At 41.5% G+C, this 144,179-nt stretch overlaps 4 protein-coding genes across 10 annotated transcripts; all 4 read right to left on the bottom strand.

Moving 5' to 3' along the window:
* Positions 1–36,900: 36,900 nt before the first annotated feature.
* On the bottom strand, positions 36,901–39,538 carry TTC32 (tetratricopeptide repeat domain 32). Its single transcript, XM_037392053.1, has 3 exons — positions 39,387–39,538; positions 39,150–39,310; positions 36,901–38,067 (listed from the first exon to the last, which is right to left on the bottom strand). The coding sequence occupies exons 1-3, from the start codon at positions 39,506–39,508 to the stop codon at positions 37,940–37,942; spliced, it is 411 nt and encodes a 136-aa protein (XP_037247950.1). The 5' UTR covers positions 39,509–39,538; the 3' UTR covers positions 36,901–37,939.
* A 548-nt stretch (positions 39,539–40,086) lies between these two features.
* On the bottom strand, positions 40,087–90,021 carry WDR35 (WD repeat domain 35). 4 transcript variants are annotated; one of them, XM_037392049.1, is made up of 28 exons: positions 88,576–88,782; positions 87,819–87,936; positions 86,999–87,070; positions 84,812–84,904; positions 83,253–83,381; positions 82,903–83,036; positions 81,302–81,467; positions 81,061–81,206; positions 78,993–79,118; positions 75,639–75,824; positions 75,029–75,061; positions 73,231–73,291; positions 63,987–64,131; positions 59,542–59,611; positions 58,763–58,816; positions 56,876–56,985; positions 55,091–55,301; positions 54,434–54,514; positions 54,164–54,300; positions 51,255–51,458; positions 49,205–49,351; positions 47,955–48,087; positions 46,871–46,981; positions 45,648–45,812; positions 44,517–44,657; positions 43,583–43,739; positions 41,928–42,168; positions 40,087–40,802 (listed from the first exon to the last, which is right to left on the bottom strand). In XM_037392049.1, exons 1-28 carry the CDS (start codon positions 88,597–88,599, stop codon positions 40,652–40,654), a joined length of 3,546 nt encoding a protein of 1,181 aa, XP_037247946.1. In that variant the 5' UTR covers positions 88,600–88,782; the 3' UTR covers positions 40,087–40,651. The 4 variants fall into 4 exon arrangements, with proteins under 4 accessions (XP_037247946.1, XP_037247948.1, XP_037247947.1 ...); XM_037392050.1 differs by having other exon boundaries at positions 40,652–40,799; positions 88,576–88,783; XM_037392051.1 differs by lacking the exons at positions 75,029–75,061; positions 88,576–88,782 and adding an exon at positions 89,172–90,021.
* Positions 90,022–91,725: 1,704 nt separating this feature from the next.
* On the bottom strand, positions 91,726–110,584 carry MATN3 (matrilin 3). Of its 4 annotated transcripts, none has more exons than XM_037391292.1 (8): positions 109,895–110,584; positions 106,963–107,532; positions 103,198–103,320; positions 102,677–102,799; positions 101,340–101,462; positions 98,482–98,604; positions 94,115–94,222; positions 91,726–92,247 (listed from the first exon to the last, which is right to left on the bottom strand). In XM_037391292.1, the coding sequence occupies exons 2-8, from the start codon at positions 107,426–107,428 to the stop codon at positions 92,192–92,194; spliced, it is 1,122 nt and encodes a 373-aa protein (XP_037247189.1). In that variant the 5' UTR covers positions 107,429–107,532; positions 109,895–110,584; the 3' UTR covers positions 91,726–92,191. The 4 variants fall into 4 exon arrangements, with proteins under 4 accessions (XP_037247189.1, XP_037247186.1, XP_037247187.1 ...); XM_037391289.1 differs by lacking the exon at positions 109,895–110,584 and adding an exon at positions 109,497–109,651; XM_037391290.1 differs by lacking the exons at positions 101,340–101,462; positions 109,895–110,584 and adding an exon at positions 109,497–109,651.
* Positions 110,585–111,167: 583 nt separating this feature from the next.
* On the bottom strand, positions 111,168–125,008 carry LAPTM4A (lysosomal protein transmembrane 4 alpha). Its single transcript, XM_037391293.1, has 7 exons — positions 124,816–125,008; positions 117,730–117,850; positions 115,448–115,524; positions 115,234–115,356; positions 113,900–113,995; positions 112,442–112,540; positions 111,168–111,949 (listed from the first exon to the last, which is right to left on the bottom strand). The coding sequence occupies exons 1-7, from the start codon at positions 124,912–124,914 to the stop codon at positions 111,875–111,877; spliced, it is 690 nt and encodes a 229-aa protein (XP_037247190.1). The 5' UTR covers positions 124,915–125,008; the 3' UTR covers positions 111,168–111,874.
* Between the last annotated feature and the right edge of the window lie 19,171 nt (positions 125,009–144,179).

Here is a 144,179-nt window from a genome sequence, read left to right as displayed (position 1 = left end):
GGTCCAGTTTCATGAAGTTCAGGGACACTGCCATGCCATCAGAGGTTGCAAGCCTGCTAGCCTTCCTTGATTTTACAAGGTGATATGAAGATCCACCTGACTGAGAATTGCAAATAAGGCCTCCTGAGCAGTAAAGCATCAGGTAAAATCTATCCCTCAAGTTAATAGGTAAGAGCCAGCTGAGATAACCTGCACTCCTATCCAGGACCTAAATTGGAAGCATGTGGGAAAGCAGGTCTCTGAAAGTGAGTGCCTTACTTATTAATCGCTGGAAAGATTCCTGTTTTAGATGTCTGAACTTCATGGCAGCGATGGAGTTCGTTATACATTTAATTTAAGGGAATTGTTCATCTACTAACTACATGTTAAATTGATTTGCTGAACTGGGACCTGTGTTTTAAAGTCATAATAGATCTCTGTTATCCCGGACACTGTTTCTTTTACTGTAACTTGGTAAACATTTATTTATTAAAAATTTGAACTTTACAATTTGCAAGTAATCTTAAAAGGTTCCTTCATGACTTGGAAAGCATCATGCATTATCCCATCAGTGCAATGAAAGTATAGACTAGTACATCTGTTTTTTAGAAAATAAAATTTAAAAAAAGAAAAACTGTTTCAATTTCCCATTTCCTTAGTAAATCATCCTTACTTATTTGAAAAAGGAAAGCATTAAATTTTCTGCCTCTATGATGAGTTTTAAATAGATATTTTCAATGAATTATCCTAATTGAGCTGCCTGTCAAGATAATGGAATAAATTGCTCCTTCAATCTACATTTACAAACTGATTTGAACAGCTTCAGTAAAGACCCAGAAAAAAGTTAAAGGAAACTGATGTAAATCAACAATGAGATTAGTGTTCAGATTGCCCTTAACAGGACAGGCTGTGCTGCAGCTGAACAGACTCATGTTTCAGTTTCTTTTCTGTTTTGCTATGATTTCCCTATTTCAACTCTGTTTAAATTTTAAAAGTATGAATGACAGTCTAGAAAGAGTGCTCTGAAACAGATAATGAAACGTTTCCAGAACCTCAGGTACTGTGTCTTAAAAACTTGCATTCACTGAATGAAGGACTGAACCGTACATGCAGAAATATGTTCAAATGTTGAAAAGCCCGAAAAATCAGGATTTTAAAGAATGGGGATTTTTGAATACTTTACAAGTGATACAGACTTAAAAAGCAAAAGTATTATTGATCTTATTAACAAACCTCAATCTCATATAGAAAATGTTATTTTTAGCTTTTCACCTCCCTGCTATAAAAAAATATTTTTCTTGCTGTGTTTAGTTTACTTTTTAAATCACTTGGTCATTATAGTACTCACCTTTTTACTTTGTAGTTAAGAGGATTTAGGTGTTCTAGTACCTTTTAACAGCATGTTTCAATACTGGTTTACCTTTCAATTACTTTACAGTCATTTTTAGAAGAAAAAGGAACAATGATAATTGGATATAAATTTGCAGTATTCATGTTCTGAAAAATTATTAGAAGCTTTGAAAAATGTTGACATACCTCACTATTCTGTTTTGCTCTGGTTTAAATATAGTGTATTTATTAAAGCTGGTTGGAAAATTTAATCATATATAATATTTTTGGTTTTCATCAGATTTGAATTCTTTCCAGGTTTTTCAGGACTCTCATTTTTCTACACGTCTCAGAAAATCTGTATTAAATGAGGTAGGATTTATTCCAAGTTATCCAGTGCATATCTTCAAAGAAATATGTTATGTATATATCTTTTACAATAACTTATTATGTAAATAGTTATTAATACAGAATAGTTGGGAAAAGATTACTTTAAAAAATGTTAGTGTCTCAAAATGCTGCGTGAGAAAGACTCCAATGAATGTAGTTAATATCTTGAGTTACAGTTCATGCAGTATTTTGTATTCATCAAATTTAACTCTTGGGGTTATTTTCTACTGTTTTGTTGTGGATACATATTATCTGTTATTTTCCAGAGCTAGAAATTATTTCCTGAAGGGCAAGATTTTTGCCTTTTTAACTTGCTGCGTGATACATGATTCTTCACTGAAAATAATCTGGTTCGTACGTGTAGTGCAAAACCATCCGCGTGGAGAATGTGGATGCTCAGACTCTGATCTCACAGCTCTGGGCACAGAGGACAGACGGCTGCAGTCACCCGGCTGCAGTCACCCACAGCCCTGCTTGAGCCCGTGGCTCTGGTTCAGGATCCATGCAAGGAGCTGCAGCAGGAGCAAGACCAGTTCGGTAACCTTGAACAACCAGCTGAAAGGCAGGGGGAGTGTTGGGTACAGGTGCTTTAGTGATAACTTTATAGGTGGTTCTTAGACATTAAGACCTGAAGGCATCTCCTTCTGCTCCCAGCTTTAGGGACTTAAACAAGGCTAGTTTTGGAGCCCAGTCACTGTAAATTCCCAGTATGGTCCCGGAAGAAAGGCAAGCTTCATCTCCACTTCCAGAGCAAAACTGAGCTGAGATGGGACACGATGTCTGGAGGAGCTGATCGCTCTCTGCTGACTGCTGTGGGTGTGTGACCTGAGGAGGTGCTTACTTAGGCACTTCAAGAAATTTCCTACAGCTCGGCAGAACTGATGCAGGAATAGAAGCACTGCAAGAAAAGTGGCACAGCTGGTCATGGGTTTTGCCAAAGATGCTTATTATAAGAGTGTTTATATAATTTAAGCCTGGAATGAAACCCTGCTAGACATATGCTTCATGCTTATTTTTTACCCTCTGAACAGATTTCCCATTAATCTCCGCAGTGGTAACCCACAGTATAGCGTGGTTAAGCACTGCATGTAAACACACATAAGCTGAGGCACACAAGCAGCCCTTCTGGAGTCAGTGGGCTTGGCTTGTTCAAGTGGGAAGATCTGGCAGGTGCTTAATGAGCAGAACTTCAAAATGGTGATGCACAAAGGCCAAAGGCTTTGAAAGGTACAAGGCAGGAGACAGTAGCAGTTTGGATCCTCTAGGTGAGAGTGAGTAACAGTTGTAATTACTGCTTGAAACTGTTCTTTCTAACCATGGAGCTGCTAACTACCTGTCACTGCCCAAAACTGCCCAAATCCCAGAGATAAGGGAGACCATGGCCAGTAATTACAGTGATTTCTCACTTGCCAAGGGAACTCAGCTGCTGCAGCTTCACATGGGCTCACTCCAGCAGAGAGAATATTCTCAAACTTGTCAAAAAATTGCTTTGAAATTTTGGTTTATCCTGGTTTGGGGGGGGATTAGTGGGGGATAGGGCAAATTGTGCAAGAGCAAAGAAAAACAACCTCAAACAACAAGCCAGTTCCAGAGGTGCAAAGAAGGAAGCAATGATTATCAAGGTCTCAAAGTCTGGCCAGCACAGATGAAACAGTTTTGATGCAGATCTTGGATTCAACGTGATATTAAGTGCAAGTAAGGGCAGCCTTGACCGAGCTAGTGTTAATTCCAGCTTTAGGCACTGCTGCTTCCAAATCCATTTTCCCCAGGTTGTGCCACATCACCAGTTCCTAGGGTGGTTTATCCCTGAGCGTAGACTAGGCTCATCCTAGTAAAGCCTGCCTCCTTTTTTTTCCTATGTTTTAGTATTTAGATTACAGTATACTGAATATTCCACTTCACATCTATTTATTGGTCTCTTTTCTTCATGTATGTCACCTTTGTCCTTTCAGCAGCACAACTGTCTGGGACACAACAACAACAGGAAAAACACTGCTGACAGATTGCTGTTTTCATCTGTGATTTAACATCAGTCCTGACTAGGCTCTGAACTATTTCACATTGCTCAGGAGCCTAAATCAACTCACTAGGCGATCCCGCCTCGCCCAGCAGCAGGCAGCCTCCTTGCTCGGGGCAACAGGAGAACGTGCTTAAGCACACCAAGGGGGACATACTGAAGTGTTTCTCTGATTTGCAGCCTGAGGAAAATAACTTTACTGTAGCAACACTGTTCTGCCTACTACTTTGGTCAGTCCAGAATCAGTGGTGAAAATGAGGTCAGACACGGCAGGAGTAATGAGTGTGTTAAGAGGTGAAGCAAGGTGATGACTGAAGAATACAGGGAAAGCCTGTAAGTTGAGGACATGATCTAAACCCCATCCAAGGGACAGGTTGGGGCAAAGCCAAGTACCAGAGAGAAAGTGGGATCAATGCGGAATGCATTGGGCAGGGACCCACTGCGGGATGGGAGCAGGCAGGGCTGAAACCAGCTGGTGAGAAAGCAGAGGTCGAGGAAGACATGATCAAAGCTGAGGATGAGATCTAAGGCACAGGGACAAGTAGGGCTAGAAGCCAAGCGCAGAAATGTATTTACACTAGTAAACTTAAGCTTTCTCTGGTTGTATCCATACTATTAAACACTCTTAGCTCTCACTGCAGATCTCCTACCTGCCTTTACTAACTCTCAGGCTGTACCTGGGAAATGTGAAGCGCACAAATTTGCCTGTGCTAGAAGTGTGCAAGTGACCTCCCTGTGCTCTAGCACAGTTCAAAACACCAATATAGATGTACTCAGAGACCCCTTACCCAAGCACCTGTTCACTAACCATTTGCTGTGGTACCAGATTTATCCAGACCAGGCTCCATTTCCCATGTACACAGGAGTCAATGACAGTTAGGCATGTCCTTGTTCATACTAATGAGAGAACATAGTTAATATTCCATCACTGTCAGAGTTTTACTTTGCAGCCTATGCCTTTATTCTGCATTTGCAGAATATTATTCTTCTAATACAAAATTCTTCAGGCCATATAGAAATCACCTCATCAATGCACTTTTCTGGCAGCAGCACTTGACAAGCTGCACTTGTTTGCAGCACCTCGGTACTGAAACGTGAGTTGGGGTCACGGGGGCGGAAGCCCATCAGGGACAGATCCCATCTCAAGGCTACCATCACCTTTTAGCAGTAATTACAGTTTCCTAACTCCACCTTTCTCAAGCCTGACAAGTATGTTTCTCATCAAGCCATTGGGGTGTTTGCGAAGTAACAAAACCAAACAATCCTTTTTCATGGAGGGCTGTGTTGAAAAGGGACTTTCCTTTTATAAACTGGTCCGAGTCTCTCTCAGTCATGTCTGTTTTCTATGTGTGATCATTGTAGGGGAGGGAGGGGAGTCAAAGTGATTCAGCGCTTGGAGCTTCATCCAGGACTCTGCACAGCTTGGATCACCATCATGTTGGGAAGCAGGAGGATGACAGGAGACTCTGCTAGCAGAATGCCTCAGATTGTTTGTCCTTGCACTTAATCCACTTTATGCTTCCTTTCATGCCAACACTAGCAGCAACCAGCCACTTTGAGACACTGGAGGTTTTGTGTAGCTCTTGCACATTATTGTGCTTCAATTTTTCCTCTCAGAGTTGGACTTTTTTTTTCTCTTTTGTGATATATGTGGTGGTTATAAAAGGTGTGCCTGTGAAAACAATACTGACAAAGGATTCAGTTCAGTTCGCTGGGGAACACATTATATCGAAGGTATCCAGCTATTGTAGGGTTATGGAATAAATTAGGTTGGAAGAGACCTCTGGAAGTCATCTGGTCAAAACTTGTGCTCAGAGCTTCAAAGTTAGATCAGGTTGCTCAGGGCTATGTTCAGTCATGTTTTGAAAACCTTCAGGGATGGAGATTGCACAGCCTCTCTGGGCAATTATGTCAGTGGTTAACCACTGATTGTGAAATTTTTTTGCCTTATATTCAGTCAGGATTCCCCTTGCTGCAGATTGTGACTATTGCCTCCTGTCCTTTTGCTACAAACATCTGAGAAGAGTCCAGTTCTACCTGCTCTGCAACCCTCCTTTAGGCAGCTGGACAAAACAGTGAGATATCCCTTCTGCCCGTTCCTCGGGCTGGGCAAACCCAGGTCTCTCAGCCTCTCCCTCTACCTCATCATGTGCTCCACCCCCAGCCAGCTTGGTGCCCTTGGTTGAACTCATTTGAGTTTGTCCATGTCTTTCATGTACCAAGGGGCCAAAACAGGACACTGTACTACAGCCAGCAACAACCAGAAAGGAATAATCATTTCCCTCAACTATGCTTTGGCTGATGCAGCCTAGTGCACAGCAGCCTCATTTCCACAGGGGCACACTGTGGACTTCTGTACCATTCAATGTCCACCAGGACCCCTAGGTCCTTTTCTGCAAAGCTTCTTCCTAGCAGTCAGTCCCCAGCCGGGACCAGTGCATGGACTACTCCATCCCAGATGCAGGATTTTGCATTCTTTTTTGTTAAACCTCTGGAGGTTCCCATAGGCCAACTTCTTCAGCTTGCTGCTTCTCTCTGGACAGCAGTCAAATCTCCAGTGCACTCAGTGCTCCCCTCAGCTTGGTATCATCCACAGAGGTGCCTGCCATGCCATCACCCGGGGCACTGGTGGAGATGTTGAACACTACCCATCACAGCACCAGCAGCTGAGGGATGCCACTCACCACGGACCACCAGCCAGACATCAGCTCATTAACCACTCGCCTGCAAGCCCAGCAGTCCAGCCAGCTTTTCAGCCACCTTGTATTTCACATCTCCTGGGCTTGGCTATGGCTATGTTACCTCTCTTGTCTGTGGACTTTAATGTTACTCTGTGGTGGAGGAAGCAATTGCAAAAATTTGAGCACAGAGATCAGAGGCAGGAGAGCTGGGCTGTTTCCCAGTCTCTGCTGTGTGACCTCCGGTAAGTCACCCAAGCCACTGAGACCAGATGCTACATGTTGTTTAAATAAGTCAACCTATCCCAAAGTTTATAGATGCAGCTGCATCTGGGGCAGAACTCCGCTTGTGTGACAGCTGAACTAACAGCACAGCCAACAGCAGGAGCCCGTGCCCAGAATTAGTATATAAAAATAAATGAAAATAAAGGTTTTTAAAAGACTTCTGTAAAGATTTTCCACTCCAGCACCTAAATCTTAGCACAGTGACTCGGTTTCAAGCCTAAGTCCTCCTCTCTACAACATGGTGACAAGGTGACCTGAATTTGTATGCTGCAGGAGTGCCAGTGGTGCCACTTCAGCACTGCATGTGACTTAAGAATAAAATAATGTAATCAGCTAGAAAAATTCTAGTGCCATAAAAATTCCATGCAAGGTGATGTGCAGCTGAGGAGCAAGCCACCGCAGTGACTGGGTGAGCTCTCTGAATGATGCAGCATGCAGGGTGCTGCATTGCCACTGCCTTCATGACCTGCTGTATTTTGAGCACCAAAGGATATTGGGTCAGCAGAAACTTGTGTCCAGTGTCAAGACGTGCAAAACTTGAATAGTTTTAAATAGCTGCATGGAATGTCACAGAGGCTGCACATGGGCCAAACCGATTAGAGCAGAAGCAGGATCAGAAATCAGCTGAAGAAAGAGAAGCAAAAGCCTCGCAGCCATGCCATTCGTGGAAGAGCCTTTTTCTCTCCACATAAAGGTTCAGGAATACCACTCCCAGAGGTTCACATTAGGATTCGGGGAGGTGGGCAGCCACCTTTGTGCATAGCTTTCTGCCAGGTGCCCCTCTTAACATGTGTTTTCTTCAGGTATTTGTAACATAGGGGGAAATCCTAGGTCCAAACAGGGATCGCGTATGGTACCTGCGGCAAGGCAGCAGCCCTTTTCCCACGGTACCGGCCCCCTTTCCCACCACCAGGAAAGCTGGGCTCAGCCTGAAACTGCACGGGGGTGGGTTTGATGGAGCTGCGGAGCAAGTTATATGACTTCTCAGCAGTCTGCCACTGGCTGCACCCAGATGTGCCTCCCCCTGGGCAGGGATGCTGCGTGCCCGACGGGCGGCGAGCCCCGCGGGGCGCGCTGCGGCGGCCGGGGGCGGGGACGGCGGGACGGGGGCACACAGCCCTGCACGGAGCCGCCGCCGGCGGGGTCCCGCTCCCTCGCCCCGCCAAGGAAATTTCCTGCGCAGAGATTTCGAAGCAAAATCCGGGAAGGTGGCCCGAGCCAGGCGTTCCGTCCCAAAGGCGAAGGAGGGACGCGGCTGCGCGCCCCGGCTCAGGGCAGCGCGGGAGCGAGCAGCGCGGGGGCGCGCCCGGCGCCGGGCGCTCCGTGCGGAGGCCAAGGGGGACACCTAATGGGAACGGGCGGGAAAAGCACCCACGGCACAAGGGCGGCAGGGCCGGGAAGGCGCGGGTGGGGGCGAAGGAGCTGCTGCGTGGCCTGCGGTGGCGCGGGGAGGTGCGATGGCACCGGGGCCGGAGCGCAGCGCCGCGCAGGCTGTGTGCCGGCAGCCGGCGCCCGCCCTGCCGCTGCAGCCGCGCTCCGCCGGCAGCCCAGCTGCTGTTTCCAGGGCAGAGGCGCCCCTCGCCCGCTGCAGACGTGGAGCCCAGCCCTGCGTGCCGCCCTCCCCACACCCAGCTCCTTGGCACGGCTCCGGGGAGCAGCCCAGGGCCCGCGGGCAGGGGGCTTGTCGGCAGCCGGAGCCCACGCCGTGGATGGCCGCCCCGGCCGGCTGGGGGGCAGCACTGCTGCTGGGGCACTGCCGCCCCGCTCGGGGGTCCCAGCCATGCCGTGGCTGCGCTGCCAGGACAGCAAAGAGCGGGTAAAGGACTCTCAAAGTCGTGGGGAGCTATTGCTCGTAATCTACTCCCTGAAATACGGCCAGCCGAGGCAGCTGTTGTCCTACCACTACACCAAAAAGGTCACAGCTGCCGGTGACAGCAGCACTATGCTTCAGGTCAGCCTGGAAGGCTGGGGACAGTTGGAATCAAAATTGTTTCCGACAGCAACCAGACTCTCAAGGGAACAAAAGAGGACACTGCGCCTTGCTCTCCCCCTCGCTAGGCCCTACTGAGAGGAAGGCAAGCCTGACAAGTCCCATGAAACACAGGCAAAGACACAATTTCTCTAGTGCAGCACCAATTCAATTCACCAGTTTCTGCCTGTAGAAAGGGCACATAAGCTGCTGGTAATAGGAGGCAGTGACTCCACAGATCATCTCCCCAAACAGAGCTCTACTCACAGGGAGACTGAGTTACAGCTCCTCTCAAGTCACCCTGCAGATATTCACTGCTAATCCTTCATAGCCATCCCGGGAATCAAGCACTGTTCCCATTTTACAGATTTTACATCCCCCGAGGGGGTATGTGGGGGGCTACAGCTCATCACACTGATGGAAACAACACATTCGCCCCCCAAGAGCGAAATGCCGACAACAATTAACCAGTGAAGCCGAGTAGTAGATCACCTCCACAGCCAAACAGGCAAGTGTGGAGATCTCACCAAAGAGAGCAGCCGTGCAAACCACCAAGTGAAACTGGGAAGAAACCTCACAGATCACTGTTAATGACAGCTGCTCAGCAAGGAACAAAGTGCTTCATACTGGTCATGGGTCGAAGCCCACGGTTGTCCACGCTGGCCGTCATCTGTACAGACAGATGTACAGTATTAGCTTGCCAGGGATTTCAAGCTTTTGTAGTCCTAACCCGTGTTGCGGTAACCCGAGATAGGAAATAAAAAGCAACTTCTTGCCAGCATTCCTGGATGCGCTTCAGGGTGAAAGCTGTCTGCTCCTCTCCGGCCAAGCAGTGCCTATAACTGCGCAACTCTCAGGAAGCACATGAGCGTTTTTGTGGTGAAAATGTGACTCAGCAAGTTCTGCACTCAGCTGGATCTTGGAGGCAGCCGTTGGTGTCTGAGACGGAGGTGAAATACCACCAACCGGCTGATGATAGCTGGGCTCCGTGGGAGGCAGCCGCCCGGGGTTGCAGCCAGCGCCAGTGTGGGTACCTGTCAGGAGCAGGATGGGGGATGCTGCTGTGCAAAGCAGTGACAGAGCAGAGATGCTGTGGAAAGAAGTGGAGATGAATAATATGAGTATTACAGGCTAGTCAGGGAAAAGGGTACAAGAAAGGAAAGAGCACAGGGTTCCTCTGCAGGAGAAAAGGAGAGGGAAAGGACACATTACGATGGGGCACCTTAAGAGGGAGCAGGAAAGTTACACTGATAATAGGTCAATATCTGTTGTGGCACAGACCGCAATAAGCGTATCAACAAAATATCTATTTTTTTAACAGCCAAGCTTTTTATCTTGGTTCTTGCCAGTGAAACACCTGGCATCCTTGGCACAGGGCACCAGAGGTAGGAGGAAAGGGAGAAGCAGGTCTGCGCTCTGCATGCCCAGGGTCTGGAAAGGGTTTACTTGTGTTTAAATCTTACTGAAATAAATAAGATTTAAGCAAAGACTTAACTGCTGCGCTCAATAGAGGTGCTTCCTTGAATCAGGTCCTTCATCAAGAAATGTTAGTTAGATGTATTTCCTCCCTAAGACATCTGCCTGTGAGGACAATTTCATCATCTCTGAAGTGCTCAAGTATGTTAGTGACAAGGCTACGTAACCATCTGGGCAGGGGGAGCACTGAACCTCTCAGACCCCCTTTCTGCCACTGGTGCTCATGACAAATAGTATATTTTTTTTTCTCTGAAATAACCTCCAGCTACTTCAGCAAAACTGCTGCCGGATGCAGGACTGCTCATCACAAGAAAGACAGTCGACTCCCATCTACTGCCAAATCCCTCATAGAAGGACTTTACAGATAACTCTGAAGACCACCATCGTGCGAGCATCAAGGGCACTACAGAAACATGCAGTGGGTGCTCCACCTCTTCCACCTGCCCAAAAAGAAAGTCATGTGCCTTTGGCAGAAAATAAACCCATGCAGTCAAATACCAGAGCGAGGTGGGGGAAGAGTCAGGCAAATTAAATAGATGGATCAGATTCCAGCATGCCCCAAAGGTCACTCCATGCAGGGTCTGCTGGGGGAAGGTGAGAGCAGTGTCACTCCTCCAGGGAGGGTGCTAAGCTACCAGCCTCTTGTCAATTAATCCTAGGGAGCAGGAGGCAGTGGAGAACACCCTGCCAATTGTAAATGTGGTGATGGGGCATTGGGGGCATATATATGCATCATTAGTCATCCACAAGAATTTTGTTTTTGTAACCTCTGCATTTTTATCTGTCACTTCGAGCAATAAATATGCACTCCTGCCAGTGATTTGACATTACACTTGCTTTGGATGGTTGCCTTTCCCAAATATTAATAGTAACTCATTGTGGACACAGCATTGGTATTTAGTTAGATCAGACCAGCTTCTTTTAAAAAACAACTTCTCGTATAAAGAGAACAGATGTTTTTAATTTACACAAAGAACAAAAACAAAGTTCTATTGTTCGGTTACAGTGAACACAAACATTACATACACACAGAAATTAACACCAATAGCACGTTAAAAAAAATTAAAAGCCCATCATTATACAGGTCTGCTTATTTGCACCTTTTCCACCACTTTAACGATTTAGTGGCATGCAATGATAGCAAGTGTCGCTTTTGGGGATCCATATGTATTTAATTGTGGCACATTTTAAAGAAAAAAGTGGCATAAACACGAGGACACTTTCTAAACACATATTATACAGACAATAATAATAACAATAATAATAATAGATTTATAATAACAAACAAGGAATGTAAACTCACAGTCCAGGGCATAAGCCAACTACTAGCTCAGGGGATAGGAAGAAATTGCCTCTTTGAGCGATTATTCTATAGTTGTTCCTTACAGAGTATATTTTCCCCTGCACCCTCTGCACACAACCGTAAGGCCTCAGCCCTCTGAAACACAATGCGTAAACGGGCAGAGCATTTTAGTTGCATCAGTGAGGTTATCTTCTGGTATAGTACGAAGTTAAACCAGAACTATCGCTATATGCTATTTGTCCCTGAGTATTTAAAACCCCTTTGAATGCACTTACAAGCTCCGGGTGCATGCAGGTGGGAGGAGAGCTCAGGCACGCATCCATGCCAGGGTGATCAAGCCCTCTCCAGAACTGGAGTGCTGCCCTGCAGGTGGAGGTCACTTGCACCTCTCTGCATCTCACAGACACACAGTCTGAGAAAACATTTCTCAGAGATAAAGCTTGACTTCATTCCCACATCTCACCCACTGGACCCACAACTTGGATATCTAATTCCCATCTTACTCCAAGGCATAGCTCTTCCCATGGAGAAGCATCTCCTCTAGCATATCCTTCCTGAAGATTTCCTAGTAGCTCTCTCTAGTTGGTTGTCACGTCTTCAGCCACCTCCTTGAGCAGCTATTTCTAGGTTTAGAAATACTGACATACCAATATTTCTATCACCTCTATTTCAGATTTGCTAGTCCTGCAGCTGCAAAAGGTCAAGGAGGGCAGGGATCCCTTATCTTGGCTTATCCCAAATGTATATAAGCAAAGAGTCTGCTTTTGGTACATTTAACCCAGACTTCACCCCATTTCCTTTCCCACTGTTCATTAGTAGGGGGGGAGCTGTCCAAGAATGGGTGCCATTTTACTCTATCCCACACTTGGACTAAGCATCAAACTATGAGGCTTACTTAAGATCATCACGTGGGACCTAGTGGAAAAAAACCCCACCAAACAAAACGTTCCTTGCATTTTAACCAGTTAGATAAATGAAATTATAAGTAAAAGACTCGGGACAGAAAAACGGGAAAATCTTTTGCTGTAGCATTCAGGTAACCTGGGGATTTCAGTGCCACAGAACAACAGAAAGGCAAACACCATGACTCAAAGGGCTGGAGCCTTTTTCCACCACTAAAAGCAAGCCTCGCTGGAAGAGGTGCTGTATGCATGCTGCTCCAAGTGGCCGGTTTTAAACTTTCAATCACATTATGTAACACAAACCCCAGTTCCAGACCCATTTAGGAAAAAAAGAGAAACCAAAACATTACATTCATACGGTACCTTTCAGCTTGGAAGAACCCAAGCCATGAATCATCTTATCCACCACAGAATGCCATCACCTCAACGTCGAAACACGGCAGCTGTTTATCACCCTACAAGAACATTAAGATGGGTGCTCTTACGCAGCCAAAACAGCAAGGAAAACCGAGCAGACAAATATAATAATCTGGAATGTACAAGCTTATCCTCCCTACCTTTATAATGAGTACCAGAGGGACTTTAGGGACCACAAACAGCCAATGCTTCCAGCCGCTCAATGCTAACAGTGCTTTCTATAGCACTTAAGCGATCCTTGGAAGCCAAAGGCATTTGACCTGGACTTGCTTTGCTTTGCTTGGTTGACTGCGAGGCCAAGAGCTGGCTATTGCACACTGACCACAATTGCTATGTCACATCCAAAGTCGTTTCTGCCACATTTAGAACCACAATTGATGCCAGAAACAGTAATCGCGATGCTCTGAGTTGTCCAAAGATTGGAAATACATCTCCTCGCTGCTTGTGCAAAGAAAGCAGCTAACTGCAGTCATGTACCTGTCGGGATGGTTGGCTGTTCATTAATAAATTGCAATCACGCTCTCTCAAACATGGCTCCCTTGGACCTTGACTCTCAGTATCTCGGAGAGATGCTGCATGGCTCTTGGAAGTGGCTTATCAAAATTGGAACCGTTTGCTATCCAAATATACTGAAGTTTTCACTCAAAATTCAAAATCTCGTTACACCACACTCATCACTGTGGTATCTGAGTACCGCCATTTCCAGCCGAATTCCAGCCCCAGCTGGATTCAATGAAGAGTCACTCTGAGTCCGGGGACGCAGAGTTAACACAGGCCAGGATCATGCAATGAGTCCTGCGTGGGCTCATGAGAGGTTTGTTGCAGAATTTGGACTTCGGCTCCGCTGAATGAGAAAGGGTCTTGTGGCCAAACAACGTTAATTAGGAGATTGCTCAAGCCCCAGGGCTCCACTCCAGAGTGCTCCCACAAGCGTGCCACCAGCTCCCTGCTGCATAAAGGGAGCATGTCAGGCAGGGCAGTGGTGTGGGTTCTTCTGCTGTTACTGCAGAGGTCCTCTGGGAGAGGAGGACAGAGGAGGAGATGACACTGATTGCACTGTGTCCTGTGAGTGGACGTGCCCACTAGCTTTTGTTTACCCCAAAGCAGTGTGAAGCATACTGTAAAAACCATCTAATTTCTATAGCAGAGCTCTGCTCATGCACGTGAACCAAAGTAAGGTTAAGAATGGCTGAGTAACGCCCCAAAACGGGGACTAAAAGGAGATTGAGACCTGGGCTTCAATGGCTAAAATGTCAACCTAAATGTCCTGTACTTCTCACCCCACCATAGCTCATCCATGCCACACCAGCTGTGTTTTTAGCTCACCAAAACTCTCAGCCTTTCTGCTTCCCCAGGCACTTGCAGTCCCAGAGCCACAGCTCCCACCCACCAGGCGCAATGACTTTCTTTTCCCAGGCAGTATGTTTGGCCATTTTCAGACCTGCACATGGTCTGACTGATCCAGAGATATCAGAGCACTTCTAAATACAAGATGTTTTCACCAAAACACTCTCCGATAATCAAACAAATCAAAGGGCAACCTAACTGGATCCACACAAGCAAAACGTGTAGCTGCCAAAGAACTGCTGTTATCTCTGGCATGGCTGGGTCACTGGGACATTTCACAGAAACAAAAATTTATTTCCTGTAGACCCAATTAAAATACCTCCGGGGAAATGTTTCATGTGCTTGTAAGACCTGCAGCCAAAGCTACCCAACTGGCTTGTAAGGAATAAGACTACTTCCCAGGGGCTGATGGAAAGCACCGAGCACCCTCTGCTGCACTCATTAAAATCAGGCTCAGCAGCAGCATTTGACCTTGTAAACACCTGGCAGAAGGGTGCTCTGCCCTCCCAGCGAGAGGGAGGCTGCCTCCCACTGCCAGCAGCTCCGATAACGTCAGAGGGCACTGCAGAATTTAGCCCAGGTGTCTCCCCATGACAGAAGCCACCAGCCTCTCTTGATTCACACGCACAGTTTGGAGAAGACAGCACGATCTCTGTTGTAAAAGGTCAGCTGTGCTTTTCCTCCTGGGTCTGACCAAGTTCCCTCTCTGCAGCTGGGTCAGCTTTCTTCAAAGGGAGGAGGACTTTGCTGCCCATGCACAGGTCTCTGGGGGCAGATGGAGGCTGTGGGTTACTCGCTGTGCAGGTAATGAGACTTTGGTTGCTGCCTCATTCATCTTCCATCTTGATCTTTGTTCTCTGTTCACCCCATCATTTGTTCATGTACTTGTACTGCAGGATTTGGCTGCTTTTCTCACTGTTCTGGCTGGGACAAGGGAGGCAGATGGCTCCCCCAGGTCGGTGAAACATCATAGAAGGATAGTGGGGAGAGGCAAGGATGAGAACTTGACTATTTTGCTTTTAACAAGATGTGCCTTTTCTCTACCCTCCAGTCCCACTGGCTCATCTGCTCTGTATATGTTCCCACCAGATTTTGTAGAGAGCAGTTGCCGCTCCAGGATTTTTTGGATGAAACTGAATAAACTCTTACTCCAGGGAAAGTTCTTTCAGCTGGAAATCAATGGTGAGTCACAAGTGGCTGCCCTGAGTACCATGAGGCTGGGGAATCACCTAAGCAATCAGGATGCTGCTGCCATCTACGTGAAAATTGGTAACTGACCCCAAAGAACTTGCAGAACATCCTTACCGCCTAGACCTGGCCTCTTGCATCTTAATTTGGCCAACATCCCTACAGATGAGCAAAGCTTGTGTCTACAGCCACAGTCCCCCTTGCCCCTTACAACTAACATGCTGGGGAAAGGAGAAAGGATGGTCTGAGGAGGAAAGACTGACATTTGGCTTTCATTCTTTCCTCTGCTAAGCCATTACACACATCTAGCAAGGAAAACAAAGGCGGTATTGCAGCCTGGATACGTCCTGGGCAGCACAAGTGACAACAGCAGTGTAGGCTGGTAATACCCAGAAATTACACTCACGAGTGCTGAGTGAGTTCTGCAGCAAATAAAGGCTTTTCTTTCAAATTTCCTTTTTATTCAACATGACAATGGCAGTTAAGTGCCCTATTTCAGATTGAACAAAGGGTTTCCATTTTGCTGAGAAAAACAAAAATCTACTTAACCAAAATGAAAACCAGAAAATGTTCACATCAGATTGAAAAGAGTATGTGATTTCACCCCAAACCAGATTTCTTTCAGTTGAGATCAGTCCCCTTTTTTCTGGGTTTTGGGTTTTTTCAATTGATTTGGAGGCAGAACTGAAAAAGCCAAGTACAGCAAGGGTGTGGGGAGAAGTGATAGCATTTATGAGAGCAACTGATATCACTGGAAAAAACAGACCAACCTTCAGGCACAAAAAGGTTGTTTGTTTCTTCCAGCTCTATCAGTTGGTCTCATAAAAGCTATTCCCACTTCTTCCAAAATTCTTCTCACTTATCTCCTTAGTCTATCCTGGCTGCAAGAACACATCTACTGAAACAGCAGTTATTAGTACCGTTCGACATATAAAGATGACAGACAAATCTAGAAATTACAATGACTGCTAGTTAAACCCTATCTATTTGTACAAATTCTTGTGTCTAACCCAAGACTAAAATAGTTCCATAATCAGAGGGCAGATAATTAACAAAATATGGCTTTATTAACTCTACCAGCATCAAAAGCTGAGCGCAGCCAGCTCCCATTGTGCCTGTTACTTGGCTCCCCTGCAGGTTTCACGGCACGCAGTGCCTTGCCGAGCAGAGATGAGCAGCAAGCTTGACCAATCTGTAGAAGTGCCCATCCAAAATAGGTCTGTGATAGCATCCTTTTACCAGAATGAGCAGCAGATTGTCACAGCTTCAGGACTTTTAGAAATGGATGAGCTTTGTAGCCCATAACTCTTTTCCAGAGAGTAAAATCAGGGAGAGAGAAATGTCTGTGATATGCCTCAGAGAAACTCTCCATAATAATACTTCAAGGTGGCTGTGGCACCAGCTTTTGGACACAAAGAAACAGGCATTAAAGTGAACATAATGTGTGTGAGCTTGAGACATGCCAGACTCTCATGCACTCTAACATGTATCTGCACAGCTTCACCAACTCCTTAACAGCACAAATCCCTGGAAAGCTCCCAGCCCAGCTGGACCTCTTTTCAGAGGAGAGCTGCGGGAGGAGGCTTCAGCACCACTCTGCCCCGTGACTTGCCCTGAGCTTTCCATCCCACATGTTGTTCCCTTTTTCTGCAGATCCTTATGCTGGCCCTGTTCTGCTGGATGAGAAACTAGCCTCTCGCTGTGGCTATGTCCTTTCAGAAGATGTGTGGGGCAACCCCGTGTTCCGCGCGTCAGTGCTTGGTTGTCATGTGGTCAACAAGGTAAGACCCAGAGACAGGCTTGAAAACAACTCGGACAGTATATCCTCTCCAAAAAGACAAGACTGAGATATTATATGGCATTCTAATGGCACGTTTTGCAAACTCAAGAAATAGTGAACTCAAGGAGTTAGTGCTGGTGGTGCATAGCAATGAATAGGCAATGGCTCTCCAGTATGAGGTTTGCTCAGTGTGACTGACATGGGATTTCCTCTCTTCACAAAATGACACTTAGCCTAATGCTGCTGACTAGCTGCCAGTTCTCAAGCATATCTTTGTAGCTGCTGATTTGCCAGAGAGTTTCTTGAAAGCCTCTCTGGAAAGAAGTAGGCATCTGCTTGAAAAAGCAACATTTGCAGTGTGATTCTGGCAGACCATTTCCTGGCTTAATTTGTGTGGTAATGTGCCTGTTAGCACATGCCTAGGAACGTAGATCACACACATCTATTAGACCCAGATTCATCTCACGTAACTTTAGCCATCTAAAAGATAATGTCTAGTCTAAACTAGTTGTTTACGCTTCCACAATAGTCAATGGAGAGAAACGGGCATCTCGGGAAGGTTATTCACCCCTTCCTAAAATATGTGTGAAAGTCTAGCCTGGGTTTCTAATTTCTAAACCTTAGTTGAGATGAAATGTACCTAGAAACAGAACATATCAGAGTGGAAACTTCATTGCTTGTCCGTGTTTAGTCTGGTTGGTCCTGGAAGCCCCACAGAAAAAATAAGGTAAAACTTTATGGGCAGAGGTTATGCTAACAGGAACCGGGGGTGTACAGTGTGCTGTGCAATGACCAGGATTTCCAGAATGGAAATTTCTCTGGAAAGGTTCTGCCTTTTTCTGCAAAAAAATACACATCCATGTCAGATACAAGCACAGTCCATGGCTTCATGCGTGGCTCCTGCAGAGCAGAAGGACCAAAAGGAGCTCTTATTGAAGCTAGTTAGGATAGACACTAAACAGCATTTGTAAGATAGACCTGAACTACCTAACCAAACGGAAAGCTCCAGTACTTTCCCTCCATGAGGAAGCACATAGCAGTCATGAATGGGGGGAATGTGAACCCACGGCGAGGTAGGTCAGGTTTTCCTCTGACTGGCTGCTCTGTAATACTGTGGCAAGAATAGTGCTGAGATGTGATCTGAGGCAAAGGCTGTAAGTACTGAAGTGATGTCTCTGGCTCAGAAAGCCCCTGCACACAAAGCACTGAAGGCAGAGTGGCATGTTGGAGGAACTGTATCTACAGCTCTGAGCCTGTTCTTATCTTTACCAAACACTCAGAAACAGGACACTGGGCTGGATGGTCCCATGCTCCTGGGACCTTCCACATTATCCGCTGAATTGCCTGTTTTTCTTCCCAGGCAGATGAGCTGTTTTCACTGACTGTGAACATCAAGGTCTCCTCCTTTTCAAGCATGAGGGCAGCTGTGACCTACACGTACCCTATGTACTGCTCATACTCTTCCTGGGCATCAAGAGAAATTGTGTGTGAAGAAAACTACATGGAGGTAAAAGCTTTCCCACAGAAGGCGAAGCTACATCCAAGCTCCCTGCCAGGCACAACAGCCTCCACAAATTCCAGTCAGAAGTCAATTTTACACTGTGCACCAGAAGTAATAGCAACCTGCTGATACTCAGCAGAGGATGTAACTATAGATGCTTATTAGTAACACATTTACATGTCATAGGTATTTTGAATGCGGCAAAAATTCAGTTAACTGTACAGATAATGTAAGTCAAGCCGCTGGAAGTGAATCAGCAGCCAGGCAGGCCACCCGGTTTAGCTCAGGATAGTAACACCTTTGTGTTACAAAGTGCTGCAGCATCTGTGAGAATGTCATCCCCACATGTGAAATAGTAGAACCCAGAGTTTGCAGAGCAGCACCCCTGCTGCATCACACAGTCCTCGGGACATTATTGTGAGGCAGAACCTGTCTCCTGCTGGGTGATAAAGATTTGGTTGTCCAGCCTGCTACCAGCATCTGCACACCAAGGTAGAAATAAGGCACTGAACAAAAACTTCACTGCCTTTTGTACGCACCTATTGTAGGCAGGACAAAGCATATTTCTCCTGTTAGGACATGAATCTGTGCAGTGATGTCTGGGTGCTGCAACACACTTAAATCATGGTACAGATGTCTGAGGCAAACACCGACTCCTAACTCAGTGTCCAGAAGTTGCTTCCCTCTGCAGCACATGCTGGCAAGATTCACACCCTAGCATTTAGTTACGTATTAGGGATCCTGCATTTTCAGGTGTTCAGCCTGCATGGGAAGAGGGAACAAGTCCTGCTAAAGCAAATAGCCTGCTTCCCTACATCACAAGTGCCCCTGAAAGTCTCCAGAGCGGGATCTGGTTTACAGTTTACCAGATATTAAACAGGACTTTTGCTTTACCTGGTTATACACAAAGTATTCCCTCTGCTGGACATGCACCACCATAAATAACTTTAACTTTCATTTTAAGGCCACAGAAATTACTGCCATCAAGAACCTCTTTGGAAACACTTTAATTACTTCCAGTGAATGTAAATTGCTAAATACCAACAGACACTGGAGAAGAAATCTGAAAGCCTTCCCTCTGCTCCCCATGCCTGTAATAATGCTGAAGATTTGTTTGTTCCCAAAGAATCTCCTCTCTGTCCTCAGGTATCAGTGAAGACTGATGTCCCTGCAGTTTCAAATGACTACACCGTAGCATGGATGTCGGCACTGCCAGAGGTAGGAAGGGGAGACTTTCCTAACCGTTCCTAGCCTGTCTCGTCTCACTAGTCTCATGAGTCATTCTTGGGACATAGCTCCATCTCTGTCAAAAAAAAAAAAGGAGATGGCAAAGATGCCATGAAGTACTGAAAAATCTCTCAAGTTTTCTTAGCGCTCTAGACTGCAAAAAGACATTTAGGTGGGAGAGAGAGCCATATGCTTGTTACGTTAGTGGAAACTGAGTTCAAGACAAACAAAGGTAGGTGATTCTTCACACAATGGGTAGTGAATCTGTCAAACTCCTTGCCAAAAGATGTTGTGGCTGCTAAAAGCTTGCTTGATCTCAAGGAGAGTCTGGAAAAGCTGACTGAAGAGAAATGCAATAAGACACACAAAATACAAAAAAGCTACAGATAGCTCAGGAGTCCCGGAGCTGAAAATTATTTGAGGCTGTAAAGTGTTAAGGGGAAATGTATACATTTATCTGATTTTTCTCTTGTCTTACTGGCTCCTTCTGCCCATTTTTCCTTTTGACTATCCTCTCATATGCTTACCATTTCAGGATACTCTGTTCTAGACCAGTACACACATTCCTCTCTTCTTATGTTTGGCACAGCATGGCTACACACTATAAAAGGTAGTCTGTCATTTGGCCTCTGCACTGCTCCAGCAATCTACAGAGATGAAGGCAATCAGTTTTTAACAGCACAGGCATTTTGTCCAAGGGGATTTGTTCTAGGCCACCAGCCTATGCTTCTTCCAGGGCTGCCATAAGGCTATCTCTAAAGATGGCTTAAAGAGCTATAGAATGCCTTATCTTTATATATATCGAGGGTATTTCTTGGGGTGAACTAGTAGTGTCCAGTGTCATTCCTGTTTCTTCAGCTTCTAACAGGAAAATAGGTGCCACAATATCGCAGGTTTTTAAGAGATTTTGGTAGACTTAGATCTGATGCAGCTCATCTCTCTCTTGCAGACTCAGAATGTTGCATACCAGCTATGGCAACTGATGTTTGTTTCTCCATCAGGGAGAAAGAGAATAACAGTAAGCGATGCAACAAAACTGGGCTACAGCTTCAATAATACGCTGTCCCGAGTGTACCTCCGTGCTCCCTATCACAGCAACGAGTCTGACACCAGCATGGTGAGTGGTTGCCCTCCATCAGACACAAAACTGTGCTGTTCCCACTGCCTCTCTAGAACACCAGTTCGCTTTTTCTGCCTGCATCCCAACAGGTCAGTGGTGTAAATATGAATATGGTCACTTCCACTTCCATGTACAGGCAGCGGTGGCTGCTTTTGCTGATTGACACGACTGTCTCCTGTCCTGTTGGTAAGGATTTCTTCCTTCTTCACCAAAAATAACCACCTAAGCAGCTAGTAGAAAACATGGTCTCCCCATTTCCCCGTGGCCTACTCTGTAAGAGAAGTTTACAAGCTGCCCTCGGAGCAACATGAGCTAAGAGTCCATGGCTTTAGTCCCAGACAAACACGTTCCCTGCTGTGACGCTACATTACTTGTGTTTCCAGTGCACTGTTGTGCTTTGCCTGTCATTTCTCCAACCCCCATGTTAGATGCAGGGAACTGGAGACAAGTAAAACTGCTGCAGAAGGGCCAGGGAGCATCCCCTGGACTAATCCCACAGCCTTGACTCTCCCCTGTCATATAACTCCACACAGGGGATGCTCTTCTGCATCCTTGGGACTCACCTAGTCCTTTTCTCTGGAAAGGCAGAACTAGCCCAGCTTTTTGCAAAACAGTTGTGGCTGCACCTTCTGTCCCTCACAGAATGGTATTAACATGAACAATTGATGGGGAAGCAGGAGGTTTTGAGTTGTCATGATCTCAAAGCAAATACTTCAAGGAGAAGGTCCAAACAGGAGCCTCTTTGCCCCATTCCTTTTGCCAGTAAGGCAAAACTCCTGGGACCAGAAGGACAACAGAGTGGGTAGGATAACTGTCATTTCTTCTGAATAAATTAATTAGTCACCTGAAACCAGTGGTTCAAGTCTACTTGGAGCACCAGGGTTTCTGTGACAAAATAGCCATCTGTTGCCAAATATCCTACAAGGTGTTTTATCAGTGGAAGTTGTAAAGGTACCCTGGTGAAAAGGAAAAGACAGCTGTTGCAGAGTGAAGACTGACTGGTAACTCCGAACCACCCAGTCTTCTGAGACCTTCTATCTAACTCAACAGATGGCATCAGTTTCACTGATACTGCGCTAACATGGACTGTGCCGAGGGTTATCCCCACATTAGTGGCTCAAGAATCCACCTTTCTGTCTAAAACCATTTTAATGGGAGTTGATGATCAAGTCATAGTAAACCTCAAGGAGAAGAACTACTTATTGGAGTACAACGAGACACACATCAGAGTAACTGTCCCTATTGGAGCAGAAGGAGGCAGGCTAAAGGTTAGTACAAACCTGTCACACACTAACACATTTGAGGGCCTGCACCATGGAAGATGTTTCTAAATCATGATAATACCAAATCATTCCAGACAGTGATTGATTGATGCTTAAAATCCTTAGATACAAGAAATATCTGAAGACCTAGATTCTCCTTCTCTGTGTTCTGAAAGCACTTACTCAGAAACTAAGTATCCATGATTACAAAACATGATTGAAGCATAATAATCTGTAAGGCATACTGTTCAATTAAGAGTGAAAGGATTCCTGGGCACTGGAGTTCAATCGTCTATGTTATTACATTATGAAACTGGTCCTGGTAAACTTTTGGCCTGGATCAAGGAGTAATTTCTCAGACATTTTCCATTCAGACAGCTTGAGTTAGCATGGAACGAGTTCCCAGCACGTAGTGTGAGTGCAGCCACCTGCTTTGGATATACTATATTCCTTATTGTCCTGGTTTCAGCTGGGATAGAGTTAATTTTCTTCCTAGCAGCTGGTACAGTGCCATGTTTTGGACTGAATATGAGAACCATGTTGATAGTACACTGATGTTTTAGTTGTTGCTAAGTAGTCCTTACCCTAAATCAAGGACTTCTTAGTTCTCCATGCTCTGCCAGTGAGGAGGTGCACAAGAAGCCAGGAGGGAGCAGAGCCTGAACAGCTGACTCAGACTAGCCAAAGGGGTATTCCATACCATAGACCAGGGGTCCTCAAACTATGGCCCACAGACCAGATACGCCCCCCCGGGGTCCTCAATCCGGCCCCCGGTATTTACAGACCCCCCTGCTCCCCCCCCCGGGGTCCTCAATCCAGCCCCCGGTATTTACAGACCCCCCTGCTCCCCCCCCGCCGGGGGTTGGGGGGGGAAACCAAGCAGCCACAGATGGCCTCTGCCACTTCATCCGCGCGCCGGCCCCCTGGTTAAACAGTTTGAGGACCCCTGCCATAGAACAACATTCTCAGCGTATAAACCCGGGGCGGGGGGTGGGGCTGGCCAGGAGGGGCCGGTCGCTGCTTGGGGACTGGCTGAGCACGGGTCAGCAGGTGGTGAGCAATTGTATTGTGCATCACTTGCCTGTCTCGGGTTTTATTCCTCTCTCTTTTTTTTATCTCCCTTTTCATCATCATCGTCATAATCATTATTATTGTTATTATTATTATTATTTACTTTATGTTAATTATTAAACTGTTCTTATCTCAGCCCATGGGTTCTACCTTTTTCCAATTCTCCCCATCCCACCGCGAGGGTGGGGGAGGGGGGGACAGTGAGCAAGTGGCTGTGTGGTACTTAGTTGCCAGCTGAGGTTAAACTATGACACTTGTCAATCTATAGTTTACAGGTACAGAGGCGAGGTCGAAAGAAATGTTCAGTAGAACAGAATAGAATGGTTTGGGTGGGACGGCATCTTTAAAGATTACCTAGTCCACCCCCCCTGCATGGGCAGGAACATCTTTCACTAGATCAGATTGCTCAAAACTCCATCCAACCTGACCTTGAAGACTTAGAAAGGAGCTGGTCTTTACCAGTACTATTTGTGAAGATGACAGCGGTGTGATTTTGACCTGTCCCCTTCAGAAATTCACTTTTTCTGTGTATCAGTGGACACTTAGATCAGTATATGTATTGTAACACCAGACAGGCTTGGTCTGAAGAACTGTGGGAACCACTGACAAACTTTCAGAATGAACTGGGAAGAAAGAGAGACATGACTGGTAATCCAGAGATTGTAAAAAAATAAATGCAAATATGTTTACTTACTAAACTTAATGAGGACACACACACCCCCTCAAAACCTGATACTTCCTTATTGAGAATCCTGGCAGTATCTGAGCCAAACAGGGACCAGACAAATGGGCCAAGCAAACAAAGAAACAAACTCCCTACAAAATCCATCCCAAACTGTACTAGAATACCATTTGCTCTTCCTAGTGTAAGAATTTTAACTATATTCAGTTGTTCCTCTATTAAACTGTTGAGAATTGAAACTTAATCACAAATTTTACCTCCTAGAGCTCCATATCTGGTGGTGTATATGGAGTCATTTACAGTATTGACTTGTTTTTGGAGCACACGTGGACAGATGCAGATTGGCAAACCACGAAGTACACTGTCATCAAATCCATCACCACACCTTTCATGCCACAGATACCAACTGTTATCAACAGTAAGTCATTTCTCTCATTGACTTTTACCAATCTCTTGCTTTTGTTGTGTTATACATTGCTCATTTGACCTCTGCCACACACCTACACTCACCAGAATGTTCTCCGCTCCCACTTCCAATTTGCTAGCTAAAGTCAAGATTCAGAGCATTACAAAAAAACCCAAAACTTTAGCCTTAATGGATGTACCATTTATGCCCATCACTAAGGGATGAGAAATGAAAATTATACGCTGCTGTAAGAAGGTAAACATTTCTTTCACACTAACATCCAGATTTTTCCAGTGAGCACTGGGACCCTAGAATAAAGATGTTGTGTTGCACAATTATCACATAAGGACAGCGTTCATTGATGATGTTTCCTCACCCAGACTGCCTGCATTTGTTATCTTGGGAACATACTGAAATCCCCGTGCCATCCAGTGGTGCAGTAATTTTGTTTTAATTAGATTTTCCAGTGCATTAAGACACTAAGCATCTTTAGAGCTGTCTGAATAACTGATATAGAAAGAAAAAAGCCTCTTAGCATACATTATGATAGTTTTTCTTTTATGTGGCTAAACTGGATTCTAGATTTCTTTATAGGAAAGTCATTGCACATCTTAGTGCACCTCTAGAAAGTTACTAAACCCACTTTCTATAAAGTTGTATGTATTTGTTGTTAATCTCCTGCAGCTTGAAGCAATTCTCATGTACTCAGAGTATTTCAGATCTGACTAGAACACAAACACTCATTAATCAGAGCCATTAAAGAGATGGCTGTTGGCTAAATTTCCTGGAACTTGAATGGGAGGCCACCCCAACTGTCTTCGTTACTTGATCCACTTCAGCAGTAATTTGATGTTCTCTCCCTACAGATACTCTGCCAGAGGAAAGGCTATTTAATGTTGCATTTGGACACTTTCTTCCTGATGTCTCTCTGGTGGCAATCACAATAGGAAATGTGCCATTTACCCTGAGGGAAGCACAGTACCATGGGTTTAAGATTTATGAAACTCCTTTTCCTAATAGAACGAAAGGATTTATCTTGGAAATATCTTTTGATGATCCGTATGTTCTAAAGGAGGTAAGATACAGCAGGTCGCTTCAGCAGCTGAGTGGGGGAGGTAGGGCAGTCCCTTTTCAGAACATAGCCTGGCTTTTATTAACCAACAACTGTTCCTTGACCATCAAGGTGCCAATGAGTCTGAGCTCATTCAAATTAGGATGAGAGGCTTGTACATCCCCACCTTGCCCTCCCTAGCTCTCTGGGAGACATGCAGCATCAGGTGTGATTAGCTGGTATGAAATATGACTTCCTTTAGTGTCTGTCAGCATGGCTAATGTCCAAGCACATGCCCAGCAGGAAGAGGTTTGTCAAATCTCTGTTAAATGTTGTCCCTTGAAACAGGGGTGCTTTGGAAAAATAAATCAGTTATTGCAATCCTGCAAACACCAGTTACCAACATCCAGTAATTCTTGAACCTACTGTTTATGCAGAGCCATCTGACTGCTGGCACAGGCCATGTACCATACGAGCATCTACAGGCAGGCCCAGACTATTCTAAATGTGATTTTGTTAAGCTTCAGACCATTTGTAATCTAAATATTTGTAAAAAGTATAAACTCACAGAGGGAATTCAACCTCTCATTTCAGTGGGAAGGATGCATAACTGCAAGTCCTCTACCCCTGTTTCAACCAGATCCCACGGATCTGTGGTGCTATTTTCTGTTACAAGGAACATCATCGTGAACGCACAGGATCAGGATTTGCACAAATATTTTCAGGCTGCAGTCAAACTACAGTTAAATTGCATTAATGATCAAAGCAACCAAAAAAATTTCAGAAGTATGTCTTTCAGGGTGAACAGCAGGTTTTGCTTTGGGAGCGCTTTTAGTGAAGTAAATGAGGATATTGAGAGGGATCTCTTATAGCATCTCCTCACACCTTCTGTTTTACTGATGACCTACTCTCCTGGGTCAGCCCACACTCTGAGTAAAGAAGAATGAGGATCTGGACCCAGATCTTCCTGCACGAGCTCTTTCACCAGTGGGCTACAGAGGAAATACCACTGTGTTCACTTCTGCCTCCATTTTCTGAGCAGGCCCTACATTCTCCACATTTACATTTGGCTGAAAGAGCTGTTGAATCCAGTCCAGATTTCTGAATAGTTTTAGGCCAACTGAAGCGATGTTTTGGAGACTGAGCTATTTGCAGGGGAGAGAAGGGTGTTGGAATAATTATTTAGTGCTGCTCGGGATATACATGCCTGTCTGTACTGGAAGCCATTGCTACTGCAGCCTTACGCTTCTCTCTCTTTCAGTACGTGAACAGAAATGAAACAAAATACACTCTCCTCGTTAACTACACTGTAAGCGTAGGTATGGAGATGACACTCTATCATCATTCGGCAGAGGTGGAGTGTGTGATCGCCGATATCAGTAAGCTTCCCCGTGATATTAACTGGTTTGCATCAACAGCATGGATGAGATTTTCATTGAATTCAGTGAGAATGGCATTAGACTGAGGATGAGAGCTTTTGGGAAAACCCCACCCTTCAATAGCTCATTATTGGTAACACAGCCAACTTGCTGCTTTTCTGATGGCAGCTCTTCTGCATACTGGCAAGACAGTCTGCCCTCGAGACACTGAGAGCAATAAAAACGTGTGTAGAAGTTGGCTTGCAAACTCAGCGAACAAGATGCCTCATAACTTGAACATACATCTACTGGCAAAACTTTCAGACATTGCTACAAGTTTCAGTTTGTCCTCAAATGCAATTCTGCCTCTGCGTCCAGGGCAGAACTCAACAGACTCAAATAAATTGCTGTGAACTCTAAAGACAGCACTTCCGTAAGGAGACAGTCGTCCCCTAAGAGCTGTACTTAGCAGGTTATTGAAACAGTCAGGAGGTCTGGTATTTGCTCAGATCTTACGTTTTGGATGCCACAAAGATGACTGTCTCCTCACTGTCCTTTTTATTTTTGAAATAGCTCTTGGTTCATCCCTAGAGAAGGCTGACCAGAAAAATCTATTTACATATACAACTCGGCTTGCCTTACTGAAGCAGGGAGTAGCCCTGGAAGCAAGCTGGCAGGCCATCACTAAAGCGTGAGGATTCCCAATCCCACTGATTGTGAGCTGCTAGACCCATAGCACAGCCAAAGCCCTGCAGACGATGCCAGTATGCACAGCACTGCTGCTGCAGTGCCAGTGCAAAACTTACCCGTGCTAGAAATCCCTGCCTGGGCCAAACATCATTGCTCAAACCTTCCTTCATTGCTAGCTCTTCATCCCACCTTCTTCCTGCAGAACTACCAGAAGCAGCTGGTTACTGTGATGAAGAAAACCTGTATCTAGCCATCTCTGCTTTTGGCTTGCACCAGTATTGGAACCTGTATCTTGGTAATAAGCTGCTGAACCAGCACATTGTGCTTACCAATGGGTATCTTGCAGCTACCAATTCTACACACCTGGTCTTGCAAATACCTCTGTTTGCTGTGGGAGTTATCTACGAGGTACGTGAACTGTAGAGCAATACCTTCTTTAAAACATGTAGAACTGGTCTTACAGCCACAGCCCTACGGTCACAGTTTGTAGTGCTGTGGTATTACACATATTGGAAAACCTCCAGAGGGAGCGACTCTAAGCCAGTACAAGTAGGACAAGAGGTATCGGACATGGACCCTTCTGGTAATGCCATGTATTATGTAGTCTGCAGTGCTAAGTTGCCTCTAAAAGATAGGCAGCAAGTCTTCAAAAACAAACTCCTCAGTATTTTTAGTAAGATGAGGCAAAATGTCCCAACCGCACTGAGCCAGAAACAATATTTCAATATTGCTTTTATGAAAGAAGCTCTTTTAAAGTAATATTTCGTAGAAATGGTAAGACATAGCAGGGGAAAACTGATGCTGTAATAAACATCTGAACTATTCTACAATAATCAGCCAAAATTTATCTCTGTGACAGTGACCAATTGATTTGTGCGAGAAAACTTCTGCCCCTATGTTGCATCAGGCTCGAGTCTTCACACTGATTTAACCCTTGTGACTTGTTAGTATTCAAGAGGCACAAGCTAAAGAGCAGAACTTTGTACATATGGATCACGTGCCTTAACGGGAGACCTCTTCCATCACCTCCTTCACAGGAAGTGTTCTTTCAGAAAATTAAAGCAAGGTTTGATGTTGCCCTAAGGAAAGTGAGAACTATGGAGACCTTACAGATGTTCTCCGTTAGCTGCAGTTTTAATCCTTCAGCATTTATGAGTAAGTTATACAACTGATCAATCCATAAAAAGATCTGTGATTCTTTCCTTGTGTTTATAACCAACTCTGATTTTCTCAGTATGCCACCCAGACGGTACCATAACGGTATCTGCCCAAATGAAGACAGTTCCTGCCATTGATATGAGTAAAACCAGACTAAGGGATAGCTCTTGCAAGCCTAGAGAATATAATGAAGGACATGCCTTCTTCAAGTTCCATGTCACTACCTGTGGCACTTCAGTAAGGGTAAGCCCATGGCTGAAGCAGATACATCTGCTAGAAGTCTCTGTCTCTCTTGCATTTTCTCTTTTGTTCCCCTGCCCCAGCTCCAGGCAAGATTTAATTTTTAATGAACTTCCCATATGCACAGTTTGAAGGTGACCACATTATTTACGAAAATGAAATTTCTTATGAGAAAGAAACTCTTTCAGGACAGAGCACAGTGACAATCACAAGAGATCCAGACTACAGGTAGGAGCTACTGCTCACAGATACTGCTCACTTTGGGACAGCTGCTGAAAAGTGAAAGTGAACATAAAAATTACCCTTTCTCCTATTACAGACTAACACTCTTGTGCTACTATCGAGCAAAAGAGACCCTAGTACTTGGTGCCTTCACTAGTGATCCAGCCACATCACCTCCCTTTGGCTCTGGCACAATGGTACCAAGATCAAATATTGCAGGTAGGCAATTCTCTTCCTCCATTTGTAATCTTCTGTGGCTCTTTCAGCTGTAAGTTCCTTTGTTAAGACATGCTCTGCTTTCTGCTAAAGAACCTCACTAACATTTCCTTTTCCGCAGTATACAGAAGGATAAGACAAGCTCTGAATGTAGTTTCAAGAGTGTCCAAAGGTAAGTCTCCTCCTAAGAAAATCAGAAAAATGTTAATGTTTTAATTTAAATAAAATTCAGCAAGAACAACATCCCCTGATGTTTTCTTGAGATGAATCTTTCATGGAATTCTATGAGTCCAACATGGCAATACTCAAGCGACCTGTGGAGCCTGTGTTTCTTGAGGTGGAGCTGAAAGACGAGAGCCCCGATGCTAAGTTATACCTGGAAAACTGCTGGGTAACCAGGTCTCCAGACTTTAACAGCATCCCAAGATGGAACATCACTGTGAATGGGCAAGTAGTTATTGAATGACCAATGTGCTCATCAGCAAAACCCTAATTTCTTCAAGGTCTGTTGTTCTGTTTTCTCAAATAGGTGTGAGATCAATGGCAGTGAGTACGCTGCAGAGTTCTGTCCTGTAGCTGTTAGCCCCAGAGTAAGGCACCCATCTCATTTTAAAAGGCTAGCAGTAAGGACCCTGGCACGTCGACCGGAACAGGTAAGATCAAGTGAAAGGCTCACCTCCCACTCGTGAACCCTGTTGTCTGAACTTCTTAAGACCATTTAAAAAATAGCTGATTGAAACACCTCACAAATTTAAGATCTAGCCAGCATTCAACCCAAGTAGCCTGACTGGTGCACAGATTTAATTCAGTTCTCTTCTCAAATCTGCCTGCAACACAGTTTCAGTGAATTGAGATGGGACTGGCTGGAGTAAACAAAATAGTTTGGTATGTAAATATGACTTTTATATGGTGTTTCTGACTTTTTATAGAGTCAGATTCATAGCACCAGCTCAAACAGTCTAGAAGAGAAAAGTAATTTTATACACCATGACATCTACATGAAGTTCAGCTCTGTTGTCTCCCATATGTCCCAGCCAGTCAACCCTCTCCTCGGAAGCTAGCCCAACGGGCAGGGAAGCAGAGGCATGTGGGTTTAGCCTTACATTTTGAGGTTCTGTCCTCTAACAGTTCTAAGAAAAGCAAAGAAAACCCCAGGACAGTCACCGGAGGGTGTTTTGCTCCTAGTGCACCCAGTTGAGTGGACATTAGCACAGGTACTGATATGAGCCCTGGCAGTACCTCTGCCTGGGCAGCCTAAGTAGCCACATAATTTTTCGGCTTGGCCTTGCATAAGCAGTTCAACTCGTGAACTTCCTAGAAATGAACACGATGCCATTCTGGCCTGTGCTGCTTCCTAAGTGTGCAGCTGCATCTAGCACTAGATTAAGTTTCTGTCTAGCTTTTAAACGTAGCCTCACTGCAGCTCATGAGGTTTTAACTTCTCCTGCCTCAGCCTCTCAGTTACCAAACTGCCTGAGGGCTCCTTTGACACCAAATTTGAAATTCAAGGCAGGTTCAGCTACAAAGTGCCGCATGCAAGCGTTCAGGCAAGACTAAGTATAGAAGGGGGACAAAAGACAAAACGATGCTCTGCAAAGCAGGATTTGATATGGACCAAGTGGTACTTTTTCTTCTTGTCAGGTATATGTGCACTGTTTGGTGGCTGTGTGCTCTCCTACCCACATCCTACCTGGCGGCCCCTGCAGAGGACAGCACACCTCAAGCAGGGAGAGGAAAGGTAGGTGTTCAGCAGAAAAAGAGCCATTGCAAAGCACTCCTGCCCTGATGTTTTTAAGGGATCTCGGACCTCCAGTGTTGGCATCTCGAGTGCCTCAAATGCGAACTATGTAACACTACCTTTAGTTCATACCTTAATACATCAGCACTTCACGTGCAGCAGGTACATATTCTTTAAAAACTACACAAATACACTGTGTATTGTTCTCAACCTTTCCAGGTCCCTGTTCAGCCAATCTCCAGGGCTACATACTTGCTGGACCAGTCTGGATTGTTGATTCAGATCTAAGATGAAGCATGTAAACTGAATTTGGTAAGAACACCAGGCCCTGCATCCTCACCTAGAGAGGTCACCATGCTTTGCGGCACAAGTGACGCATAGCCTAAGGTCTTTCAAGACCTTAGAACTCTTAAGTGCTGGGACAAGAACAAGGGAACAGGCAGGGTTTGCCAGTCTCCTGGTCTAAGCTTGAGCCCATAACAGAGGGAAGAAAGAGAGCTACCTGCCAAGCCCAATACAGGTGGCATAGCTCTGGTGAAGATGCCAGCAGTAGAGCAGGGCACATTGGCGCTGGGTTGTAGCAGTTTGGGAACCAGGTGTTATTTCAACAGGTTTTCACCTGGATCATCCCAGTTTGAAGGAAAATGGACCTGAAATTTTAGAAACAAACACTAAGGCATAAATCACTACCATACTCCAATTTCTTCTGAAGGGTCCAAATCCTCCAAACTGTTAGGATTTACCTTATAGCTTCATCTGCCCTTGGAGAACCAAATCATCTGTGTGCTCCAGCCTCATTCCTTGCTTCACTGTGTATGTGTCTCCAACAGCACCTGAAGGCTCTGCTGTGCTGGCTGCTTTCTAAACGGTGCAACTAGACACGGGAGCTACCTCTTTCAGTGACCACCAGCACCATCTTGCTTGAAGCGAACAGATCAGGCAGTGGGACTCAGAACAGTACCACAACACTGGAAAGTGCTAGGATCAGCTAACAGGATTAGTAAATGTTGCCGCTCTATTGCCTCTCTGAAGTGGCTAGAAAACCAGAAAACAACCCAAGGTTGCAAAACTACACCTTGTTTCTTCCAGCTGTCGAAACAGGCATTTGCAGGCCACTAAAATTATTCCAGCCCTGATTACAGCCACTTCTTGTACTATTTCATAAAGCAAATGCCAATCCTCCCATGTGAATGTAAAATGCAGATCTGAAAAGTCAAATAAAAATACATACGAAGTAGTGTAAGTGCAGAACATCTCCTTGCTGATGTACACCAGTAACCAGCTGGTGTACCAACATTGGCTTCAAAGGGCCAAGCGTTCAGCTACTTAGGGCCTCTTCCACATGCAACACAATGGCATACTTTTTTTTCCCATTAACGCAGATTTTTGTCTGTAACATTGCATTGACCTGAGCATCTTGGAAACCTGTTAGTTCCTTACTTTCCTCTCACCTGCCCTAGTAAGGAAAAGGCTAAATCTACAAAATGGGATGAGACGGATGCTCTAACATGAGTAAAAAGGACAACTTACCTGGTATTTTGTTTTCCATGCCCACAGAAAACACTTTTTTTATTATTATTTTCCAGAGATCGAGGACAAACCAGACATGTGACCACCTGTAATCACTCTCGGGATGTGCCTACACTATAACTGAAGGTGTGCCTGCAGCACGAGTAGGTGTTCAACCACAGCGAGGAGGGGGCAATCGCACCGATGCCAATGCAGGCTAACATCCGCGCGTGTGCAGCCTCCAGTGGGTTTGCGCAGCTCCGGGCAGCCTCGATCCTCACAGGGTGGCTGGTTACACACGCTGGTTAGTGCACGTCCGTGGCACGCTTCCCAAAAGCTGCAGTCATGCCTGTAATGATTGCTGAATAAATGTGGTCTTAAAGCTGTATCTACCGAAGGACTAAGTTTTGTTAAAAGGAATCGGAGGGTACTGGGATCCCGAGACCCCCTTCAGCCGCAGCCTGGGACACCTTCCCCTCTGCTGTATCAGCAGCGCACTCTACTGTCCGGAGCGAGCACTGCAGAGTCAAGCAACCTCACTACATCCACACGTTCTCCAGGAGAGTTACGTTCCCCATTTTTAACGTTAACAGTAACAGACTCATCAGTTCAGGTTAACTCTTAATCTAAAAAATAGTCCTTTTGAAATACGTCAGATGAGAAGGTGGTTAAATAACGATGACTAAATGCTAGCTCTTCTTTTCCCACTGCTCACGGGACACTGTCAAGTTCCACGCAGATGAGCATCAGCTCTGGTGGTGCATCACTAAAGTTTGCTCACTGCAGTCTTGCGGAGTAGGTTCAGCTAAACTCATCTGCAGCCAGTGGGATATCCCAGATCCTTCCCTTTTGCCCTGGAAAGCCAGGAAAGGGTCCACCAGTGCTCCATACCCATCCACCCACTACCTGGCAGATGGGGAAACCTTCCTCTTCCACATATGTTGGGAGGGAAAGGGAGAAGGTGAGACAAACCCGCTTTCCCATTTCAACAGGATTTCAGGTTCCCATATTCTCACCGACAAGCCAGAGAAATTCCACATCCTTGGTTTCCTCCTCCTACCTTGGTTGCTGTTCACGGCAGATAAGGGTTTTTTTACACTGAATCACACAAGCCTGTTAGGGTTAGGCATTCACTGTTCAGCTTTGAGGGTGTCTTTCCAAAGATAAAATTCAGGCATGCTATTTCATAATGTATTGCTCTGCATCTAGGCTCCCCTGGGCTTACTGCCCCCCTCTCAGGTGCTGCAGGTGGAACTTCAGCACCTAACTCATGTCCTAGATGGCAGTTTTCAGGCCTATGGGATCAAACTCTTCCTTGGATTAGGCTTTCCACACCACTCCGGTCATACCGCCATAGGTGAACAAGCCTTCACGCAACAGCCAGTGTGGGGAAAATGAACTGGGAAGGTGCAAGAGAGAGGTTAAATGGACAGATACAGGCACACAGGAGTCCCCATACAGGTCTGGAAAGCACTGAACTTCAGATCAGCCTCTTCCATAATAATAGGAGTTAGGTTGAAACCTGCTGTTGTGATGTCTATGCCAGGGTTGTTCCAGCTGTCCCTTGCTGGGAGATGAAGGTATTCTTCAGGTGCATTTCGCAACCTTACCGTACAACAGAGACACGAGTGATGAAAAACCTGATGGTCATGGGCTGTAGGAAGCCATGCTGTGGACTCCATCCAATCCCCCCCTGCTCATGGACTAAAGGGATCCTACAAGTCTTGGAATCAGTTAATCTTCAGAAGCAGATGGGAGTTCAACTCAAATGATCACAACATGCCACTATGTGGGCCTCCACCTTGACCAGATCTCGAAGCACATTTTTTTCATAAAAAGCAACCAGTCCTTCCATCATGCATGAAAGCCACAGGCTGAGGTTGAATCCGTTCTACTGATCCAATCTCGCCTCTAATAAAAGAATTAGGTAGACCAACAATAATCTGCTAACATCTAAGAACACAGGGTATTATCCTTCTGCTAGCAATCCTCAGTTTCAAACACAGTTTTTGCCTGTTTCTGAATGCTTCCCTTGCTGATAGTCAGGGGAGAGCACAACCTGCATATCTGAGCTTGATTGTTAAAGGTATTCATTTCCCACAAAATTTGAATAGTGCACAGTTCACTATTAATTTACTTTTTAACAAGGTTACCTACTAAATGGGACAGTGCACAGCGCAGTTCTGTTTAACAGCAAAAGATTTTTGGGGTTTTAATACTGACTTACCTCTGTTGTCCACTTGGAGGGAAAGCACATGGAAGAGGAACATATTCTGGCCACTTGATGACCTAGCCCTTTCCTCTCCATGTGCTGCAGCTTTCCCTTCAGAATGGCCCTCCTTGTTCCCCACACTGCATCTCACATTAAACGTATATGAAACACTTCTCATACTGCGCTGTGCCCTGCTAACCTGGGATTTTGTCATCTTTTCCGACCCTTCTGCAAAAGCAAGCAAAAGGCCTTCCAACACTGCAAGGTGTGTGACAACTCCTCCTCCTGTGTTTCAGTAGGACAAATAAGAGCACTAGGGGAAAGCATCGGGTGGTGTCACCCTTTGCCTTGTTTTCTGAGGAAGTAAGACCTAAAAGATGTTGTTCCAGATACTGAAGGAAAAAAAAAACCCAAACATTCTATAACGTATGAGGAAACCAAGTATTTTTTGTAAGTTTAGAGGTAAATCACCAGGTGAGAAAACTGTTACTTTATCCAAATTAATCCCAGCTACGGGAAACAAACTGAACAGAGGGGCTGCCAGTGAAGGCTGCGTCAAGAGTCAAGGGCTTTTGGAGAGTAGGTTTATAGGTAGGAAACCCCGGGAAAGCGGCTGTGAATTATTCACGTCTGAAACATTTCTGGCCAGCGTAAAGACACAAGTCAACGCACATTAGCAGCAACCACCTGTTGGACTTACTGGTCCAGTGCCATTACTTTGACTAGCAACTGCTTCGCAAGGGTGATGGAGTAGGCAGACAGGATTGGCCCGGACGCTCTACAGAGGTTTTTAATTTTCAAGCAGAGGCAACCCCTAAAGCCCGGGAAAGGCATGAAGCCACAGTACTCCGCATTGTGAAGCATCCAAAGCACACAAGCCCTGCCCTTTTTACAAGCTGAAAGGTTGTCTGAATTTCACGTGGAAACACTACATAAAAAGAATTTTACTACTCTCCATTAGACTTTTAATTCTTAAAGGATTATGAACAGGAAACCTTGCAGGACAAGGGCAGTTACTAAAAGCACATCCTTCTTTTCAAGATTTTAATTATTTTTTTTAATATCGATAATGGTGGTTTATACCCTTTCAAGCAGCCTGAGTAAACCACCACACGCTACTTAATAATTTCAGACTAAAAATCCCAGTTAGTCTTGTGATGTAAAGCCAGAGAACTAAGTGACTCATGTGTGCATGTGAAAGGGGAAAATATGAGAACCTTACTGGCAAAAACGACTTGAAAGAACTCCAAATTATGCTGAAATGCATCATGACGGTTCATCCTTTTACAGGAGAGAGAAGGAAATTTTGTGGAGAATCTGCAACAAAATTGCTCCCGGTCCAGTGAAACATTTCTGTGCCAATAACTAATGCATTAATAGTAATTAAGCCACATTCACAAAACAAGCTGGGAAGTATAAGGGATATTACCACTAGCATCTTTGTTTTCCAAGATACTTTTCTGCTGTTAATCTTTATTTTTATCTGTATTCTGTCACTTAGAGTGTTCTGTGCATAACTGCATCTGTGATCTCTCTCAAAGTAAAGTTCATAGGTCAAATTCAACTGTTCATACTGCCTCTTTAATTTCCTTGGTATGGCAAGTCAGGAACAGGTTTAGTTCTAGCTCACCTTCTCAACATCAATGAACAGTTGGTATGATTTTTCAATTTTTGAGACTGAGGTGGCATGAAACATGCCAAGTCCTTAAATTGCCAATGTTTTGGAGATCACAAAGATATAAAAATGGAAGCAAAGCACATGCCTAGTATATCCAGAAAAGTCAAAAATTAAACTTTTGCAAAAAATGGTCAGTTATGACATCACAGCCTGCTTTCCAAAGCCTAAATGGTTACATCCTGCTAACACACATTGTATTTATAAAACTTCAAAATGGCTGCTGTCAAGTGCACGAGGGGTAAATACAGCATTTTCTCAGCCCCGTACTTGAAATTTGCTCATTGGGTCTGTTTCAGTTTCATCCCAAAGCTGAAAACAATCTCAGTAAGGCTGCTGAGGAAGATGGTCAGAGCATCAAGTCTTCTCATGAGCCACCCAAAGACTGCCACCATCTTCAGTGAGCCCAGCACTTCTGCAGGCTCCAGGATCATCCATGGAGAAACACCATAAGAAGCAGAACTGTCATTAGCATAACTTATAGAAAAAAAAAATCCTCATACTCTTTTGATTGCCCACATGAGCATTTCTTTTATTAGAACTTGTATTGCTATGAACATGCAAGGATGTTTCTTGTGATGATTTACAGATTTCAGTAATAGTCCTTGCCCTCATTTGAGAAACAAAACTGCCTGGGTATTTCAGACAGTTCAATCAGAGAGATGTCACATATTTTTCAAGCAATTGACAAGGAGAAAGCCACAATTCCTACTGTGAATAGCCAAACTACATTCTCTACGACAAGATCTTTATCTCATGACTGTCTGTAAGAACTACATCTTCACTTTTATTTGTTCAATTATTAATGTCTCAAATACTTTCACAATAGGATTATTAAAAATAGGTATGCTCTGTTCCTACCTGTTCAGGTAACGTAAAACTACCCCTAAGAATGAGCGAACATACAAAAGTGACTGAATACTTATACCACATTCCTCATGCAAGGTACAGATGGTGTTACCTAAAAAGATCTCATTGTTTCTGTTAAGTGTTTCTTAATACAGAAAACACTCTAAGAAGAAAATCAGTTATCATAGCATCTCAATGACAACACCTCGTAACTGTTGTAACAATTGCACTTTTAGCATAAATCACGCTGACATTTAAAAGTGGACAAACACTATCAGTATTAAACCACTGTACTTCTCACAAGCTCCAATCTCAAGTATTTAAATGTTTTATATAGTTTGATTTTTCCTCCCCATGAACGACTATTTAAAACCATCTGTGAAAGAGTACAGGAACACAGTTTTAATAAAACTACAGATTTCATTTGCTGTTACTGAGCTTTCAACCTCTTTATGAAGTACTTCTATACAAAGTCTGTACAAGCATCTCACAGCCTTCCAGCATTATGCTTTTCCTCAACACTAACAATAGCCAAAAATAGTTTATTTCACAACCGTTACCCATTTTTAACTTATTTACCAAAGAATGAGGTTTCTTCAGTAGGTCATAACAGATGCAAGTGATCTTGTGTTTCATCCACTAATGAGAAAAATAACGTCTAGAAAAACATTTTCATACCACTAGCCACATTTTCAATAACCTCGCTTTTGTTTTTCTTCTTTATCAAGAATAGCCTGTTTTAGACTCAATGCAGCATCTTCAAACTGGGGGTTTAATTCTAATACTTTCCTGAAATCTTTCATGGCCTCATCAAAGCATCCTGTCCCAAAAAAAAAAAAAAAAAGGAAGAAGAATTATCTTTCTGTAACTGCTCAAAGTCACAAACCACAACTGAATACCTCCTAATACTTTCACTAACAAAAAGTAGCAGCTGAACTTACTAGACCCACAATTGGATTCTCCAGAGGCCTAAGTGGGAGTCAACGGTCTTCAGAGCAAGTAGCAGTGTGGTTCTGAACCTACAACAGGCTTAAGGCTCAAATCAGCCAGCTTATTCCCAGAGAAGCCCAAAGGCCCACATCACTAGCCAGATTGCCTTAAACCTGGAATACAGGCATACAGCTTCCCAGCTGATGCCTTGGTCAGGCTCCACTCTCCTAGTGTTCTCGCTAGTCCCTCACCTTCTGGATCTTAACTTTGCGCAGCCAAGCTCCAAGAAAAGGCACAATTTTCTTATGGTATATTCAAAACTTGGGCAGCAAACTCCCCAGAAATGGCGGACAGCCCACTGCAAGTTGAGAAGGCTGCGCTCACTATGGCTGCACCTGCTTCAGAGAAGCTTCATTTGGTTTAACGACATTGTTTGGAATTGGCTAGTTTTATCCCCAATGCAAATTTTTCCAAAACTGAAACTGCACCTTTCCCTCTTGGTTTTCCCAGAATAGCAGCATTTCAAATGACACAGCCGCACACCCGCAAGCTGGGATATCTAACTGCATACACAGGGCAGACTCACAGCTGAAACGTCCTGTGATTACTTGACAAAAACATTTCCCTGTCTGCACCCCCTGTTCCTGGTGTCACCTCTTACCCTCTCCCCCCCCCACCCCCCATGCCAGGCAGGTGCCTCCATCTGCAAAACCGAGGGAATTACTCTCGGGCTCCCGGTGAACCCTGGGATAAACCAGCGCTCCGGGCTGCTCCCCGCCTCCGGGAGGGCTCCCTGCGGGGCGGGCGGCCCAGGCGGGAGGTGCGGGGGGCAGGCGGCGGACAGGCCGCGCCGGGCGAAGGGCCGCCGCTCGGCCAGCGGGGCCGCCCGGGTCGCTCTGCCCCGCCCCGGGTCAGCCGGGCCAAGGGCCCCGGGCCGCACGGCGCTGGCGTGCCCGACTGCGCGGCCCGTACCCAGCCGGTAGAGCACCAGGCCGCGGTTGTAGTAGGGCACTTCGAAGCCGGGCTGGCACTCGATGGCGGCCGTGTAGTCCTCGATGGCGGCGGCGAACTCCACCCGCAAGTACTTGATCTGGCCGCGGTCGTTGAGGGCCGTGGCGAGGTGGCGGCCGGCGCTGCGCGGGGACAGAGGGAGAGCGGCCGTTAGGGCGGGGCGGGCGCCAGCCTCGCGCCCCCCGCCCCGGCACGTACCCGGCGGCGGGCCCCGCGCAGCGGGCAATGAGGCGGCTGTAGAGCTCCTCCGCCGCCGCCAGCCGCCGCGCCGCCAGCTGCGCCTGCGCCGCCGCCAGCAGCTCCGCCGCCTCCCGCTCCATGGCGGCGCGGCGGCGGCGTCACGCGGGGCGGGCGCGGCCTCACGTCACGGCGTCACGTCACGGCGGCGGCCGGAAGGGCAGCGCGGGGGGACGGAGGGCCGCGGCGGGCCTGCCAGGGAGCGCGAAGCGCGCGGGGCGCACGGCGCGCCAGCGGACACGGCTGGGAAGGAGAAAGCAGCTCAAATACTGGGGGAAAACCCCTTTAGTGATATTAAACCTTTTCTTCACAGAACGGGGCTCACTGGTACCTGGGCCGCGCGTAGCCGGGGCCCGGCGCGCCCCTGCCGGAGCCGGCCCGGCGCCAGGGCAGAGACTCGGCTCCAGTAGTGCCACGGGACAGCGCAGCTCTAAGCGAAACATTCCTTAAACCTCCGCGTGTAGCAAGGAGACAGTTCAGCTCCTGAAATCTGCTGAACAGATGGCAGCTGCTCTCTTCGAGCTACTTGGGGAAAAAAAAAAAAAAAACACCCACACACAACAGCTTAATACCACATTCCAGCGCAAAGGCTCGTAGATGTTGTTAGTTGCAGTCCTCACCGGAGCTGAGGGACCCACATGCAGACGGCGGCAAGGATGGGTAGATGTTTGCAAGCCCTTTATTGCTTGGCAAAAGAAAACTGCACAAATGTATGCCTAAACTAGTGTTACCACTCAATAGTACAAAACCATATACAACAATATTACCAGAAACACCGTGGCATTATTTCAACTTACAAATTACTTCCTTCAGAAAACTTGGAATTTTGAGAAAACCCAGTAATTTCCTATGGACTTACCTTTTACTCTGAGCAAGCTCCACCTTTTTTGTATTAAGATTAACCTACATTCAATTTGCATGGTTTTGAAACTAGGCTCAATTTACAGTTAGAAGACAATGCTTTTACCTTAAGCCCTTGTAAAAAAAATTAACAAAAAGATCAAATTCATTAACACAGTCCTTTCTTCGCATAAAGGGAACCAGGGAAGGTTTTCACTTGTGGCCTTTTCTGTTTTGTTTTTTTAAATGTTTCTCTAATAGTGGTACTGCCTGTTAGCATACACCACACTTGTGATGTATTTTAAAATACAAGTACATTGGTAACATTGTATTTTTAGGAGGCATAACAGATAACGAAGATAATCAGTCCTTTATCCTGTGCTATATTATATTGTGCTGTGGCACAGAGGACAGAAGTTATAATTGCTTGCTTCTTTGGCTTTCATACAGTGCTTACACACACTGCACATCCAGAATCGATACTCCAGGATAGGGTCTCCCGTTGCAACACATATAGGAAGTTTCCCATCGCCACTGCTGGGGGGGGCGGGGGCAGAGAAAAGAAAAGAAAGACACAGAAGAGTAAATAAAGCTGAAAGAATAAAAACACAGTCTTAAAACAGCAACAAACACTTGTTTTGTAGAAATTTGCAAAACAGCATAAATAGCAAATTGTGTGTCTACAGCTAGTTACACAACTTGTGGTGCTCTTTTGTAAAAGACTGGTTCACTATTCAAATGTGTGCCACTTTTTGCTTAGTAGTTATTAAATCACTTAACACCTCACTTAACACAGCCACATATGTAAATCTTCACACAATAAAATGTACACCCCCAGAACCACAGGGTTAACAAATCAGGACCAGCAGAACCAAAAGATTAAGTGAAAAGAAGCTGTGAAGGTCATATTAAGGTCCAATTAGATGCCTGCACTATGATTACATTTACTCCTCTGAAGAGTCAACATGAAAACTGCTTAGTGAGACTCTATACACCTGCACAGTAAAATCAAACAATACTGGTTAAAACCCTATTCATTAAAAAGAAAATTAATTACAAAGAAAATTTCATAATAAATTTCCATACAAATTCTGTGCTGTTAGCAGGAAACATGTCAGACGCTATTATAGGCACAGCCAACACAAGGACTTAAAGCGTGCCCTTCATATTCTGATTCTTTCACTTCACAAATCTGTATGGTGTGGAAAGATTAGTATGTGTAATTCAGAAAACAGTGGAGACTTAGTGGTTAATGATAGTTAAACATTCACTTGTTGATATTTGCATCATATCAGGATGGTGATGCAAACGGCAACATCATTATTTTAACGGCATGGGACACCTTATCAGAAGTCTTAAAACTCCTGTGCTCTGTCTGCATGCATTTCAGATTAAGATGAAGTTATATCTTTACGGCAGTTCCTCAAATACATTCAGTGTCTATTCTCCCAAATAAAAACAGTCACTGTCTATTCTCCCAAATAAAACTGTGGTGTATTTCTGCACACTGGCTAATACCTGCATCATTCTGGCCTAGTATCTGGGTTGAGCAACAAAGCACCTTATTAACGTGGTCACACAGAACTTGCTAAAACGCAAAATACACACAATAGCAGAAAAAACTGCTAGTATTAGTACAGTATCACATAAATACAAACCCACCTCTCAAGCACATCATCCAGATCAGATTTTTTGTTATACTTTGAACTATGTCTCGTGAATATCTCTAGAGCAAGGTCTTCAAACTGTTGCCGCTGCTCTGGCCTAAGAGTTTCCAAGGATTCTAGTTTAACAAAGGCTTTTGAACAAATATCAAATGCTCTGTTTGCACATGCACAGAGTGCCAAAAGGGAATAGATTTCAACTGCAGGGATAATGTCTTCATAATCCTGCAAATGAAGAGCTAAGAAATAAAGGGGGGGGGGGAAGAAAAAGAGTCCAAGGAAGTTATTGCATATCTTCCAAGAAGTGCAGACATGTGTATGAAATATTTACTACTAGCAGAATCATAGGATGGCTTGGGTTGGAAGGGACCTTCTAGATCACCTACAGTTCCAATCCCCCTGCCATGAACAGGGTCACCTTCCACTAGACCAGGTTGCTCAAAGCCCCATCCAGCCTGGCCTTGAGCACTGCCAGGGATGGGGCACCCACAGCTTCGCTGGGCAACATGTGCCACTGCCCTTGCCACCCTTGGAATTTCTTCCTAATACCTAATCTAAATCTGCCCTCTTTCATCTTAAAACCGTTATGCCCCTTGTCTTATCACTACATGCCCTTCTAAAAAGTCCCTCTCCAGCTTTCTTGCAGGCCCCCTTTAGGTACTGGAAGGCTGCTATAAGGTGTCCCTGGAGTCTTCTTTTCTCCGCAGTGAACAACCCCAACTCTCTCAGCCTGTCTTCATAGGAGAAGTGCCCAGCCCTCTGATTGTCTTTCTGGCCCCACTGTGAACTCACTCCAACAGGTCCATATCCTTCTTATGTTGGGGGCCCTAGAGCTGGATGCAGTACTCTAGGCAGGGTGTCATGAGAGCAGAGTCAAGGGGAAGATTCACCTCCCTCAACCTGCTGGCCCTGTTTCTTTTGATGCAGCCCAGGGTACGGTTGGCTGTCTGGGCTGCAAGCACACATTGCCGGCTCATGCTAAGCTTCTCATCCACCAACACCCCCAAGTAATTCTCCCCAGAGCTGCTCTCAACCCTTTCTCCACCCAGCCTGTATTTGTGCTTGGGATTGCCACAACCCATGTGCACAACCTTGCATTTGGGAGACAGTATTAATCTTACAAATTGGACACAATGAACAAAAGTCTTTTCATTGACATGACTACAAATCATGCATGGTTCAACACTTTTCAAAAATAAATAAAAATAAGGAGATATGACTGGGAAATTCAAGTGTCTTTTTGAGACACTTTTTTTTAAAAAATATGTTAGAAGTATTTGAAATGGACCTTCATTACTTGGACAAAGAATTATTTGCTTCTCTGACTCCCACAAGTTTTTTTATGAAGCTCTCCAGGGAGCCCTTATGTGAATTCAGGCATGCATGCCTTATGATTTAAAGACAAACGAAACAGTCAACAGAACATCTACAGATATTGCCCAGTTTAACCTAACTAATAAGTTAGATTTGCATTGTACTCCAAGACCTTCCAGGTATCTTGACTGCAGCCATATTTAATGCATTATATGGTTGTTTTGAATTCCATGGATCTAGCAAGAATAGAATAATGTACCAACTATAAATGAAATTATGTGCTGTGCAGGTCTGTAAAATTAGAACACTTTCTTTACAAGGTTAAAAATTAAGCCCTACCTGTTTTAAGTGCTGCATCTACAGAACCTTTATAGAGCTGTCTTTGTGCAAGTATGAAAAAATGGTAAGCCTCAGCTCCTCGCCAAGCATTGTCTGCAAAGCGATTAGTTGAAGAAAGAACATCTTCTTCCAGCAAACCAGCCAAAGCTGAAGCAGTCTGAAAACAAAGTGGTATCACAAGTAATTTTTATATGAAACAGATTCAGCAGGAAATGGGGATATATGAAAAGAACTTTTCTGTACTTGGTGATTACACCACTGTGTGTGTTAACTAGGGAAAATATAAATACAGGGACCTAAAGTGAACATTGTTAGACATTTTATACAATGCATAGGCAGAACATATGGTGCAGATTGTCAAAGATAAATATCATATACATGTGTACAAATATATTCTGTGCACATCTGCAGACTCGTTCATAGTTTGGATTAATATTGCATTTCAACACCAGGTTTCTTAAAACTTTGTTTAAACTATTTAATTTGTACATAAGAACATAAAAGTGTGACCAGGAAAAAAAAAAATATCTTCCATTCGCTTTCCCCATATCTGAGCCATCTCCCCTGCTAAATTAGAGCCAACATAATCTCATCACAGATCTCTCTTTGGGATTGATACTTCTAAATGGGGGGAGGGGGGGAATATCTGGAGTTTTAGTATGATTTTCACTGTTTAGTGAAAATATTAAGAACACCACATTAAACTTAGGAAGAAAAAAATATGTAAATACATATTATTTAAATCTCTTAAAACAATACTTCAAACATGATGTTTTCATGGAAAACTTGCTTTAATGAAAGCTTTGTTCTTAGCAGGAAAAAGGGTTATTAAAAAAACATAATAGCCGCACATGAAGATAGCTTTATTTATTCTGATTAGGTAGCACATAACAGAATTCAGAAAGAAAAAAAAAAAAAAAAAAGACACTCTTACCTCTGAACTTTTTTCTTTAACTCTTCCCCTTTGTGCATTTTGCATTTGTTCATGACACTGTTCTATAAGTAAGGCTGATAATACGTAAAGCTTTTTAACTCGTAAAGGCTTTGTCCTTTTCTTTGATTCTTCATCTGCAATCTTAAAAACAAAACCAAGGAATTTAATGTAGATTTAAAAACCGAAAAAAAATATTAAAAGAGCTGCTTCATTTTCTTGGACAATTGCATGTTGGTACAGACCTAGGAAATCATGCCAAAAGCGATTCTGCATTTGAATGTAATAATTTAGACTGCGAACAAAACTATAAATGAAAACGTCAAAGTGAAGTATGCACATTATTCTATATTTATTTAGCTAACAAGTATATAGAGCCATATTCTTGGGAAGGATAAATCAGTGTAACCACATATAAAGTCTATTGACTTAATATAAAAATAAACTAAAAAATAGCAATTTTGAAACACTGAAGTTTCAGAAATACATAGCTTTCAATAAGGTCTGGTGGTTTTCCTGGAAAAAATGGCTTTTGAAAGCAATATATATAATTTACTATAAAAATTACATACCAGTTACAGACTTCAAGTGCTACGTACAGAAATCTCTGTAGCCAAACCAAACCTGAGCAACTTCTTTATCTTAAAAGCGTATCACAGCAGTTTGTTGAAGGTATCAATTGAAGAAATACAAAAATTTAACTTCTAGTTAATGACGCTGCAATTTTTAAAAATAAAGGAGATAAAACTAATCCACACAACATATAAAATAATGTGGACATTGCACCCAGGCCAGTCTACGTTACTTGTTTACTAGGCAATGGAGGGCAGCAGGACATTTTCTGTGGTCCAGTTCATCTCATTCTGAAGTGAAAGTCTCAAAATTAATCAGAGGGCTTGTGTCCTGAAAGTCTCCTCTCCCCTGCCCACACAGTACATCCAGGGTAGCTATTTAAGATAGAGATACCTGAATTTAGGAGTTGGATTAATCTTTGCAGTATCCTGTATAATGGCATCTGCTTATTGCCTGGACTTTGTTAACACTAAAATAACCCCAGGAAAATAAAAGTAGCATGGAAATAATAAGAGCTAGTCCAAAAACCCAGTTTTAACACAAAAATAAAACCTGCAATACCTTGAACATGAGTTTAGCAGCTTCAAAGAAATAATTGGCTTTACGATAGAGTTCTATAGCATCAAGGATTTTATTCTTTTCCAATAAATGACTTGCATATCTGGCTAACAAGGATCCGATCTCTTTCATATTGTGATTTTTAGCCAGCTCCACAGCTTTATTCCACTAGAAACAAAAGCAGACAATTATCAACCTCATTTTTTCAAATACATTCTCAGAACAAGCTGGTTATCTGTGAATAGGTTGCAACATTTGTTTGCAATACTTCATCACCATTTAGAACCAGGCTACTAAAAAATGAAAAGTAAAAAGCAGGAGAATACAAATGCTAACATCATTGCCAGTCATGTGATACAGCAGGCCTGTGAGACAAATGCTGAACCTCTGTCCAAAACCACATATAAAGCAGTTGCTTCTGCTTTGGTAAAAGCTTTGCAAAATCACTTCACAGCTGCTCGTAAGTGGACACGTGGATTTCAATACTTCTGGTATTCCCAAAACCCAGACTCTCAAAAGCATGTCTAAAAGAGGACTTCAGCCCATAAGCTTAAGGCAAAAACAGTAACAATTTACTTACCCTTCTATACACCTCATTTTGTCTGTGAGTTTTCCTGATCTTCAACAGTTTGGCTACTGTGTTTGCCCCAATCAGAAGTCTGTCAGGACTGAGAAACTTGGCTGAATCTGACACCTAATAGCCCTTCAGATCCATAAACTAGGAAACTGTTCACATAAATCCAGCACCAGGCAGACCTGCCATTCCCATACATCAAGTTCCTCATAGCCATACTCAGTTTCTCTCTTATTCGTGTTGACACAGTTGCACAGGTGAGTCACACTGGGGAACAGCTCTAGCCGTAAACATACCGATTGTTTTTCAGATTGGTTCTTTTCCAGCTACATCCTAATGCAGCCACAAATGTATTTGCATCAGTACAAGGAAAGAGGGGGATGTGGAAAATGAACAGCCAGAAGCTATCCAGTCTTCCTCCCATTCCATCAGGAGGCAGCACGGCCTGGCTCTACAAAGGCCACAAATATCTGTATGCTGAGCATGCTTACCACACACAGACATACTGGCTTAAGCCCTGAAGTATGTGTTTTCCAGAAATCACAACAAATCATCAGACACTTAACAAGGGCTTCTATTTAACCAGGCACCAGGATAGAAATGTCACTATTAAATTGGTATCAGTAAAGCAGATTATCTACTGCTGTTTTACCTGGTTGAGATGTACACAGGTATCCACCGCATCCTTTGGTCGATTACATTTCAGAAAGGCTGACACAGCTTGTTCACACATCCCCACTCTTACAAACATATAAGCTATATCCTGCAAAAAGCATCAGCACCATGTTAAATTCACTTCCAGATTTTTAGTACTTTGTGTAGCAACTGCAATACTATTAAATTCTTGTTTAATTTAATTCCATGAAGTTGGGGGAAAAGGGTTGTTTGCTTCATGGATTCTGTGACAACACCACACACAGTTGTAAATCTTAGAACAGCGTGCTACTTTCACACACTGCCTCTAAACATAAAAAAACCCAAAAGATACTTAAGTTGGGGTTTTTTTCAAATCAAATCATACCAGAAGGACTGTGCTCTTATTATTTAGAATATTTTAAGAAATTTCACTATTATAAAGAGGTTTAAAAGAAAGTGCCATGTCTTGCTTTGTTCAAACAACTGGAAATGGCTTTAAGTAAGCATGTTTTGCATCTTTCAAGCATTTTGGAATAATCGTATCATAGTTTTAAATTAGCTACTACTTAGTAGGTCATTTCAGGCTATACCACCTACTTTCCCTCCTTTCAGCAGAGTATCTTCTATTTACCTTGTACATTAGCATTCCCACCAGAGCTACCATGTAAGAAATTAAACCAGAAATAGCAACCAGGAAGAATTTGGGGAAAACAAACCCCAGTGCAGACAAGAGGACAAAAGCAAATCTAAAGTAAGTATCCAGCCATAAGGAGTGACTTCTCAGTAAAGCATAGCTATTAGAGAGAAATGCCACAATTTGGGGAGGAAAGCAGTAAATTATGACTTAGCCATGTGGCCATAAACTGTGATGAATAATCAGGTCTTTCTGGGAACCTGGACAATTGGGGAAAGGAAGAATGGTGGAATATGAAAACAACAGTAATACTGGTGATCAATACCAAAGTAACACCATTATGCTTAAGTGAGTATGTCTTATATTGCATTCTTTTTCTCCTTCTTTCTTAACCCTCCCAAGACGGGAAATTTTAAATAAATAGTTGAACATAAGACAATGAAAAATAAAGGTACTTTTTGCTTACAGGGAGCAATTTATTATTCTCTGGAAGCGAGTTAGCTAGATTCTCCAGTCCTTGGTAGTCCTCTAGCATGTAGTAACATTCAGCTAAACGTTCCTGGTTTCGTCCTTGCACATAGTACTGTACAGCATTTAACCTAATAAGAAAAAAAATAATAATATGGCAGCTTGTGATATATAAAAACATAGGTAACTTTGCTTGAAAAAGCTTTCGTAGCTAGACTTTCACTTTTTCTGAAATGGACTAAAATTTTCAGAGATCATTATATTGGAGTGATAACAAGATTGATTCTCTGACTAGCATAAGGTTAGGAAATCAAGGAATCTTAAAATGGTATTCCCACATCTGCACAGATCATAGCTGATAATGGACAACAACTTACAACTAAACTTTCACAAAAGGGCTTTAATGTCATGCCTCCATATTTTAAAAATGCAAGCACTAAGATCTCCAAGACCATTCTCCAAAGTTACCTAAAGCATCTAAAAATCAACTTTCAAAATCTAATCACAAGTTTTCAACCGCTTTCGGACCCAAGTTCTTTGTGTTAATATAGTCTGGGTAATTGCAATTCATAGGAGAGCTATGGAACTCTATAAGGCAGAGCATTCCGGATGTTAAAAGTTTACATGGGCGTAGAAGGAAACAAGAAAGGGTCATGAAAGAAACTTTCTCTGCAAGTTGTTAACTATGAAGATGTCACTTCTGGCTCAGTCAGTACCTGACTGCAAAATGCATTCTTGAGAAATAATGTTACATGTGTGCACTGTTCTTAAAACCTTCCTTGGGTGCCTGGAGACAGATCCAGGTCAGAGAGAACTCCGGACCTTTCCAAATATTTGTAGGTTTAAGCATTCTAGAAAGCTTGTGGTTAGTTTTGAAATTCATTGATGTTTAATAATTCTCTCCTGCTCTTAATTGATTATTTTTTCTTTAATACTTTCTATAAACAGTCCAATACAACTGTATAGGTATTTCTTTTCCCCTCCTCTCCTTTGAAGAAGACAGACTTCTGGCAAAACTGAGATTAATCACATTCATTCTTTAAAGAGTTGATCAACAGCTATCTGTTTAAAGGTACATGCAGTGATAGAACCATAAAGGTCTGAGCTAAATCTCACAATTCCAAAGTTATCCCATATATTGCATCTTGACTTTCCTGATGTCTGTCCCTCATCATAAATTAAGGCTTGTCGTCATTTTTATGATTTCCTTTGTAATTTCCTTCTTACTAGTTCCCCTACAGAACATACCATTTCTGACGGTCTGCAAAATAATCTCCAATAGCATTGTGTGCTTGTTCAAGAAGGGCATCATCTGAATCACCTGAGCCAGTTTTCAATAGCTGCAGTACTCGAAACCAATCTCCCAGTTTTATCCGAAGTCCAATGGCAAGATCTCTAGTATAAACAGAACATAGCAGGAAAGTCAGACAACAAAATAGCTAACAAAATCTTGAGAAAAGCATCCAAAAGTATTTTCATGTTCATAACCTACATTGCAGGTATCACAGTGATCGTTGTTTACAATTTAAACAGTATTCCATAAAAGCAAATACTCAGAGAGCTCACAGGTTATACTATATGCATGCACTTCCCTATTAGCCATACTCCTGTATGAGCAGTTAAATGAACAGCCAGCAAGACAATGGGGCTGATGTTACTTCAGGTTTCCTCTTAATTTGGTATACCCTTTATCTTTCACTGCTGACCGCTACAATAGATGGCAGCAGCTACAGGAGGCTAAAAGTAGAAGGGAGATTGACGGAAAAGGCCAAGGAGCAAGGAATATAAATAATAAAGCTAAATCTGAGATGTAACAGAATGGATTTTAGAGACTTCTTTCAGATTCAAGATGACTTTGGATGACAGAGAAAGGACTCTGAAAAGTCTTTCCTTTTTATTATTCACGCATATATATGACCCACCATTTGTCTAGCATGGATTTTTTTCACCATATAGAATAATTCTATAGTACTTCATAAAGAACTAATTTGCAGATGCATAAAAAATAAATGGGAGAGATCTATACACTTCTTTAAAAAATGCCCTAAACTTACAACTGAGTTAAGGAAGGCAGCAGCAAGACAGTGCAGTCAGCTAAGTAAGAGTATCTATGTAAAAAAATCTAAAATTGTATTTGAAAAATAAATCTATTTCAGCCTGATTTATGATATGTCATTATGAAGATTTTTCTAGTGGTGAGGAGACAGGTCAATACAGAATTCCCATATTCTTGTAGCTGGAGAATAACATGCTCTACTGTTCAAGAAACCAGTAAAAAATAAAATAGGAACTCTGACTTCGGCAACCCTACAGTGGTCAAATTTCTCTTCAGCATGTGGAAAAGAATATGCCATATCTACAAAAAAAAAAAAAAAAATCAGTGTTGCAGTGTGACTGAAGCACTTACAAGGCAGTCCACCTCTACAAACTGGCATAATCCCATTGGCTAGTTAATTATGTGCAAGAAAGTTTTCCATTACCAAGCACTAACAGGCATCCTTCCCCAGCTCCTGCCTTCCCCCACCCCCCCTTACTGAGGAAGAGGAAGGTTCGTCATTCTTACAGCATGAAAGAGGAAATATTTTTTTCTCCATCACTCCGTACTTTTTTTCATGGCTTCTTTAATCAAAGCTTAGAAGTTTCACATGTGCATAAGTGATACACGCTTCTCTATGTTTGACCACCACCTACAGGCCACATCGTACAACTGCCGCTTAGTATTTCTTGTCCTTTTTCAGTAGACAGTGCTCTAGCTAATTACTTAGTATTAATTTATATTTCCCAGTAATACTGTTAATTTTACTTTTAATTTTTTTTAATTTTTACTTTTTTTTAATTCCTGAACAAAAATTGGTCCAGAATTTAAGCCAGAGTCCTTTCTGTTTCTCCAGAGATCACCATTCATTAAACACACTGTTGTTTGTATATGTAATTGGAAAGAACACATACTTGGCTACGAGCTAAAAGCAACAGTACATAAATTAAACGCTTGTTAAGATTATTTGTATTTTTGGAATCTCGGTTGAAATACTGACAAAATACTTGCAAGAAAAATATTTATGAAACACAGCACTACCTAGAGCAGCTGAGGTGTTGCAATCAGTATGGAATGCACCGATTTACATACAGAATTGGTTATCTATGGATATAACAAAATTCTCTCTATATGATGTTCTTCTGTCTTCCAGAAACTGATAAAAAGTCTTCAGTGCTAAAACAGCCACTCTTTATTAAGGCAAGCAGGGTTTTTTTCAGACTTTTTTCTTTATTTGCTGCTGAGATAACTACATGCAATTACCTTCTGTCCATATCCAGATACATTCTTTCAGCTTCTTCGAATCTGCTAAAATAGGCTGCCACTTCTGCTTGCTTCATTGACTTGCTCTGCAGGTTGCCTAGACGCTTCACAAATTTAATACCTTGATAATCTTTGCATCGTACAAAAGCTTGTTCAGCAGTCTGCAGATCCAGCTTCTGAAGAGCAGCTTCAGCCAGGAGACGCCTGTATGAAAAACAAACATAACAGATGGAAAAGTAGCTATAAATTAAATTAAATTAGGATCCATTTAACTAGTAATTATTTAAAGAAGACATTCAAGTTACTGTGATTGTATTTTTTACTAACTAATCTTAATTCAGTTGTATGTTTATCCACAGTATGTTCTGTGATCTATCCAGTACAGGCTCAGTGACAGATGTTCAAATAACTGATAATATTATTTTGTTCAGCTGTAAAAATGGACACTGGCTTGGAAGGAACTGGCAGGGCTTGAGTATTACCATTGTCCTACATAAAATGTCTGGCTGGCCTCAATGCAATCCCATTTAGGTATTTCTACCTATACATATATCATAACTTTAAGCCTTGATGGCAACCTCAGTCTGAAGGCCTCCAACTAAACTGGCCATGAAGAATAAATTATCCTTCTCATGCATCTGGATGTTCCTTGTCCAGTTAGGACAGCAGACTGGGAAACCTTGTACTGGTACTGCCCCAGTGGCTAGTTCTGCAAACAGAATTTCAACCTTCAGGCCAACCTATGTCGATCAGGTGCTTGAATGTACTCTAGAATTTTATGCAAAAATAAGGCTAGGTAAATGTAGACTGGCTGATTGACACTGTGAAACAAAGTTAGCGCAGTAGAGCTCTGACAAAACCAATAATATTATCACTGTATTCAGTGCCCTAAGCCATACTTAGGCAGTATCAACTCAGTATTTTTTGAATCAGTTTGAGGTTAGTATCACTTCAACTCAGGTGCTCGTCACTGACATCAATGAAACCAAGAGAAAAACAGTACGGTAAATTCAATTGATCTGCAACATACATCATCCTCTTTGTTGCATTCTAGCAGTAAGGGCACTGTCCTGTTCTGATCTAGAATATATTTGCTTTATATCCAACACTTTTAATCCATCTCTTCTGTATCAATGTGACACATCATATATTTCCTTGCATAATGAAAATTAAGTTCATGGCAATTTTGGAGCAAGGTGAACATTTGATACATATTTTGTGATTTTACAATATAAAACTTTTCCAAGGTGCAGACTTTCAAAACTAATAGTCATTTTGTATTTAATAGATGGTATTAGTAAAGAGCATGAACAACTTCAACACTCCAAAACCCTTCAGATAGTTCAGGACATAGTAAAAATGAAGACTTGCAAAATTAACATTTTACTCTACATACTCAAACTAATAAAACTACAGTACTATTACAGAAACTTTCAACATGTAGCTATCACATCCCGGGTTTCAGAATGTACGTTCTGGAGACAAAAGCACAACTCAATAGGAAGGAATGCTTTTTGGCACAAACTTTTAAAGGAAGTTGTGTTGGCCAGTCTTTCAGCAATTCTAAATTCCCCTTTGAACTGTCAGAATTAACAGAGAACTCTCACCACACCTTGATGCAAGCCAAACGTCTAACACAAAGAAATCCATTAGCTTCAAAACAGCCAAAATTACTAAAGAAAGGTACAGATAAAGAAATAATCTCCAGAGAGTTAAAGAGAATTGGCATCATTCAACAAGTAACTTGTCAATGGAGTTTTAGTTTCTGCTACTGACTTCTCATTAAATTGTCTACTGAGGCATTTACTCTTCCAGCCCTTACAACACAGGATATTAAATAGATTTCCAGAACTCCTGTTTTCACAGGTTTACTCTTGCATGTTTGCTGTGCAGGCTTTTCAGGTTTAGTTTAATAGCTGAGTGCATGTTATGTTTAGTTTAACCAAACCAACATCTCCTTTTCTCAGATTACTTCTAAGAGGCTGCATCATAACATGATTGACATACCCAGACCTTCTCATTCCTGTCCTCCATAGCCTGTCCAAAATGCTACAAGGTTAATCAGCTGCTCTTATTATCATTCTAATGCATTCCCTTTACTGGGTTTTAAGCTCTTCATTATTAAGGTTCAATATAAAATACCTAAATAAATAAACACCTTCTCAACTTCTGACTATTTGAATTTTGATTTACACCAAAAGTTAGCTTTCTGCCAGCTTTTTAATTTCCTTTAGATTCACCCTAAAAGCATGGAGATTTGTTTTGGGGCTCATATAGCATAGAGCAAAAAGGTATCCTGAGTCTGCACTTTATACCAAATTACCATGGCACACAGCAAGTTTACATTCTAGGTAGTACAACATTTATAAAATTATAAGAGTTCCAATTTAAAAGCAGCCCACTTTTTTGGGTTCAAGAACTAGAAGCCTGGGGAAGAACTGGTCCCAAGTTCTTTTTTTCAGATGGCTGCTGAGGAGTCTTGAACACTTGCTCAGCATCTCCTGAAACATGAATTCTCAAATGCTTAGGAACAAAACCCACATCATCTTGCATTCGGGAAATCGTACTGCCACACAGCTTGAAACTGCCCAAACACACCAATTGAAAAAGAGGTGGGAAGCCAGGCTAGCCGGGGACTGCAAGGCTCTTTGGGCCTTCCCTCAACACTGTAAACTCCTTTGGATGTGATTCAGTCCAGTGAAGAGACATGCTGAGTTAGAACAGCAGCCCTTCAGACTGCAGTTGAGCATGGTTACCTTTTTTTTTTTTCTTTTTCCTGAATGATTCTGTTTAAAGCGTATCCTGCTTTTAATTTGAGGTTTTGTACTTTAATACTAGGTCTATCTGAACAGGAAAAGAATACAAAAGAACACAGATTTAAACAAAGTTGGCTTATAAAGAGATCTTACCAGAGTCTGGGATGTGGATTGTCTTCTATGAACTGGGAAGATTCCTCAATGCCAACTTTTTCAATCAGTGCTCGACTGTCTCGTAATGACCGAATCTCAAAATTGAGGATGTAATCTTTGTTAGGATGTTCAGGATTCTAACATAATGGATAAAGAAACATAATTTTATTCCACGTCACCTTTATTTTCACTCAACATAATAAATATCTACATTCAAATCATTAAGACTGACACCAACTTTTCCTACAAAAAAAAATTAGTTATACTTACCTTTAATATTTCATCCAGAAGAACAGATTTGATTTCTAAATCTTCAAAATTGCAAATATATCCAGAAGTTTGTATAGGTTCCTTGAAGTTAAATAAGTTACAAAGGAATTAACTTGTATTCTGCCTGATTAAATCCTAACAAAATCTGTTAGGTATACATAAAAAGACTTTCTTCTTCTCCAAACTAGACTTTAATTGCATTTCCAACAGGAAACAAATATTAAAAATCATTAACATTGCCAATTCCATATACACAGTCATAACTAAAAAATTTCATGTTTTCTGTAACTAAATTATGAGAGATAAAAGGAACACTGGCCAATATTTAGATTCAGCTGAACTGTTTTACAAATACCTTTACTGAAACTGTGTCTCTGTTTTCCAAAGTATACAAAAAAATATGCTCCTGAAAATATATCACATATTTAAGAAAAATACGACAGCACTTTTATCTTTCCAGGACTGATAGTTCATTTTACTTATTTGTTCCTAAACAACATTCCCACACTAGAGTTGACAAAATTTTGAGATTTCCAGAAGCAGATTTATTCATATAAAGACCTAACTAACTGAACAAAAAGCACAAGAATAATACTATTCAACATTAACTTATGAGCAAATTTGTAAAATGACTAATTTACATATGTTAATATTTACCTCTGGATCCAAGTTTCTGAAAACATACATTCTTGTTTTCTCCATCATTGCAAACAAATCTGGGTTATCTTTGGCCCATTTCATATCCCAGACATCTTTGCGTTCCAGTTTCAGCGGCTCACCTATCACTTGCTGTCCTGTACTGTCCACTACCCGTGCATCCAAGTCAAAGAAAGTCAAAACACCTGAAAGGTCTATGACAGCAACACGACTACAAAAAAAAAAAAAAAAAAAAATAAAAGGAAGAAAAAATAAGACAGCTAAGTAATATTATTCAAGGTTGTAAACCTGAAATCGTTCCCTAAATTGGCACACTCAGGACAAATTTCCCCTCTCATCTAATACTAGTATTATTCCATAGATGCAGTGAGATGCATGTGATTTTCATTTATCTGCACAGCAAAAAGAGACCAGAGACATGGAAATAAGTTTTTTATCTGCTCATACAGGACTTGGCCCTGGCAAAGGGTCTGAACTATGCCCATTTTTCATCCATCATTTTGAAGATCCTTAGTACTTCAAATATCAAGCTGAGTAAATTGCAGGTTCTGCCCCTCATCAAACTTTTCTTGACAGAGCCTAAAATTACCAATCAAACAGAATTGTTTTTTATTATTTACTAGAGGAAAATAAAGCAGATTCTTGAATTAAAGAGGCAGTGCAGTGGATGCAGGCTGTTAATATCTAAAACAGGATATCCTGTTTTTCTGCAAAGGGTATTCTTTAGGTTTTTTCCAGACAATATGAAGTATAATCCAATTACTCTTTGAAGTAATTGAAAACACGGGAAAAATATAATTTCTAAAGGTTTACATACGAAAATTTTGAGTTACATTGGTGTTCAGTGAATCACAGTAGCCTGTATTTACTACGATGCCATTTTAAAAGCATTTCTAAATATTGAAAGGTATTTAAACACCCTTAATCCCTATTAAATTTTCAAAAGCAATTTAGAAAATTAACTTCAAAATGCTTAGGGATCTGAGCCTTTTTCACTAGCACAAAGTCATTTAGGAAGGAAACAGCTTGGATTCAAAACCAAATTAATGTGGCTCTGACTAAACCACACTAAAGTGAAGCAATCTATTTTTGGTATATACCTAAAAAGGTGAGTGATCTACACATGCATTATGAATTTCATTTGACATTTTTAATCACTTCAAAATAATTTTATAATGCCTTAGAAATCCTCTTTAATCAGTATATTTTTGCATTTTCTGCCAAGACTCTTGTGCTTTTTCTTGAAAAAAAAAAAGAGCTGTTGAGTAGAAAACAACTTCAGTATTGGCACAGCTGAAGCTTAGGGAAACCAGTCTTGCCAGAAGCATTGCCACCAGCTACAGCTTGTAACAATGGAAAAGTAACATGGGATGAACAAAGGCATTAGAAGGTCACAGGAATAGAAAGAAGGCTTAGAGATGTTATGATATAATTTTTTGGTTCATGTCACAGCCACAGGAAGCTTACGTTTGGTTCACGTAATAAAACAAAGATACTTTCATATATATGTTTCCTTAAACTTCCCATACAGACTCTGAAGAGTTTAAAACATAAAGAGGGCTTTACTAACACAGTCTCTCAGAGCAATCTGATGACTGGCCAGATTTAATTAATTAGTAACAAATAAATAGTTAAGCAACCATTAACAACAACTAGAATAAATAGTTTATATTAAAATTAGTACAAAATTATTATAGAATCATAGAATTCATCGAATTAGTATTGTCACAAATTGTAGTGGTTTAAAAATCTGATACTTGCATTAAAAGCAAATCCATAACTTACCTGGAGTTGCAGTTCAAAGACAGCTGATATGCACGACAGTTTAGGGTATACTTCTGTACTATACTAACGCTAGGAAGACTGTATCTCTGAATCGTGCCAGATTCTCTTGCCTAGAGAAAAAGCAATGCTTGCTTTAGAAAGGTTTTATGTCTATGCTGTTCTAGACAAAGAAGTTTTTGCGTAAGTGACAGAGCAGGAGTGGAAAGAAGGAATGTCATCACCCTAAAAGTTCCAAATTCAACTGTTTACACAAGATACTTTAAGATGCTACAATTAAAATCCCTGATTTGAGCAGATTTGTAAAAATGAGCAGCCATAGTCCACATACAGCCCACAGAACAGTTTCAGAAGCCAAACAACTCCCCATGAACCTTCAGACATAATCTACATAACAAAAACAGATCAGTAAAAAGATCCTTGTCCCACACTGGTAAAACTGCTCAGACAGTTCCATATGACAGTATCAGCTCAGGTCTGAAAGCAGTACAGCTGTGTTCATGTAGTGTTGTCTGTGTGCTGCAAACTCTCACCAATTACTTCAAGACCTGAGCTAGCTTTAAAAGTAAATGCTGTAAAATATACTGGTTATTCAAAGGCTTCAGCAACAGCAAACAGATCTAAGTACCAATGTGGTTTATTTTGCCGAATGGCACACTCCTGCCTTATGCTCAAGACACTATCAAGACACAGTCTAAAATTAGTTTGACATCCCTGGACTGAAATGATCACTGCCACTATTTTCTCATGGTGTTTCTGTAGACCAAACAACAGATCCAGTTTGCTTTACCTACTGTTTAACCCTTATCCTGGAAACGAGTTCATATTAAACTTTAAGGTAATCCAAACTCTGTTGCTTTTTTTTTTCCTCCCCAAAGCCATCCCTAAGATCCTCAGCATAAATCACACCTTTCATCTTTGGCTTTTTCACAACTGTATACCCTATAAACTGAAAAGCAGATTTGGTCAGAAGTGTTAGAAAATCTGTAATATGCATTCAGCTTCAGCACATTTACCCAGATCTGGTCCCAAAGGCGTTTCCTCTCATTCCTTTCCTTTTAACCAAACTCACTGATTAATTATTCTCTTAACTTCATTTTTCTGATTTTTCAAGCACAAAGAGAATTCTATAGTCACCTACTAACCATCACACTTTTTTCTTTCATATTTTCTCCCCATGACCCACTGATTTCGTAAAACCCAGCCAAAAGATGTTAAAAAAAAAAAAAAGTCACTGGAGCAGAAACATGGGAAAACAAACGTTCAAGATCTTTCTTGGGAAGGTGGATGAAATGAATACACAGTGCTCTTTTTCCATCTTTGTTCTGCTCTGCTAGTTTGTTTTAAAGCTGACCCATATTCATCTAGTTCATCTAGTGAGATCACTTTTCAGATTGGAAAAAAAAAATGCACCTGGTCTTTGGCATGATACGATACCTCATACATAATACGTATGTATAATCCATATATTTTTTATATATATATATATCATACTACAAACATGATATTATCTATCACCATATGTTATACCATTAATATGTAAATAGACAAACTTTGTAAATCTGTGTGCACTTACATACAGCCCAGAAAAGAATTCTGTAATCTGAGTTCTGGGAAGTAAGTCCTGACCTGGACTTCATTAAACCCTATGTCTAAGTATTAACTCAGGCAACTAGTCTGTACTTAAATTGTAAGCACTTGGTGAACCAGGTCTCCTAAAAAAGAGTCCAGGTTAATGGAAGTTCTTTGAGGACGTGTAGAAAGAGATTTCATCTGTGTAAGGTCTGAATTTAGACATGCTTTGAAATTATGACTACTTATGAATATATTGCAGAAAAATCTCCTGCCTACAAGCACAAGAGGCAGTTAGGAGTTAATCATGTAACTTACCACAAGTAGTATCTTATCAGATGCTGTTATTGCACAAATTGGATCTCTTGTTCCCTGAAAGTATACAAGTGATATCAGTATCAGTTTTAATGCAACAGTAAGAATGTACTGCTAAAAAAAGAAGTTTTATTTAAATATACAAGAATGTTGCCAAGCATCCACATGAAAAGGGGCTATATAACCTTGTCAGTATACAGTATATGGATGGTTTATGATATTAGTAGCCTTTGTTATGGGAATCATGATGACAGCAACTTTCTTCTCCTGCTCCTCCTCCAGAAAAATAAGAAACCCAAAATATAACAGGTGTTTAACAGAAAACACAAGGTAGCAACTATCCCTGACTCGTGAGGCTTGCAATTGATTTCAGGTACAGTGGTAAGCACAAAAGCAAGCACACACACACTCAAAAGTGAAAAAGGCTGATAATACTAGAAAAGATTATAAGGGTTACTGAGTTTCAACAGGCTTATACTTTGTTGAAGTAATGGGAGCTGCTTCTCACCAAGATAGCAGGTATCTACATACTGGACCCCAGCATATACTTTTTCTATGTTCCCTGCGGTTTGGTGTGTACTTCCAGTAATACATAATGACACAGTAACAACGCACTAACAAAAGGGAAGAAAAATAACACTTATGTCCAAAAGGTAGAACTAAAGGAAAGTTTAACTATGACCACTTCTACTAATGAAAATCTATGAACATAAATAAACCAATGATAACTACTTTCAAGCTACTAGGGATGCCACAATAAACTAGTTCAAAACATCACTCACTTCAATAGCTCTGCTGTAATCAAGGCGTCCATCTGCGGATCCTGAAGAGGCATCATCAATATGATAAATCCTGTAGAAAAGGAAAGTTAGAATGAAAAGCGAGTCCAAAGAAAGGATCATTTTTGATAGAATATAGGTATTTTCAATCCTTGGAGAAGAAAACATTGCAATTGGAAAAGAGAATAAAAGCTATGTCTGTTCTTATGTTCCAGTAGTATCCCCTTTGACAACCCTGGTTTATACTGATATATAGTACCTTCTTTTACTGTTACAGCCCGTATGCCAAGTCCACCACTAAACCATGTCGCTAACCACTGCATTTTTTTTAAACACCTCCAGGGATGGCGATTCCACCACCTCCCTGGGCAGCCTGTGGGCAGCCTGTTCCAATGTTTGACAACCCTTTTGGTGAAGACATTTTTCCTACTATCCAATCTATGCCATGATCAGCCAGAGTCTCCAGGAGAATGCTGTGGGAGATGGTGTCAAAGGCTTTACTAAGATCCAGGAAGACAACATCCACAGCCTTTCCCTCATCCACTAAGTGGGTCATCTTGTCATAGAAGGAGATCAGGTTCATCAAGCAGGACCTGTCTCTCACAAACCCAGGCTGGCTGGGCCTGATCACCCAGTTATCCCACACAAGCTGCATTGATGGTGCTCGGGATGAGCTGCTCCATAACCTTCCCTGGCACTGAGGTCAGGCTGACAGGCCTGTAGTTCCCTGGATCCTCCATCCTGCCCTTCTTGTAGGTGGGCATCACACTGGCTAACCTCCAGTCTGCTGGGACCTCCCCAGTTTGCCAGGACTATTGATAAATGATGGAGAGTGGCTTGGCAAGCTCCTCTGCCAACTCCCTCAGCACCCTCGGGTGGATCCCATCCAGCCCCATAGACTTGTGCATGTCTAAGTGGAGCAGCAGGTCACTGACCGTTTCCTCCTGGGCTGTGGGGACTTTATTCTGCTCCTCCTCATCCCTGTCTTCCAGCTCAGGGGGCTGAGTACCCAGAGGGAAGCTGGTCTTGCTATCAAAGACCGAGGCAAAGGAAGCATTGAGTACCTCAGCCTTTTCCTCATCCTTTGTGGCAATGTTCCCCATCACATCCAATAAAGGATGTGGATTATCCTTGGCCCTCCTTTTGTTTCTAATGCATTTGTAAAAACATTTTTTGTTATCTTTCATGGCAGTGGCCAGCCTGAGTCCTAGCTGGGCTTTCACCTCTCTAATTTTCACCCTGCATAACCTTGTGACATCTTTATAGTCCTCCAGAGTTGGCTGCCCCTTCTTCCAAAGGTGGTAAACTCTCCTTTTTTACCCCAAGTTCCAGCCAAATCTCTCTGTTCGGCCAGGCCAGCCTTCTCCCCCACTGGCTCATTTTCCAGCACATGGGGACAGCCTGCTCCTGTACCTTTAAGACTTCCTTCTTGAAGAAGGTCCAGCCTTCCTGGTCCTCTTGGCCCTTCAGAATTGTCTCCCAAGGCACTGTCAACCAGGCTCTCAAACAGGCCAAAGTCAGCCCTCCACAATTCCAACGCAGTGGTTCTGCAGACCCCCGTCCTTCCTTCCGAGAGCTGAAAAATCTGTTATCTCATGATTGCCATGCCCAAGATGTCCTCCAACCACCACATCACCCACCAGTCCTTCCCTGTTTGCAAACAGCAGGTCCAGCGGGGCATCTCCCCAGGTTGGCTCACTGACCAGCTGTGTCAGGCTGCTATCTTATGCTCCAGCAACTTCCTAGACCGTTTCCTCTCTGCTGTGTTATATTTCCAGTAGACATCTGGTAGGCTGAAGTCCCCCAGGAGAACAAGGGTTAGTGATCTTGAGACTTCTCCCAGCTGCTTGTAGAATGTTTCATCTGCCTTGTTGTCCTGGCTGGGTGGTCTATAACTGACTTCCACCAGGATACCCACCTTGTGGGCCCTCCCCCCGGTTCTTACCCTTACACTCAACCCTACTGTCACCATCATTGAGCTCTGGGCAGTTGAAACACTCCCTGACATACAGAGATACTCCACCGCCTCTCCCTCCTTGCCTATCCCTTCCAAAGAGTTTGTAGCCATCCATTGCATTACTCCAGTCATGCGAGTTATCCCACCATGTTTCCGTGATGGCAATCATGTCACAGCCTTCCTGCTGTATTATGGCTTCCAGCTCCTCCTGTTTGTTGTCCATGCTTCAGGCATTAGCATAGATGCACTTCAGCTGTGCTATTGATCTCACCTCCAACCCTGGCATGCTGCCCCCAGGCTCATCTCTAACAAGCTTGGTTTTATTCCCTTCCCCCTCAAATTTAGTGTAAAGCTCTCTGTGAGCCCTGCTAACTCCTGACCTAGAATGTTTTCCCACTTTAAGACATGTAAACCCCACTTGTTGCCATGTAAATTGACCCACGATCAAAAAGACTAAATTTAGCCATTGACAACAAGCCTGGAGCCAGGTATTGATCTGTGTGATCTTCTGATTACACACCCCATTGTTCCCTGCAACTGCCAGGATAGAGGAAAACACTGCTTGTGCTCCTGATCTCTCAACCAGTCATCCCAAAACCCTGACATCTATCTTGATTGCCCTCAGACTTGTTGTTTGGACTTCACTGCCGACTTGAAAGACCCATGATGGGTAGTAATCAGAGGGCCACACCAGACAAGGGAGTTTTCTAGTGACAGTCCTTACCCGCCCCGAGGAGGCAGCAGGCTTCCCTATGGGTTGGATCTGGTTGGCATATTGGGCTCCCCTTCCTCTCAGAGCAGTTGCCAATGACAACCACCACTCTCTTCTTTCTAGCAGAGCTGGTCATGGTGTGTGGGGTTGACTGTCCCTAGGTAATTCCTCCTACGTGGACAGGCTTTCATCCACATTATCATTTTCCTGGCCTTCAGCTTCCAGAGCCACTGGTATGGGAAGGTGAATCAGGCCAGGGGGGGTGATCCACCTGCTGCCCCAAGCAGGGGCCTGTTTCCATTCTCCCCATCACTTTAGACCCCTCCCATCTGCCTGGTGGTGAGCAGGTAAGGAAGCCTCCCCTTCTTGTGATGTGTCCATATGGTGCATTTGGCTCAGTGATAGCAGAGAGTGGCTCCACTAGTCTCTCCCTCTCACACTCCCTGATACTCCTTAACCTATTTCCCCTTTCAGCTCTGCCACCAGGCTGAGCAGACCTTCGTCCCCCCTGGTTGCACCTCACACAGGTGTTATCTCTGCTGCCCTCTGGTAGCAGTGACAGCCTGAGGCCCCCCTGCAGCCCATGACCTGGGCTGCTGCATGGTTACATGGGAGCTCCCGTCTGGGTCATCACATGCCTTCTGGCACTGGCTTTTGGCCGAGTGGAAACCATGGCTGGGTTTCTTCTGCAGGGGTGATGACCACTTCTGAAGCTCACCTTTTTGAGCAGTTAGAGGGATAGCACCCTTCCTGCAAACTGCCCTACGACATAACCTATAAAATTTTATTCTGCAACAAAAAGTTCCTGCAAACCATCAGCTGCCCCAACTGTCTCTTTTCAAACATGCACCTCCATAATTCCTCAGGCCCTTCTCCATACTTACGGAGAGCTTCACCTTGACATCCACAAAACTTACATATTACTGTATTCAATACTTCATCATACCTTCTCTTTTGCCTTAAAAAGCAGCATTAGGAAAGATTTTAGAATACTAAAACCCCCTAGTTTATGTTGAATTACAAGTATTTAGTTTTTCAGTATTTCTGTCTAATTTACAATCTTGGCAAAGGCTGGGACATTGTAAGTTATTACACCACGTACATATATTTACTCATTATTACGGATATATGGTGGCAGAAGATGGTAGATTCATAGAGAAGCTATAGCATCTTTCTATAAAAGAAAACAAAATAAACAAAAGAAAATTATAACAAAGTTGCAAGCTTGTGGAGGTGACAGGAAAATTAATGCCACTAATGAGTGCCTGGGAAGGAAGTATTTTGGAGGCAAGATGATGTTGACTTTGGCCTGTTTAGTTTGAGAGGATAAAACACCATACAGGATTAGATGTCAAAGATACAATCAGACACAAGTGTACGTAGCAAACTAGCTGGGATTGACTATATCCTTATAGCCATTGACACACAAGAAGCAGTTAAAGTTATCAGAGGGAATATAGCTGCCTAGAAATTAAAAGTACAGAGGAGAAAAAGGAGGGGGCGGGGGAAGCTTCAAGACATACAGCTCTAAGGGAAGCAGGCAGCGAGTAAATGCAGACACTTAACAGGAACTAATCAAAAAAAGTCTACAAGATTTGGATCACACACACATTTGTTATGGAAAAACTATTCTTTAGTATTTAATCTTACAGGCCTAAAAGTCAACAAATCTAAATAAAAAAATGAAAAGACAGAGTTCACATTTTAAGCATAGGAGAATCCATCATTATCAATGACACCAATGCAAAGGAAGAAAAATGACAAAGCCTGAAGACAAACCTTTCCCTGCCTTCTTTTCTGGTCCGTGCTACCTGATTAATTTCCATGGCTGTGAGCTTCTTGGCCACACGGTACTGCCAGATGTAAAACGCTTCTTTTGAAGCTGCTATCACATGTGTTTTGGTCATTGTGACAAACAACGGCCCTGTTATGAAACCCAAATGGTTGTAAAATTAGAGCAGCAAGTATTGGACTGGATGCTGATTTATAAACTTTTTCCCAGGTGCATGAAACCACACCTCTATAGGTTAAAAGCAAAAATCAAACGAAAACAAAAAACACACCACACAACCTAGCAGCAGTTTTCATTAATTGCTAAGAAATTTCACTGGGGCCTTGTTCAGAAGAACAGAGAAATCCTGTAAAGAGTCCTGATTTTAAAATTAACACTTTTGTTCCTATTATTTCAGCAAATTTCCGTGTGCTAATGCAGAAGACATCAAATACATATAGAAAAATTTTCAAGTTAATGACCAATTCAGGGATATCTCAAATCTCAAGATGATCTATAAAGTACCCCCATATCTGACATATTTGTAATTATTCAAATACAAGGAAGAACTCAAAAGTTGACGGTCTAGAAGAGTTTCTCTGATTGGTGCCACTTAGGAACAGTTAAGAAATTTTGAGTTAGAGAAGACCTAGACATGCTGTTGGTATCTTAAGGAATTGTTATTTGGCCCAGCTATTATCTGCATGGCAGCAAATTAAATACATAGCAAAGCATGCACTTAGTCTTACTTCTTTGCATCCAAAGATCAGTGTAGGAAGGCAGGAAATTGTCTTTACTTTAGCCCTAAGTCAATTTAGAATACGCAGGTAAATTGGGTATCTTGTTCCAGCTGTCAATGTTCGGTGAACAAAGGAAAAAAAGTGTGTATATATATATATATGCACTCAAACCATTACATTATTCTTTGTGATACACTCTCTTGAATGTATTATGGCCTTTTGACAATTCTTTGTTTCAACTTTCTGAAAACCAGTGAACACATAAAAAGGCATAGAAAAATGTAGAAACCTATCAATTAAATCCCTCAATATCTTCAAATTCTACAAGTAAACCAGTACACTACCAGACAAAACAGGGAAATTCAAAAGAATTGTGTATCTCAGCCTGTTAGTGAAACATTGAGTCATACATATAACATGCTGTGCGCACAAAATCTAATTATTTTACAGTGAATCTCAATTTTTTCTGTATTTTAACACAGAACAGAACTCTGGAGGGAGCTATAAGCCTGCCATAAAGAAGAGCAGGGCTACGACAGACAGACGGGAAGATTGGTTGAACAGATTTCATTTCTTTGAAACCAAGAGGATTACATAAGCTACCCAATGGCTGTATTATAATTTTTAGTATAAATGTAAATACCCTGTAAGAAGGCTTAGTGATGATGCTTAACATGTAAACAACTGTATTGCTCACATTATATACAACTCAGTATATTTTATATAATCACATTCATTTCAATAATTAGTCACATAGAACTGAAGGATACAGTCTCCCATTTCATTAACAGCATTAAACAAATCTATGTATTTCCTGTTTCTTTTATTACCTTGCAGCTGTACATGCCATAATAATCCACCCTTTTATCCTTTAAAAATGAAACATGAGAATCTCCTGACCTGTGAGGGAATAAGATTTCCTCTTGCTCAAATCACTAGATTTTAGTACTAAGCCTCACATTTGGACTCAGCTTAGTCAGCGTTTAAACACTTTAGTCCAAGACAATGCTAAAGCAAGGCCATATCTGAAAGCCATGGGCATTCCTCAGACTCATTAGGTGACTTCCTTTTTGACCTACAGCTTCCATGAAGCCTAAACTTAGTCATTTGTGCACACACTGAAGTACCCCAATCTGGGAAAAAAAGGATGTTCATATAACTTCTGTTGTGATCCAGAAACAAGATGGCAACACATCTATGCTTTATCCAGAGGAATACAATCAATTAGGCATTTTATGAACATGCCTAAGACTTAAACTGATTGTTGCTGTCAAAAAAATCCCACACACCAACCCCTGATACATTTCCTTGGCACTTCTTCTATACCAGCTCTAGCAGTAGCTTGACCACAGAGTAAGTTGGATCAGGTCATTCATTTAACTGGCCTCAAAATTAAATAAATAAAAGATTAGTTTTAGTTGGATTAAAGAGAAAAATCACAAATGCTGGAGAGGGCAGGAATGAGCAGCCAGCATGGAGGGCAGGGCTAAATGATGATTGGATTTAAGCCAAATGTGAAATCGCATGGAAGGGGACACAGAGCATGCAGACACAGTCACCAGGATCAGATCCATTCAAAAACACATCTGGAAGAGCAGCAAGTATATGTGGGAACTGATGCTTTTACAAAATTGCCTATATAGCTTAAACAGTTGCATGAAAGTAGGACATACAGGATTTTTTCTAGAATTGCTTTAGCATTTTATACTGGACAGTTATTAAACAAGCAAACAAAAAATACAAACAAAAAAAATCTGTGGAAAAATAAACTAAAATCCAAGTCTAGACTGGAAATTAGGAAGCATTTCTTTACCGAGAGGGTGGTCAGACACTGGAACAGAGAGGTGGTGGATGCCCCAAGCCTGTCAGTGTTTAAGAAGCATTTGAAAAATACGCTTAACTATTGGTCAGCCCTAGCGTGGTCAGGCAGTTGAACTAGATGATCATTGTTAGCTCCCTTCCAACAAAGTATTCTGTTCTATTCCCCTTTCATCTCAGAGCCTTATTCACTGGGCTACACTCTGCTCCTAAAATGCTTTCCTTTTTGACTGTGTAACAGCATAGATTCAACATGAGGACAGGATGCCCCAGCCACTCCAAGTCTGGGCTGTTACTGAGGCAGAGAAGGAAGGAACAGGATTTGTCCTTTCTTGGGAAAGGAAAGGCTCCTTTCAATACCTTCAAGCTAAGATCTAGAATACCTTTCTAGGCAGCTGGTTTAGCTACTTAGTTTCCTTCAGTAAAGGGAGGTACTATCATCTTATACAGTGGCCTTGATTGTAGCAGCTCGGGCATCTGTGCTTTTCCAAGAATTCATGTTCTGACTATTAAGCAAGCAGAAAAAAAAGCACCTTAAGTGAGAAGGAGGCAAGAGATTTGGACACTCCTCTGCTCAGCATTTCTACTGCACAGCAGCTTTCTATGCTAAATACTGACTTCTTAGATTGCCTAGCTCTTCCCACTTATTTTGCAGCTAGCTACCTTCAGTATTAATGTCTTAATACTCAGTTTTCAGACCTTGAAAATATGTTAAACAGGTGACCTTTTAGCAATTACATACTGAAAAAGATTAAACATACCATCCCATCAAAACACCAACAACATGTGAAACAACTGCGCCTTCTAAGTTTTCCCTGGCCTTTTTTTTCTCTTCTCACCTCATTTCTCTTCACTGCTGCTTCATAAAACCTCCTCCCTTAAGGAGAGAAACTTAATTTCTTAAATATCCAGGAATCTCTAATAGCTTTCTGCAGTGTCTGCATTTCATCCACACTCACTCCATCTCACTCCAAAACAGACAGAACACACCTGCTTTCATGTCTAATCTTTACAAAATAGCAGATGGAAAACAAAATCCATGACTATTTTACTTAGCTGCATGAAAAAGCTGAGACACTTTCCAGTATATGAAACAGGATATACAAACACAAGAGAGAAAAGTAATCCCACCTAAATCTGATGGAGAGAAAGCAATCTGACAGACACAAGACTAAACTGTTACTAACAGTCTGTTACAGGCTGTTCCTGAGAAACTGGGACAAACTTTGTCTGATCAATAACATCTACCTCATTTTAGGGCTTGATTCAAATGGCTTTAGAATTGTTAGCTTATAAATAGAGGAGAACATCAGACAGCAGCAGGGACAACTGAACTGCACATGGGACAACTCGGGAATGACCACAGTTTACAGAAGAACAAATACTAAAAAATTATCAACTTTAAGTAACAGGAACAACTTTAAGTGCTGTTTCACAGGTAGGTCAGTCATTCTTGTTGGCATCCAGGAGGGAGGCAAGACACCTAGGCATGACTCCAGCACTCTGCCTTTAACCCACATGCACGCTGATCAGGCTGTTGTATTCCTTTCACTGGGCACGAACACACATGTGAAAGATAACTCAACACTTCATTATGTCAGCGCTCCTAAGCACATGTAAGAAGATGATATAATCCAGCCTAAGTGACATTTTCTTAGCAGATACCATCTGTTGTGTTTCCATTAAAAAGATATTATATAACAAGATATTTAACCTTCTGTAATTTATGTTTAGTTATTCATGAAAGAACTTTTGACAAAAAGCCTGTGAAACAAGCACAGAAGAAACTGTGTTGCTTCATTTTTGTACCTTAGTAGGATGGAACATAATAATGCTAGACAATGGAGAAAAGACTAATTTATGCACTAGCAAACACTAGCTATTGTAAAGGACCCTAAAAACAAGGCACAGGAAGAAAAATGCCCTTGGACAAAAAAAGCAACATGAGGAAGAGCTTTAAGATGTTACCATCCATCAATGTCTAAAGAAAGTTGAAGTGATGGCCCTTCACCACATAATGACTGATTAATCCTCTTTGCCATCATAGCAGAGGCAAGTATTAGAAAGCTAATGACATAATTAAAAATTCAACAGAATAAAGGTAATAATCACTTTTTTTTTGAGAGAGACCTTGAACTATTGGCTTAGAGCCCAACAACATGAGATTTGCATCTTCTGGGGGCAAATCAAACATTGTGCACCATCCCAATTACTTTGTTGTTAGAACATTAATAGCACTTTGCTGAAACATTTTTATAAAATTATATAAACTGACAATTTGTACAAATTGTGCCCTAACACACATTCTCAGATGCATTATTCAAAGGCTCCACCAGCTACTTTGCATCCCTAGATTAGCAGTCTTTTTTTTTCCCCCCACTATCAATTTTCTACCAGGTCAGAGCCCAAGAGACCTGCAGGGCACCAGAGTCTCAAGGAGGAGTAAAATCTTTATGTTAAGTAGAGCACCAGGTGATTACAATTCCAACAAGGGGCAGTCTGGTAAAAAAAAAAAAAAGATGATGTGTGTTCAATTTGCAGTAATTACAGCCAGTCAAAAAAAATTTAGTTTAAATTCATGGCAGTCATGAACACCCACTTAAGAATAGACAGAAGTACACAGATACCAAGCGGTCTGTTGAGGAACATCCTACTATACAAGGAGGCATTTTTCATAAGCACTTATGAAAATCAAATAAACTAACCACCTAAGTGTTTTTAAACCATTCTGAAAGATGGTACTTGGAAGTCTGAAACAAAAACAAGAGCTCAAAACAAAAATTACCTAAGTAAATTATTTCTGGAGAGAACTCAATGCAACAATTTATCACTTTACTAAAAGAATAGCCTGAAAAACTGTTTCAGTAGAAAGAAGAAAAAGAATTCCACATATATGACTATGTTTTTCATAAATCAGTAGCACTCCTCCAATTATTCTAAGAGATATGTTGATTTTACTTTTATATTGGTGCTATCTTAAACTATTAATGATTACTCTCAGCAGATAAATGAAAAATCAATTATAAACAGGACAAAGGGATCATGATTTTGTTAGAAATGGTGCACCAACTGGAATTTTTAAACAACTTACAGAAAGGTCTTCTGCCTTTAAGGTTTTACAAGGTCTTCTCTCTCTATTGACCTCAGCAAGGCCAGCCAGCTGCTTAAGCTCAGCACCCTGTCAAACTGGAACAATTATATTTTCTACTGCCAAGAAGCTCCAACTGTGATAATAAGCATGATATACTGTATATTAAGACCTTGAATGTGTACAGCTGTCTACACCTCGCACAAACTGACCTCACATTAGAAACATTTCAAGTTGTTCTATAAATCTGTATCTTCAAAAGTTACAAAAGAGGAAAGCAGCTATGATAAAACCAGCCCAGTATGTTCCAAAAGCATTTCATTTATAGGCGTTTGCTTTTCACTTTCACCCTCAATCTCATCCGTAAGTTTGGTGGGCTAACTTTAGTCTTATAGGACGCATATATTAAAAAAGGGTTGACTCTTTGGCTGTCTTTACTACACAGCAGCAATGAAAGACTTGCTTGTTATGTTTGAACTACTGAGACTACAGAAATTTTTCAGGACTAAAAAATGCAAATATTCCTAGCCTCAAGTATTTGCCTGTCTATGAGGCTGAAGGTTGCCTAGCATTTTCACAAATTAACTCACACTAGGAAAAAGCATGGTAAATCTATGCACTAAACTGAACCTCTGACACTGGAGGGAACCGCAGCAGAATTCAGAAAGCTTAGTTAAGCTAAAGGAAGAGAAGCTTCTTCCAGATTGTTTAATCTCTTCAACACAATTCAAATGCATTTGGAACAATAGCAGCATTTTCAGTTAAATAGCATTTCTCTTTAACTGTTTTCAGTCACTGAAGAAGATCCTTTTTTTGTGTAGACAGCTGTAGGGAGATGGGTCGTAATGGGGGAATTGTAAAGATACTGATAAATTTGCTTATAATGTAAATAAATAAAAATTCACAAATAGATTTAGAAAGCTCACACGTACAGAGCACTAGAAAAATGCAAAGGGAAGAGTTTAAATGTGGAGTTAGATGTGTACCCTATTTTTAGGCATCTCTGACAAAGACAAGCTGGTTGCCCTGGGCTTCTTTCTACCCAATGGAGAGCAAAAAGATCTCTTTCAGGAATGATTCATTGAACTTGTTTTAGATGTCAACTGTAGAAATAGATGAACTACTCCCTGTAAATCCCTGAATCCTCCTCCCACTGCCCCAAACCCACCTGTCAAGTAAATCCAGGAGACCAGTAGGCACACATAGTACAGACATCTGATCAGATGTGGGGACAGGACAGGGGGACACAACAGACACCCCACCCACACCACAACCACCCACCACATCTTACTTCAGTGCTCAGTTTTGGGTTGTTTTTGTTTGTTTTTTTCTTCATCCATTGTAAAATTCTTGGTATTGAATTTCCTGGGCACTTTATTCCTTAAGATTCTGATGTGCCATCCCTATTGTAAAAGGTGGCAAGAGGGTATCAAATTGACATAGACAGAAATTATGGGACTAAAAATGTACCACAATATTTCATACACATTCCATACAACAAAAGTCAAACTGATTCATCAGAGCAGGATACCCTTCATTTTAATTATGATCTACAATATAGGGCACGAATTTCATAATATATATTTGACTTACAGCTGATTTTCTCCCGCTATCACTGAAAAAATGAACAGTGTTATGACAGTTACAAACTCAGTTAATATATAAAAAAAACTGTTTAGTAGTATTGGTTGAGGAAAATAATAATATTTATGATCTCAACTAATCTGTTCTGGGGTGGGGGGTGAGGGAATCCTGCCTATATTCTGCTGTGAATTGTTGTTACTTCCTTGGTTTATAGTTCTTCACATTACTTTCCTCATCATTTCTGTCTTACCAAAACTTTGCTAGTCACTTTCCCCATCTATTTTATCAGATAGAATGGCTGTTTGTTTATTGTTCAATTCTAACACCAAGTATTAGTACTACAGCTTGGAACTAACTTCTCTAGTAAGATTAATTTAGACAGAACAACTGCTTTTTGCAGAGAGGATGAAACAATGGCTCTAGGAGGCAATTTACATTGAAACAAGTTCATGAGGTTTCTTGTCAGGATAGCTACATCTCTTTTTGGCAAGGACAGGGAAAAGATTTTGGTTTGGTTTATTTAAAAATTAAACCCATCCAAAGCTACATACTACATATTAAATAGACACCTGTACATTAATAAAATAAGAGGAGAGGAATTTTTCCAGGTTTACAGTAAGCAATCTGGTTTTATCCATAACTTGTTCCAATATGGCTACGCTCCTCTGCTGTATCAACCATGCACAGAATTATCTCTTTTCAGAAGTATTTTAGTATGGTCACAGAGTGTTATACCACTGAGCACAGCAGTGCTATAGTGTATCCCACCTTTCTAATGTAGCCAAATCACATTAGATGTCTACTGCCAAATATACCTTCTAACAGGTAACTAAACTAAAGAAATTCTAAAAATAAGTACATACTTTTCATTTAAGTAACGATACTCTCTCATTCAAAAGCAAGTAATTATTTTTGTTAAAACTTCATTACAAATGACTTAGCCTTTCAACAAAACAGAAAAGTTAATCAAAGAATCGAGCTTCAAAAAGAAAATGTAAATGGGGTTCACAGTATCTACTTTGAATCCAAATCCAGATTCATTTGGATAACAAACCAAAAATAAAGCAAAAACCAGAACAAACAAAAGTGGATTAATTAATCAAAATGCTGATTAATTCGTCAGTTTGCCTGCACTTCTTTCATCTGTGTGTGGGTGTGTGTGTGGAATCAATGACCTTTATTCTCCAGCAAAACTCCCAGAAAACAGTGGTTTGCAATTACTTGTCAATGTCCTGTTCCACACTTGCACCAAACAAGCAGTAGGGAAAGCCTGGAACTCAGATCTATTTAGGATTTGAGGGCATTTTTGTACTTCTATGATAATCCACCGATTTTTATAATTTTTTTATTTTTCATTTATAATCTGAAACTATTTAGATAAAGCAATCATGAGGAAGGAAAATATATTATCAACACAAATATGATAAGTTGATCTTTAAGATATTTGGGAAGCAGCAACACATTATTTTCAAATGAAAGTCTAAATTAAACTATTTCAGTTGCTCTGAGCAACTAGACCCCCTTCCAGAAAGTATATTTTCTTAAAAAGGAGATTATGACTGTTGTGAATGAAAATCTGAATCACCAAGAACATCCATTAAAAAAAAAAAAAAAAAGGAAAAGTAATGATTTTTAAGAATTCTATTGTAAATAGTTTGCATGAACTACAAGAATCAGTTTAAATTTAGCCATTTCTAATAAGGAATAGGACTGGTTTTATAAGCCACTATTTTTATTAACAGAGTAATTAATGAGTCATTTCCAACACAAATTACAGTTCACAACATCGGAATCCCTGACTACGGAATCCCTAAATGTTTATTACATTCAGGGAGAGTCCAAGTAGAAGTGAGAAGCCAAGATAAAATCATAGTTACAACCACACATACAATACAAGATCACAACATTTAGATGCAAGGGCTGTTACCAGTGATTGCTCATTGAACGACAGACTTGCATAAGAAATTCATTATAAAGACGAGAAAAAAACCCAACAGAATAAGACTATTGCAAATTGCTTACCAATATCAATATATTTTGGGTCCAAGGGAGTGCCAATAGAATTGCAGAGAACCAGCACATACTGTACGGAAATAAAAACAAGTGTCGTTATTATCACGTTTTCTGTAAATTAGTAAACAGTACAAGGTTTTCTGTGAAGGTATATCTCATAACCCACGTTTCACACAATCCGATGCTGATCACCAACAGAAAACAGAGGGACCGTGACTGCAGTAAATATAAAGCACCATAAACATGAGAGTAATGAGATGTTTGCCAATTAGCACTATAACCAAAGCCAAGCATGAAACAGGAAAACGATCAGCTGTTTTAAGCGAAGGAGCAAATCTACCAGGCAAAATTACAATACGTAGGATGTACTGCCACAGGGTCTGCAGGTAACGTGGGCAAGACAGACTGTGTCTCACCCCTGCTACGTAAGGCACACACTGTACTGCGATTATTTACTAGTGTGATACACCAGCAATTTCTCAGTGACTCAACTCTCACCTAGCTGTTCGTGCAAAAGATAATCTAATAAACTGCATCAGACCCCCTGGCTAGCTCCCAGAAGTTAGGGCCCTTGTGTACCCTAGGACCTTTGCAGACGTCAATTTCCTTGAACCTCCAAGAGGGGTACAATGCGGGGAGGACTGTGAATAAAGGCTATCCCTCCGCCCTGCAGTACGACAGACACTACAAAATGAGTTTTGTTAGTTTTGCCCTTCTTGTGATCCTGCTCAGGAAGGCTTTGATAGCATAGATACCTCGGATTGGTCTGCTAAATTCAGGAAGATGCAAAAAAATAAAAATCGACCTAGACATCAATGCTTCATTCTTGTTGCTGATGTATGCTTTTTTCCAGACCCAAATCAAGAATTACATAGCTTTATGATGATTGCACAGGGAAATAAGAATGTCTTGAATGAGAAGTGTGGAAATCAAGTAGGAACTTTACAGTAAAAGTATTTAGGCTAAAAAAAAAAGCCAGGGCTGCCAAAACTCAAAACTGGTTATCCTGACTCTCCAGGAAATGGAATATAATTAGTTCTTCATACCTCTTTTATCTCCAGAACAACTCATGTAATTGTGGTAGTAGACTACAGCAAGTGTACAGATTACCCCTTTAAACTGACAGACTGATAACTTATTAATCATGTGGGAATGGTATAATTTAGTTTTTTGTATGAACTTCATTCTTTCAAAGAAAAAGATCTGAACAAGGATTTATTTTAATTAATTTATTTATTTTTCTGGTTCTGCCACCGATAAACACCTCTCAAAAGTATTTTTCATAACTTCCTGACATTCACATCCACTTGCAATACCTTTAAATAGTTCCTGCTGAAATTAGTCTTTTTTGCCCCATCAGCTATTGCTGTACATTTTGCCATCTTGAAATCACAATTCTAATGAACAAAAGTATTGCAAAACAAACCTGTTTTTCAGAAAGCAACTGTAATGAACTGCTACCCAAAGGATAAGTTTGTTCATTTCCTAAAAGCTGACCCCCCACAGTGTTAATAATTACGCTGGAGTCATTTCAAAAGAATTGAAAGATGCTTATTATCTGTAATTTTCAGATTTAAAATTTAAAATTAAATTTAAAATAAAATTTCATTTATGCTCAAGAAAGTTACACCAAGTCCCTCCACTGTTTGTTTCCTGCTTTAAAAATACAGCACAGAAAAATCTCATTTTATTGGACTCAATTTCACCAAATCATTTTGATCATGTATACCATATTTGCCATCTATATAACAGTACACCATTTATTGCACAATCAAGCAAAGCAGCACTAAAGAATTTTTTTCTTTACCGTTGCACCATTTGACTCCATCTCATGCTCTTCCTTTGTAAGCAATATACAAGCAATATAAGAAATAATTCACAGTGAACTCAGTAAGAAAAACCGTGTGTAACAGTTAACATCACACTAACAGAAAGTACATTAACCAAAGAATATATTTATCATATCATTTGTCACTACCTTTAAAATAAACAAACAAATGGAGCAGTTTGTGGTAACGTAATTTATACCACCTAAAAAATTCCCCCCTCCCTTTTTTCCCCCACTTCTGACTAATTAAATATTTGTTACCATTCTGATGCTCTCCTGCTTTTAACTTGTCTTTAGAAATACTTAGAACAAGTCTCTAGAAACATTAGTCTGGAAGGCTGCGGTTTCATTAAGTGACTAATGGCTACAAGGAGTTAAAAGCACACAGGCAGTTAATCAGTCTGCACATTTTCATTATTATGTTTGTTGAGGCTCTTTGTTTTTAAGCACCAAGCCCATTCAAGTGCCATTCTGTCAAATGACAACTGAATGACACACTCAGAATTTTACATTTCATCTTGTTCCAGCTATAAAGCACTGGCATGTGGAACAGAGCATTTCAAATGAAAATTTAAGAAAAAGACTTTACCTGAGGTTGATTTTCATCTGCTTTAGTGGCTAGAACACAGAAGTCTCCATAAGTCGTTATGGAAATCAAGCTCTTGACATATTTCACATACTTCTCATTGTTTTTTGTGTCCCAAAAGACTACACAGTATTCTGGACGATCAGGTCGGGTATACGCGTAAACAACCGTATTGGAGCAGTAACCCCACTGCCAAGAGAGACAATTTTGATAAAACCTATCAGAAATTATAAAAATTTGATAATACATTTTTCACAGCTACAAAAGAAAGTGTTTATTTCATATACACAATCAGTATTCAATATACTTTACCTGTCAAGTGATGAACTGATACATTGAAAGTATGTGAACACAGCTCTGGTAATAAATTAGTTTCATACTATTAAACTGGCAAAAGAAGCCTTCCCATCACACAGAATAACATGTCACAATCAGACCTGGAGGATCAACCTCAAAATGTGACAAGATCTCACTTCTCCTTATTTCTTCCTTGTTCGGCAGGTACACAGGAAAACCCACTGTGATGATGGGGTTTGCCATGAAAATTCTTGCTCTATGACTACTGATTTGGAAACTCGAAGTTTGTTTCCAAGAATAAACACCTCAAACAGTGCAACTGCTGAAGCAGACAAAAAATAAGCAATTATATTAGAGCACTATATCAACTCACATCACCTTTTCCATATTAGTAACATGAGAAAAACCCTCCCTTCCCTGCCAGAACAATATAATTATTCATTAACGGGTGGGAGAAAAGGCAAAAAGGCAAAAGAAGAAATGGGATATCCAAACACTGCAAAAATCATGATGTATTTTATTGCAGTCCACTGATTTTAATTATAGAAATTAACAATGAAAACCCTCTCTAACACAGCAGAATCCAAAAATATCTCAGAAAGGAGGTGAAGCTGACAAATAAACAAGATATAAAGCAAACCACTTAAAGATGGTGATGCAACTGTAGAAAAAAATAACAGAATTCTCTGCATCAGCATTTAGTAGAAGGAGAAGAGAGAGCTTGTGAGAGAGCTGGCCAGAAGGGTTCCCACACTCCACAGGGAATGAAACCAAGATGATCAAGCATCAGCAAGAGAACTTTTAGAATAGATCTACAAACTGAATGGTAATAAATTGGCAGAACCCAAAGGTTTTCACTCAAGTACAGTTCTATGGGAATTCAAACACAATGCTGTGGAATATAGCCAGAGGAACAAGAGTGGGGAGATGTAAAAAGCATTATGGTTCTGGGAATCACAAATCAGTAAATCTAGCTTTCACACAAGGTAGAGATGTAAAAAAAAAAGAAGTAATAAATAATAGAATTAGAATGACATTGACATTAGACAGTCATGTTTTTAGCTCTGGAAGTTGTACCTCACTCATTTACTCTTATTTATTATCTTTCAGAGAAGCAACAGTCATGTGAACAGAGATGACCCAACTGATAAGACCTACTTGGATTTTCAAGAAAATCAAGCTCATTTTGGATAGAGGAAGACAATAAAACGATTGGAATAAAGGTAGTTTTTGACAGCTGAGAGCACTACCCACAGGATCCTTTTCAGAGATGCAAACTGGAACTTACACTATTCTGAATATTCAAAATTTATATGAGAGGAATAAGTTACAAGGTAACAAGCCAGTAAACTGTAAACTGTTTGTCAAACCTAGAACTGATTTCAAGAAGTGGCAAAGGACCCCAGAATACTGTATGATAAGGATATAAAGTGAAATCAAATGTAGATTTGAACAATACAGCAGAAGAAATGCAACTAGCACTATAGACTCTAAATTGGTATTACAACTCCAAAAAGACACCATGTAAACTATGAATAGTTTAAAAAAGATCAGCTCAATTCATAGTTTTTACTGTCACATTAACTTTAAAACCCCTTTCTCTTAACACTTGAAAAATACACAAAACCGGATTATTCAGTGGATTGGTAATGTGATACTAACACTTCATCTCCAGGTCATTAATTCCAATCCAGTTTAAGTTAATGACAGTTTTGAATCACTACCATTTAATGACTGACACCTTTTACAGTATCTAGTTCCTAAAATGGAGTTACAGATATAATCACAAAGAACATAGTGGTAGCAATGTGTATTATTTATGGAAGGACAACACACCATAAAAATATTTGACATTGAAACAAGTATACTACTAACAGGTTAAGTGTTTATTTACTGCATAAATGAACAAATTTGAGCACATATTTTTCCACTATAAATATACAAAAAGGAGAGGGAAAAAAGTAACAAAGAGCAGTTTCTAAAACTAAAGTTTCAAAATCTTATTCATTTGCAAACTGTGCCAGATCCTGAAATACACATGGTCTCATAGATACTGATGAGTTTAAGAAACAGCAACAGGCCTCTCTTAAAGCTGTTACATGTTTCCCAGAATAAACATTAGGTAGCATTTCCTGCAAGACTAATTACCAGCTCTAATTTCCAAAGTCTTTTCCAGCAGATTTACAACAAACAATTTGAGACTGCTTCTAACAGATTCGTGATTTTAACTCCCTGACCAATGACTTTTCACAACCAAGAGGAAGAATACATTTCAATATAGCAGCAGTATGTTCCTCATGTTACACACTCACTCTCTTTAATCACAGTAGTTACACACTGATGATTAAAAAACATACCTTGTGTTGGAAAAAAAAGGTACACAATACTGTACACTTAACAGTAATCGCTATTTTTTTTAAACTGTAAATTTACAGTTAAATAGTCCTAACTAAAAAAAAACAAAACAAAACACAAAAAACACCCATACAGTAGACAAGATCATTATTTAGAATTAGCTCAATACATATTTGTAAAAGGTATGTTGGAAACTGAAATATAAGTAGGAAGAACAGTTATCAGGTTGCATTCATTACTGCTGCTCAAGGTTCTACACAAACACTCCTGCTTTAAACTAGTAATTCACTACCAAAAAAAAAAAAAAAGGCAGTAAAAGTAAGGCTCAAGCAATTCCCATTGTATTGCTTAGCCCACTCAGTATAACCAAACAGCAATGAAAACACTGGAGCCTTACCTACATGACAGCCTCAATTACTACCAAATTTAGAATCATGCCCAATTCTGTTAATATTAACAAAGCTCACATTTCCCTATTACGAAAATAAAATCACAAATTCATTATAAAAGCAATGGCTAAGTCATTCCATCACCAAAACAGACACACATATTCTACTAAAACTTCAGCTCAGTAGTGTTAGTCAAGTAGCAACCATAAGTTAAGCACTGATTTATGTATTAGAGAAAGCTACTTTTTCAACTCATTCAGAAAGAGAGTAAGAGGAAACCTGTATTAATACAGTTAGGTGCCACATTACTACATACCTTGTAATCTGGACGAATGTTTGCAAAATATATGTAAGAATCAACAGCTAGTGCAATTTTCAGTCCACTTCCCTCCCAAGACAAGGCAGATACCTGTTTGCCAGGAACTTTCAGTGTGCGCAAATGCTTGTTTAAAACAAGGAAAGAAAGAGTTCTGAATTTATCATAGGAAAACCACCCTAAAAATACATAAACAGTTCCAATAGTTGATAAAAACCAAACATAGAACTTCTTTACAGTACCCCATAATGACTCCAAATTACAATACACGTACAAACAAACAGGGATCTATTTAACACGCATTACCATAAAACTGCTTTTGCCTCAATTCTTTTTTTGTCAGACAGAAAAAACTAAACCACCTCAGCGACAGCTTAGAAAAATAATAGATGAAGAATGACAGTACAAGCATTTTTTCCTTTGGTTGACAATTTGAATCACCTTTTTAATTTCAGTAGCTACTAAAATAAACACAGTAATAGTACTGATATCTGACATGCCTCAGAAGTTTCATTTATGTTGGAAGTGTATTAGTCAGTTGATGTATAACACCCTTAACTACAGCTGTTAGTTTAAACAAAAGCATATAGCTAATCTATGCCAAGAGCATACAATGAATTAACCGCATAGGTACACAAATTGCAGTGAGGCAACAGACATTTTCCTCTTCTCTATTCCCTTTCATAAAAAAGTCTACAAAAGGCAGTTACATGTCTATTTACAATTAACAGCTAGCAAAGAAATAAGCTTTCCCTCTTTTTTGTATCTTTATTTTGCTGTAGAATTTGAACACAACAATTGGAAAAAATGTTTTCAAAAACTATAACCTTAGTCCCACAGAGCACTTGTTTGCGGGAAACTTTTTGTTTGCCAATAATATAGACATATGTAATAAAGGATACATTAATCTACTATTTACTGCAAAATTTTGAATAATCTTAGGCTTTAAAAGAATACAATATTTTACTCAGCAGAACACCAATACTTATGCTTAAATCTAACTTTCCTTTTGAGGGCATAACTTTGTGCCTAAACAAAGTTTAGTTTGTGCCTAAACTACCTTTTTCATGCCTTTGATCTGATGTAAATATTAAGTCCCAATGCTGGTCACACATTTCTCAAAAGATACCATCTTCCAAAAAGTTAAGCCTGTACCTGAATATCAGAACTAGTACAAAACAACTCTAAACACTGAAGAATTTACTTCTAAACACTAGATACAGAGTCTGGAACCCCTATTTCAGTTGATCTGAAGCAGCAACCAGAGACATAACTATTGCCCAAAGTCTTCAGTTCCATTTAATTCTTTCAACTAAGGGAAAATCTACAGATGATGTTGCATCTTAACCCCTTTCGCAGCACAGGTCACAGCAATATGCTTACCACAGATACCCCCAGAGCCAACCAGTACTTCCTCTGTACAAGGGACAAACTTTCTCACACTCAGATACGTAAAACTAACTTACTGATTTCCTGATATATGCCTAGGAGGGAAAGTGAAATTATCTGAAATTACCTTGCAAGGCAAGAGTAGCACCATGAACAGAAATGTATAGGAAAGCGGTCTTTTAACATTTACAAGACAATATGCCCAACAGACAAATGAAGATTAGAAACAGTATTTTCTGAGGTTTCTGAGCCGTTGCTTTTACTGGTACCAGAAGCTGTTTCTCAGTTTTACTGATGCCATAAAAATAGAGGGGAACATTCACTGTATTTGATACCCAGAGGTTAAGTTAGCATCTTACCTGCTGCCTAAGCATTCCAAATCACTTACTGACTATAGTCTGAACTGACGTATCCGAGTTAGATGTTCCAAGTTAGACACTATACATATCCCATCACTTTGCAATTGGGTTCTCGCACTGGCCACTAACTTGCGGTTCTAAAAGGGTACCTGGTCCCGTGTCATCTTTCCAGATCCAGGTAGATATCCTAGATACCTTAGAGCACATTAAACACACTAAACACCTACATTTTGGCATCCAAACTCCACCAGTAATGACCATACAGACAAAACATTCTAAGATTAAAAAAAACATTTAATATATATATTGAATATTTTTACCTCACCAAACGGAGTATAGAACTGCACAATGTTTACATCTTTTTCTTGAGAAGTTGCTTTTAGGGACCCTGCCACCGCCAATACGCTTCCACAGTGGTTCCACTGAATACATACTATATTCATACCAGTGTCAATCAAAACAGGATCTAGTTTTTAAGAAATAAACATCAAGAATATAAACACAAGTAGATGTTTTGGATCAAGAGTAGTTCAGTAATTAGCACACACATTTTGTACCTACTCTGGTCATTCTCATCTCTCATTATCTGGCATCTTCCATTGTCATAACAGACAGCAAGACAAGGACAATCTGGTTCAATGTAGCCTTCTGTACCATGATACCAGTGTATTCCAGCAATACTGAATGCTCCAGTTAAGTTCACCAAACAACTCAGTTTCATTTTCACCTAGACAAGAATGGTTAATCATTTAAAGTCATATACAAAATGTTATTTAGAAGAACAATTTATCTCTCTACTGATACCTTGCAGAAGACAAGATGTCTATGGAAAAAATTTTTCCTGTCCCAAGAAAAAATCTTCACACTTTCAAAATTTTAAGAGTTTGAAAGAATTCCTTATTCACAGACAGATCAGACAAATGAAAACATGTATTTTAACTACTAAGAAGTACTTTAACGTTGGTGTTTTCATTCTTTGAAAAGTAACTTAAAACCACAGAAAACGAAACAAACCCAAACAAACAAGAAGTCCCCACCACATGCACATACACATAAGGAACCCCACTGGCACTTTGCAAAAAACAAAAATAATTTCAAACCATTCCTGGCCAAAAGATTTTAAAAAAAAAAAAAAAATCTTTGTCAGCTTTTTCTTGATAGAAGTGTCTTAAAAAAATATATAAAAATAATTGTAAAAAATAAGTGTCTGAACTAGAACACCAATTAAGGTAAGTTTATTTTTTAATAATTAGCCCTGTACATCTGGTAACACAGGTAAGGGCTTTTTCTGAAAGAGTGCACCTGGATCACTTCTAGAAGGGCTACCAGGTAAATTATGGAAGGGGGGTGGGAGCACGGTGGGGCAGAGCACAACCATATATATTGTTGATAAAGGGGGATGGGGGGGGGGCGGGCAGGGAAGTGACAACTTACTTAAAGAATTTCACTGATTTACAGCACATGCTGGAAATGCCATGACTCACACAGTGGTAAGAAAGATAGATACAGTGGGGAAGGTAAAGAAAAGAAAACAGGAAGGCAAAGGGACACAGGGAAAGAAAATTCACCATAATAGGCATCTAAAAAGTTAAGAATATGGTTCCAATTATGTTGCTCTTTTCAAAGATAGTGGTTTAGTTCTGTTTAGCATTTTGTCATAGTCATAGTCCAATACTCCAAGTAAGCAGATAAAAATAAATAACTAAACCAAAGTTGTAGGAATGCAGCAATATTATAATCACTTCCTTTCATTTTTCCACTTATCAGGTTTTCTCTGAAGCACGTAACATTCCTTATGGAATAAAGAATGACAGAGGCAATAAGAAAATAAACTATTGCTTTAGTCTACAAAGCATGCTAGTCCTTTTAACATGAATTTAATTTAATTAGTATCACCAAATGTATTTTTACAATTTCAGTAACTATTGCAAGGCAAAAAGGCATTAGTTGATGCAATATTCATTTAGCTCCCAAGAAAGAAATAACTATATTAAAAAGTTGCAGCTGCATAAAACTTGAGCAACAACTTCATGCACAAGACCCTGTCCAGTTCTCAGTACTGAAATCCACCAACTAAACAAACAAACATGAAATAAATTAAGAGGAAGTAAGGATTTATGCTTGCTGAAGTTAATACCTTTATTATACCACCATGAACTTACAATAAAATTTCCCTGATTGTCATAAATGTGAATCTCTCCATTTGCCATTCCAAAGAGTAAGACTTTGCTATCAGAGGACCAGGCCACGTGGCACAGGTGAGTACCTTTCAAGTCTTTTCCCCAAATGCGATTGCCTGTAATAGAACACCGACTGTACTTAATAAACATACTACAAAATCAAAAATAGGATGCAAGTTACCAATGTAAAAAATAAAACAGCTTAAGCAAGTCAAAGCAACAATTAAAAAGTAACTATCAATTGTATTTATCTAGAGAAACAGAGCCACTATGTACATAATACTGAAAACAAAAGCTATGTAACACCACAATTAGTAGAGCTTAAATTTTACCATCCACTGATCCAACAATCACAGCTCCATCTTCATATACAATACAAATCTTTTGTCCATCAGCATTCCAGCTCATACTTCGAACAACAGATTTATTTCTATTGTTAATCATCTCTTCATACCAAGCACCTATTGGTAGTGAATGAAAAACTGAGTTATACTTCTGATTTGATAATCCTCTAGTGGAGTCAAGGTACATGCTAATCACTGAACTCAAAGAGAAAAATTACTCTCTAATTAGAAAGATACGCAAATAGGACTGTAATGAGATTTCTTAGCAATATGAATTCCTGACGTTGTTTTGAAAAAGCCCAAATACAGCACACAAAGTTTATGAGTTACCAAGCAATCAAATTTGGTCTTCAATGAAACAAGAGAAACCTGGGCTGCTTATAAGTAAACGTGAGACAGTAGGTTACATACGACTCTGCAGTGTCATATACAACAAAGAGCTACAGTAGCAGTAAGTTTTGGAAAGGAATTAAAAACAACATTCTGCCCTTCCCATAAAACTCTAGCAAGACTATGCTACAGTGTCCCCCAGACTACACAGATGTAATTGTTGTGAAACCTAGTGTTCAGGTGTGAGCTACTTTCAGAGACAGGAGCCAAAGACAGGAGAGACCCTACAGGAAGAGATCTGTGCTTGCGTAATCTCAGAACTGGCAAGAATACACTAGGAAACATAAATGGAGGGAAGAACAGTCTTTGATAGGAATACATATTAAATAATTTACTGGTTCTTTTCCAAAATTAAGAGATTATTTCTGTGACAGTAGCCACCACATATCAGGCAGAAAGATCAATCAAGTGATATTCTTTATTCTTGAAATGAGAATCTGAGCTGAGATTTTATTTCTTTCCATTTTTCATTAAACAAAAATCCCCAAGAGAAAAAGAAAACCCTTTACTTTCATTCCCATATGTTGGAAAGTGTGTAATTTCCCTGTGAGGTTTGCTGGCTTTCAAATGAATTTAAACATACCAGAGAAGTATACGGATGTGTGAAAAGGTCAAGAACAATAAAAGCCAATTACAGCAATACACTGGTTAGTCGTAATGGTTCACTGCCTTAATTAAACATTTCTAGAGATTGTTTTTATGAAAGTATTTAATTGATGTTCTAAGCAGGGTTGCTAAGTTCTTGTAGTTTTACAAACATGTCTATGCTTCATGTACTTTGCAGAAGTATTTAAATATTACAAAGATATCCAGAACAGAACCTACACAAAGAAGCACTGCTTCCTGGGTATTTTTTGTTCAATATACTATATTCTTCCAAGGGAGGAACACAGATAATAAATTTAGAGCAGTTTACCAAGCATATGGCTAAGGTAGCTCTGGAGGACAAATGTCTTTTCATATGTAACTACACTATGAAAAATGTAGACAAGTATTACAATAAAAACTTGGAAATTGTTTTAAATCTATTTTGAGCCTTACAGTCTGCAAACTAAGAAGTCTGAAAAACAGTTAAAAAATTGCTGAAAAGGAAAATAGGAAAATGTTTTTTACAAGATGGAATATTATCCCCATCTCAAATTTAATCTGTAGAATACCTTTATACAGCATCCACACAATGATGAGTCCATTTTGATCACTAGTAGTCAGTTTTTGATACTGTTCATTCCATGTCACCACTTGCACGGAACCTAGAAAATGATATAACTTTTTTTTTTATTTACATCATTTAAATACATTAATAAAAACCACCACATCCAGCTTAATCAACCTGGAGCCTATCAGAAATCTGCACTGCTGACTTTGATTTAGTTTTAGGCATTCTTCCTGTATCACTCATTTCTTCTTTCAAAATTCAGCTAATGGGCTCCTTTTGCTTCCGTATTCACCCACTTGAGTAACATCCTCTCCAAATTCTGTTCAGAATGTTCCTTCAGTACATAAACCCCAAATCACAGTTTTGCGATTTCTGACGGCCTCTGACACATTAATCTGGGAAGCTGACAAAACTTGTCGTTAAGTTTTGTTTCTTCCTTCCTCTTACTAACTTGATCTTCAGTAGGGTTGCACTTCTAAAACAAAATCTCCCAATCACCAAGAACAGCACTCTACAATCAATTCCTTCAGACCATGAAGTCTCATATGGGATCCTACTCATACATATTTGACTTGAAACATCCAAACTGTTTCTATGCAGCATCTTATTTAATCAGTTCAACACTGAATTGCCAACTTCAAGCATCACATTCTTTCATGCCCTCACCACTAGCCATCCATTTCCTCTGAGTTTTTTCCATTTTTTCAGCATTTCCATCATTTATCAACAGATGCGATCGAAGATATCCTGAATGAATTTTTCAAAGTAACAGTAATCTACTTCAGAATTGAAGACGTCTGTTCAAAGTATCCACTAAATCAACTTGTCACAATTAATTTTTTAGATCATTTTTAACCAGGTCCCTAAAAATAACCTGACTGTTGGCAGGTTTCAACTGCAAATCCTCAGTAAAAAAACATTTTGTCAAATAGCATAAGGATTTTACCATTCTCTTCATATCCCATTATCCATAGATGGTGACAACATTTCTCACATGAGAGTTTAATTCCTCCCCATCCAATTTCCCTGCATTCAATTTTTACTTTCACACACTATCCTTCTCTAGCCTGTTTTCTAACCTCTCTAAACTTTGTCTGTATACTATACTGCAGTCTATGTATATACACATTCTGTAATTTGTCAATAAATGGAAAATGAAGATATATTTAAGACAGAAATCAGGTTTACTGAACTACCTTTGATTTCTTCAGAAGGGAATGTAAAGCTACCATAACATATAAGCAAATCTTACAGACACTATAAAAAAAAAGGCTTATCCACATGTATCACTAGAAAAAACAAGGCTTTTAGTCTCATTTCTGATTTAACCTATTGTACAGAGTTTAAAACTTTGTATATACAGTGTATACAGTGTAAAAGAAAATTGTTCTTTTTTTTTAAACCACAGTAGAACATCATTGTTTAACTCAGCAATTCCAGCATCAACTGCTCATTAGTTTAGCTTTTCTCTTCTGCTATAAAGCACTCTTTATCTGTCATCTACCAAAGGAGTATGTGAACAAATGTATAATGATCTTTTATGTAAATACCTAAAAATATATTCTAGTCCCATGCAACTAAGTAGCATTTCCAGATTAACCATGCTGAAGTCTGAGATAACAATTACTATACCAGTAGCACTGCCTGATTTTTTTTTTAAAAAAAGGTCCCTCTGTAATATAACACATACAATAGCATCATCCACTGAAACAGAAACCAGTATTTCCTTCTCAGGATAATAATTGGGAAGCAAATAATTTGGAAAAAGCAAGGCCTGATGTAAATACAAAACAAGTTACACTGTAATTTCAAAGTTCACAGACTTAATCTTGCAAAATACATAAGCAAACTTTAAATTGTAACAGGCAGAGCAGAGCTTGGTTTATGCAGCTTCCATTCCATGTCACACATACAGTATCAGCCAGGAGAACTGAGGTAAGGCTAGGTAAGTTTCATTCTCAACCCAGTAATTCACTGTCAAATCATGAAAGATTTACTGTAGGTCTTTCATCAGATAACTTCGTAAAAATAGATAGCCAAGCTGTTATATACCCGAGTTGAATATTGATAATCTTTATTTCAAGCTTATAATAAAAAGATACAGCAAAATTATTCTATCAACTTCACAAAATCTTGTATTTTTTCTTTATTCTAATCAAAAGTATTTTAAATGCTCAAATACACTTACCACTATGACCTTCAAGAGTTTGATTCACAGAAAGATTGCTGGGAGCTGCAAGTCCCTTTATTTTTGCTTCATCTAAAAATAACAAAAATAGCTACAAAATAATTCTAATAAAGCATACATACTACTGTGCCTCTATCAATACTGCACATCTAATCACTATTTACACAGATAAAATTATTCACCTATAAGTAAATTCTAACCACAGGATTAATTTTCCACCCCTCAATTCAACATGTTTGCTAGTCATACCATACTCAACCAAGTTCATATGTTCTTTATGGCCTAGCGTTTTTTCAAGAAAAAAACAACAAAACAAACAAAAAACCCACAACAACTATGGCTATCACATTTTGTTACCTTCAGAATAAGGTTTAAAAGGTTTTGAAAATATACTGGATTTTACTTTTCTTGGAACATATTTATATAAAAGTAAAAAACCCCAGAGCTTACTCCCTAAAATAATGAAGATGGTAGAGAACATCCAAACAAAATTAAGAAATAACAAAATCAGTTCAAAAATAAACTGGAAGCCTATACAAACAAGAAAGAAATATGCCCTGAAAAGAAGCAGCACTGAAGAATACTTCAGGAGATACAACAGGTTGACAAACTACATGTGTGCCATGTAAGACAAGCTGGAAGAAAAGTGTTCAAAAGAAAGTGACAGCACATTTGATGTTTATACAAATGTATGTACAGATTTAAAATATACACAATATAAAATATTGTCAAGTAACTTGTGGAAGTACTTATGCTTTCTGAAGTATGGTGGGTTTTGTTCTTAAAAAAACCAAAACAAAACAAAACAACCCTCATTTACCTGTCTGTGTTTCCAATTTTAAAACTTTGAGTAATCCATCCTCTCCACCACAGGCTATGAAGCCTTGATCCTTATTCCAGGAAATACATCTCAATCGAACATTACCAGGAATTGCAATCTATAAAAGAAATATTTTGTTTCCCTACACAGTTGTAAGAATCATGTTTTATTTTAAAATACTCTATTAGAAACACCTCAAAGACACCTATGATAGCACACAAGATAAAATTATTTCTTCAGCACATGCAAAAAGGGACAGAAGACAATTAAAGCTACAAGCACTAGTGACACCGTGCAACACAACACTTGCAAAAATGGAAATTAACGCATGCAGTAAGTAATAAGAGGGCATCTTCAAAGGTGTGCACGGAAGTGCAACAAAACAGGTGAGAGGTATCACGCAGCGCGCAGGGCTTTGCCACGAGCTGGTCTCCAGTTGGAATTATGTCCAAGGTCTCCTGGGGGGTGCAGTTGCTCAGGAGCCAGCTGAAGACCAACGAAACCCCAAGCCCCAAACCCAGGCCGAGAGGGAGCGAGAAGGGCAGAGCAGGGCACGCTCCGGGCAGGGACCAAGCCCACGGCCGCCCACCAGCGCTAGCGGAGCCGCAGCAGCCGCAGGCAGCGGGAGGGAGCCCCCAGGGTTCCCTCAGCGCCCCGAGGCGCCGGCCGAAGCGGGCAGGGGGAGCGGGGATCTCCGCCTGCCCTAGGGCTGCCTGCCCCCCCACCACCGCGACTTTCCGCCGTGCCCCGGGAGCACCTTCTTGCAGAGGTAGATGAACATCCCGGCGGAGCGAGGCGGGACGCACACGGCGCCTCACGGCAGCGCGGCGCAGCGGGCCCAGCGCGGCCTCCTCGCTAACCGCGTCACCCTGGCAACCGCCGCCGGAAGCCCGCCCAGGCCGCGCGCTCCGCTGTTTCCGGCAGCGGGAGACGAGAGACGCCATTAACGCGCCGCCACCCGCCCCACGACATCAGGCGCTAGCGCTGCCGCTGCTTTGGGCCGGGGCCGAGCCCTGCCCCCACCCCCTGAGGCGCCGGCTGAGGCGGCGGCAGCGCCGGGGGCACCGTGGCGGCCTGCGCAGGCCGCTGCCAGCCGCCGGCGGGTGGGCCCTTGAGCTGGGAGGTGGGCTGGGGGCTTGCCCGCCCCGCCACAGCCATTGACGGTCGTACTCCAGTTGGGTAGAAGGCACTTGGTAATTCGTTAATAAAGCGCACTCTGCTTTTACATGTAGGAAAACCTTGAAGCTTGCGAATCCCAAAGTGTTTGCACATAGTGTTTTCAGTGGTGTAGCTCACATCAAAACGTCCACAGAGTTATCCCAGCCGCAGGGCTGCCCCAGGCCTTGCTGTTACCTGAGGTAACTGGTGGCTGTGGCTGAGGCCACAGGTGTTGGATACCATTCCCGATCCTGGGAAGGTGCTGCCTGCACCCACTGCCAGGTCTGGTCAGTCAGTTCCTCACGTACACAGATGAATAATGCCTTGGTTCAGGGGGTTAGAGAGGGTGGGCAAGCCCCATGGCTACTCTTACAAAGCTCTTGGACACTGAGCAGTGTAGGAAGCAGGGGAAGGATCAAGCCTGGATTTGTGCCCACATGAGGGGTGCGGAGGGCTTCAGGAGCAGCCTGGCTCTGCAGCACTGACTCCGGGCTAGGTTGGACCCAGCTGCAAAAGAAATATTTTCCATACCAAAGCTGTTTTGTAGCTGATTGACAGAAAAGGGGAACATGGGAGATGTACAGAAGACAGTCGGTCCCGTGTCTTCTGCATCGTGCTGTAAAAACTCACCTGCCTGACATGGGAGAAATAGAAGTGCCATGTCTCCCAGGCCATCCTCCTCATTTTCCTACTGGCTAAGCACTCTACAGTGCAATTATCCTCAACACAAACACTGAAATATAAGCAATTTGTTCAATATCAAAGGAGGATCATGACAAACCCAAGTTGTGAAACCTGCATCTTGTCAAGTTTAGTGCTGTTCCCCTCTTCTCAGAGAGGCTATCTGGAAACACAGAGAAATAGAATCAGCCACAGGTTATCATCACATCATTTTTTTGAAGTTACTGAACATGCAACAGTGAGGAGCACTGGACATCCAGCTTTTTGACTGATGCCAACTTAGAAGCACATACATGAGATAGACCCATAACACAAAGCTGGTTGAACCCCTGTAAGCATTTTAGAGCTGAATAAGACAGCTAAAAGTAATTTGGCAAATGCCTGTGGCCAGGCACTTGGACTAGTTGATCATTGTAGGTCCCTTCCAACTGAAATATTCCACTCTATTCTATTCTATTCTACTCTATTCAGAATAAAAATAAATCTAAAATACCGTGCAAAAGACGAAATTTTGGGTTTTTTTCATAACCATTCTCTACATTAAAGTTCTACTGCCCCAATAATTAAAACAGCATAATTACTCATTCCATATCAACAAGTACATAAAATGTTCAGTGAATAGGACATACTGGTATGTTCTATTTTAAAGAAATCGCTTATATGACCTTGGAATTTTGCCTGGTGCTCACAAACAGAAAGTGAGACAAGATAATTGCTCAGAGGAATTGAACACTCATTTGCAACATAAAATGGAGCTATGACTACTAATGCATGAAACAAAGCCTGGCCAGCTAACAGCTTGCAAGACACATCTGGCCTGCAGGACAATTTTCCACTATCATATAAAATCATACTTCTTATCTGACAGCTGGCTTTAATGTAAATGGGACTGTTGTCATCCACTCCCAATTGCCAAGAAGTTGAAAAGTCTTGCATTAGATATACAACTTGTTTATTCTTACCAATTATGGAGGCCAAGGCATACTTCTGGCCCTATAAATCCTGGTATAATACCCGTGTCTAAGCAGAGGATGTGAAAGTAAGCAAAGTGCTGAATATAAAACTCCATGACTTACAGAAAAAATATGCATACATAGCACTTTGAGGAAGCAAGTGTAGCATAGCTAGGTTGGCCCATGCTAACTTTAATTGAACTACAGCAAATTAATATCAGTGCGGTCACATCACAAAATATCAACCATAGACCAATCCAGCAGTCTTGGAGAGTTTATAGTCACATTTTTAGCCCTTGATGAAGCTGTGTCCCATGTTCAACTGTGCTAGCTAGTGTTATATTATAACTTAACATTACTATATAGACATACCTAAAGTCTCACTCGCATGTGCAATGAACATGATAACTGAACTTCTGCCCACCAATTTTCCTTGCAATTGTTGGTATCAAATACATGCAGGGCATGAAGCAAGCACAGGTGGTGTTATAATATGTCCTCAGCATACTAGCTACTGATAGAATACTTTGTGTAATTAAATTGCAAAGCTTTACAAATACGTTGGATTTTTCAATTCTAAATAAATAAATAAATAAATAAATCATAGTTTTGACTCCATCTTCAAATTTATCTAAATACAGTTTCTAAAACATTTGGCTGATTATAAATGCCAAGTGTGCAAAATGAGTGGATTCCTTCAATAATTAAATGTTTGAATTGTTAGCTTTTGTGTTTATCCTACAAGTCCAACTGACATAAGTAGTCTCAGTAAAGTCTGTGGTATGACAGCAGGAATGACTGACTAATCACATAAGGAAATCTTGCAAGATAAAAACCTTAAACTGGAGGACATCTTTCATCCTTTGGAGTATTAAACAACATTATTAATACTTGAAATTACTATCAAACCTTTTATTTATATTAACAAGGACTTCTAGGTTTTAAAATCAAACGGTTCTTTTTCCAAGTATGTGACTTGGGGGTAGTATCCTGTTTATTTCTGTGGATTTCCTCCATTTTTGCCTCCTTTATCTCTGAGGTTTTGTTTCCTTGTTTTCATTAAACTTTTTTTCATAACACATATTCCTGAAGTTGTATAGAATAAAACTTCCAACATCAGTGTGCATATCATACTTTATTTTATTGAAACAAGTTAGAAGACCCCAATTTACTTTCTCATTAATGGACAGAAGATATGGTCACATTTTTAGTCTGCCTTGCCATTTCACAGTTTTATATAATGTGATATACTGTGTCTATTCATTTTTTCTGTACTTACTTTTAAATAAGAGAATAAAAATGCAGTTACTGCAGAAAAGCAGTACCTGCTGTACTACTTGTAGTACAAAAGTGAAGCCACAGCAGGTATAGGTAGCCTTATGGTTATAAAGTGACTGTACATGAAAATCCTCAGGGTCACTATATTTTCAAGACTGTGGTCTTCCTGGAGTCTTCCTGGCATTTGCCAATAGTAACAAACCAACTGCTGTTTTGTAAGCTGTGCAACAAAATAAAGCTTGCTGAATGCAGTAAAAAGGATTGATTCTGAAAGATTATTTTAAAACTAAGTAGAATGATAGCTCAGACAACCTGCTGTCTGCCTTGATATGCCTGCAGCTTCTCAGACACTTCATCTAGTGGTCAGTTGTTAAGGGCAATCAGATAGATGGCTATAAGGTTTGTTTTATTCACAATCTTTCCCATTGCTGCATTTTCAACAAACAATCTCTCTTCTAGATGAGGTCAATACATGCTTGAACCAGAGGTTGCAAAACATGTTAGAGATCTGTCAAGGTCTGGCAACTTCCAAAATGGTCTCAACAACTTTAATTTCTTGGAAGTTGGACCAAGTGACACTCAGGGCTCAGGAGCAGCACAGGTCATTGTCTCTTCCTTCTTTTTCCAGGTTGCCTTGAAAGGATGCTAGGGATACAAATTGCCCACCAAAGAACAACTTTGAAAGAAAGCCTCAGTTCTTTGTAACAAAGTATATTCCTAACTTGAAACCACTGCATTTTCTGGCTTAACATTAGCTCTCTGGGGCAGAAAGACTGATCTCTGAAGGACATGCTACTATTGAGACGTCATTACAGGTTTAATTATCTCGGTGTTCAGTTTTAACTACTTAGATTCCCTGGAATTATATATTATAATCCAAGGAAAATCAGTCTTCCCTTCACCTTTCCCAGGCAGATAAACTGAACTCCAAGGACACTACAGGAAGAGGGATTCGCAATTAGAGCTTACAAAAATCACTTTGTATTTATACAAGAACTGTGAAAGTCTTGTGCCCTTGGCAGAAATTTTCATTTGACTTTCAGAAGCTTTGGGAAACTGAAAAAATCATTTATCTGTATAAATGACAAGTTCATGTTTAAAACTCTACTAGTTTTCTCTCCTCCTTTGATTAATCCTAAATACCCCACTCTTCCTTGATTTTGAAGCCCCAGGGGTCAGGATGAAAACCACAGTGCTCCTCTAAATCAAATCCTATTTGAACAAGAGCACCTTTTACAGAAAAAAAAAAGTATGCAGTCTCAAAAATTTCCACTGATGAAAATCTACCACAATCCTTGGTAAATTGTAACAGTGATCAACCACTGTAACTTCTAAAAATTGTGCCTTATGATGAATCACAGCTTGCCCAACTTTATCTTCCAGTTATTAGTTCCTGCTGTGCCATCTGAGGGCATTTATTCCAGCATTCAGGTTTGCTGGGGTACCACAGAGTTCACCACTTTCTCTTTTTTTTGGGGGGTGGGGGTATTTTTGTTGGTTTTTTGTTTTTTCTCTCCCACATGTTTGTGAAATGTCTAATCTGGGGGCTGACTACATTTCTTTTCACTGCCACAGGCGCCGCACTGCAGCAAATGAAGCCAGCAAATTCCAGCACAGCATAGCTGGCACCCACCAGCCTGCACTTCAGATACTGCGTGGACCCAAATCTTGCCTAGTGGCTTCAGCCTCAACACCCTACCTTGCAGCTCTCCCATGCTTGTATACCCTGGCAGCTGGATATTCATACGCTAGCACATTTTCATGGAAAAGAAAGTGGTGGTTGAAAATTGCCTGTGACAGCACCTGCCTGTGGAGGGATGCAGAGGAATACCACAGCGAATGGGACTGTTGTTGCACTGCCTCTGAAGTTGTCTTGAAAATTTGGGGACATAAGAGGAGGGCTCAAAACTGAGCATTTGCTATTCAGTAAAAGTCATCTGGAAGAATTATGAATAGAGCAGTGCTTGATGTTCCACACAGCATATATAGTGTAGGCCATGTGGCATATGCATTTTATCTGCATCTTGATAATAAAGCCCCTCAGTGAAATGTGAAAACATAGTGGTATTTGCAACAACCAAGATTTTGCTCCATAACATTTCTAAAATCACCACGAAAATGCTTTCTATTTTGAGCAATGTTCCTTCCCTAGCTTATATCAAAACAGCTGCCTCTAAAATAACAGTAAAGAGATGAATGTATAAGATCATGTAAGAAAAAGGATATATTTTGTGGACAGAGCTTCAAGGCGTGAAGTGACTGAGTCTTGCAGGGCAGCTATGGCTTCACACTTACAGGACTCTTCAGTTGTTACGAGACTGCTTGTTATGGCTCCTAAGAAAGAAAAGAGCATTTAGAATATTTATGACTATTATCAAACACTTATATCCCAGGAAAATCCTTGATTTTTCAACAGGAGTTGAACTCATGCTGTGAGACTACAGCAAGCACCAGGGCAGCCAGGAAGGAGGGACAGCAGTGAACAGGGACCAGTGTGTAGCCAGAGACAAGTGTCATAGTTCAGAAATGGGACAGGCAAGAGAGAGCTTGACTCTAACCAAGGAGGAGGCAGAACAGGGCGTTCCTCGCCTGCCTACCTGGATCCTCCGCACTCATTAAATTTGACGATTATTGAGCAAAATATAAGAAGAGGTCTGAGTGCAGGGGCCAACCAGCCTCCCCCATCAACTCTAATTGCTGGAGAGAACCTTCCCTTCACCTGTTACCTGTCCCTCTCATCCAGAATATCTCCCATCCCAAAAGGTAGGGCACCCTGGGAAAGAGGAGGAGGGTGTTCAGGTGATGCAGACTGAACCTGTGGTCCAGGTCTTCATCTTGTGAGTAGTACTTTGACCATCAGACTATCCATACAGGAAGGCCACTGGCATCACTGTAAACAGAATCTATTCAATTAGATGTATTTAAGGCCATGACTAACTTGTTGGGCTTCTCTTCAGAAGAATGATAGAATCATAAAATGGTTTGTGTTGGGAGGGACCTTCAAAGATCATCTTGTCCAAAACCCCTGCCATGGGCAGGGACACCTTCCACTAGACCAGGCTGCTCAAAGCCCCATCCACCCTGGCCTTCAACACTTCCACAACTTCTCTGGGCAACCTGTTCCATTGTCTTGCCATCCTCACTGTGAAAAATTTATTCCTCATATCTAAATGTATCTAAATAGAATCTAAATTCTACTTATCTATACAAAATCAGGGTTGCTGTCCTGTCAAAGCTGGATTGTAATGACATTTGGGGTACCCATCACTCCCAATCACAGAACTTCTGAGAATGCATTAGTCCCAAGTTAAGCCTCCAGGAGTTTTGCAAGCCAAGCAGGAAGGCACATAGTGATTTTCGGGACATAAAACCAGCCAGTGTCAGAAGTTCATCTGTTTGCATCGGTTTCTGAGATGTGGGTGGAATTTAGATACCTAAGTCTCAGCCTGGGAAGAAATTAGAAGAATTTAATTTACCACTTGGTAAATAACACAAAAATGAAAGCAGGAACACATGTATTAATTTTAAATATGAAGCAATAGAGGTTCAGCTAAATCATCAATGTGTATCACCCCACAAGTATTCTTCACCTGTAACACTGGCAATATGCATACATAGGGATTATAATTTTTTATTCAAGAGGTGTGAACATGAGTCCATCCCAATGTCACATGAATATGGATGGAGGGAATAACAATATGCAAATAGGCCCAAACGAATTTAAAATGTAGTAGAAAGGTACAGCAATATATTAATGGAGGTGCTGGTTAGTATGACAGAGAAGTCATCAATCTCAAACATCGCCATACTCCACAGTGGTTCCATTGGATCTGTTCCTAGGGCTTGCCCTCAGTCTTCCAGACTCACAGGGGACCAGCCTCAGCTGTTCCTAAAAATTCCTTTTTTTCCATAATCTACCACAAAACCAGGGATGATCACAAAGGGCTCAGAAAGATCATAATTTCATTGTGGTATAATAACATCAGGCATCAGCTGATGGTTCTGAGTTCTCAGCTACATGAAAGGCAATTTAATCTCACCTACTAGAAAGTAAGAGTTATGGCAAGCTGTACCACTTGTTGCAGGCCAAGAACAAACATATCAACAAGTTTTCTAGAGGTATTACTTGTATGTAATACCTGTCTCTTTGTACATGTTTTTTTACATTGCTTGCAAAGGTGTTGACTGCAGATTATTCAATTATTTTTTCCATAGATATATAAACACATAGCTAATGAATGCCAACAAATTATGTGAGCATTGTAACAGAAAAACAATAGAAATATTATACCTGGATACAAATTTTCTTTTTTTTCTGAATTGTTTTGGTTTCTTTTTTTGTTTATCAATCATGCCATTGATATATCCATATTACAGGGAAACTGCAAAAACTATGAACAGATTCAGTTCTAGCAGTGCAGAAATTTGTTTGTCTTACAGCCAATGTTGAAACTGGTGTCTCCTTGATTCCACTGAGCCTGTATTTGTTCAGCTCCCTCCTTTGGAACATTCCACCAGCTTTATGGTCAACGTAGAAAAAAGAGCTGTTCAAAAGTCAGCTGGAGGAAGGCCAGTTCAAAATATCACACCAACACAGTTGGTTTCCAACCAACTGCCAGTTAATTTTTTATGTTTGCATTTAAATTCTCCAATGACAGATACAGATCCTCCTTGGATTATGACTATTTTAACAAAATTACTTTTCCAACCAGCTTTGGCAACTTCCCAAGTGTACCCTGAAGTTTTCTAGTCCTTCTGTGAAATCTAGAGTCTTCCAGTATCTGATATTCAAAATCCTGGACACTCACGTTGCCACTGGGATGCCCAACAATTCATACAAAACATGCTAGAGCTGTGTTTTTGCACTGCATTTATATTTATGTCCAGACCTACAAAAAAATTACTATTTTTGCTGATGGTGTTTGGCTATATCCACCAGTTTCATAACTTTGCTCTTACACAGGGTCCTTAGCCACTTGATGAAATGGCAAATTATTCCTGCTCTGAATCAGAGATAGGATTACGTACCTCTTGAGGTCCCTTCCAACCCAATTTTACTTTGATTCTACATCAAATGGTGCAGAGGTTCTGCCAAGAGTTGATGCCATTATTGCCCATCTGAAGGCGAGTCAGCTGGTGAGCTCACATCTGCCCCACTCAGCTTGGAGGAGCGGACAAGAACATATGGTTTAGCATTGCTGTGGTTCTTCTAGCACCAGTTCTGTTCCCCTCTGGCTCCCCACCATCCTCCAAGTGGTGGTACACAATTAAGTCCCATGCTCTGGAGACATATGCCCCAGAACCCTGTCTTGCTAATCCTCCCAATTACTCCCATTTGATAAAGAAATGCAGATTATAACAGATTTTTTTTTTTTTTAAAACCAGTGAAGCCCTTAAATGTGTCATGATAAGTAAGAGTCAACTGCAGTTTTAAATACAGTAACTGCTATAATTAAACAAGAAGGACCAAAATAGCTCAAAATGTAGTGGAAACAGGAAGGAAAGAATGGAAAAGGATGATATTTACAGGGAGTCTGTGAGCTGATGGAATGTTTCTCAAACAGATTAAAAGGATTTAACATATTAAAGAGAGGCACTTCATTAAATAAATTCAGTAAAAAACACAATAAATTATTACTTGAGCATGTTTTCTCATCTGGATTTAAGGTGAAGCCTTCATAGCAGTCACAGGTGTATGACCCACCATTACTCACACAGACCTGCTCACAGCCAGGGGCTCCTGGTGCAAACACATCAGTTCCTACAGAACGCATTTTGGAGACACAGTTACCCGAAAAAAAGGTAACTTTTTTTTAATGCTTCCCAACAGCAATGCTTTTCCATGCTGGGAGCCTCTCTTATGTGAATTTTTCCAGGAACTACTGAGATGTGTAACTGGTCTTGCCTTGGAGCAGCAAGACAAACTAATTGCCTTACTGGGGTCTCCCTCAGTCCGTACTTTGTACAGTCTGTGCTCACTCTGACTGCAGCTGCCTGACCTCACCAGCCGTGAGGTTCCAGACCACCTCCAAACGTATGCTAGGAAAAGTTTCCAGTACACAATAGCTTTACAGTTTGGAGGCCGGGAAAGAAAGAAACACTTCTAAAATTATTACATTTTCACTATAACGCAAAGTCAATGGGAAGCTAAAGAAGCAAACAGCAATATGAAATTCAGCCCGAGGGGAGGACATCACCTCAAACTGTCTCCTGCATGGTAGTATGCAGATTCCACAGTATTGCAAAGTGTGTGACTAGCCCCAGCTCTTCTCTCTTCAATTATTTCTCAGTTTGGGTTTGCTGAATATTGCATGATTTTTTAAAATGCAGTGAAGGCCTTAGTTATTACATAATAAAGAAAGACCAAATGGTAAGCAGTTACTAGCATTGTTGCATATAAAGTGCTTTGTATCTCTGAATGTTGCTCGAAGTGGAAAAGGCAGAGTGGCATAGAACTGTCTTGTAACACTTGCACGCATGTGAAAGTTTCTCAAAGAGATCTAAATAAATTAACCTGCTAATGAGAGCTATTTCAATACATGTATTTAGCTGGGGAGGGTGTGGGGGAACAGGGAACAGCAAGCTGCTCTTACTTGAGCAAGTCTTCTTGTCTGGATTCAGGGTGTAGCCTTGGTAGCAGTCACAGGTATAGAACAGATCATCTCTCATGCAGACCTGCTCGCAGTCATGCCTTCCAGGTGCACACATATCGACAGCTGAGGAAGGCATTTGAGAAGAGAAGAATATTAATCAATACCCAAACTTCAGCCTTTTTAGTTGGTGTTGGCAATTTCCACTTGCAAACATATCTTCATTTGGATTCAAACCAGGATGTTTTTATTGCATGTCAGCATGCTATTAGCTATAGTAGGGTATACACAGTCCGCTGTAGTGTGGCTATCAACATCACAAAAATAATACAATTTTTGGAATACTGGTAACACTTTTTTTGCAGTTGTAACAGATTGCAAAAGGAACTGAACTAGCAGTGGCCCAGTTACAAATGAATTATCCAAAGGAATATCAGAGAATAAATAACTGGATTTTAAGAGACTATTTGGCCTTATTTCAGCTGTAATTGAGTTGGATAAGACACTGTTTTATGGAATGAAAAGACCATAAACAGAAGAGTATAAATGGCTGCTAAAAAAAAAGAGAGATGTGGCACCTGCTGCCGGTTACAAAGTGAGGTGTGAGGTTGATGTTTTCTGCCAAATTTAACACATCACCTCTGAAAGGACAAGCTGAGAAGGAGTTCCTATGTTTGGATATCTTTGCAGGAAGGGAAGGGAAGGGAAGGGAAGGGAAGGGAAGGGAAGGGAAGGGAAGGGAAGGGAAGGGAAGGGAAGGGAAGGGAAGGGAAGGGAAGGGAAGGGAAGGGAAGGGAAGGGAAGGGAAGGGAAGGGAAGGGAAGGAAGGGAAGGGAAGGGAAGGGAAGGGAAGGGAAGGGAAGGGAAGGGAAGGGAAGGGAAGGGAAGGGAAGGGAAGGGAGGGAAGGGAAGGGAAGGGAAGGGAAGGGAGGGAAGGGAAGGAGGGAAGGGAGGGAAGGGAAGGGAAGGGAAGGAAGGGAAGGGAAGGGAAGGGAAGGGAAGGGAAGGGAAGGAAGGGAAGGGAAGGGAAGGGAAGGGAAGGAAGGGAAGGGAAGGGAAGGGAAGGGAAGGGAAGGGAAGGGAAGGGAAGGGAAGGGAAGGGAAGGGAAGGGAAGGGAAGGGAAGGAAGGGAAGGGAAGGGAAGGAAGGGAAGGGAAGGGAAGGGAAGGGAAGGGAAGGGAAGGGAAGGGAAGGGAAGGGAAGGGAAGGGAAGGGAAGGGAAGGGAAGGGAAGGGAAGGGAAGGGAAGGGAAGGGAAGGGAAGGGAAGGGAAGGGAAGGGAAGGGAAGGGAAGGGAAGGGAAGGGAAGGGAAGGGAAGGGAAGGGAAGGGAAGGAAGGGAAGGAGGGAAGGGAAGGGAAGGGAAGGGAAGGAAGGAAGGGAAGGGAAGGAAGGAAGGGAAGGGAAGGGAAGGGAAGGGAAGGGAAGGGAAAGGGAAGGGAAGGGAAGGGAAGGGAAGGGAAGGGAAGGGAAGGGAAGGGAAGGGAAGGGAAGGGAAGGGAAGGGAAGGGAAGGAAGGGAAGGGAAGGGAAGGGAAGGGAAGGGAAGGGAAGGGAAGGGAAGGGAAGGGAAGGGAAGGGAAGGGAAGGGAAGGGAAGGGAAGGGAGGGAAGGGAAGGGAAGGGAAGGGAAGGGAAGGGAAGGGAGGGGAAGGGAAGGGAAGGGAAGGGAAGGGAGGAAGAAAGGGAAGGGGAGGGGAGGGGAGGACCCCCATTTGGACCTATATGATTTTTATTAAATCACAAAGACCTGGATGGCTGAGAACTCATTAGCAGCATACTGCAAAATGAGATTCAAAAGGAAAAATAAGCAAGCATATTGGGGAAATAATCTGGAATTTGACTATGCAGGGGGAGAATCAGTGTTATGAAAGGAGGTTTAGAATTGGACGCCCAAAGGAAGATGCCTAGCTGTATTCACATTGCCTCACAGATATTTATGGTCTTTATATAATGCCAGGTAAAAGTCCATTTTAGGAACTATATTTACAAAATCAGCTCCTAAACTAGGCAAGAAGAAATACTGAGGCCCTCTAGCTTCACTTCTTCGAGATGCGAGACCTGTAACTTAGTTGGAGAGATTTGCCTAGGAACTCCTGGAATTGAAAGCCTTGGTTCAGCACTTTGTCACACAAAATGTAGTAAGGAAAGGGATTATGAAGGAAGTGGAAAAAAGGATTTTACATAACTAAGTCATTAATGAGACAACCAAAGAGATGAACAGTGAAGTTCAAATCCCAATCAAGGAAAATTAATATAGAATACATATTAATTTGTAGGTACTATACTTACACATACATGTTTAACTACCAACTAAATCTACACTCCTATCCTCTCAGACATCAGCACTGGGGAATAACACTTCCCTTCACCCCCTAGAGCTCTAAGGCTGGAGTATTTTTTAAGATTCAAACACACCCACCAGAGTGATCATACTCATGATGATACAGACTGTAATCTCTCTCCCAGCACAGTCCTTGCTCTTCTTCATCTTTCCCTTGTGCTGCTTGACTGAAGAGTTTTCTGACACAGGTAGTACCCACCACATCTTCCCAGCAAATATATTATCCTTCTCTCTCAGGTGGATATGGCAATTCATGCTTCATGGATGTGAAAATACTGTGAAGTCCTCAGGGAAATGCCATATGGTATTTTAATTATACCAATTACAAGCTTCACACAACTGAAGAAAGCCATGGATCTCAAATTATTACAGGACATAGGAAAAAATAAAAGTTGTACTGTGTTTTCAGGAGTAGTACAGAAATTCTTGGACAGCTTATCAGAAAAATAACATAAATTAACCTGATTTTTAAAACCTACTTGCTTGTAGCTGAACACCGTATTTCCTTAATCAGGTCTTACCTGAGCAAGTCTTCTTATCTGGATTCAGAGTGTATCCTTCATAGCAGTTACAGCTGTAGGATCCACCATTACTCAGACAGACTTGTGCACAATCATGCCTTCCAGGTGCGCATATGTCCGTGGCTGTGGTGAACCACATTTTGAAAAAGAAACCAATTAATGCCTCCAAGACAGTCAAATGTTTAAAATGCTTCAACATTTATAATTACATTTTAATTAGGATTCAACCGGTGCCCTACTGTATCATTATATTATGCTGCAGACAACTGAATTCAGTTACTAATTATTTAATGGAGGAGGCAGATACTGGGACTGCAAGACATTACTATGCCACATCTCACGTAATTCTGATTTTCATCAGCAATTCTAACAGTCCTGAATATCCCCAGGAGGACTGAAGCTAAAACACCATACTGAAATGAGCCATAACCCACCACGTGTCAAGGCAGAGTTGTTTCTTGCAATATTAGCAGTACCTATGGTGAATTCAAATTTAAATTCATATTTTCATCCATGAGCTGAAGACAGGCACAAAAAGCCAGACATGATATCTAGAAATGCTATTAAATGGCAAAGAGATATAAAGCCTAGTGAGAAAAAACCCAACAAACAAACAAGCAGGAGCACTGGAATGTTATGTTCTCTCTTCAGAAATGAGTAGAAACTTCAGTGAGAAGAATGTTTATGTGCTCTCAGAGGGAGGGATGCACTTACCAGTTATAAAATAGCTACCCTAAGGTTGGTGCTGCTCAAAACTTCCCATTTAAAGAAATAACTCCAGAGAAGTATTTGGGGGGGAAAGTGTTTATAGTAGGCTCACTTTTCAGGATGCCAGTGCAAGGAATAGGAAAGAAAGAAGCTGCTGCCAGTGTAAGACCGGGGTCGCTATATAGCACAGCCCTGCACAACTTCGGAAGCAGAAGCAGTAAGCTGCAAAACGCCCTGCATTTCAACAGAAGAGATGGAGACCACGTGGAATAATCATCGGGTTTTAAGATCTCTATGGACTAGTGCCACCACTCTCCAGTGGAGATACAGTGCTGGTGGGCATCTCCAAAATAGGTTCATCCTCCCCCAGGGACTAAGTGATTTATGAAGTATAGTGAGGACCACAAAATGGTTAGGTAAGTGCCAAACTGCAGTTTTTTAATCAACACATTTAAAGAAAAATGTAATTTTATTGTTATTGGAACCAAGTGGAAAGGCTACAGGTAAATTCTATTTTAAGAGTTGATGTCTGTAAGTGATTTTTCAACTAGAAATAATGAGGGTAACTCACAGAAAACATGTCCATGTCTCCATGAGTTTCATATATTAAAGTAGCCTTTAGTTCTTACCTGAGCAAGTCTTCTTATCTGGATTCAGGGTGTAGCCTTCATAGCATTCACAGACATAGGATGTGTTGTTACTCACGCAGATCTGATCACACTCATGCCTTCCAGGTGCACACATGTCCACAGCTGCAAGATGCATGTTAGAGAAACAACTCATTATTAATAAAAAGTAGTTTGGGATGGAGTGCATATTTACATTTTTAAATGTATTTCTATTTGGAATCAGCTCAGAAATGGCAATAGTAACTGAAGGCATTAGAATAAGTGGTAGGAGAAAATGTCTATACAGTGTCTAGATCTGAAGACTTTGTTTTGGCATCTGGCCCTAATGAAGGATGGTGATGGAAACAAACTACTTCTCACCAGTACTTGCAGCAGACTGTGATTTATTATTGGAGTTATTATTGAAGAAGATACAGATGTTCACTGTTTCAACAGAAGTACACAAGTAGCTTCTCAGATCCAGTTATGGTATTAAAAAGTGATTTTTTTCTAGCTGAACACATTTACCAAAGGAGTAATACCTGAGCAGGTTCTCTTATCTGGATTCAGAGTGTAGCCTTCATAGCAATCACAAAGGTAGGTTCTGCCGTTACTCACACAGACCTGCTCGCAGTCGTGGGTCCCAAGTGCACACACATTCACAGCTAAAAAGGGCATTTACAGCAAGGGTATTTCAGTCATCCCAAAGGAAAGAAAAAGTAATTAATAATTTATGCTTACAAAAGTACATCTTGCACTGTTTGCTGGATCAGTAGTAGTAAATGTCACTGCTATGTCACTCACAGAAGGTTACAGGCAGCTTTTGCACCATTCTGTAGCCAGAAGAAAGAAGTCATAAATGACACCGGAACAACTACAGTGAAATAATTCACCACCTGAGGTGGCAGAAAGACAAGATGAATTGAAAAGTGTGCAAGGGAAAGATTGTAAGCATTTAGTAACATTACACTGGAGACAAGAACTTGGCAATGAAAATGACCTTCTGGCTTTTTGTATCCAGTCCCTTTCTATCACAGACAACCAGTTGAAATAATCTCAAAATCTGTCAGTCACATTCTCTGGCAGTTTACTAACTTCTGCTCACTGGCATACAATTTATGGATTCCTGCTGCACTGTAAAAAAACCTCCCATATAAACTGAAAAGCAACAGACGCAAAATGAAATTAAATAGAATAAACCAAACCAAACCAAAATAAAATAAAATCAAAGTGCAACAGAAACAGCGTCAAGACCAGGAGGAAGAGAAAAATTACTCAGAGGCACTGGGATAACACACTGCCTTCTCAGGGATGAAAAGAGTATCTGTGTAACTATGGTCCAGATGTATCAGCCAGCAAAGAAACCCATCACTGCAAGATGAGTATGTGAGCACTGCAGCTGCCTTGATCTATTGGATTTAAAAAGTCAAGACCAAGAGAGGATATGGAGGAAGTTCCTACAGTGGGGTGGCTTTACAGACACATGAACTGCCTAATGGAAGGACAGTACAGAAATAATGTCCAAACCTCAGAGAACTGAGAAGCTGAAAACGTAAACTACAAATTGAGATTCAATTTTCAGGGACCGACTAATGCCTGAGCAAACAGTAAGGCTAGCTCATCAGACTGAGAAAACAGAAAACAGTGATAGGAAAAGCAGCATGATGGATGGCAGCTGACAGAAGTGTGTTGTGGTGACAGGGCAAATAAAATGACTGTCGTAATGCTGGGCTGTCTCTGAAATGCACTATATGTGCTGACAGTGTCTCCCTTCACATATGGTCTAACTACATAACTAATTAACTTCCGACCAATTTTTCTCAAGTTTATTTAGCTTTGGATATGCTGCTTCTCTGGTTACCTCAAGATGCCCACTTCTCTCCACAGACTGTAAAGATACTCAATGAAGCTTAGATGATTTTTGGATGACTAAATTTAGATGAAGGAGAAAAGGGAAGGGGAGAGGGAATGAGGAAGAAAAAATGGTAGAGGAAAAAAGTGAGAAGGGGGAAAAGAAGAGGGAAAGGAAGGAAAGAAAGAAGGAGAAAATTAAAGGGAAAAGGAGAAAAATGAGAAGACAAGTCTGATATTACCTAAGATTTTACTTAGATGAGTAGTCACAATATGGATATGAAGTACCGGTAAAATCAAACTCCAAAGCAATAGTGGTGAGGTAAGAAATGAGAAGCAAGAGTGCTTGAATCTTCTCATGTATTTCTGAATGCAAGGCAACATTTCTCATTTTCTAAAACATGGGAGATTTAAATGTCCTCTAATAAGGTTGACAGAAAGGATGTCTTTTCTTTCCATTGGCAAAAACAAATCTCAAACTAAGGGAGTGTCTTTTCATTCTGCTGCACCCTTGGGAATAAGACAGAGAATACACCTCCATGGCTTATGAACAAAATCTGTGGGTGATATTTTCAAGCATAAGTGAGAAGCTCAAGACTCAAATGGTCAGATTTTTGTGGTAGGAAAGTCAGCCCTCCACCAACTTGGACACCAATCCAAGGCTAAGATTTTCCATCTCCAGGATGGTCTCATGTTGAATGATGCCCTCAATGCATCAAGAACTTGATCTTAGCCAACTATTTTGCCCCTGAACATTAGTATTCCTGTTTTCAGTTCACCCTACAAACACAGTTATTTGCCTTGGCCCAAAAAGAATCCTAATTGTTACTGGTGAGTCTAGATTTCTAACCAAAAAGCTGTAAAAGACCCAGTTTACCCACACTGTCTTACAAGACCCTTTTAGACTAATTTGGTTTGTAGGAACCTTTTTAAAAACCATTCCTTGTACCATGTTCTTGTTCCCACAGATTTCATAAATTCATAAACACCACAGATTCAGGCTAATTGCATGCAGGCAACTCGGAGTTACACTGGAAGTGTGTATACGTGAGCTCTTTTTTGGTTTATCCTCCAGCTTAGCAGGGTCGTAATTTCTATGATTCAGCACAATAAACAGTAGGGTTACTCTTATGAACAAGAGATTTTTCTTTGGTGCTATGAAAGGGCTTGCTTTGGTGAGAACATAGGTGGAAAATCCGTGCTGTGTTCACAGCAAACATACCAGTCCAGCTAGGTGGGCACTTGTACCCACCACCAGGTACCAGAGAGAGGATCTGGTCGCATCAGCAACACATCGTGATGTCAAGCCAAACCTCAAGGCATTTCCTGTGTTAATTACTGGGCAAAGTGTCCTGTTTGCAGATAGTCCTACACATTTATTTCATACCTAGAAAAAGAGGTCTATTCACTTTAAACATATTCAACAGTTATTATGGTAATTTTTACTAAGGCCGTGAAGTAACAAAGTAACACGTTGCCAACCAAGTTCCCAAGGCAATGGCTGTTATTTTAATTCTCTTACAATGTTCTTTACACCTGATTTTACCCATTATTTGCTGGAGATTTATTTTACAAGTAATTTCCTTAGAATCTTACTAGAAAAATCTACTTCAAGCTTTTTGATTGTCAAAAAGTTGTCATCTAATTTTTGTGGGTAGGCCTGTGTCATAGCTATCTATAGGCAGCTCTAAATACTCCAGATACATGAAGTTTTTTCCTCTAAATGACAGTAACAACCCATGCTGGCCTAGCATCATTAGTGGAGTTCTAGCCCAAAACGAATATACATCCAGCATTTTTCCAAGACCAGCCCCGAAAGACAAGCTAATTCAACCCATCCCACAGTTCCCTGTCTAAATCAAGTTGCAAGGAAAAAGAAAAGTGTGAGTCTGGCACACTGAAAAAGCCCAGCAGTGCCTGCAGAGTGAAAACCCATCCCGAGATGACCTGCTGTTATGCTTGGGCACTTCATCCTGCACCAAATTTCTCAAGCTAGCGTAGTGGTTCACCTGCCACACTGGTTTTCCTACTCTGAATCTACAAGGAGCCCTTCAGCGCCACACTTCCACCCTCCTTGCCTCCCAGTGAGATGGGAAAAAAATGAGCAGACTGCACATCTCCGGTGTACACTCTCAGTAAGTCAGTAAATATACGCCGCCGACTCCCAGCCAGACTGCCATGCTTTCTCTTGCACTGAATCAGACCAACTGCAGAAGGAGGTCCACTGAAATCAGGTCTGTTACCTGCATGGTAAGGTCGCTATTCAAAATGGAAGGTCATTACTTGGCCTCCACTGAATAAAAGGGTTGCTTGTTTGCACAACTGACGGCAAAGGAAATATTGAGATGTGGTACATAACACTTCTGAAAAAGAAAAACTTCTTTCTTAGGGAGTGGAACCACAGTAGGAGCCAAAAGGAGCCAAATTACACTACTGTCTTGAACTGACCACCTTACCACAGAAAGTCTCTCTGAATTTGGATGTCAGCTTTTCAATCACACCATAGGTCTCCACATAGAAGACGTGTTCATCCAGTGGTTCGCTGGCCATTACCCTCAGGGACTGCATGTCTGCCCGGTCTACCCCAACGGCATAGATCTCAATGCCAGCTGTCCGGGCGCTTGCTGCCACATCTTGAACCTGGTCTTGCGGCCGTCCGTCTGTCACAACAATGACCACCTTGGGGATATTGAAGGTTGCTGGCCGGGTGCCCATTTCCTCAGTGAAGACTTCATCCATGGCAGTTTGGATGGCAAGGCCGGTCATTGTGCCAGCAGACAAGGGCTTGATGTGAGATATCGCCTCCTTCATAGATGCTTTATCAAAGTAGGTCCGGAGGGGAAACTCTACCTTGACAGTGCTAGCATAATTCATGACTGCCACACGGGTTGTTCTTTCACCAACATCCAGAGTATCAATCATTTCTGACAAAAAGATTTTCACTTTCTCAAATTCTTCAGGTCGGACACTACGGGAACTGTCTATGATGAAGACAAGGTCCAGGGGCCGGTTCTTGCAGGCAGTGTCTGTCAAGAAGGAAGGAAAACATTTCAGTCATCTCCTACACAGGACTGCAGCTCTCCCCCTAAGGGCAATGAGAGCTGTCGTGGCAAACTACTACCAGTTAAATGTTGGCACTCTTGATTCTTTAGAAAGAGACTTAAAATTGTAGGAGTAACACATTAGAAATTTTTAAATACTAATTTTGACAAGTAATAAATAATTGAACTTTTCTAAGCATTAACAGATAGATCCACATGTGAGCTCACAAAAATCTGTAACTATCCTTGAAAAAAAAGGTTGTAGTTTGCATGTAACAGCCAACACAGAAATGTAGCAATGATGTATAAATGTACTTCCTTTTTATTTTTGTAAAGATAAACCCTGAATTACATTTTTATAAGTTACAGAAATAAAATGGTAAAACAACTGGATAGATTACATAGTGAACAGATCCTAACTATTTTTTAGGATAGTAACAATGCTGATTAGGAATTGTTTCTTGTTTGTAATTCGCAATCCAAAGCGCACAACAAGAAGAAATAAAGGCCAACAGGAAAAAGATGCAAATGATGCTGTTATAAAGGCTTCTTACAGTAGGGAAAGCCTACTTTAGTAGAGAAAAGTAGAGCAGAGAGTACTTTAGAGTACTGCACAGTAGAGAAAAAAATGAACTTAATTATGAAGTAATTTTACATGTGAAAATGAGTATTTACACACATATTTCTAGCTTCCAAAATTCCTCACTGACATATGAATCTAGACAGAAACAGAAAAGCCATTGCTCAGATCAAAGAGAAGCATCACTTCTAGGAAGACAAAAAATAATCAATACAGCAACAGCAGGGAAGCTGAATCTTACACTCTCTGTCCTGGTACCTTGACCTGACATTGATGATACCATGTACTTGGTTTACACCATCAAGGCATGGATTTGTGTAGTTGGTTTATGAAAAACAAGACAAGCCAAAAGAAAGCTCTTGTATAGAAGAGACATTCTGGCTCAACAGTGCATTAAATAACAAAATATGAGGTGTTCATTTTGATTATGCTCCCCAAGAGGTGTTTTGGGAACCTGACACACCTCTCCTGGCTATCAAGTTCACTTTTATTATTCCATTCCAATTGAAATAAAAAAAATATCCACAAATCTCTTAAAAGTAGAGGTGAAAACAGCACCTTTTTTTTTGTTTCAATGTGTTACTTTTTTTTCTCTTGCGCAAGTGAAAAAACCAAATTGCATAGCTAGATCTTACTTCCATCAGGATACACAGTAGCAGAGTTGATTTTGCCTTTGAACAGAGTAACCCACCAGATGAATCTAGGACCCCATTCAGGTACATTACACATAATTCTACAGGCATCCCTTAACTCAGATTTTGCGAAAGGATTTAGAAGAATAGCTTTGTGCCCTTCGGGAAGTTGAGAAAACATGAAGAAATGTTTGCGTGTGCATGCGTAGCTTAAGGTATGAAAGACAAAACACACAAGTGTTTGTCCTCAAAAAAACCCCCCAAAAAACCCAAAAAACCCACACAACCAAATCCAGGATTTGTAAGCAGAACAATTCCCTTTTATAGATTAGGGAGAAAAAAAAAAAAAACAACCACCCACCAACAAAACAAAACTTTTCAGCAACCTGATCCTTCTGTGCGTCTGAAAAGATGTTTCCAGAAAGGAACACACGTAGGGAAGTGATGCAAGTTTTAGAGATTAGCAAGGCCGGCTTTGCATAAAAAAAAGTAGCCGGTGCTCCTGCCTGGGAGCGGACGGCCGGCGGAGCGCTGCCGCTGGAGCCGGACGCCCCCGGGGCACAGCCCTCCCGCAGCCGTCAGTGACAGCCGGCGGTGGGACACCCTGCGAGCAGAGCGGCAGGCGGCAGCGGCGCGGCCGGGCAGCGGCGAGCGAAGCGGGCAGGGAGCGAGGCGGCGGGCACGGCCCCTGGAAAGGCCGCCCGGGGGGCGCGCAGCCGGCCGCGGGTGTACGGTACCTGCCGCGGCGAGGCTCCCGGAGCGGCCGCCGGGCTGCAGGCGCGGGCGGTGCGGGGAGGCCCCCGCCGCGGGCAGCAGCAGCGGCGGCAGCAGCAGCAGCGCCCAGCAGCAGCCCCGGGTGCCGAGCGCCCGCCGCATGGTGCCGCCGCATGCCCCGCCGCCCACCCCACCGCCTTTAAAGCCGCCGGCCGCGCTCGGAGGCGGAGGGAGGGGGGTACGGGGGATGCCCGGGGTGGTATCGGCCCCCGCGCCGCCTCCCCGCGGGGGCTGGCGGCCCGCCCTCGCAGCCTGGCAAAGAGGGAAGGGCTGCAAGGGCTGGGGCTGAATTCGAGGAACTTGGGGCACAGTCAGACAGGGTTCCAGCGTGGAGGCAGGGGGAGTTGGAACAGAAACTCACCCTTTCTCCCTCCCCTGGAATGATTTGATCCACGTCTGGTACCTTTGCACTTCCAGTCTCAGGGCTTTATCTCCAGTGCAGTATTTGCAAAGAACGGGAGAAAAAGCTGGCACAAGCAGCTGCCTTCCGCGCTGCCAGAGCTCGCAGAGGGTGTTTTGCCTGGTGCCCACCACTGCAAATCCTGCCGGCTCCTATGGGAAGCTGCAGCAGGCTTTAAGGGCAAGCCCGGTGTAGAACACATATCCGCTACCATCTCCAGCACAGTGTTCTAGAAGACACCTTTGCCGAAGCTGCAGTTGGTGTGTTGGACTGCAGGCCCATCTTTTTTCCCCCTTCACCTCCGTAAGGGAAACATGAAGCCCAGATTTAGAACAGGAACCACGACACCCCCTCGCAAAACACCAGCAGTGTAGTCTCAGGCAGGTATTGACTCACTCAGAAAGTACCAGGTTAACTGCACAATGAGGCCACCATCACAGTCACAAAGCCTGCCAATAAAATCAGGGAAGAGGGAACACCACCCTCTGTAAAGAGGAAAGCCACAGGACAGGGGTGAAGGGGAGTACAATGGCTTTCATCTAGATGGGGCTGCAGCTCCGAGCTATGACAACACATGCACACACCCCCCACGCAAACCTACAGCAGTGCCTGCTGCTGCCTAACACCACACACCCCTACGATCACCCACCCATATTTCAGGAAGCCTCAACACCCACCCCCGGGGCCAGAGCGCTCTGCCCGTAGCCACCACTTCCAAGTTCCTCCAATGCCCACTCACAACGGTCATACAACTAATGAAGGACCAGGTTTTTGGCTTTGTTTTGTAACACAGCCTGAATCTCCCTCAGTGTAGATGGATCCAGGCCAGATCTGTGCTCTGGGGTCAGTATTTTCGGATGTAAATTTTCCAATGTAAATAATGTTGCAGTCCTACTGAGTGTCTGTCCTACTCTTAATACCTGAGCTCATCAGGCATCAAGTTTGCCCTGAAAGCTAGAAGCTTCAAGCTTCCAGTACAATTCCCTTTACCCAGCGTATACACAAGTAGCAATCAGAGAAGTAGAAGACAACCAAGTGCTTCAACTGCAAAGGCTGCAACACAAGCTTATTATATGTTAAAGGAAATCCATTTTCTCCACCAACAGGAGGCCTTTTGCTGAAGAACACAGATCAACCACTAAACAACCTGTAGGAAGCTGGTGTCCACTAAAATGCATGTACATGGGACTATCTGCAGTACACTTAGAAAAGCAACAAACAAATCAACCGCGGCTACTAGTAAACATTTCGTAAAAGATTTATTTAAGTATCATTTATCACAAAGAAGAAAATACATTTAAGATTAGAAGCATGCAACCATCTTCCACATTTCTATTTACTTTTCTTGCATTTGCAGCACATTGTAATAGAACACCTGTGCCACCCTCAGTTCTTGAAACTTATGTTTCAAGACATAGGATAACCAAAAAAACACAATAAAAGGTAAGATAACATGAGAAAAGTGCAAAGTAAAAAAAAAGTCACGTATATACCACATTCAAACCCCCTCCCCCTCCAAAAAATGGATAAAGGCAAACCATCATTTTGCTGCATGATCAGATTGTCTTTATGAACTACTTTACAAAAAAATTAATATAAATTAAGGGCACGATCCTGCAGACACTTATAATTGTAGCTAACTTCAATCATAGATTGGCTCAGTAGTTATTATTAAAAGCCACAAGTTAGTCACATGCATAAGTTCTTGCAGTACAAGGCCCTAAGGCAATAAAATGTTTTAGAGCATTAAGGAGAACAAAAATTAAAGCAAACGAAATCACTCCCAGATGTGTTTTGCTTAGTAAGTTTATATCAAACATTTTAAACAGAACAGTTTGCTCCTAAAGCCCTGAATATTTTTATTACTTAAGCAGTTTTGCAAGATTAAAAGACAAAACCCCCAGGAAGCTGGTACAGATGTTAATCAACATAAAAATTGCTTCAGGCAGGTATGTAGGGAGGTGGAGGTTCCTTCTCAGGCATCTTCACTGCCATTTCATATGTTGGCAGAACATACTAAAGAGAAGACATTTTGAGGAGATTAATGCACAAGGTTTAGAAAAAAAAAACAGAACAAAAACATACATGCCCCATCAGCATCTTAATCCTCCATTGCAGGCAAATGTTTTTTTAAGAACTTACTACTGTTTCTAGTAAGCTAGCAAGAAGTGCAACAGCAGTATACTGCTCTGCTGAACCTAACCCTAGAACATTCATGCCACCCCACTGTCTCCTGGTTTTGCAAAATGGCATGGAAGGTTTTGACTGGTGCAATCCAAAAGCTTCAGCCTTTGAATGTTTTTCTTGTAGTAGACTTTTTGCTCTATAAAACCTCCTATTCTATGCACTAAAAGAGTATAACTAAGAAATAACCCACTGTAAAGTTAGTTGCTTTAATCTTCCCAGTCTTTTAGAAAGCTGGACAAGGCTTGTAAACATACATGATACGGTGGTTTTCTACTTCAAAATTAAGCTATGCTGGTTCCTTTTATTTTAAAGAGGCTTTACCTGTGGAGGAGCTTCAAAAGCAGGGTACACAGCTATCTCTGGCAAATTTCTGTTACTGATGTATTTATAGCAGTTCCATACACAGTTAATAAGATATGCCTGAAAGAAGAGAGATTTCTCTTTTTACAGACCTCATATGCATTAGTGATTCAGAAATTAGATGCTGAATTACATTCATATGACACATAAATCACATAAATCAACTTAGTTGATACCTATCTGTGGAATGGTTGCTACTTCACAGATTTAGCCACATGCCTATGCTGTTCCCCGTTTAGCTTTGCTATCATAGTGACTCAGAGGATGAACCACACAGGTTTTACCAAAAGAATTCACAGATCCATTCAACTAATGTCTCTATCTGCCTCAGCAGTGCTAATCAAATTAATCCCCAACCAGTTTATGCCTCTCTGGATCTCAGCCCAAACTTGCCAGCAAGAGGAGGAGGACAGGCCAAGAGCACAGTCTCACTCATCCCTGAGTTAGGATTACTATTTGTCCAACCACCAGTGCGAAGGAGAGGGCACAAGGACACAACCGGGGTGGCAAGGAGAATATGGTAGAGCAAAGTAGCCTGGACTTTAAGTCAACATTAACTGCTGTAGAAAGACATATTATGATCTGATAAGGATTAGATTTTTTATTATTAATCTGTACAACATTAATCTCTCAGATTTTTTTGTTGGCAAGTTAGCACATGATTATACATAAGGATTTCCCAATCAATAAAAAAAATTTAATCTACTGTATTAGGCTTTCACTCTCCCCTGCCAGAAAGCATAGAAAATTAGTAAAATCCTTTCTCATTATTTCATTTTTTCTTAAATTCAATCTGAATGCAACAAAGGAATATTGTCATGGCCAATGTTATCAACTCATTTCTCCAATATGCTTTGTCTGCAGAACAGTTTTTGTAATTCAAACGAATGCCTCTCTATTTAGATCTCCAAAAAGAAAATAAATGGTAATAAAACCCTTCAGCAGGAAGAAAGATGCAGCTCTGAATTAACCTATGCACTTCCATCTTTCATCATCTTCCTTCCAAAACATGCACCCTGGTTTGTTAGGCACAGCGAGAGATTTTAAAAGTTCTGTTTAGAAAACTTGTATGCAGTAAACTCAACTTTGCTGCAAGCTTAATTACAAATATCAAATTTATCTCCACATATGCAAAAAGGTGGTATTTGGTCTTTATGCATTCCCACTTCCTACTCAGGAAGGACAGAGCTGCATAAATATGCCCCACTGCATACAAACAAGTTAGTTGAAGACTCCACTGCACCAAATGACTTAAGTCATACTGTCATTGAACACCCTAACAATTCTGCCCAAGTAAGTTCTTAATTCAGCATTAAGAAGGCAGCTGAGTTCTTACTTCAGCATTGAAAATTAACTCACATTGATACTATCTCAATATAGTAACTCATGAAACAGACATACACTTCAGTTTTAACTTACCTTTAGAATGATAAATAAAGCAAAGAACACCAGAACAATAAACAAAAGACAGCTGGAGTCCAAGGCAAGGAGATCATCTTTGTAAGGGAAATCCGGCTATTTAAGAAAATTAAGGAAGGGAGAGAAAAGGAGGAGATAAGCATGAACACTGCACAGTCACAAATACGACAGAAGGACATCCAAACTTCACACCAAATGAAATGAACTCTTGCATGCATAAACAACTCTCCCAGAAACAACAACAAGTTCTATTTCTCACTAGTTTCTTCTTTATTCTCCCACAAAGTACAGTATTTATCCTGCCTCTGTCCTGCAAGAGCAGGTCACCACAGGAAACTGCTACATAGACAGAAGCCTTGTACTGTCCATGTCCCTAGTCACTTCCTCAATCTCATGCTAATACAGATATCCATGAAATTTCGTTTTTAACAGCTGCAGCAGAGCATTTGTATTTACGGTCCTCTACAACTCTTTAATGACTTAGTATTAATTACCTCCTATCAGTCCAACCAGTAATATAAATGTGTGCAGAGAAGAACAGAAGAACAAAGTTGCCCCAAGCTTCTGAAGAGCCAAAACTAAGAGCCTCTGGTAATTTCACTCTTCTCTTTCCCTGATCACAGCAACAAAGCTTCCTTCCAATACCAATCAAATTTTCTCTCCAATTTCAAAAGGATTTTATTTTTTTAAAAACATCTATTTTAACAGATCTAAAGACCAGAGAGAAAGAGCTTGTGATCCCCATTAACTGACAGTGAATTCTATCCACTAAGTCTTGCAGTTAAAACACAGGCAGTGTTAATAAAAATTCCATTAGTAGTCTTAGAAGGTATTGTTGAAAATGAGAAAAGCCATACAGAACACAAAAAGAACCCTCAGAATCTCAGATCCCATTCCATAATACTGTAAGACCTCATATCACATCAATCCCTACCTGTAATCTTCCTCCCCCTCCCCACCAAATAAGGGTCAATACATTTTTAACCTGTCTGAACCTCCAACTAGCAAACCTGCCACAGAACCACATTGTTTAAAGGGTTAAAAACAACTTTGTTTCGAGTACAAATGTAGCTAAGAGTTGTAACCAACTATTCCCATCAGAATTCTTTCATTCCTCTTCCTGGCTTTCCTTTCAGGCAGCAATGACACCTTTGGTCCTTCCACCTCTGAAGAGTTCTCATTCCTAGAACCACTCTAGCAGTCACTCCCTGTGGCTGCTGCAACTTGAGTTCCTCTCTCCCAGGTACAGGAAGATAACTATAGCTCAGTCACTTACCCAATTAAACAAAAGTTTAATTTCAAATGTAAAACACCAACTTGAGCTGAACACTTACCAACTGATCCAGGTAATCCTTGATTCTGGGCAAGTAGGTTAGAGAACTGATGGCAACCAGACAACTGAGCACAAAGTCAAAGAGCTGATAACAGAAAAATGGGATCAACCAGCCCACACGATGCTAAGAAGAAAAAGAAAAGCAGCAGCCTGTAAGGTATTTAGTTAAAAATTCAAGTAGCAAGTTTAAAATCATGGACTATAAATATACTTACAGCAATTGCACCATACACCATCATTGCACTGATCGTGAACATGAGAAGGGAGATAGCAAACAGAACACAGGCATTTTCTGCATTAAAAGAAAAAAAAAAAAAGCATCACTTTTCCTGAAGTTGTCACACTGTAGCTGACAGGTACCCCAGCTCTACCCACTACTATGAACTTTTCTCAACTGTTTCATACGTGCAAACTAGCAGCATCAGAATTAACTCTGATTTCTCCTAATGGAAAGGGATCTGGTTCAAGAATGCCAGCAGGCATTTTGAAAAAACCCTCTCACTTAAGAGCCTGAATAAAGCTCAGACACACCAATTAGAAGCCTGACATAGTTTGATAGTAATGCAACATAATCATGCTGATTTGCAATATATGTCAGTGCTAGAAGTATGTGGATGATGAACTTTACAACTAGAAAGAATTTTAAGTGAAGCTAGCACAGTATCAACCTTTACACTTCAAAATGGTTTTATTATATAATTTGGTCATTGGCACTGTGAGCAACATTGCTCCTTCAGCATAGCACTAAGGAAAACAGGAAATCACTCTGTGGAAGGTATCCCATTATTTACAAACAAAAGCCAAGTTGAACAGGAGCCAAATGGTAGCAGAATCCAGGATGCTCATGGAAACTGAATGATAAAGATTCTCCTTGTGCATCACTGTTGACACTGGTGACAGAAGCACAGCTGCTTTCCATGAGTTGGATTATACTCGTTCTCCTACAGCAAGCACAATTTACATTTTTAAACACAGAAAAAGAAAACAGCTTCAGAGTTTATAGATGTGGTAAGTTAATGTTTTTAGCAATACTGAAGCCAAAATTTTGTGGTTCCTGTGCTTGAAAGAGATGATCTGAGAATCGTAACTTTCTAGTCTGCAACTGATTTGAAAGGATACACTCTAGAAGCACTTACATACCCAATTCAGTACAAGATAGTATCTAGATACACAGATGGCATCAAGGAGGCAGCCCTCCCAGGACTGAAATGCTTTGCATTGTTCTGAGAGCCCTAAGTACTCAGCAATAACCAACATGTGTTGTTTTCTTCTGAGAATCTGTTACTCAATATCCACAAGCACAATCAAAATTGTTGTATCTTTTCATGTACACAAAACCTCTCTAGCCTGTATCCCAACATGGGAAATGAAAATCTTCAAGTCAAAAGCACGTAGCAGCCATTTTACACTGAAGGGGGGAGAAAGCACCTTCAGCTTGAGAAGCATCTCTCAGTCACATAAACTTAAGGCTACCAAGTACATTAACACTTATTACAAAACATATGACTTTTTACTGATATCTGCTGTAATTTTACTTAGTATCTCTGCTTCATGAAGATCTGTTCCTTATTCTCACGCTCATTTCATTACTAACAAACACAAGTTACAGTGAGAGGTCAGACTTGACAGATCCTCAATTTGGGTCATGAACAATTAACAGGAAGACCCCAAACCAGAACTCTTCAAACCCCAGATCTGTGCTGCACTATTTATCTTTGCTCCAGACTGGATCTGACCCTAAATTTTAGTGTAATACAAACTGATACAAGTCACATTAGAAATGCCACGCTGAACATGTTTCTGCACATTTAAAAACAAGAAAAAGAAAGCATGCACACAAGTTTCAAGTCATATGACAATTGAAAAGCTTGGTCATTACAGATGGAAGTCTAACACCAATTACACTTGCACACATCATGCACTTAATCTTTAACACAAGAGTGGAAAATAGGTTTAATTCTGCTCATGATGCTTTCTCTTCTGTTTCTTCTGCACATCAAACTGTGTAGACAAATACATTCACCCAAGTACTTGGTATCCCAATTCTTCCCCTCTTCTTAGATGACATGATTTTCCTCTTAGAAAACTCATATACAATAGCTGAAAGCTCTTTCCTTAAATCTATGAGGATCACTAAAAATTCCCAAAGAAGTCTTTAAAAATAGTTTTCTGCTTTTTGTTTTACTGACACAGCAAGGATAGTAAATGTTTATGGAGAAAGTGAATTGGAGATGTTCCACACATACTTCAGCACTCAAAGTATTAGAATGCCAAGAAATCTTTAGAAATCTTATCATTTAAGATGCTTAGAAGTAAACATAGTATTCCATAAAAGTTTTTTTTTATTCTTGTAGAACAACTCAATCCTAGAATAATTAAAGAGAAATCCAGAAAACAAGACAATATGCATGTATTACATACACACTAGTGGTAAGGCAAATACACCATGATACTGCATGCTTTAAATTCTAATCAGACAGCAGAGTAAAACACCTACCAGCCATTCTCTCAGAAGCATAGTAATTGCCGATGACTTCATACTGGATATCAACAGTTGGCACTATATTTGGATGAGTCACTTCTACTGTCAACAAGATGCCCATCAGCAAGTTCACCACCTGAGAAAGATGACAGTTACCTAAAGGTTATTTACACTGCAACAGCTATGATCTTTTTAAGGACACACTAATAAATCTTTTATTTCAGTTCAAAACAAACTCTGCTTTGCCTATAGCTTGGGGGGGGTGGGGGGTGTAGAACCCAAGTTATGATTAAATTTCAAGCTGATTTAGTTAAGCTACTACCAAAACAACCAGAAAAGCACTGGCCACTTGCTCGTTTTAATGAATCACAACTAAGTAACACTGCAAATTAAGAGGATAGATAGGGTTTGTAGGGATTCAAACGACAATTAAATAGATGCTGTGTGATGAACAAACAGATTTGTGAACCAGAAAACTAAACTGGAAACAGCTAAAAGAGGTCAAGAAGGAAGAGGTACAACAACCGACACGAGAAACATTTGGGAAGAGTTCCTGCTTACTACAACAAATTGAAAGGCAGTGTTAATTTAATGCAGAAATAAGGTACTGCACCCTCCTCAAAGAGTGCTGGGAGCCAAGCAGTACAAGGGGATGTGCAAGCATCACACAGTAAATACTGAGCATATGAAAGAAAACTTCCACTACAGCTCTAATCCTCAGATGTAGCTTACTTCTTGGTTTCTCCCATGTTACAGCTTTCATACAAGCAGGGAAGAAGACACTCTCCCTTTCCTCACTTATTAAAACCTCATCAGTCCTTATCAGAAAGGCTACATAAACACAGGTGCAGTTAAAAATTACCACACAAAGACTGAACCCCTACATTTGTAATCATTCAGCATTGGCTATGTGCTTAACAGCCCTTCTCACTTAACACTGCCATTGAAGACTACTTCTGTTTCCCCATTTTGGTACATACCAGAAATGCTTTCAGTAACAGTAAGAGCTCAAAGAGTCAGAAAGTAGCTTAAGCCTTTGCAAAACTGCCTTCACAGCATTTATATCCTATTCAAGATTTACAGGGGCATAGTTTCTGTTAGTAGTATCTGGAGAGGTGCCACAAAAAAAAAAAAGGGGGGTGGGGGTAGAGGGGTGCGTTGTGTAACAAAGAAAGTCACGATGGTATTTTCAAGCTGCAGTCGTTTTCCAATCAGTATTCAGTACGGGCACCACCACCAGGCAGGATCTTTTACAATTAGCCTCAAAAGAAAGAAACAAACTTGTCTGTAGTTCTCACAACAACGACATTTGCCAGATATTTCTTCTTTTACTAGTCTTGTCCCAGGAGTGAATGATAATAATAATAGTGCAAATCTATGCACATTTACTGAAGGTTTCAAGCAAGAAAAAAAGCTTTTGAACATTTAAAAGGAGTTCTACATTTTAAGGGTCAGTTCCTGCAAGCTTTTTTTTTTGTTTTGTTACTAGTTTTGTTGAGTTTTTTCTCCACCCCCACCCCCCCCCCCCCCCAGGGTTCAGACATACCATGGCGATAAGCTCGATTACACTTTCTGCTAAAAAGAACCCTTTAGTGAAAACAAAGCTGATCTTTTTGTGGAAGTGCTATCACATCACAATGTATTATACAAACGTATTAGAAATGCCAGCTACTTTCAGCCGACTGCATCTTCCATTTTATGCCTTGGAATGTAAAATATAATAACTAGTACAGCTGGCAGTAAAGAACTAAGTTTAGCTACCAATATCTTTAGCCTTGAAATGAATAGATTTTCCCCCTTGCCAGACATTTCCAACAGGGCAAACAGTCACGTTGCTCATCTACCACTTGTCCAAATCTTACTTTGCTTCACCATGGTTCAAATGTATAGAATACTATATTCCTCACCACTCCCATTTCATCCTTCTCCGCTCTAGCTTTCTGTTCTCAATGTATTTTCAAGCCTTGTACTTCCTCCTCTTTGAGCGAGCCCAGAGTATCAACTTGTACTTTGGAAAATAACTACCTGCCCTATACTTGTTTTAAAAACCCTGTGTCAGGGTTCATATCTCTAGCAGTTGAAGCATTGATTTCTACTTCAGAAAATAGAGACAGAGACATATTTGATTATAGCTATACCATTTACTGTTTAAACACAGTCATAATTTCAGTTTAAATAGTGATAAAGTTCAGGACAAAAGAAAAATACTAGTTTAATACTGAGTCTAGCTGCTATGACAGGCTATCTACCTCAGGATAAAGAGGCAAGCAGCACTTGAATTAATATAAAAATACTGAAGAACTTGAATGCCTTGGAATTGTGAGACTGTGATCCTACATCTGTCACTTTTATTTTCATCCTATCCATGGTCCTAATTTAGCATACAGAAGTCCTCAGTAATTTCACTAGTTACTGAGCACAGTTCAAGGTATCAAAGCTTTATTTTCTCAACCTGAAATGGCATGCAAGGAAAATAGGAAGTTAAGAGTCATTCAAACTCCAATCTGTTAGGATCAGTGAGACAAAAACCCCAGAACCATAGTAATTTAAAAAAACCAAACAACAACAAACGCAAACCTCTGCCAGTTAAGACCCCAGGGTTTCCAGTACTCCATTACTGCTATTTGTGAATTATATCGCAGCACCGAGCAATTCATTATATTCAACATATGGATTTCAATTAAGAGTTATCAACAACTCCACAAACTAGGAGTCCTTTTAAGCACAAAGCCAGAGTCTGCGTTTTAGCTATTCTTCTTTCACATAAGCTTGATAACAGCAAGACCACAAGGCTTGTTTGAACTTGATAGTCAATGTGACTGGCAGCAAGAATATGGTTTAGATTGCAAGGCATCATCAGAGTTTGAAAGAATATACTCACAGCAAATAAGATATATGTTCACAAATGGTCTACATGAAGAATTAGTCAGAAAAAGCATAGCACAGGTGAGTCTTGGTGTTATTAGAAGATTAAAACCACTCCATACCCAAAAAACACCCTACCAACCCTGACAAGCCAGCACCCAATGGATAGTGCACCATTCTGAGGTAATACCTCAGAAACTCCAGCAGTCCCCATCCTAGTCTTTTTTTGTTAGGAAATCAAAAAATTACAAAATGCAGTTCAAATTCTTATTCAAAAGATGGTTCCATTAAGATAAACTAACACAAAACTAAACTAAGGGTTTGTTGTTTTTTTTTTTAAGTAATGTATTTTACTCTTATAATGGGGATAACTTGAGCTTAATGGAAGTCTGGTGTAGCTTATATCAAAATTTAAAAAAAAAAATCCAACAGCTGGTATTCAAGTAAAAAGTTAGTACTTATTACAAACTGGTAAGAGGAAGTATTAGTTCCCCATATGATCAAAACTCAAAAGACTGTGGGACCATAACAAGCATTAGCTTTTTAATTAGTTAATTTTTACCTCCTTTAGTGCCTAATCATGCAAGTGCTTCATCTCTCTGGAGGCCTGCATCTAAGTTTCCCCAAGCACTTTAAGTAACTAGAAGTCCTGGACATAAACAAGAATTCTTACTTATCATTTACTTAGTTCCTTTTATGTGTGGGAAAAAGAGAGGGAAACTCCCTTGCACTACTACACTTTCTCATCCTCCTCTCACTTTTCCAGTATTTTTCCTTAAACATGTTCCTGGAAAAAAAAGAAAAAAAAAAAGATGGGTTTTTTTGTTTGAAATTTTTATTACTATACTGAAATAATAACCACCCCAAAAATAATAATTTTAAATAGGTTATTTCAGAGCTTCTAGCACTGTTAAGGTTAGATTGAGACCAGTTATACACCTTCATTTCTGGAAATCGTGAACAAACTACTCCAGAGATCATCCTCACCCTCCTGCTAACCAGTAGCAATTGCATCATTTTGACTCCATTGCTGAAGTCTGCTGCCAGAATGAAACAGTCACTCCCTCCAAAACAATGCTATTACTTTTAGACTGTTTATTGAACTCTGATCTGATTTTTGCTAGTGCAGTGCTCATGCTTCCGGTTTCTGGAAAGCACTGTGCCTAATAAACTTTACAGGAAGAAACAAACTTCAAAGCCACACATTTGCAATTATGGGGCTAGGAATAGAAGGTTTCTTTTTCCTTCCTACACAGAGCAGTAGTGGGTGTTGCAGAGTAAACCAAACTGTATTAGTCCCGCAGCTCAAGTACGAGTCCGCTAGAAACGTTCTTAACTCATCTTTTTGCAAATACAGTTTTATCTATTTATCAGAAACGGTAGCAGCATACTGAGTGAAGCATGCTTAGAAGTTTGATCTTACAGTAGACATTTTAGAAGATAACATCCTTGCTCTCTCTAGACTCACAGAAGTACACGAGGACAGCGATGTAACTGTCTTAGTCAGGACAAAAGTTAATTAGATGCAAGATTTAAGAGTATACATACAAATAAGCAAGGAATAGGAAAAATACTAAAGAAATGTACATAAGAGTAATGCACATTTATTAAATAGCCAAAACTCTTATCTTACTGAAACATCTGGAGTACATTGCTATGAGACTCCATTTTATACTTCGTATCAAATTCCTTCAGGACTGCACAGCATGAGAACACAGTCTATCCAGTAAATACAGACCGACCAAGACTTTCAGTAACACAAAGCTATTGCTGAACTAAGCATTCTCCCCCACCAAAAAGCTACCTCCCTTGCAAAATAAAATAAAAGAAAAACCCCAAAACCCAAACAACAAAAAAACTCACCCCTCACAGGAAGTTACTACTATTTATCCTACTGTAACTTACAAGCACAGGTAACTAAATTGACTTAGAAATACTTATCAAAAGCTAGTGTCTGAAAGACTAGTGTTATCGATATACTTAAACAGTGCATTAATTAACATGTCTAAACAACCTGACATACCCTAGGCTATTTAATTTTTTTTTTAAGTTTGTCAGCAGAAAGGTAAGTTTAATTTTCACTGACTAAATTGTACTTTACCATCAAAAGTTACAAAGTATAGTTGAATTCTGATTTGAAGCATTAGGCAAGACCACCTAAGACTTCATGGTAAGACTATTTCAGCTCAAACAGTTAACAGTTGTCAAACTTATCACCTTTTGCCAGCTGTCAGCTGGGAAGAACTGGATTAAAGTCTTCAATGCATAGCTTAACAATGCGTTTCATACAGTTTATAGAAAAACACAACTATGAAGTACTTTGCAGGCACCCTGCTACCCTGAGCTCTACCACATTCTCCCCCCTCTAGCAGCCTGACTCCGTTGCAGTTACACAAGATCAAAGCAACACTTTGCTTCAGACACCACTCCACCTCTCAAGCCATCAGACTCATTAATGACCAGCATACTTTCCACCATCCATAAGCACTACGGATATTTGCACACAGATTCAGAAAGGATGAAGATGCACTGCATCCAGGGCAACAAGGTGAAACAGAACGACAGCAAGACAGGTAGAAGCTGGAAGTGGTCCGTGGCCAACCCTGCTCACCAACCCCCACCAAGTTCCTGAGTTTCTAGATACTCCAGTGAACAGGAAACGAAAGTGGTGAAAGCAGTAAGGTGCTTTTGTTTCATAACAAAGATTAGCAGCCTCTTTAGCGTTAACAATGTATACTTTTACTTGAGGTACCAGAAGCATATTCTTGATCTCCTGTCAGCACAAGCTAAAAGTTCTGGAGGTTTTGCAGGTTTCCAGAACAAGTCCAGTGTTCAATACTGCAATGGACCTCACTTTTCTATTTTACATGAACAGTAAAGCTTAAACAGCAGCAAGACATTTCTTCCAAATTATTTTTTAAAAAGAAAAAAAAAAATCTATTTCCTAGAGTTTTGTTACACTTCCCAGTCCCCTATATTGCTTCTTCATTCCTTTCTCCTCCTATTTTATTGTCTGCCTATTTTGTCAACGGAAGAGGCAAGGAAAAAAAAAAAACCTAAAAAAACCCTCCCCATACTTGCTGAAAATAAGCCATAACTCTCCAAACTTAAATCCTCATGCCTGTAAAAGCAGTTTCTGTGCACGGCTCCTTTGCACCAAGACATAAAAACTCAGCACTCTATTTTTACAGTCTGCGGAAGGGTAAAGGAGAATACAGGCTTTGGTTAGAGCTTCAGGAGAAGAGCTATGAAGTAACGTTTTTAAACTATTCTCACATTTTTACTGCCCATGAGGGTAAGGGGAAGGAAAGTGAGGAAATGACTTCAACAAAAGGGGAATGCAGTTCCCTTTTGAAGAGAACTAAGGGAAGTTAAGGCTCCAGGCCTTAACTTGCTGGTATTGTTTTCACATTTCTACTTCACTGTAGTTCAAAACTATCCCTAACATTTCAGCTTCACCACCACAACTTGCTCTCAGAGAAAAGGCACCCACCAGTCAGAAAACAGAGTGCTTCGGGAACTAAATCTGTATGCATTGTTCCTAAACCGTTGTGTTGAGAACAGAGTACTAAACAACTGGGAACTATCCTTTCCACAAAGTTCTTCAACAAGAAGCCATACTCATTTTGAAGTCCCTCAACTTCCTCTCAGACGTTACACACTACGCAGCAGAACACACCTTATCCTGTTCTCAACAGGCCCCAAATTCCAGGCTCCCCACACGTTACTTCTCCTCGCTTACCAAGGACACACCGAGTACTGTTCAGTCTCTAACCTTCCAAGAAACGAAGTAGTAACAGTACCCCTCAAAGACCCAGATTAAAATGCCCTGAACTTTTGCCTCGTTTTCTTTTTCGGGAAGCCGCCGAGGGGCAACTGGGTTTGGGAAACCTGCGCCAGACCCCGAGAAGGACGAGGGGCCCGACTCACGCCGGGTGACTCCAGGGAAGCCTTCCCCTGCACGCAGCAGCACAGGGGACAGTCGCGATAGCTGGCACAACGACAGCTGACTCCGCACGGGGAGCGGGCGCCCAAGCGAAGGAAGAGGGAAGCCCGCTGCACCCACCACTGCCGGGGCCCCCTCAGAGCCCCCGCCCGGGCCCGCCAGCCACGCATGCGCGCAGCCCACCCCGCGCCCCGGCTGGGCCCCGGCCAAACCCCGCGCATGCGCGCCGCGCACAACCCCAATCACCGCCCCCTCAGAGCCGCCGGCCGCCCCCCGCACCGCACTCTCACCATGTACCAGGTACCCAGGATGATGGTGCCCGTCCGCACATGGCAGCAGCCGCAGCAACGGGTACTGTAGAAGCGGTCTCGGCTCCGCTTGAACGTCATGGCGGTGGCAGCAGCAACGCCAACCTCCCGCCTCCCAGCCCGCCGCTCGCCCTCTCCAGCCACTTCCCCTCCAGCTGAGGGCCGCTAAACCCCCGCGCGCGCGTCACTGCCGCTCTGCCCAATCAGCCGCCGACAGCGGGGGCGCGGGGGTGTGCCTGCGGGAGGGCGTACGCATTGCCACGGGAACAGGCGATTGGCGGCGCCGCGGGCCAATCACAGCACCCCTGGGTGCGACGCCCTGTCGTTCACCTGCGGCGGCGGGCTGGCGCTTACCTAAGGCGAGGGGTGCCTGCGGCACGGGGTGTCCCCTCTGTCCGCCATGTTGGAGCGGGGCCCCTGCCCTCTGCCGCAGTCTCGTCAGGGCTGGTGCTACTCCGCATGGTGGATCCCGCAGCAGCAGGCCCCTAGCCGAGCTCGCCTGGTGTTTGGGGAGCAGGTCGTGGTGCCTCCCAGCACAGTGTCGGTGAACGTTGACTCGGCCTCTGAGGCAGGCAACTAAAACCCTACGGGGAAAACCGTGTTTTTTCCAGCGATAACCCTTTCTTCCTAGAAAAACTGGAGTAATTTTCTCCTTAGTAGAGCCTGAAGTGGCCTGTTTTGGTATACTACCACCATCCCATGGCTTTCACTGAAATTCAGCCAGTACTGTAGGGGGGTTAATTTGCTTATTATTTTCTGTTAATTCCTTGGATTAAGTTACTAATAGCATGTGTTGCATGCTAAAAGGGTGTGTGATGAGAGGTGAATTTAGTCCACAGGGATGCTTTCCTTTTCTGTAAGTCAAAAGTCCCTGTTTCTGAGTGGTTAATAATACTACTTCATTAGTCCCACTGAAAATTGCAGGTGCTGCCAGGTGCATGTGTTAATTAGAAATAATGTGTATAAACCCAAGAGCAGCCTTCATACCTGTATGTGATAAGAGGTTGCTCCACCTCTTAACACAGTCTCCTGTTCCCATATGAAGCGGGACCTATAAACATCCTCTGACCCAAGGGCAGGCAGTGGTTTCTGCAGACCTAGGCTGTTGATACAGATAGGCATAGTTTATTTTAACCCTGGTGCAGCTGCAAATATTTCCTTTTTGGCCAATTTGAGTCACTCATAGAACCATAAATATTTGCTGTGCATATATACACCAAGGCGTACGTCATATGTCAGTGTTAACACTGAGGTTGTTCACTCTGAACAATGAGAAGGTAATGAGGGTGACTGAACTTGTCCTTTTGATATATTCCAGATCCTACAATTAACACATTTTATTGTTTTAGCTACTCTAGTATACTTTTAAACATGAGCTGTTTCTGAGTTGTTTGAAATGATTTACTTAAAGGCTTTAAAACTGACCTTTTTATTTTAAATCCCCTGTGTTCCATAACTGGTGGTTTTCTTCCCCAGGGCATATTTCATTTTTGAATAAACATGTTGTAAGTGCTGCTAAGACTGCTCTAATGATCCTATTATAAACTATTGCTTGTTTCTTTAGTGATCCTAATGTTGTCAGCCCTGTGCACAGATGCTTAATTATCAACACTGATTTAATGTAGCAAAACTGGACTAATTTCAATCAATATACATGCATGCATGTAAATAAATAAAAAAGGAATGTGCATTTTGTTGTAATCAGTCATTGAAAAAATCAGTTTTCTCACAGATGGCACCTTGGGAAGCCTAAGACAACTGTTTCTGCACCATGCACGCCTGAATTGATTACATTGTTCCTGTGGAGCTGAGAGTCCCTCCTGTTGATCTGCCCCTGTACAACAGAGGAATTCACAGGACTAGAGTGAGTCAGAAGACAAAGCAGGAGCCACTTGCTTGAGCTTGGGCATCTACTTGGAAACACCTAGATTCGATTTGCAATTCAAATGATTTGTGAGGGCAAGTGTTCCAACTATGTCTTGCAGTTGGACACTTTTCCTTCACTAGTATCACTGGCAGCTCTCATGTCAGGCTCAGATCTTCAGGGCTATTTTCATTAAATGAAAGAAATCTTAATTAAGTGTTCATATCTTTGTCAGCCAGGCTCAGAATAAAAATTTATGTGATTCCCTTGAGCTTCGCTGCTTGTTATACCCTGCAGACAACAAAGATACTGGGAAGAGTAATGTGAATGTCATTTAACATCACAAAGCAGTTTTCCACAGCAGGATAGGCTCATGTGGAACTATTGAGTAGGCATAGAAAAACCGCTCCACTTTCTCCTCCTCTCTCTCTCTCAAAAAAAAAAAAAAAAAAAAAAAAAAAGAGCATTTTGAGAATGATTACATTGTTTCATGTACTTGGGGAAGAGAGAATAGGTTAATGATTTTAGTCCTACCCTCGATGAAAGATTCCGTTTCTTCCATGCCACAAGCAGCCCAGATGACCTCAGGCAAGATACTTCCTTCTCTCTAAGCCTTAATTCTCTCCCATTTGCTAGTTCAAAGAGGATTTGTGAGGCTAAATATATTGAAAATTCTGAAGCTCAGCTTATGGGCAGTAGCCAGGGCAAAATCTCCAAGAGACAGAAAGTACTGGTGATAAACTTTTCTTCCCAAATACCAAAAAGACCTTGACATTGTGGGAGCAAATTGTCCACTTCCACAACACTAAGAGCAGAAAGCCCTACACTTATCTGCAAGTCAGAAGCAGCTGCAGAAGAATGATTCAGATTACCAGCATGACACTTAACTCCTTCCCTCCTAGCAGGCAGAGAGGGAAGGAGTTTTGTTCCTTATTAGCCAAACTAGTTTTAGGTCTTTCAAAATCCATGTCTAGACAAGAGATTTGAACTTCTGTCTTGAGAGGGCCTGACAATGTTTTACCAAACACAACATGTTTTTGAATAATCATATTTGAAAAGAAAACATGGGACAGCAAAATGGCTAGGATCAGGTAAATGCGAGGCCAGGTTGCATTCCTCTTCATCCGCTTGAAAATACTAAGTCCAACACCTGCAAGATGTCAAAACAGGCAGCACTAACACTGTTTTATGCTGATTTTTGTAATTCCACAGTCTCTCCCTTTTGTGCCATTCTACAGTCTATCCTGGCTAAACGTTGTTGGTTTAGACTTACACTGTAACCATTACTTCTCCTTTGCATGCACTGAACTATTGCCAGGTTGCTTATGAAAGATGAGGTGTTATTCTGCTTCAGCATTTACTCTATATGCGTGTGTGAAGGGAACCTACCGACCATAAGTTGATAATTGCACGTAACCTTCACAGGCAGAGTTCATATCACTTTATAATGAAAATATCGTCCTGCTTGGGGTTGGGGAAACTAAGGCACAGTGAAATAAACTTATTTTACCACAAAGGCTAGTGAAAGCGACAGGAATATCAAGCAAGTCTCCTGTCCAGTGGCTTCTTTGCCTTGAAATAAAAGGTGCAGTGCAGGACATGTTGGAGTTCTTCCATCCCAAATAGCCTTGACTATAAGGGTAGTAACAAGCTACCTCTATAATTTTTTTCTATAATTTTTTTCTCTATGCATGTGTCTGCTACTCTACATTATAAAATATAAAAAGAAAAAGAGGAAAGGTGGCTTTGTTTTTCAGACTTGGTTATTTTCAACACTGATCAAGCATTTTTAAATTAAAAAAAAAGCTGTTTTTCAACATCACAGAGAGACTAATGTCTTTACATCAATACTGCAGTATATAACACAGATCCCTTCAACAGAATTTTAAAAAATCAATAGAACTGGTGCAGAAGATGTGAAAAATATCTGGGCTGGAAGCATGAACTGGCTTTTTGCTTCCTTAAAAATGATAAGAACGTATTGGAGTAAAAGCAAAGCATTAACATATCCATGAAGGGAAAAAAACCATAAAAATAAATTAGTCAGGAGGGAAACTTCCCTGTTGGTGACTCATGCTGTGAAATCCTGGATATCCTGAAGTCAGCATTAACAAATTTTACCAGCCTTTTTCTCCAAGATGGATTCTGATAGAAGAAAACAAGTTGATTCAGAGTTCAGTGGTTTCTTGATAAAGAGATAAAAAAGTAATAAGAATGTATCACGATGAGTTTTGGGGTTATTGGATTTTACTTTTGTTTATTGAATTAATCAACATCACTTCGGGATTCCTAATCTAATGTTCCAAGCTTCTGTACTTTTTGTTCTAGCTGATTGCTGTTAACAATATGAATTATCTTCTACCAGCAAGAGTCAGTTTAACTCAGTTCCAAACCTTTTTACTCATAACAGATGGATCAGAAAGTCAGGGTTAGAAAAGCAGCTAAAATATGACGGCATGATGTAAATCTTTTATTAGCAAAGACCGCATTTCTGTGTTACTTGCTGTACGCTCAGGTTTTCTGAATATCAAACACTGAATAAAAATTGTATTCATTTAGAGAATCAAAATCTGCTAAACTAAAAGAGCCATCGTTCATTTATAGCAGCCTTCGTACAGCTGAGGAGCTATAAAAATGTCTAAAAATAATGTAATCTAAAATTGTACTTTCATTACATTTCAGATTTCAGGTATCTCAGTACTTTCACATGAGCAAAACTGAGCGCTGGAAACAGGAAATGTCCTGTATCTACTGGCAGTTTCTCCCTTCCAGCCCTCAGCCTGGGCTTGCCTCTCCATGAATCTTGGCAGGGTGAACAGGAGGAGCCTGAGGACCTGAACACTACCTGCTCAGGAAAGTAGGAAGAGTTACCTTCAGGTCATTTTTCTTTACACATTGTCTCTTTGAATGGGTTTGCAGTTCAGGACGTTAGCAAAGATTTCCAGGAGGAACACAGTGGCAGACAACTGATGCTGTCAAAAGTTCTCGATAAAGTTATTTATCATATCTCTGCAACTTGTGCTACACAGAACCACCACCAAAGGAAAATAGTGGATGCAAAGAGAAATCAAAGTTCAACAGGAAATAAAGTTTAACAAGTTTCTAATAGTCTCTTGATAAGATGATACAAGGGTCAATTACTGTTACATTGGCTTTTTCTCAAGAAGACACAGGGAGTTTGTTTGTGAGACCAGTGCATTAGTGTCCTTTCAGTATGGGAGGATGTTTCCTTCGCAGATGAGAGCATCTGTCAAGCTGAATGTCAGGGATGGCACATACTGGAAATTTGCCTTGAAAAGACCCTGGAGTGTGGTTCAGTACAATCACAGAAGGACAGGACTTCCTATATCTGATCTTTGTAGCCCATGACTTAAAAACCTTCTCTCTTCACAGGCAGCCAGCCACCCTTGGAAAATCTGCAGTATAATGAAGCAGGCCTGTGTTGTTAGCACAGTAAATAATTACATTCTGTCAAGCAATTAGCATGTCTGATATTCCGCTCGTGCAGATATGTCAGCTGTGCCACTCATCAGATTGGGTGGAACCTTCATAATTACTGACAATGATCAGTTACAGATAATTACAGAACAGCAGGCCGAATTCCTCTCTGTGGTTGCCCCACTTAGCCCTGATGGTGTTACACCATGGTTTGAGGGTGAAGCAAAGCTTCAGCCTCTGCGTCCCCATACTGCAGTCTGCCTGTGAGTAAACACAGCTTTGTAGGTCAGGAGTTCATCAATTACAGCATCAACCACATCTTAATGCCTGAGATACTCACAGACCCATCGCTTACGGATGTGGCCCTGTTAGTAGGGGTATAGCCAACCTTCCACCTTCAAAAGGCTTCCCACAAGAAAGAGCTTCATTACAAAAATGGAGCAGACTGAGTTTAAGAGAAAGTTGAGCAGTGTATTTCATCGTTTGCAGCTGCTGCTGTAACAATTAATTGCTTGCTCCTAACAAGATCGTATTTTTATAGCTACACTTTATCCCACCTCCCATGCTGTGGCTGCACCAGGGGCTTGATTTCTAGCTGCTGGGCTGTCTGAAGTGCAGTGAGAGCTTTTGGCTGTTCCTGAGGCATGTGCTGCTCAAGCAACTAATAAGTTGCTTAGGGAGAAGGCAGGGAGAGCCAGCTGGATCTGGCCCATGAACTGGCAATTAGACTACACTGGGTTGATGAATGACCATAGAGACTACTCTAGATTTACCCTTCTAAGGGATAAGTTACATGGAGAATAAAAACATTCAGCTATAGCACAAGCAATGCTACAAGTTGCTGGAGGGATGCTGAATCTCCTGAGGATTTACACCAGTCTCCAGCTAGTAAAGATCAGAGACTAGGAGGATGAGCATATCTAGCCCATTCATTTAATGCTCCTGGTGCCAGAAGCAGCATAACAGGCTGATGATCTGTGCAGAATGGTTAATTCCCACAGAAGAGAAGGAGAAACATCTTAAAAACATGGAAACCAGGAAATAGCCTGAACATGCAGTGATGAAAGGACGGGGAATTTCCTAAGGGATGCAAAGGTCTGCTCTTCAAAGGCACTGGCCATCTGCAAAGACAATTTGTTAAGCTGAGTGATGTTTTTTCAGCCTCTGAAGACTAGTAAGTGGAAGTTAGCAGCAGTTGCTAAGTGCTTTGTGTTTTGGTTTGGTTGTTTTTTTAAACTCAGCCCTTTCACTGAGGTACCAGACCCTCAGCACACTTTCCCATCCCCAGGAGCCTGTGTAGCAGCAGTGCTGGGGGATGCAGCGCTGAAAGGCTCCAGGCACTACCCCAGCCCTATCAACCAAACGGTACCCAACATACCCTACCTCACTGCTCTCAGCAATGGTACCCATACAGCAGATGAATCACACAAACAGTACACTGCCACCAAATTTGCCCTGAAGACAGCTTTGCAATTATTTAGGGAAGCCTACAACCAACAGTATTTAGTTGTGGGAGTGTATTTTCTTTGCCTACATTAGAATGGGGTTTTAAATAATGTGCTGCTATAAACTACTGAGCCCATCTGTATTACAGTGATGACTTCCCATCTATGAAACTGGAGCCAGAACAGAAATACAGCTCTCCTGATACTGCTGATTTCAGTAAGAGTGGTACTGATGAATTTGACAGAAAAACTGGGGATTTTAATTTGCTGCTGCTTGTCATCAGCACTGCAGTCAACGTGTCAGTGTTACAGGTCTTGATTGTTCTTTTACCCCAACACGAGAAGAACGTCACGAGGATTTCCTAACCATAAAAGGGTTCAGATTACGGAAATCTCTTAAAGAACATTTACAGTACCTTGAAAAAGCTTGAAAATGAAATGGTTTTAGCCAAACCCATGTGCTCTTACTCACACACATATAAACTAATTAAATAAAACTGCTCATGAGTGCTGTGATTCAGGCGAAGTTTTTATTTTTTATTATAAAAACAATGAACATTTGAAATACTGTAACGTTGAAATAAAACAAAATTACACAGACATCAAAAAGTTTGCAAGCAGATATAGAGAAAAAAAGCAGAAGAAATCTGAGTCAACAGATCTTGTGAGCTTTATCTCCTTCATTCTTCTATTCTTTTTTTTTTTTTTTTCCTCTTTTTTGAACAACAGAGGTTATCTTCAATGCTAAACAAAGACCTTGGGAAACATCCTGGCCCCAATGAGGTCAATGAATGTTTTCCATTGGCTTCAGAGATAGCAGAACTTTACTCATTACCCACATACCCATTAACACATCTTCTACATCTTTGAACTTGCTGTACTTGTTTCTCCAGTGAGGCCATATATTTTCTTGTTATGCATCTGCTCCAAACCACTTACTTTTCAGGTAACAGCTCTTTGGTCTATTCAGCCCTTTCAATTTCAGGGCACACTGTACAGCTAGCTACCCCAAAAACCACAGCACAAGAGAACTGCCCTTTAAGATACAGTAGCTAAACTCCAAACACAAATACATTACTGCAATTAATTGCTTCTCTGAAGGATACAGCTGCTTTGTCAGCTATGCAACAGATGAAGGGTATCAGGTGAAAGCACTGAGCTGCAGGTAAAGCTCAGACAAGCCGGCATCAGGGACTGGGTGGCTGCGATGGCAGAAGCAGAGAGGTCTCTAGCTCAATGATGCAAACAGGAGTGCTGCTGTAGTGGTGTAAAGCCATTAACACCCCTGGCTACTCAGTGTCCTAGATGAAATGAGTTTCCCAGCATCAGCCCGATGCCTATGAACGTGCATATGTTCATCTGTGTTACTAATCTTCCCACACAATCTCCAAAGGCACAAAGTTGAATGCAGATGGAGATTTGACAATCACTACCTCATCCTTCGAGGCAGCACTTCTAGGATGGGTGGAGGCACAGTCTCAGGACTGTCTGAAGAAACCCTCACAGCTACCACCAAAGCTGCAGCTCCTCTAGGGATAAAGAGCTTCAGCTTTCGCTGGTGTCAGCTTGGTGCTGTTTATAAACTGCAATATTCATTTGTAACACATTCCCTCCTCCATACTATACGTCCTCTGACAATGAGAAATACACACTCTTCAGTAAATACTAAAATTACATTTGTAAAAATTTCATTCACAAATTTAGTTTATATTAGAATATTTAAGTAGCAAAATAATAAAAACTTCCAAACATCAGATTAAGAAAAATTATTTTCAAAAGTTACTTCAGTCTACTATAAGTACAAATACAACATGCTTTGGACATACAGACTTTAAACTTTAGCCCACCATGAAATCTGAGGAGAAAGAAAGGGTTTAGACCATCTTTCCAAATAAGTTTAAAACATCCTTTAGAAATTTTCCCTTGTGGAGCAAGCTAGCCTGATGTGGCGTGAAACGTATAAATATGTCAAAGTATGAGGCAAAAGTCTGACTGTAGCAGCCAACATGGATTTAGAAGATTTAGAAGGTTTGAGAATGATCCATGTTACTCTCCCTTTCTCTCCGAACAGTGCTTGCTTCTGTACGTTACTAGCCTGTCGATGAGCACCTCTGCAAAAATGCCAGAGGAGACCAGACTAGCTGGTGGATCCTCCACGGGACTGAAGTACAATCACAGTCAGGTACGTTCCGACCATTTCTACAATGGCATATAACATATACAAGCTGACAAACAACATGACTGAAAAAACTGAAAAGACTTAATGCAACCAGTCAAACCCCATTCAACATCTTTTAATCAAGGGCAGCAGTTTGTAGTGAACAGCCACTCTGTTTCAACACCACCTCCTGTGCACAGCGTGCTCATTCTCTCCGTTCTCTCACACACTCACGCTCTCTGGCTCACTGCTCCTCTTCTCCTTTTCCTCTCGCTGGGAGGTCTCCTAGAGCCTCTCTTGACTTGGGGCTCAGTGCAGCATCTCAGAAAGCAGAATCCTTGCAGCTCACTGGCATGCCTGCCCCATTGGGTTGTCACTCTGGCAGCTGCGCAGCTCCCTCAAGTCTCTTTCTTCATTTTCTTCCTCTTCCTCCTCTCCTTTTTTCCAGGTACACCTGCCATATAAACAACAGGGCCCAGTGCACAAACCTTCTATGTGCAATTGTGTCCCTGGGAACTGCGGTTTTTCACCTGAAGAAGGGTATTTTGGGGTTCTTAGAGGTGTTTTACAAGGGCTGCCTACTTCCAAGGGTAATCCAAAGTCATGAGAAGGGCTCTGGATGTTTTTAGTGGGCTCTGACTCACTCACACATACATTTGCTTCCGGTTCACATTTAAAAGCACTGTGCAAAAACTGCTCCCACTAAATGCAATAGTTTTGGTTATTAACTCTGACAGGAGCTGGAAGCCATTTGTCATAGATAAACCTCTAAGTATTACAGAGCCTCTCTAAGAACTAATACATACAGCTAAAGGAGAAGCATTTCACATATTCACTTAAAAATGCAGTTGTGAACACTTCTCACTTCTCAGATTACATGTTATTCTGAAACCAAAGTTCATCAGATATGCAAAAACAATCACTTACCATTATTGGGTGAATTATTAGCAACATCCAAGGGTTTTTTGAAGGAAGTACAGACTGCATCACTGCTACGTTCCATAGATACCAAGTCCCTTGGGCCTTCTTCCATTCTTGCTTCCAAACCTTGCTGCAGCTTAATTGAAACAATATGCTTCACTAAGGTTATGAGTTAAACGAAGCATATACAAGTATAAAATATGAGAGAAAATGTCATTATTGAAGGGAATTAGGGTATTTAAAGAAACTGCAGGACAAATTAGTTTTTAAATTATTAGAATATTCTGGCATGTCATCTACTTACCTCCTGTTTATTTGTTTTATAAGGGATTAAAATGTTGAAATAGTCTTTCATTACCACCTTTCCCCTTGTTTTCTCCAGTGAACAGAAGAACAAGATATACTGAGGTGGAAGTACTGTAATTGTATAGTGAGACTTAAGACTAAGATGCACCCAGTGACTGACCACAGTTTGCAGAAACACTGCAGGTAGCACAAGGAGTGTGATGAGCAACTTTGTATATCTGGCTTTGTAAGCAATTTCATTTTTTTCTGTCCATCTCTGAAGGATGAGCTTGTACAGCAGCAGACACCAGCATTTGGGGCTGACGTGCAATACGAACTCCTTCTGGCCCATCATAAACATGGCAGAAGAAACAATGCTGTCCTAAGGAGTCTGAACAGCACTATTAATACTATTCATTAAGGTACATACAAAGCTAAAGCAACTAATTGGATGTGCAAGAGAGAGAGTGGCCTGGCAGCATTCTGGTAACTGATGGGCTGTCCTAATGATCACGTGGATTGTGGTCATTGAGTTAGTTAAAAGCTCTTCCCTTAAAATGGGAGCATCAGGAGTTCAGGGAGCAAAATTATCCTAAGGATCAGAAGAGACCACAGTGGGTGTGAGGGGAACACAAATGATACTATACAGCCATATGAGTTCAGAGCAACATATTAAGCAGCAAGTGAATTAGGATGTTTTTGGGGGTATCCCCCCTCATTTCTCATTTCACTGAGCAGCAAAGACATCACGGCCCAGGACTGGTCCAAAACCCAGTCAATACTCTGTTCCTTTGTACTTCCCATCCCAAATGAGCTGACATTTTCCACAGCCTTTCTCTGTTGCACTCAGACATTTTATCTCAGTAAACTTTTCACTGGTATAATGTTGGTCTCGCTTTATCTTCACTGGCTTTTGGGAGCCACCTTTGCATTACTGTTAATATCTCCAGGTGACCTTCTGCTGTAAATAAAATACAGCCCAGTTGTATGCTAAACTTGGAGTGCATCTGACCAAGAAAGTTTTGGTTTTTTTCCCATGATTAAAACCATCTGCTCCTCTTTGCATTGCAAAATGAAACTTCTGTAAACAAGTTAGGGAATACCACGTTGCAAAAACGCACTGGTTACTATGCTCACCCTTCTCTTATGGGAGGCAGGGAGAAAAAAGGAGAGGAAGCCAGAAGATGAAGAGAACGAAAAGCCCCCCTTAGGCCACATCATCCTGCTCTTGGAAAATGAGAGCTACTCTGGGAATGCAAAATACTCACATGCCTCAGTCCAGCTCCACCCCTTGCTTCCTTCACTTCCATTTTCTTCTTCTTCCGCTGTGTTTTGCTTTCGAGTCCAGAAAGGCAGAAGCGAATGCCTGCTTTGCCTTTTGGCAAATCCTGAAAGCATCAAAGATTTTATAAGTGGAGGCCTGGGACAGCTGATTCATAGCTTTTTCAGGAAAACTTTTTTACCTCCAGGAGTGTGTGCTGACAGCATACAAGCAGGGCATCTCTCTGGATAAGGTGCACACCTCAGCTTAAGACAGCTATTTGCAAAAAGCTCAGTACACTCTTCCCACTGCTGCCAAAAAGGGACATTTCCCTGGACTTCTAGAAAGCATTTACACAGCGAGCATTCTGCTTCTACCTCTCCATCCAAGCTATGACTGTTTCACTTTCAGCAAACCCTCTCACTTAAATAAATAAATATGTCCCAGCCACCTGAGATGGTGTGAAAATTAGTGTCAGCTGTGGACTCAACACCTCTTTTCAGTACTGAGGAAGCTCAGCAGCAGTAGAAAGAGTTCATTCACGCCGTGTGGTGAACACCCAATATTTGCCACTCAGGACAGCAATGCCACCCAGATGATGAACTCCCACAACCAGCCAACTCCCCCCAAACCATCTCACATGTCCTGCAGGTGTGTCCACCAGCTCCAGCTATCTCAGACAGGTCAGTGGAGTGACCACGCCAAGCATCTCCTTCCAGTGTGAGAAATCCCCCATGACCAGAGGAGCTTGGCTCCAGCACTGAACTGGACACTCCAGTCTGGCTGAGACTGACCCTGTTGGAGTAGGTCTCCCCGGGTCATCAACGCCACTGACTCACCTTCTTCTTCTCGTCCTCCATCTGATGCTTCTCCTCATCTCCTGTCCAGTTTCCCCACTCTTCCGTGGGAGCCTTCCAGTCAGAGTCCAGGTCAATTGCTGAAGGATTATCTATTTGGACAAGCACATGAATGAGTTATGTTGAAATCCATACTACTTCCTAGTGTTACAGAAGGGTTAAAGTTTAATCGTAAGAACTTAGAAGTACTCGTGCACCCTACGTTTGAACAGTTGGTATACCTTGATTGTTTGAAACTAATCTTTGTATACTCGTAAGCAATAAATTCACGTTCTCACAAAGAGATAGCACTGAAGGATGAAGGAAAACCGGCCCAAGGCCAGCAATTCCAGGCCAAGAAAGAGTAAAGAGACCGAGATGACCTGGTTTAAGACCATATATGGGGACCTCAAAGGAGAACTCTAGCCCACTGAATAGAGGAGTGGGCAGATCTGCAGACCCTTGAGACCACCGAAGACACCTGCCCTGGACAACTGGGCATGCACGAGGGGGAGGGCAAATACTATAATTAGTATTGGGTAATCTCATTAATATGTATGCATTTTCTGGGAAATTTGTTAAATATGTATACATGTACTGCATAGTAAGAGCCACCTGAGAGGAGGAAGCTATGCACGTTAGGTGGAGTGATCCCTGCATCCAGCACTGCAATAAAGAATACCTGCTTCTTAATGCTACATTGGTGTTAAGGAGTTTCATATTCCCGAACAAAGTCCTTCCAGCTTGCACTTCAAGAAAACAAGCTTTACAAAATTAATAGCATAGCTTCTCAAACATTTTCTTTTAATTTCATGGAGAAGGATTCAGGCACGTACAGAAACACCGACAGACACAGCAGGCTCTTCTACTCACTGCAACACACCATCCTTACAGGAATTATTTGTATAGAAGAGTAATATTAGCAAAGGATTTGTGTGTTCGTTAATGTTCTCATTGGTGTTTTATTTCCTATAAAAAACAGAACCAAGTACATTTTTGACCTCATCTCCCTCTTCCATTTTCTTTTGCTGAATGTAAGCCAGAAAGGCACCATCACGGCATAATTTCCAAAGCTCCCTAACATGCAACTCTAAATATGCATGAAATAGGTAACACCTAGCCTGCATCAATTCTGATCGTTTCATGGGATCTAGGCAAAAAACTTCTGAAAATCTTTTAGGTTTCTGTATCTGCCAGCTTCTGGTACCTTTGAAAATCTGGCCACAAGTTGTCAGCTGCCTCTCTGCAAAGCACTGGCAAATGACCCTCAGGCAAGAAGGCAAAACAGACCAGCCTAATTCCTTTGCCCAAACTGAATGACGTGCAAAAAACCAGATAAATCAGCATAAGATGTTGAAAGGACTACTTGATTATTTTTTAATAGCTTGACTGTAACAATCTTAAGCCGTATCCTAACAGGGAGAAAGACTTGGAAAACAAAACATATAATAATAACTCTTAGCTGATCATGTCTCTTAAAATAAAAACAAACACAAAAAAATCCTAAACTAGATGGAAAAACTTTTAGTTGAAGCAGGGCCAAACCAAAAGCATGCTGGGGATGATAAAAGAAAACTGTTTCCAAAAAGTTCCTCTGTCCAGTTTGCTGCCAAATGTTATAAACATGATTATAAACATTGCTCAAGTTTCTCAGTTTAAAATCCATGCCCTGTACATAGACAGTATTTCTTTCCTTCTTCAAAAGGGATAGGAATAAGTATTTTGGAATGCATTCCCCAGTCTTTTAGGCAAATGAATGCACCTAGATTTGAGAGATGCACAATACACATGAATGAGTTAGATGTCTGAAGAACAGTTTGTGTAAGCTGTAGCATGGGATACCACCACCAAAATGCTTCTGCCACTTCTCCCCGGTTAGGCTACCTGAGGGTCTGGCTCACAAATTCTGGACAATTTATCTGTCATGGTTGAAGGCAATACCAGCCTGCACTCCCCACCCCATAACTACGCCACAAGGTACATCAGGGTGAGGACACAGCAAGTCCCAGCTTCTCAGCCCATGTGGTGCACACTCTGCCTCTGCACTAATATACCACAAGTGTGTCTTGGCAGCAAAAAGTTAAAAGCAAAACTGTGGTGCTACTGCTAGTGAGGAGACAAATTCTGGCTACCAGGAAGGTACACAGCATGATGCAGGGACTGGTGAAACGGCACCGAGACTTCCAGAATGACAGTTCCTCCCGAGCTGCATGGCAGCAGCTCTGCCGATGGATGCTCTCATGGGTGTGCAAGCAAAACGGACTGTAACTTAAGGAAGACACACTGGAAGCCACCACTCTCATCTTCACTTATTTAACCTCTGATCTCTCAAAAAGTACATTTATGTACTTATTTTTAAGCATGAAAATCGTTTTAATGGCTAACTTCCTGCAATGGGCTTACGTTCATGCTTCGTCCTTGTCATGCAGGTAGGCATGAAGCTCAGGCAGGCAGCAGTGAGTCTGCCTCATCTCAGAATTACTCTTCCCAAAGCATTATGTGCCAGGGGTGTTTAAAATCAACCCAGAGTAAAATTAAGGGTAATATAAGATTCTTCACAATTTGCTGGATTTGATAGGAAAATTGGATTAAACCTACTTATCCTAGAGCACTGGTTTAAAACCTTTCCTCTTGTGTGGCATATTTCCCTTCTACAGTGACATCTCCTGGAATGTCTTTAAACTTTGAATATTCTCTGGTATTTTTGTATCAGCAACTGGTTCCTCTTGAGTCATAAATCTTCTCACAGGCTAAACCGGTCAGTATTTCCTTCAGTATGAGAAAACCACAAACACAAAAAGGGATGTGCAGCAGCATGTACTCCTGCTCACCTGGTGGGTTTAGCACTAACGGAGGTAATCTCTCCCCACACATCTATAGACCAACATCTTGATAATTCCTGCTGTTCATTTCTACAAAAGCAGTCCTGTAAAATGCCATTTTCCAACTAGCTTCTTACTTGCCACCCACCTCAGTCCCCCAGCAGCCCTACCCAGACAAAGCTGTACTTCCCTGTTCCCTGCTGGCAGCAAACACGTCCCATATAGAGCATGCATTTCAGGGCCAAGGTCATTTCCACATACCCCGTGTAATGAAGATACTTTAAGGTCCTGAAGGGCACTATGTTGAAGGTGTCTTCAGAGATCAGGGAGGCTGCCCCTGCAGGCAGGAAGTCCATCCCAGCACCGACCACCCGAATGCCCTTGGTCTCCAGCTGTCCGGGCAATGCCAGTGAGCAGCTGGCTGCACCCTGGGAGGGGTCACAGAGCAGGCAAACAGGGTCCTGCAGCAGCAGGGTTTGGTCAAAAGGGACAGTCACCAGGTTCTCCACAACATCTAATAGATAAGGGTAGAGTACTCTATAGGCTGAGCCTAATTACCTGGATGGAAAACAAAACGGGAAAGTACTGCAGCAAAACTCAAGTCTGTGCCACTGAGAAGGAGAAAACTGTAGTTTTGGATCCTGTGCTATCAGCAGGCCTCTGGCATGCTCTCTCCCAATACGCTCAACAAAAACTTAAGAGAGAGCAACCCTTCATCTGGCCGGGCAAAATTCTCAGTGGATTGCATATTGTCCATGGCACTAAGTCCTTATGTGGCTGCTGTAGAAAACCCATCCCTTTGCAAAGGGCAGCTGGCTGTGTAAAGAGCCCAGTTCTAACCAAATAATTTCTAAGCCCTCACTTGTTGACCAAGTGGAATCCATTCAGTGCAAATGGATAGACAATTTCCAGTCTAAAGCTTACATTTATATGTTACAGGTCAAAATTATGGCTACCACCAGCTGGGTGTAGGAGTCCCTCATTTGGCACCTTCCTCTAGCATAAATCAGTAGATGCAAAAATAAGTCCCAGACTGAAGACTGCTTTTAATTGAAAGAGGCTTCCTAATCCCATGACACAAAAGAATTAAAATTAATTTTAACCCCAGGACAAAGGGAAGGATGGGAGTCAAGAGACATGGGAGCTTTCTGAAGGTTCCAGGGAAAATCTGCCTTGGCAATCAAGAAGGATTCATTGGGAAGATGCCAAGTCACAGGTAAAAAGACAGCCCTCATGGTCGTGAGACGTGCTGCATTTGTGAAGCAGAACATGAGTCTTCTGAGACTGCCTTGCACTGCTGCCTAAAACAGGTCCACTGCACTCAGAAGCAGACGCATGGGATAAAATTAGCATTTGCTTGCCTTGGAACCAGACACAAGTGCTCTAAAACAGCCCAGCCAGCTGCACTGTGTGGGTTACACATTTTGTAAGAGGAAAACCAGCCACAGCTTATAACGTGTTTTTTAAGACAGCTAAGATTAATTACATAAATATCACCAAAGGGGCAGCAGCAGACGCATGGTATAGGTGCACAAAGGCAGTATTGGGAAATACATGCTAGCAGTAAAGCCGTTGGAAGTACAGCTCGGGAGGCAGAGCAGGAGGATCCAGAACAACGCTGCAGAACAAGTGAGAAAAGCGCCTAGCAAAACCAGAGCAGTTCCCAGGCTCAAAAATAAAGTGAATTATACCAGAAGCAGAAGAGATTCACCTCCCTTTCTTTTCTCTTTGTGGCAGGGATGAAAAGTATACAAACACTAAAGATGAGCAGGAAAAAATGAAGATGAAAGAAGCTGCCCACTTTGGGGCCCCCTTCTCTCATGGAGGAGTCCTAGCCACCTCAGCCACCTGGTGGGACTGCAGGGACTGCAGCCATTACTGCTAACCATGTGGCTTCAGCTCCAAGACACTGAATACCCCTAGCTAACGAAGGCTTAGATGGCTGAGGATTCATTGTTTTAATATGCAGACAATGACTGATGACAGAATGAGAATTACAGAATTCCTGAGGTTGGAAGGGGCCTCTAGAGACCGTCTAGTCCCACCCACTGCTCACAGCAGGCACAGCTACAGCGGGTTGTTCAGGGATGCAGCCACCTGGGTTTTGAATATCTCCAAGGGCGGAGACTCCACCACCTCTCTGGGAAACCGGTTCTGCTGCCTGACCACCCTCACCGTAACAAAAAGCTTTTTCTTATGTATAAGTGGAATTTCCCGTACTTCATACCTGTTGCCTCTTGCCCACTCTCCGTGCAGACCAGGGGCAACCACCCCATCAGGTGTTCGTACACATGGGTCGACCGTGCTGGATCTGCTCCAGTATGTCCATGCCTGTCTTGTACTGGGGAGCCCAGAAATGGGCACAGCACTCCAGATGTGACAATGATTAAGAATGAACCATCAGCAGCGTGTATCATTAATGAATGCCAGCCTGGCAGTGTGTTGTTTTGAAACCTGCCTGATTTATCAGTCTTTTAAACGCTCCCATAGCACTTTTAAACACACCCATAGTGAATACTCAGGTCCCTAACTAACTCCCCCTCTCCCTCTGTGTATATATGCTTTCACTTGTGACAACACTTAAGCCTCAAACCTTCTGTGAGTTGGGGTGTTATTGCTGGTGCTGCACAGAAAGATAACCCGACACGGAGCGGGGAGCCAGCCAAGGCTGCTCCGTGAGCTGGGGCAGAGGCAGGAGTCCAGCATCCAGCTCCTTCTTCTGTACCAGCCCAGCACGGAACAAAGAAACTCATTAAATGCACTGGTCTGGATTTGATAAAATGACCCCAGCTCATATTCAGGTTATGAATGGCATTTTTTTCAGTTCACAGGCCTGCAAGAGCTAACAGGCCTTGTTTAACTGTCAAAGAGCTCATTTTGCCTGCAGTGCAGACCTTAACGCCAACCATTACCTCATCTGCGCTCAGGGAATACATGTTCGCGACACTCCCCTCTGCATCAATATCAAGGCTGACGAGTCAAAGGAAAAAAACTACTATTACTAAGAATCAAGCCGTAAGGCAGGCAGAAATCCTTCCGTTTCTGCTTTCAATCAAAATGTTTCTGCTCCAATGTTCCCAAGAGCAAGCTGCTGAATTTGCTCCTATCTGTTCTGCTCTCAGACGGACATGGCACCAAAAAAGTAGATCTCTGGCCTGGCTTTGCAACCGCAGATCAAAGCCAGAGTGTGCCAAGCGTGACATGCTAAATGCAACGCAATGGAAGGCAGCTGAAGAGCTACCGACGTCGCCTCCCTCCTTCCCACACGCACCGGGCAAGCCTGGGCTCAGAAGGTACAAAGGGCCAGGCGCTCACCAGCAGACACGTGGGGCTAAACAAACAGCACTAAGGGAAGGGAGTGCTTGGGGCTGTTATTTTTTTGTTTGTTTGTTTTGTTAAGCAAACGATGCTATTTATAAAATCTTCTGATGGCCAAACTGATGCATCTGCTGCAGAGTCTCAGTTACGACTGGGCAGAGAAGCAAGATGACCAAGGCCTTTTCTCCTCCATGTATTCAAACCAGTCTGGGTTTTTCTGTAAGGCAGTCAGAGCTGCTAGAGCAAGAAGGGGTCTGCTCGGCTTGTCAGCCATCATTCCTGCAAAAGCAGGGTAAGGCTTCCCAACAACAGGAGTATAAATAGATACTTCACTGGATCCTGACCAAAAGGTCAAGAGAAAAGGCCATCTAGTACTCACACTGCTCATGCCAAATTATTCCAGCAACTCAGGACCCACACGGCCTTTCTAGCAGATTTTAGAAGTGAAAACCCCAGCATCACCAGTCTTAAAAAGACTGAAATCCTGACTGCCAGAGTCCACTGGAGCTGGATTCTGCATCTGGATTCTGGGTATTACAGACAAAGTTTCAAGTCTTGGCAAAGGTACCCCACGCTCTAGCAGTGCCCTGTCCTCTCTGCAGCTCTTCCCCAGCCAGCCCACCGAGCCTGAGCTGGGGGCTGCCTGGAAAGGGGCCACTCAGCTCTACCCTCCCTACCCAACTGTGGGTGGGAGGGAAACAGGATGGATACTGCAGTTATGAAAACCAAACCCAACTTTGAACTTATTTCACAAATTTAGTAATCTGAGATGACTACAAACATTTGGGGTTTTTTTTGAAGCACAGCACCCATACTGTTGCCTCTGGTTCAGGAAGCCCCTGACCCACTCTCTCCTGGGTGTGGGGAGGGATCACCCTATGCTTGCCCTGCTCCTGTGCTTATCTGGCAGCAGCTGCTATATACAACTGCTGGAGAGAGGACAGTGGACTACAGGAACCTTCAGCCAGCCTCCCTACAGCTGGTCTTGCTGCCCAGAA

Source organism: Falco rusticolus, chromosome 6, assembly GCF_015220075.1.
Source record: "Falco rusticolus isolate bFalRus1 chromosome 6, bFalRus1.pri, whole genome shotgun sequence".
NCBI classification, from domain to species: Eukaryota; Metazoa; Chordata; class Aves; order Falconiformes; family Falconidae; genus Falco; species Falco rusticolus.
The sequence above is the reverse complement of the archived record's forward strand: the minus strand, read 5'-3'. Positions and strand labels throughout refer to the sequence as shown.

Coding starts and splice junctions, on each gene's coding strand:
- MATN3 (XM_037391289.1), bottom strand. CDS start 109,635: ATGCGGCGGGCGCTCGGCACCCGGGGCTGCTGCTGGGCGCTGCTGCTG. Junction 102,800..103,197: donor AGATAAGAGAACCTGCTCAG/GTATTACTCCTT, acceptor TGCATCTTGCAG/CTGTGGACATGTGTGCACCT. Junction 101,463..102,676: donor AGATAAGAAGACTTGCTCAG/GTAAGAACTAAA, acceptor GGTTCACCACAG/CCACGGACATATGCGCACCT.
- WDR35 (XM_037392049.1), bottom strand. CDS start 88,599: ATGTTCATCTACCTCTGCAAGAAG. Junction 87,937..88,575: donor TCATCTACCTCTGCAAGAAG/GTGCTCCCGGGG, acceptor TTTCTTTTATAG/ATTGCAATTCCTGGTAATGT. Junction 54,301..54,433: donor TTCTGGATGAAATATTAAAG/GTAAGTATAACT, acceptor CCATTATGTTAG/AATCCTGAACATCCTAACAA.
- LAPTM4A (XM_037391293.1), bottom strand. CDS start 124,914: ATGACGTTCAAGCGGAGCCGAGACCGCTTCTACAGTACCCGTTGCTGC. Junction 115,525..117,729: donor TGCTTCTGAGAGAATGGCTG/GTAGGTGTTTTA, acceptor CTTTTAATGCAG/AAAATGCCTGTGTTCTGTTT. Junction 113,996..115,233: donor AGGATTACCTGGATCAGTTG/GTAAGTGTTCAG, acceptor TTTCTTAAATAG/CCGGATTTCCCTTACAAAGA.
- TTC32 (XM_037392053.1), bottom strand. CDS start 39,508: ATGGAGCGGGAGGCGGCGGAGCTGCTGGCGGCGGCGCAGGCGCAGCTG. Junction 39,311..39,386: donor TGCGCGGGGCCCGCCGCCGG/GTACGTGCCGGG, acceptor GTCCCCGCGCAG/CGCCGGCCGCCACCTCGCCA. Junction 38,068..39,149: donor CCTGGTGCTCTACCGGCTGG/GTACGGGCCGCG, acceptor TTTTTGGGACAG/GATGCTTTGATGAGGCCATG.